The sequence below is a fragment of the Pseudochaenichthys georgianus genome, chromosome 16 (genome assembly GCF_902827115.2).
Source record: "Pseudochaenichthys georgianus chromosome 16, fPseGeo1.2, whole genome shotgun sequence".
In the NCBI taxonomy this organism is placed as follows: Eukaryota; Metazoa; Chordata; class Actinopteri; order Perciformes; family Channichthyidae; genus Pseudochaenichthys; species Pseudochaenichthys georgianus.
The window spans coordinates 39,264,200-39,385,715 of NC_047518.2; the positions used below are offsets into that span (position 1 = coordinate 39,264,200).

Genomic DNA, 121,516 nt, shown 5'->3' on the forward strand with positions numbered 1-121,516 from the left:
AAAGTTTGAGAAACACTGCGCTAGTGGATTGTCAAAGGGGGAGCCTCGTTGCGGGTAAATTATACAGATGGCTAGTCTGCCCCTGAAAAATGTCTATGCACACGTTATTATTAATAGAAATAATTACAAAAAAGGTGGGGTAGGTAAGTTTGAGAAACCGGCTCGAGATCGCCAGAATTTGAAAATACACAACCGGAGAAAATCTGCCACTTCCTTATAGAGAGCCCCTCCTCCAACACGAACGCGCACATGACCAATGAGGGCACGAGATAAGTTTGTGCCCCGATGGGAGGCTGACAGGCAGGTAGGCCTTCCATCGGTTGTACTTTTTACAGCGCCACGGCTTCTACAGATGACATTTTTTTATGGATTTTTTGTCAAAGCACTTCAGATATTCATTGCTATTGGGATGTTAAGAGCATTCCATGGAATATAACAAAAAGTGTATCTCGAAACTTACCTACCCCACCTTTAAAAAAATTAATACTTTTTTTTTATTTTAAATTTTTATTTTGTAATTATCTCACGACCCCCACTTTGGGAACCCCTGTACTAGAGGACAGTGAAAACAAAAAAAAGTTTAAAAGGGGAGTGATTAGTAAAATATGCATAAATAAAAAGAAAGAATGCTAACTAGGTAACATAAAATAAGAATAAACAAGTTGAAATGTTTGTTATTGGTTGTGATCATATTCTAAAGATGTTTGGATTATTGAAAAGTATACAGCTCCCTTTCATCTGACTGTTGAGAGCTGTATCCATAAATTCATTTTGTGCTCAAAGTGCACCAGATTGATGCATTTAACTTCAACATTTAAAACAAATCTTCCCCCTAGAGCAGGGGTCGGCAACAGGCGGACCGCGGTCCGGATCCGGACCCAGACGCCGACCTATACGGACCCGGAGCTATAATCAATACATTAATAGGGACGCTGATTTGGGTGACTTGTGTAATTCGTGGAGAACCGAAGAGTTTTCGTTTTGGGGGTGGGGGGGAGGGAGTCAGTCCGACAGACGGAAAACTTCTCACTTCAAAAAAGAAGAAGAAATCTAGACCGCAAAAATAATTAAACAAGCTAGTACCTGTTTTTCCTGGCCAAGGACAGGTTCATGAACACAACACGAGCGTAACGTGTCTTCACGTGGTATATGTCTCGTCTGAAAGGAGTGCTGAGCACCGGAACGCCGCTCCAGCCCTTAAAATATTGCAGTACCCATAAGGAGCCGTACACATGCCGCAGTGTTTGCGTGGCTGTGTCTTTAGTTGTAAGCACAGTGGCGATCTGTTGTTATTAGCATCTGGTTAGCTAGCTATGCTAACGAATTTAAAGAGCTTTTCTACAACCAGGTGGAAGAGAGCTATCTCCTGAGAGGCTCAAATAACCTCAGCTCAGTGAGGTTAAGGCACACCTTGATATGATCATTATAGTTATTAATGAGACTAAATGAAAAACAGGTATAAAATACTATATGACAGCAACAAAAAAGTTGTTAAAAATAACAAGGATAGAGTTTAAAAGGGGAGTGATTTGTAAAATATCCAAAAAGGAAAATATGCTACAGTTCTGTTTCATGTGGGTGTTGAGAGATGTATCCATAGATCTCTTAATGTTGCTCTCAAAGTGCACCACATTGATGCATTCAACTTCAATATTTAAACATTACACATATCCACAGTATTTAAGTAATGTTAATTGACAATAAATATTGTTGTTTTTGAATTGTACTTTCTTTATTTGATTGGCAGTCAGTTGTTGATTACATGCAGACGTTGATAAAGCTACAGGTCACTTCAATATATATCACACTAATTCATGAAGCAACTTAGACATTTTGATGTTCCGGACCATTGCATGGGGAGATTTTCTCTAACTGGACCTCGTTGAATTTTAGTTGAAGACCCCTGCCCTAGAGGATGTGAGGTCCACCCCCAAATAAAGCAGGTTAAAATAATTTAATTGCATACAATTTATTTGAGTAAACACTGAAAACGGGTCCCACAGACCCAAACAGCACACAAAGGTTAAAGGTAAGCATATAATAATGTGTAATGAAACAAATACCAATACATATATTTCATTGTTTTCTTATGCGACATACTGTCTTTGTCTTTTTCGTCCTGCATTTATTGTGCCCCCCTCAGAAAATAACTGGCCCCCCCAGTCAAATTGGTCTAGAACCGCCACTGCTCCTAAGGGTTGTCATGTCACTTGTTAGACGCTTTTATCCAAAGCGACTTACATATTCAATACTGTGGACAATCCCCACAGGAGCAATTTTGGGGTGAAGTGTCTTGCTCAGGGACACAACAACATGCTGACTGCAGTGGGTTTGAACCTGTGTGTAGTGTCCCGTCAATTATGTTAAGTTTTGTCATGTTTGTGTTCGTCATGTTCATGTTAGTTTAGTTTATGTTCCACTTCCTGTTTTATTTTGTACTCACCTTGTCTCATTCCAGGTCCCTTTACTTCCTGCTCTGGTTCCTTTTCCCGCCATCGTCAGTGCCTGCTCCGCCCCTGATTGTTTCCACCTGTGCCCACTTACCTCATGTATATATTGTCCTGTCTCCCCTTGTTAGTTGTCGGTTTGTCTTGTTCATTGTCCCAAGAAGCCAGATCCAAGCCATCGCTTAAAGAGATTCAGTGTTTTGCCTTTTTTCCTACTTTAGTCAGTTTGTTTTTTCCTCTAAAAGAGTGATTTTGTTTTTGCAAGTAAAGATTATTTTTCTTTATTATTTGTCTCCGGGTTGTGCATTTGAGTCCTCCAAGCTGTTGAGTCAATGTTCCTAACACTCTGACCCCCTGATCCCAACACCAAGGCTCTATCCACTGCGCCACACACCTCCTATTTAAGAGACGGCTCACGTTTTGTTCAATCGGATAATCTTCACATGTCTTCACTACTTTTATATATCATTTTCAAATCATAAATCTAATCGATAGATTTATGATCGATAGATTTATGATCAATAGATTTATGATTTCGAGCTATTTTCCAAAATCCTATGGAGAAATTGCAATGCTTTTTTGTTGAAGGAACCCATGCGCAGCTTACTTCCGGGTTTTAGGACGCGTTACTGTGGCACTCTATTTTGTCCTTCGACTGATTACACACAAACTTAACAAAACCTTTAACAATGGGGTTGAATAAACTAATGTTAGACACTTTAGTGGCCTAAAATTGGATTGCTATGCTATATCAATACCTTTAAAAAGAAAGCACACAACTGACAATAAGCTGTACAAATGTCATTTACAGGACAAGCGCTAGATTTTTGAGAATGTTTAAGAGATGGTCATGTATGCCCTGATAAAAAGATATAGATAGATATAGTTTGAAGCTACTCAGCACCACCAAGTGGCTGAAAGACAACAAGTATCAAATGCTCAGACAAAATGTATGTTTATATTCCTTCCTCCTTCTATTCTTCTTTTTGCACAGAGATTCCAGATGGAGTCGTCCGGATTCAACATGCTTGACGGCATGGACGAGTTGTATGAAAATGACAATTCCTCTGATGAGGATTGTTGTAATGGTGATGTGTGTGACCTGACTGAGGGCATGCACTTTGAGTCGGTGTTCATACCAGTTCTGTACTCTGTGGCCTTCGCTGTGGGAGTCCTGGGGAACGGGGTGCTGCTGGGGGTTCTGGCTCGGAGCAGGAGGAGGTGGAGTGTGATGGACACCTTCATCCTCCACCTGGGGGTGGCCGACATCCTGCTGCTGCTAACGCTGCCGCTGTGGGCCGCACAGTCCGCTCAGGAGGAAGGGTGGACGTTTGGAACTCCGCTCTGCAAGATCACTGGAGCTGTTTTTACGGTAAGACTGCATTAAAGGTCACCTATTATGCAAAATCCACTTTTTCATGTCTCTTCTACATCAACATGTGTCCCCTCTTCTTCATGTCTCCTCTCCATCAACATGTGTCCCCTCTTCTTCATGTCTCTTCTACATCAACATGTGTCCCCTCTTCTTCATGTCTCTTCTACATCAACATGTGTCCCCTCTGTGTAAAGAGATTCTGAAAGTTTCAGGAAAAAAGATTCTCTCTCTTTTTGTCCTGATCCATTTTTATAAAAACCTGTCTGAAAATGAGCTGATCAGATTTTGGCCACTTTATGTCATAACGATTTTTTGGCTTGTGTAACCATTAGCCAATCAGCAACCAAGGCCCCCCCCCCCCCCCCCCCCTTATCACCTGAATCTCCTCCTTGAGCACCATTGTGTTTTTTTTTAACCAAATCTCTCAGAGGGGCGTGAGGAGGGGCTCCTTATTTTCATCTACAGTAACAGACACTTTTGAAACAGGGCTGAAACAGAGGGGATTATGGGTAATGCTGCAATGATCTGTTTGGTATTTCAGCCAATCAGAGACATGTTGTATATCTAAGACCTGTAATAAAGTAATGAAAAACAGTATAATAGGGGACCTTTAAAGGTGCTTATATGAAGGTTTCTGTGCATGTAAATCAGGGGTGTCAAACTCAAGGCCCGTGGATCAAATCCGGCCCGCAAGAGCTTGCAAAGAATAACATACATTTATTATACGGTTACATGCCGCTTTACAAATGCACATTGCCCATAAACATGTCCCACAATGCATTTCCTTTTGTGACATGTGCAATGAAGAGACTTACAATTATTTGCCCTAGACTTCTGCTTTCAGACGAAGTTATTACCCTACCTCAGCGTTTCTCAAAGTGTGGGGCGCGCCCCACTGGTGGGGCGCAGAGATGTGATAGGTGGGTCGCGGAAAAAAAAAAATTATTTATTTATTTATTATTAATTTTTTTTTTACATTTTTTTATTATTTATACACTGGTGGAATATCAAAACAACGGCCCGCCCGGGGTGCAAAACGTATCAATGAAAAGCGACCCTCTACCACACAAAACAACACCTGTAGATAACCCAATTTGTGTTCTTTGAAATTGAAAAGGATATTGCATTGTGTTTGTTACTTTCGTTGCAGTTGTATGTCTTAAGTGTAATTTGGCATGCTTTTATTTTGAAGGCAAGTTTACGCTGTTGACAGTTGTTGTTGCTATGGAAACAAGAAACGTTTCACAGCGGGCGGAACTTGTCATAAAGTCCGCGATAATAAAACCCACCCATTTAGAGGGAAGATATGATTGGTCAATTGTACTGTCATTTGACATTACTCTCATTCAGTTACTATAGCTGGCCCTCTGTGAATTCATAGCTGGACGTCCAATCAGCTCCTAGGCTTGTTTGAGACACATTGCGGCTCGCCTCGAAAGTAGACGAGAGTAGCCGATCGCAGCCGGGGGAGGTGTCAAAAAGCTCGTCTTAAGTCGGACAGCTCGGACTCGGAGTCGGCTTGACTGGCTGGGTTTGCAATGGCGGAAATTGCGTTGGCGTTTTTCGTTGCAGATGAAGTGGATGCAATAGAAATCCCACATGTATTGTATGGAGAATGACATGACTTTATTGTTATTGCACATATTACAGGTACTGAGACAACGAAATACAGTTTAGCTTCTAACCAGGTGCAACAAGCAGTGAAGTGGAAAGTAATGTACACCATCTACAGAATAACATATAGAATGAATTGAATGATGAATAAACAGTGGGGTATGAATACACTAGATATCAGCCTGTGAGCAGTATGAACAGTGTGTATGAATATGCTAAGATATATAAAGTATGAAAACGGTAAGCAGTATAGTATACAATATATAGATATTAATTTCATGATGATAAACATTGTGGAACAATGATGAAAAATGGGAATGGATGTGGCGACGTAAAACTGACACAAAACAACAACAAACTTTTGCCAGCCAATTGGAGAGTTTCATCAGCAGCACGTGGTAAAAACCACCAATGAGCGCTCAGCTCGAGATACCAGCGAGCCGTTTCCCATCAAGCATTTCGCTTCCGCAGCTCGTGGAGAGCAACTGCGCCAACTCGCCTCGCCTCGCTCTCAAGGCTGCGGGCGTCTTTGTCCCGCGAGATTTCAAAGTCTCATGTGGGCGAGCCTCCAGAGCAAGTCGGACAAAATGACTAACCATCATGCAACGCACTAGCAAGACGTTAATCGCAACTGCGCAGGTCTGAGCAGGTCTTGCTTGTCTCAAACAAGCCTCCTGTCTTCACAGACTCGCAGAGAGGAGCTTCTTTCATTTAACCCTTCACATTCAAACAGAAACTGAATAGGCAGATTCAAAGGATTTATTTCTTTGGAAATGTTATTTTAAATACAATTTAATCAAGTTATTTTTGGTAAAACTATTGACAAATATTACTAAAAACATATTTAAAAAAATATATAAAGAAAAATATAATTTGTTTTAATGTTTTTAAATATTATTTTGTAGAATATCTTAGGCCCTCAGAGACAGGCTCGCCACTGGTAAAAATCTCTCATACACACGTGTGAAACGCTCTCACAGACACACACAACAGCGTTGCAGTCGGGAAGAAAAGCAATGTGGAGCGAGAGAGCGAGAGAGCAAGAGAGAGAGCACACCTTTATCTATTTAATAAAGTTGTACAAAATAAAGTAAGAAATCATTCCAATGTGTACTATAGGACAGTAACAAGTTTAAAAGGGGAGTGATTAGTCAAATATGCATAAATAAAAAGAAAGAATGCTAACTAGGTAACATAAGATAAGAATAAACAAGTTTAAATGATTTGTTGTGATCATATTCTAAAGATGTTTGGATTATTGAAAAGTATACAGCTCCCTTTCATCTGAGTGTTGAGAGCTGTATCCATAAATTCATGTTGGGCTCAAAGTAGGGCTGCTCGATTATGGCAAAAATCATAATCTCGATTATTTGGGTCAATAATTGATATCACGATTATTAAAAACGATTAACCATTTACTTTGAAAAACATCAATTTATTGAAGAAAATAATTTGAAAAGTATGTTTTTAACAGTTGATTACCCTGAACTTTAAGTATAATTCAACTGAAAAACCTATTTAAAAAATAAATAAAATCGTTTTATTTCGATTATGTTGTTTTCATAATCGTTGCAAGCCAAAATCGTAATTGCGATTAAAATACGATTTAATTGAGCAGCCCTAGCTCAAAGTGCACCAGATTGATGCATTCAACTTCAACATTTAAAAAAAATCTTCCTGGGGGTGCATGCCCCCGGACCCTCGAGGATGTGACGTCCACCACCAAATAAAGCAGGTTAAAATAATTAAATTGCATACATTTTATTTTAGTAAACACTGAAAACGGGTCCCACAGACCCAAACAGCACTCAAAGGTTAAAGGTAGCATATAATAATGTTCAAATGTGCTAAATATATACACTGCAAAAAAACAAAAAGAGGAGTAAAAGTAGCTCACGACTTGTTTTATTTTTTAAAGTAACCCTCATCCTAAAAAAAGTTGGAGACCCCTGTTATAGAACGATACATTTGACAATTTTAAGCTTGGCCTACCATTTTATTGGAGCGGCGAGGAACAGGTGGGGCTTGAAAAGGCCCACCTGTTCAAAGTGGGGAATGACAGAAAAAGTTTGAGAACCACTGCCCTACCTGATAATAATCCAATGCAGAGGCAACAATGTAATATAATACATTATTTTATATATACATTTATATGTGTATATTTATATAGTCTTAAAGCTACAACTGACCCTTTGAGTGCAACTATAATGCTAATGTGGCCTGCGATGAAATTGAGTTTGACACCCCTGAATGGTCCGCAAAGGCACAAATCCAAAAGAGTTTCTCTCCAACACTCCCCCCCCCCCCCCCTGCCTGAAACACTTCCATTGGACTCCTTTGTTTACTTCTGTGACATTAATGACATCACTATGTAACACTCGCATTTCTATTGGCCAGCGCTCCAACACATTGTACCTGATAGGCTAAGGGGCGGGACATCTCTAGGGGTTGACCAATCACAACAGAGCCGGCCGTGCTTTCAGACAGAGTTTGAAAAGCGGTGCTGCAGCACAGGCAGTATGAGAAAGATAAAGAGCTTTTTGAACATTAAAACATGGAGACATGTCGCAGATGAAGCACAAAATACAAATATGAGCTTGAAAATTAGCATCTTTACTCTTCAAAGGAATAGCTGATATATCAATTAGTCAACCCCGTGTTGCCTTGAATTCTTGAAGAGCACTTTTTTTCACATGCCTCCATGAGGGAGCTACATTTAAGAACAGCAAAACAATACCAACATCTGTTTAAAAACATGCACAACTCCTGCAGTAAAGTACAGGACTTCTGCCTTATCAGACTCAAGGTTGTGCAGGCGTGATGCATTTAAATGTGTTAGGGAAGTAGTGAGCATACAACTATTCTAATGAGACTTGGATTACACTGTACGAGTAGTTTGAGAGTTTCTAAACAGAATAGTTCTGCTAAGCAGCCCCTGTTTACAATTATTTTCTCAGTTTATGGATTCTTAAACGAGTGGTGAGAAATTGATACACAAATGGTCATAGTGTGCGTGGAGTACTCCTTTGAAGTTCATGATAGTAATTACATTAATGCACACAATGTACAACCATATCTGTTTTCCTTTCTTTTTTATTACTGCCGATTTTTATTCCATATTTTATTCCTTTTTAATCCATTCCATTTCTATGTAAATACTGTTATACTTTACTATATATATTTTTTAATATTTCTCTATCTGTGTTTTTAAACGTTTGTTTTACTTTTATGTATGCACCACGACCAGTGGTGTAGTGGGGATTTTTTTACTGGGGGGACGCTATTTTAATGAGGTCATCCCAAACAATGCCACAAAAGTGCGCACGCGCGCAGTGCACTCACAAAACGGGCAGACAGGTCCACAGAAACTACCGGTATGCTTACGGCCCGTCTACACGACAGGCATCGAAAAATGCTTTCAACGCTTCGCCCATTCACTTGAATGGGGTGACGTAGAAGATTTTGAATCTTCGCCGAACTACATTGTGGGGAGCGGAGCATGACTTTGCAAGCATCGTGAGCATCAAAAGTTGAGCAATGTTCAACTTTTGATGCTCTCGATGCTTTCGAAGCTGGCATCAGCCAATCAAATCCCGTTTATGCAAATCCCGCCAGTACAAGCGCTAGCCAATCAAACCGCGTGCAAGCTGGGAGAGCCAGACCGCAGTTCATTTCCTCATATTCCAAACGAGAAATTACGGTAGCAAATCACCCGGTTCTTTACGACCAGAACTATTAACGGGATACAAACCGGAGGAACCAGGCATGGAGGGAGGTGGCAGAGACAGGGTGAAACTGGTAGCCTAGGTTTTCGCCTGTTTGGGGAGTTTATATCCAGTTTACTTCGTTTTAACATTGCTATTGCTTTGTATGTCGTTGGTCGCGTTGCTCGCAAAAAATCGCCAAGCTTCAGACACGCCCAGCTTCAAGATTTTTTGATGCCTGTAGTGTAGACGGGCCGTAAGTCCTACTTTAGTTTTACTGTACTACAAAAAGAAGACGGCGCTGCGTTCAACACACAGACTCAAAACCATGGACACACTGGCACATAAGTTACTTAAACAATTCATAGGCCTAAATGGCATAATCTACAGTATTGCAACTAAGCAGACAGCGCTGCTTCTCTCTATCTCCACTATCAAAATCTATTTAAAACTCATAACAAACAAACAAAATTCCCAAAGTTGTCCTGAAATTAACTTATTAAATAAACGAAACGAAAAATATAGCCTAATTATGCAAACAACATTGAATCTGGACTTGAAATTATTCTGATTAGGCCTAGCCTACATTGCAAATAAGCAGACAGCGCTGCCGCGCTGCCACATACACACACACACACACACTGTGTTTTGAAGACTGATAAATCCGAAATGGATGAACAAACTTTACAGCCCAGTTTCCCAGCTTTGCAGTATCCACGGGTATGCCTCTTGTTTCCTCCGCCACATCTCCTCCGTCCATACCTCTGGGAAAGGTGACCTCGAGCTAGCCAGGGGAACGTTGCTAGCGCATCTAACGTTAACGTCCACACAGCGGCGTGCGTTGACGCTTGGCGGTGGGCGTGTCTGAAGCTTGGGGATTTTTTTGCGACCAATCACATGAATCTCCCGCCCCCGGCATACAAACCAATAGCAATGTTAAAACGAAGTAAACTGGATATAAAATCCCCAAACAGGCGAAAACCTACCAGTTTCATCCACTGTCTCTGCCACCTCCCTCCATGCCTGGCTCCTCCGGTTTGAATCCCGGTAGAGGAACAGAGACTGATCATACAGCACCGGGTTATTCACTACCGCTATAATGAATTTTCCCTCCATTTTTTTGAATATGAGGAAATGACCTGCGTAGTCTCTCCCAGCATACACGCGGTTTGATTGGCTAGCGCTTGTACTGGCAGATTTGCATAAATGGGATTTCATTGGCTGACGCCTCCGTCGAGGCGTCAAAAGTTGAACATTGCTCAACTTGTGAAGCCCGCAACACCAGCAACGCTCCACGTCGCTTCCCAAAATGCAGTTCGGCTAAAAGTGACGTCACCCCATTCAAAGTGAATGGGCAGAAGCGTTGGAAGCTTCAACGCACGCCGCTGTGTGGACGGGCCGTAAGTGCTATCGTTATCCACGTCTTTAGGCGGCTCTTCTGATGATGAAATACTAGTAGCAGCTTCACTTGTAGCTTCGGTGCTGCTAGCCTCTTTCTTCTTGTGAATTATATTCTTTTTAGAAAAGAAGTCAAGCAAAAAATGTTTGCCTGCCATTATAGAGCTTTTTCGTTAGCGTTCTTGAAGGAAAGAGCTGCCGCAAAATCGGCGGGCGGCGGGCGGGCGGGCGGCGAGCTGGCCGTGGGTGTGTCACTGACACACCCCCACTCGCTACGGGGTCACGAGCATGATGACGAATCATACTTTTTTAAGAAAATCGTTTTTATTTTTTATTATAATTAGGCCTACTGTGAAATGTATTATGTTGTTGTCATTATTGCCGAAGACCGACAAAGGCATTGGAGTCCTGCGGGAGTCACGAGGGTGGCAAAGAGGAGGCAAATCCTACTCTAATTTGAGCTAAGTATCACTGGTGTCTTATTCTTATTTTTATTTTATTTCGTTTTCTAGCCCCTCATGCTATAATCATGTGTATTTTCTCCATTCCTGTTCATGTGTCTTCTCGCAATTATCACTGGCCCCGTGTATCTCCTAATCGATATAACCGGCCCGCTCTCGTCTATCCCACGTGCTCCTCTGAGATCCAGCACCTAGTTTCAGGCGGCCTGTGGAACTGCCAGTCAGCTGTTCCTAAGGCTGACTTCATCTCTGGCTACGCCTCCCTGCAGTCTCTGGATTTCCTTGCTCTCACTGAGACCTGGATTACTCCATCCAACACATCCACCCCAGCAGCTCTCTCCACAGCATATTCCTTCTCCCATACACCCAGATCCACTGGTAGAGGAGGTGGCACTGGTCTCCTGCTCTCTCCCAAATGGAGCTTTTCCCTCTTCAAGCTACCTAACTTCACTCCTTCCACCTTTGAATTCCATGCCGTCACAGTGACCCATCCTATACAACTGACCATTGTTGTTCTCTACCGTCCACCAGGAGCCTTGGGGGACTTCTTGGATGAATTAGATCATCTCCTCTCACACATCCCTGAAACTGGCCCTCCCGCTGTACTTCTCGGAGACTTCAACCTCCAGATGGGGAAGATAGATGAACTAACATCTCTGTTAACCGCCTTTGCTTTCTCACTATCTCCGTCTCCACCGACTCATAAAGCTGGCAATGTCCTTGATCTCATATTCTCAAGGAACTGCTCTACTTCTAACCTCTCTGTAAACCCGCTCCACACCTCCGATCACTTCTTCATTTCATTCTCTCTACCCCTTTCCAAACATAACAAACTAATCTCTTCGCATCCTGCACTTGTCCGCCGTAACCTCCGTTCCCTCTCCCCCTCTACCTTTGCCTCCTCGGTGCTCTCAGCCCTCCCTTCCTCTGACTCGTTCCAACTCCTGCCTCCAACTCTGCTGCAGAAACTCTCCTCTCTACTCTCTCATCCTCTCTGGACTCTCTCTGTCCTCTCACATCTCGGCAGGCTCGTCAGTCCCCTCCTGCTCCCTGGCTAAATGACGCACTGCGTGCTAATAGAACCGTCCTTAGGGCAGCAGAGCGGAAATGGTGGAAATCCAAACACCGTGACGACCTCCTAACCTATCAGGCTCTCCTCTCCTCTTTCTCTGCTTCGATCTCTCAGGCAAAAAGCACTTTCTTTCAAGATAAGATCCAATCTTCCTATTCCAATCCTAAAAACTATTTTCCATCTTCTCCACCCTCTTGGACCCTCCCAAAGCCCCTTCCCCCTCCTCCCTTCTGTCAAGCGACTTTGTTAACCACTTTGAAAAAAGGTTTACGACATTCGCTCTTCTTTTTCTGACTCACCCCTACTCACCGCCGGATCACCTGAGCCACCTTCAACCGGCACACTAACCTCCTTTTCCCCTCTCTCTCCAAGTGAGGATCTTACCCTCATTACCTCTACCCGCCCTACCACCTGTCCTCTGGACCCTATCCCTTCAAACCTCCTTCAGACTATCGCTCCTGATATTCTACCGTTTCTCACCCATTTCATCAACACTTCTCTAACTTCTGGTCACTTTCCAAACAGTCTCAAGGAGGCAAGAGTAAACCCTCTCCTAAAGAAACCCACTCTCGACCCGTCTGATGTTATAAACTACAGGCCTGTCTCTCTCCTCCCGTTCCTGTCTAAAACACTTGAACGCGCTGTCTTTAAACAACTCTCCTGTTATCTCCATTAGAACAACCTTCTGGATCCGCACCAGTCTGGTTTCAAGGCAGGTCACTCCACCGAAACTGCTCTCATTGCTGTCACTGAGGAACTGCACACTGCTAAAGCAGCCTCCCTCTCCTCTGTCCTCATCCTGTTGGACCTGTCTGCTGCATTCGACACGGTGAACCATCAGATCCTCCTTCGCACTCTCCAAGAACTTGGAGTTTCAGGCTCTGCACTTTCCCTCCTCACCTCATACCTCAAAGACCGCACCTACAGGGTTACTTGGAGAGGGTCGGAGTCCGACCCTTGTCAATTAACTACAGGGGTCCCTCAGGGCTCTGTTCTTGGTCCTCTCCTCTTCTCCCTGTACACAAACTCCGTCGGATCTGTCATTAGCCCGCATGGTTTTTCATACCACTGCTACGCTGACGACACCCAATTAATTCTGTCCTTTCCCCGCTCAGAGACCCAGGTCGTCGCACGCATCTCTGCTTGTTTAGCTGACATCTCTCAGTGGATGTCTGCTCATCATCTCAAGCTCAACCTTGACAAAACTGAAGTGCTTTTCCTTCCGGGAAAAGATTGTCCCTCTCTTGACCTAACTATCAACATCGGCCCCTCTGTTGTTTCCCCGACTCAGACTGCAAGGAATCTGGGTGTTATCCTAGATAACAACCTGTCGTTTACTGCAAACATCGCTGCTACAACCCGCTGCTGCAGATACACGCTTTTCAACATCAGGAAGATACGCCCACAGCTAACCCAGAAATCGACGCAGGTTCTGGTCCAGGCTCTCGTCACCTCACGCCTAGACTACTGCAACTCCCTCCTGGCTGGTCTACCTGCATGTGCCATCCGACCTCTGCAGCTCATCCAGAATGCAGCGGCTCGTCTGGTCTTCAACCTTTTCAAAATTTTCCCACGCCGCTCCTCCGCTCCCTCCACTGGCTTCCGGTAACTGCGAGAATCCACTTCAAGACACTGGTACTTGCGTACCATGCTGCGAATGGATCTGGCCCTTCCTACATCCAGGACATGGTTAAACTGTACACCCCAGCACGTGCTCTACGCTCTGCATCAGCCAAACGGCTCGCTGCACCCTCGCTGCGAGGGGGACCCAAGTTCCCATCAGCAAAAACACGTGGGTTTGCTATCCTGGCTCCAAGATGGTGGAATGAGCTCCCCATTGGCATCAGGACGGCAGAAAGCTTACACACCTTCCGGCGCAGACTGAAAACTCATCTCTTTCGACTCCACTTCGAGCGATAGAATGACTAACAAAGAACTGCTAACAGAGCACTTATATACTAATAAAGGACTGGCTTATCTAAAGCCAGTTGAGTAGCACTTGAAACGATTGGCTCTTTGAAACCTGATGTTCTTATATGATTCTGTTTTCTTCAAGGTTGTGTCTTCCTGGTCGAATGTACTTATTGTAAGTCGCTTTGGATAAAAGCGTCAGCTAAATGCAATGTAATGTAATGTAATGTAATTATTACAACAAATACACACTTGCAACTGATAAGACTGGCAATGATTTTATATTTATTAGACTATTGAAAAAAAGATCATGCTCCAAATAAGTGGGGGTACGGCGTACCCCCGCGTCCAACGCCCACTACACCACTGACCACGACATCAAGTCAAATTCCTCGTACGTGTCAACCAACCTGTTAATAAACCTGTTTCTGATTCTGCTAAAGTGGCTGCAAAAAGGTTTCTTACTCGTCTGTGATTTATTTTTACCCCCAGATCAACTTCTACTGTGGGATCTTCCTGCTGGCGTGCATCAGTCTGGACCGCTACCTGTTCATCGTCCACGCGACCCAGATGTACTCCCGCAGGAACCCCCGGGTGGTTCACATCAGCTGCCTGGCGGTGTGGATCTTCTCGCTGCTGCTCTCCCTCCCTGACTGGGTCTTTTACCATGCTGTTAAGGATGTCAGGAGAGGCAACAGAACAGAGTGTGTTCCAGAGTACTTCCGGTTCGACCCCGATGGAGTCTTTAATTGGGAACTGGCCTTCCGCGTGCTGTCCCACACGGCGGGCTTCCTGTTGCCCTCCGTCGTCCTCATCTTCTGTTATTCCTGCATCCTGCACCGGCTGCGCTGCGGCTCCCAGGGCCTTCAGAAGCAGAAAGCTTTCAGGATCATCGTGGCCGTGGTGGTGGTATTCTTCATCTGCTGGACGCCGTACCACATCACTCTCATGGTGGACACACTTCATTCGGACAACAGCTGTGGAGTCAGAGGATTTCTGCAAAAAGCCATGGTGATCACCTCCTCCCTGGGCTACCTCCACTGCAGCCTCAATCCCATCCTGTACGCCTTCGTGGGAGTGAAGTTCAGGCGTCAGCTCGTGGACATCCTGAGGTATATGGGCTGCCAGCTGAAGATGAGCGCCATACTGCAGTCTGTTACCAGCAGGAGAAGCTCTGTGTGGTCGGAGTCTGCAGACACCTCCAACTCCATCGCTGTCTGAGAGGGATCCACACGCATTTGAACATTTCAACAGGTTATGTCCAGGCCACCGTATAGCTAACTGGCGGCCTTTGCTGCAGAGGAGAGGGGTTTAAATCTGACCCAAGGAACATTAACATCTCATAAATGTTTTGTTTTGTTTTGTTTTAGTTGATAGTTTCAGAGAGCTGTTAATTCAACTTTATCTTTAATTATTGAGTTTGCAGTTACTGCTGTTTTGTTGTTCTGGGAAACTAGAATAAATGCACAGCTGCTGCACTGCCAAAGCATTATCCAAACCACCCATCTATGTTTGAATTCATTTTTGTCATTTCAATCAGATTAGACACAAGTGATCCCCTCTTTCTCCCCCTTCAGTTAAGGCACTGGTGGCCCAAAGAATTACCGTAAAACAAAAAAACGAAACGTATAAACCTGATTAAGCTTATTAAAACTGACACAAAGACAGAGATCTGAGCAGCTGAGTGAACATGTGTTTCTGTAAATGTCCTGTGTTTGAAACCTTTCTCTCATGTTCCTGACGTTCTCAGCGCATTAATAGCTCAACATAACACTGGGACAAAAATATGTTTGTCTGAGCTGAACCTGAGGTCATACAGCTGTACTGTGAGCAGCAGATTTATTTTAGTTGTAATGGAAAGATAGCATTTCCCTTTTCTGACAGCAAGGAGTATCGTAGTGCAGCTTTTCTACTGTTTTACACAGAAACCTTTAAATTACATATTGTTTAGACTTTTTTACTGCATGTGTCATTATGTAAATACATTGTTCAAATAAAGATTAAAATATTTTGAATCTTACAAGTGTTTTCAATTTACAGGTATTTGTTACAGACAGAAGTCTTATTTTTTTTTTTTACTTTTTTCTCCTTTTTTTATAAACAACCAAACAGACACAAGTAGGATGACAACAGTGCGATTTGAATAAAACAAAACAAAAAAGGACTGAGACAGGACAAATAAAACAACAACGAAATCAAAAACTAAAGTGTCTGAGTCTAAGTCCATTATTAATAACGTAATGAAAAAGTAGAAATCAAACAATGTGTATAAATGGAACAAAAAGACCAAAATTGTGATTTGGGTATTTGGTAATTAACAATGGCGCCCTATACAGAGACTTATAGGCAGAGGTTATAAAATTAGTCAATCATGTACTGTATAAATCCCAATTAACTCAAACGGGAGATAAGGAAGAGGTATTGTTGCATCATGAAACGGGGGGTTACGTATTGTAGTGTGTTCTACTGGGGTCCCTGAACTGCGGGGGGCCTGAGGAAGAGCCAGCGGTAGCATACGGCTAAACTGGACTCTCTCTTCCTAGTCTAGACGGCTGAAGCACTGGGTGACCGAAGATATCGACCCAAAGAGCCCCTCCGTGGAAACGGGGGCTCCAAGGAGATCCTCCCGGTCCTTCTTGGATAGGGCAGTGAGTCCTAGCCAGACGTGACGAGACGCCACTGTGGCCAAGGACATCACCCGCCCTGCTGCGGTGGCCACTCCATGGATCAGATTATTCATCTGACCAATGCAGCGGTCTGGATAATTGCTCCCGCCCTGCTGCGGGAGGGCGGGGGCATCTGCTTTAGGGGTAATCAGGGAGACGCCCAACACGCCGAGGTTATTTGCCGAGCCTGAATATTTTGTCCAGATATTCCAAGGTGTCTCGGTCCCGGGGCAGCGGGGGCAGAGGTCTCTTACACTCCGCCCAACCAGCTGCCCGCGGAAGCAGATGGGCTGCCAGGCTCTCGTCTAGGGGAGGCACACCAGGACACGCCGTGTCCGAGTGGCCCTGCACCCTGATGATGCCCGCCATGGCGGCTACTGGGGCCTTCGTTTTTAATGGCTGCTGCCATGTCGCCTCCACACACTGCCAGATGTCTGACAACGGGGGCGAGACGAAGGCCGGCTGCGCCGGATGCACCGGGCCGTAAAACCCCTGTCCCAGGCAGTAGCATGGCATGGGAAAAAAATTAGGGGAAGCCAATAATACGTCCTTTCTTTTGGGTCGGGGGTGTGGTGGTCACCCGGTATCATTTTACACACATTTACTCAACAGTAAGAAGACTGAGCTCATGGTTGTGGCCCCCAAAGCACTGCTCCGGAAGGTTGGGGATCTCCTCCTCCACATTGACGGCTGTTCCATCTCCCCGTCTCCCGAAGTCCGTAACCTGGGTGTCATCCTTGACTCCACTCTCTCATTTCAGTCACACATCAAATCCGTCACTAAGTCTGCCTTCTATCACCTCAGGAACATCTCCCGTCTACGACCATCACTCTCTGATTCCGTGGCCGAAACCCTCATTCATGCATTCGTCTCCTCCCGGTTGGATTACTGCAACGGAGTCCTGTTCGGGGTTCCCAGTAAAGCCCTGGACAGGCTCCAGTATGTGCAGAACTCGGCTGCCAGGGTGCTCACTCACACCAAGCCCTGGCAGCACATTACCCCCACCCTGATCCACCTCCACTGGCTCCCAGTCAAGCACCGTATCACCTATAAACTCCTTCTTCTGACTTACAAATCCCTCCATGCCCTCGCCCCCCAATACCTGTCTGACCTTCTCCGCTACCACACTCCATCCCGGAAGCTAAGATCATCTGGACAGGATCTCCTCTCCACCCCCCGCACCAGGTTGCGGACTTTTGGTGACAGAGCCTTCAGTGTGGCATCCCCCACCCTCTGGAACTCTCTCCCCCCGAAATCCGCAGCGCCCCAACCATGGACATTTTCAAAAAAGCCCTCAAAACGCACCTTTTTACTAAGGCTTTCCCCACTAGTTAGTTTAATAGGTTTATTTTTCCACTACTTCCCCCCCCCTACCCGACTTGTAAAGCGACCTTGGGTTTCCTGAAAGGCGCTATAAAAATATTATATATTATTATTTATTATTATTATTATTATTATTATTATTATTATTATTATTTGTATCATACAGATGCAGGACTTACACACGCCTGTCATCTAACCGACGGGTCCGCACGCACTCTCCAGCCGAAACTCTAATAAGTATTCATTCACAAACTAAATCAGGAGACCTTTAACGTTTTTTACGTTCCGAGGGAAGCCAGTTTCGGCCGTCCTCCTCTCGCAACAGAGAGTGCAATCTACTGTTCCACCATAACATGTAGAGGGGCGCTGTTTAACTCTTTGTAAAATACTCAATGAGAATGGGGGAGAGACGGGCCGGCAGCAACATACAGTACAGAACAATTACCGAAACTAAACGAAGTGTTTTTATTTATTTATTAAAATTATAACTACAATCCAAAAAAAACAGGGGAAGCCTGGCTTCCCTTGGCCTCCAGGAGAAACCGCCACTGGTCCCAGGCGGCTTACAGGCCTCGGTGACAGCAGTGCGGGGAGCGGTAGGCCTACGCGCTCTTCTGCCAGGGTCATCACCGCTGGAAAGTCCAGCCGCGCAGACCTGAGAGTCGGACCAACGGACAATGAGGCGTCCTCGTCGTCCTCCGGGACCGGGGCCATCTGGCCCTACGGAAGGGTGAACTGGAATGGCACTTCCCCGTCTCCCGGCTCGCCCATCTCATCCACCTCGAGGTCCTGATCCTCCGGCTCCTCCTGTGGGCCGCGCTTCGCCTGGAAATCCCTGCGATGTTGGCGGGTTTGCCGAGGGATCATCTGGCACGCATTGCAGGCCGGTGATGGGTCCAGGCCGCTCGCGGCGTGGTCCGGCCCCATACACAGGAAGCAAAGGGGGTGCGGATCAGCTCCCGCGATCAGGTTCGGGCACTTCGGGCAGGTTCTATGGTCGAGGAGTGGCTCCATGACTTCTCTTTTTACTTTCTCGTTCGTCTTTACGTCTCAGTGGATTTCACTTCTGCCGCTGAAGAGAAAGGGATGCCGGTCAGGAGGCGAGGCCTCCTTTTATACGGTGAGATGTGCGCGCATTCAGGTAGGCCCGCCCCAAGGCCGGCTACGTCTATAGAAATCTCAGTATACCCAGGGGGCAAAACCCAATTTTTTAGGAAATCAGACATGGAATGTTGTAAAAGGTTGTCCACCAGAAATGATATCTAGGACCTTCAAGGATCACAACCTGGGTGGACAACCCGGTCAACTAGCTACTGGAAAGCTACAGTGAGGGTCCAAACAATCCAACCCCTATATGAAAAAAAGTCACAAATTCTGTCTGGATCAGATGCCATAATTCTCTTTCTGATTGCATATCTCTGTGACAGGTCATAGTAAAGACAAACTGAGCCAACCTATTGAAAGAGCAGAAAATAAGCTTTCAGGTGATGCCTTGGTTAAGCCTGTTCTCAATAAGGTCACTAGATGGCGCTGTGCCTTTTTGGTCTCTCCAAAGCAAAATCCATTTCAAGCAATGCACTTGTGGTCCTCTGGATTGTTTGCTGTGTTCAAAATGGGTAAATATACTTAAAAGATTATTTCTATATAAAATATCGAAGGGTTTACATTAATATACACAAGGTTTGCTGCCGATGCTAAGTTGAATTGATTCAATGTTTACAGATTTTTCAGTTTACAGTCTGGAAAGCTAAAGGCAGCGCAATTCAAAATGGCCACCACTTTCTTTGCAAAACCCAAGTTCAACTTAATGTCAAATCAATACCCTTTTATTATTTGTGCAAATCAATGTCTTTGTTTTTGTGAACAATATCCTATTATTGATCATGAAATAAACAAAATTCCTGGTGGCAAAACATTTATTTCACATACTCTCTTCTTAGTTATTAACTAAAAATCAACAGATATGATCAGAAGTTGAACACAAAACAATCATTCACATGGCCCAGAACTAGAAAAATGTGAATTTTTTAAGAAGAAAATGGAGAAAAGTAACCTACACTGAATATACAGTACAAATGTTTTCAATGTACACATTTGCTTTCTATTCATTTTCTGAGTCACAGCTGCTGTCACTGCTCTCAAGTGTGGCAGTGTGTATCCTTCTGCATTTTGTTGCCTGTCCTTGGCAACGGCACCCTATGTACAGTATTTTATATATATATATATATATTAGGGCTGTCAGTCGATTAAAATAGTTCATCGCGATTAATCGCACATTTTTGATCTGTTCTAAATGTACCTTAGAGGAATATTTTTCAATTGATGTTTATTATCATTTGAACAATGACAAATATTCTCATGAATATTAAACACAACAACCTCTGAACATTACAAATATTCGCCTCAATTCAACCTGGAACCTCTCTCATTCAATAATACAATACAAATGGTGTGTGTGTGTGTGTGTGTGTGTGTGTGTGTGTGTGTGTGTGTGTGTGTGTGTGTGTGTGTGTGTGTGTGTGTGTGTGCGTGTGGTGTGTGTGTGTGTGTGTGTGTGTGTGTGTGTGTGTGTGTGTGTGTGTGTGTGTGTGTGTGTGTGTGTGTGTGTGTGTGTGTGTGTGTGTGTGTGTGTGTGTTTTCTTGACAGCCCTAATATATATATATTATTCTGAAAGCCACATGAGATTGTCTTGTTCATCGACACAGGCCAAGCTGGCTTTGTAGATGGTACCGGAAGTATCCATTGTCCAGAGACCATCCAAATTCTGTGCATGGGGGGATTTATGGCTTGGCGATGTGTGCGTTCTTTTCAGGTGCAGCAAAAATGCATTCTCTGTTAGGGGTCGTAGCTTTAGGTGCGTCAATTTGTTGTTCAGGAACTTGTATGCTCTCAGTTTGCCCAGATGAGAACCCTCAAAGTGATCAGCTTTGGATGTATATACAGTTATGGTGAGGTCTCGTGCCTGATTGAGGAGGTCATCTGTTATGGCATCGGCGGGGTTCTCACCAAACTCTTCAAGTGCAGGTATGTCCAGACTCATGCTGCTCTTGAACCATTCCCTCTTGCCAGTGAAATATGGATAACTAGGTATCTCTACCACTCAGACTGTGGATGAAGGGCTTGGCACAACACTGTGAAGGTCCCAGTGCCACAACCATGTCATGTATAGGCAGGTTGGTATATGATGTCTGTGTCATTGGCATACGACAACTCTGTCAACTCCCTCATTCTGGACACTGTAGAGAGTGTGGAGGAAGATCCTAGTGTCAGCCTCCTGCTGTGTTGATTCAAGAGCAGGAACATCCATAACAGACCATGCTGTGAGCACCACAGTCTCTTCTTTGAATCCACCACCCAGGTAGAGATGAGTTGGGCCAAGACCAGGTTCCAGTTGTTCATCCGCACACCACTTCTCACAAAGGAAGCTCAGCAGGTTTGCTTTGTTAGCAGACACTGCAAAAAACTCCTTTGGATCCAGAGCTGTGTACTGCTCACTGACTTCATACACTTTCGCTGGTTTGGATCTGGCATATCTCTGTTCCTGCTCAGCTGGCTTAAGGCTGGTTGTACTGTATCTGTCACAACAGAAGTGTATGATGTCAGTGCCAGGAGGCACATCAATCAGCAGCAGGTGCCTGTATCGCTCAGCGATCACTCCAAATCCTTCACCTGTGTGGAAAGACCAGTGTTGTATGGCGGACATGGCATCTACGACTACTGCTGTCTAGAGGCAGTCTTTGGACAGATCAGGGATGCTGCTTACTTTGGTTTCTTCTTTCAAGATCTTCAGAAGGCTCGCCTTGGTCCCTGTACTCATTCTGCCATCTTCCTGGAAGAGGGATGGGGGAAGGTCACTGCACTCGTGGTTGCCTACACAGTACATTTCTCTGAGTAAAATTGACTCAAATTGAAGAAAATGTTACTCTAAAAATATTACATTTGGTCCCAACCTATATAGAGTAAAATGTACTCTTTGTTCAGAGTTGTATTTTTAGAGTACATTTTACTCTATTATGTGCTTAGATTTGACTCTGCTTAATGGTTATTTACTCTATGTAGTGTATATTAAAAACAACTCTACTGCCATTTTACTCCCAATCGAACGTCATTTCACTCCAACTAGAAGGTAATTTTACTCCAATAGAAGGTAATTTTACTCCAATAGAAGGTAATTTTACTCCCAATCGAACGTCATTTCACTCCAACTAGAAGGTAATTTTACTCCAATAGAAGGTAATTTTACTCCAATAGAAGGTAATTTTACTCAGAATAGAATAAATGAACCATAATGATCTTTATAATAAAAAAGGTCAATAAACCAAAGTGCTTAAGTAACACGAGTGGCAGTGTGTGAAGCTGACCATTGAGCGGCCCGACCAAGCAAGGAGGCAGAGAGTTAAAATACAACCCGGTGTGGGCATTTATTCATCGCTGTGGTTCATGATACACAGCCTCAATATTACTGTCTCACATGAACACAGTCACCAGCAACAAGGACCTCACACACACTAACAGGAAAACAGAACCTAAATACACACAGGACTAATCAAACCAACAGGACACAGGTGAGGAGGGAGGAGAAACACAGGGCACCAGGTGAACACAATCACCAGCAACAGACAAGACGGGAGGGGGAACACTTTTCAAACTAAAACAGGAAACAGAGACAGACAAACTAAAACATAGACAGATCGTGACAAATAGATGCATAAATGACATATATTCACATGCTTCCTGTGCAATGTTTTAGCGTGGAACAAAGTAATATACTTCGCCAATAATGAAGCTATATAATATAAGAGACCGAGATCTACGGCCCCAGAGATCACCTCTGTTACAGCGTGGTCATGGTTTGACTCCAATAGAATTGACTCTGCATTTTTGATCGCACTCTAGAAGCTATGAGTAATAAATACAGTCCACAATGATTAAATATCACTATTTCAGAGCAAAATAGTAATTACTCTGGAAAAAATACTCACCAATATTTCCTGTGTATGAAGTCAACAATGTTGAGTTCTCCACCACTGGCAATGATCTGGGTCATGCGCAGAAGGGCAGTGACTTCATTGTTCTTGCAAGGTGAAGAGGTTTTCCCAGACTTCTTTGGTTTCATCCTGTTTTGTGTGTGGAAGGTGTTTAGCTTTACAACACTTGTCTTCTTCTGGTCACTGGACAGTGACTCTGACAATGCCTTCAAACCATCTGCTTTCACACTCAGGTTGTCCTTGACTGTGGGATCTGCACACTCACCAGTAGATATATTGATCAGGGATGGTGTGGCTGTCGTGAATGGGTTGGTCTCTACTGCTGCCATGACCTTGACTACCATCTCTGCATCCCTGTTGACACGACTCCAACCAGATTCATGGTGGGGGCTGGAGGAATGGAGGTGCAGCATGGACTTGAGCTCTGCAGAGATAGCTGCATTGAGTGGTTTTGTGTAGACCCACTTCATCCTGGCAGCACGATTGAGTGTAATGCCATCCAGACCACTTGCCTCCTTGGCATCTGCATTATATGTCTGCTCCAGAAGCATGTCAGGAGAGACACCATTGTGGTTGCCATCTGCTCTCCTTCCAACAATGCACCTGCCATCAGTGCTTCATGTGCCTCAGGGGCTGTCTCTGGCAGTTTCTTCATCTCAGACAAATACAGACGCAAAGACTGCTGCCCATATTTGTAGTGTCCTGCTGCAGTGAGGTAAGGTAGCATCCGTGCTGATTCACAGAGATCTCCTGCCCAGTAACCTTCCCGCTGGTAGTAGATGAACCTGTGGAGAATGTCTGACATCTCCAGAAAGATTGACCAGAAAACTGCAGAGATTCCTGGAAAAGTAACATCTGTTCTTGTAGGATTGATATATGTGGACGTGACATCTGGATGATCACCAACTTCTCAGTAGCAGTGGTGTCTTTCTCAAACAACATCTTCACAACATGTTCTACTTGTGACTGCCAGTGTTGTGTTTCTCTGTCTGCTGCACATGCCTCAAATGCTTGCCAGTACAAGCGCCACATGGCCTCACTGAGGATCCTGAGAGCATGCATGGTTTGGTAGTAGTCAGCCTTCTCACCAAACATCTTCTTGGCAGTCCCTTCCTGAAACAGACCAGCTGCAACAAGAATATCCTCTGCACCTGCATCCCTGATGATTTTGCAAACAGCCTTCATGTGTTAGGGAATAATTCTCCTGGACTCCTAGATATCTATCCTTTTTGCCCTTTGACGTTTATGACCAACCCTGACGTCTGTTATCTCCCTTAAGGAAAGGGGCTGCTTCAGCCATATGTTGTTGTTCCCATTTTATGACCGGGCAACTCTCGGTCACAAATGGTTTATTGTTGTGAGAACACTGGAACACTTCCTTCTCTGTGTTTGTGGACTCCAAGGTGTGTAATCTTCGAGGCCATAAGTGTCAGACGCAAGTAATTCAGTGTTCCCAGCTGTTTAGGCTATCTCCTCAAATATGTTGATAAGGTTAAAAGGTCTAACAAGAGAGAGGCGCTTCAGAATTGACGTGGCAACTCTCCCGTGAAGTCAGAACCTCTGGCTCGTGACTTGTGATGGGAATTCTCCGGCCGAAGATCCTAATAAACCATCAGTGTTTGACATCAAAGCTCCTGCTCTCCCTGTGTCTCCTTCATGAGTCGGTGACTCCCACTGCATTGCTACACAGAAGTTTCCCCACATCATGTAGTTATGAGCTTGGTGAAATCCCCCCAGCAGCAGGACTACATTGCAGAACTCATCTCTGTGCTTGTCTCTGATGGCAACTGCGAGTTCATATGTAGCCTGATCTCCAATGATAATGGTATACTTGTCTCCCAGTGCATGCGATGTCTTGACCAGCCGTTTCATTTCTTCTTTCAGGACAGCAGGATCAGTTAGAGATGCTGGGATGAGAGGAAGATAGCCAATGATACTGGCCGGTCTGTGTTGGTGGAGGTCTGCACAGAAGGCAGAAAAGCCAGGCAGTCCTGCTTCTGCATCTGGAGGAGCATCCAGCAATTCTGAAGTTGTAACCATTCTTGCAAGATGCCACATAAGTAACAGGTCTTCAGCTGTGCCATCTGAGGAAGTATCCAGACTCTCTAGCTTCTCAATATGCTCAAGTGACCTGGACCTCTGCCTGTCTTTAGCTGAGACGTGTCACATGGGAGCAGGTAGGTCAGTAACATCTGAGAGAGTCTTCTTTCTGTCCGAGGTAGAAGTGGGGAGTCTGGCACCCTCCTGGACCCGCACAATCTTTTGGTTTTCAATTATGATTGCAGTGGTGGCATTCAAACTCCCACCCTCCAGTGTCTTCTTCTTCCAGTCCAGATTGTCCATAACAAACACATGGGGGATCTCGCTGTTTTTCATCATGGTCTCTGGGATGTAAACACCATCCGTTTCAACCTGCTGCATGACCTTCTAACGTTGTGCTGTTAGCTATTTTGTGTTCAACTTCTGATCATATCTGTTTATTTGTAGTTAATAACTAAGAAGAGAGTATGTGAAATAAATGTTTTGCCACCAGGAATTTTGTTTATTTCATGATCAAAATAGGATATTTTTCACAAAAACAAAGACATTGATTTGCACAAATAAAAGGACCGTGTCCTGTCAACTTGTCAACTTCCAGATAAATTTAACTCAGTTTGCCTTGTCCTATAACATAGAAAACCTTCAATTAAAGGGTTTTGCAAAGAAAGTGGCGGCCATTTTGAATTACGCTGCCTTTAGCTTTCCAGACTGTAAACTGAAAAATCTGTAAACATTGAATCAATTCAACTTAGCATCGGCAGCAAACCTTGTGTATATTAATGTAAACCCTTCGATATGTTATATAGAAATAATCTTTTAAGTATATTTACCCATTTTGAACACAGCAAACAATCCAGAGGACCACAAGTGCATTGCTTGAAATGGATTTTGCTTTGGAGAGACCAAAAAGGCACAGCGCCATCTAGTGACCTTATTGAGAACAGGCTTAACCAAGGCATTACCTGAAAGCTTATTTTCTGCTCTTTCAATAGGTTGGCTCAGTTTGTCTTTACCATGATCTGTCACAGAGATATTCAATCAGAAAGAGAATGATGGCATCTGATCCAGACAGAATTTGTGACTTTTTTTCATAAAGGGGTTGCATTGTTTGGACCCTCACTGTAGCTTTCCAGTAGCTAGTTGACCGGGTTGTCCACCCAGGTTGTGATCCTTGAAGGTCCTAGATATCATTTCTGGTGGACAACCTTTTACAACATTCCATGTCTGTAAAATGACTTTGCCCCCTGGGTAGTAGGAGAATGTTCGCAGGATAAGGCCCTTAGAGTCCAGTAGAGGGCGGAGCCTGTGATAGATATAACTTGTATAGTCATGGGGTGCACATCGCTTTATTGCCCTGGTTCTCAAAGGAGAAATAAACCGTACCTTTTGAGGGGTTCTTGACTTTATGAACGAGGGGGGGGGGGTGCGCTAGTGAGCATGCTCATGAACTGTTCGCCGGATCGCAGCGGGGTTACTGTGCACATAAAGCAGACCCTTCACGCGATAGCGAGGGGTAGAGCGAGGGGTAGCAGATACAACGGATACAAAAAATTAAACCTAAATGGCTCGTGAATTATACTTTTATACTAAATCTATGTGTGGGAAACCCTGCCATCTTACCAGTTGTGTCTGTGTCTCTCTCTCTCTCTCTCTCTCTCTCTCTCTCTCTCTCTCTCTCTCTCTCTCTCTCTCTCTCTCTCTCTCTCTCTCTCTCTCTCTCTCTCTCTCTCTCTCTCTCTCTCTCTGCGCAAATGCGCTTTTTTTCAAATGATCTGGTGCTCTTTTATTGGCGGGGGGTGCGCATGCGCACCGGCGCACCAGTTATGTGCAGCCCTGTGTATAGTGTATTAAACCCTGATACATTTAATGTGTTCACCTTTCTGACATGCTCTCAAAGCTTATTATACATGTAGGATCAGGGGATTACATCTGATACACAGAAGAACAGCAACAAAAAAAACGTGCAGTGGTTTCAGTGGAAATAATTTTCAGGAAACTTGAAACAAATTCGAGAAAAGAAGCCGCACATCCTTCAACATGTGGCTTCAGCAGAAACGAGAAGAGATAAGCACAAAGAAGATAAATTAAGCGAGTGTCTGACTTCTCCATATCAACTAATGCTGTGTGTGTGTGTGTGTGTGTGTGTGTGTGTGTGTGTGTGTGTGTGTGTGTGTGTGTGTGTGTGTGTGTGTGTGTGTGTGTGTGTGTGTGTGTGTGTGTGTGCGTGTGTGCGTGTGTGTCTGTGTGTGTGCGTGTGTGTGTGTGTGTGCAGAGAGTGTGCAGTGGTACCGCCAAACCCCCGACCCGTCTTGTAACACGGAGCCCGTTTCCTACACCATCAGGGCCGGTTCTAACCAATTTGCTGCCCATGGCGAGATTTTAGCCCCCTCCTGCCAGAAAATCGCTCAGTAGAAAAGATAAAAGTATCCAAGGAATACACAATAGAATATATAAAAAATAAATGAAAAATCTCTACAAAAGACTAATACACCACAAAAACAGAAACGTATTGACATTGACACAGAAATGTTTGAAAATGTAAAGTAAAATGCTTCAATCTGGTGCACTTTATGCACACATTACTAGAGACTATAGATCTAGGGCAGGGGTCGGCAACAGGCGGACCGCGGTCCGGATCCGGACCCAGATGCCGACCTATACGGACCCGGAGCTATAATCAATAAATTCCCGCTTTTTTAACGCTGATTTGGGTGACTTGTGTAATTCGTGGAGAACTGAAGAGTTTTTGTTTTGGGGGAGGGGAGTCCGTCCGTCAGTCCGACTGACGGACAACTTCTCACTTCAAAAAAGAAGAAGAAATCTAGACTGCAAAAATAATTAAACAAGCGAATACCTGTTTGTCCTGGCGAAAGACAGGTTCCTTGAACACAACACGAGCGTAACATGTCTTCACGTGGTATATGTCTCGTCTGAAAGGAGTGCTGACAGAGAGCACCGGAACGCCGCTCCAGCCCTTCAAATATTGCAGTACCCATAAGGAGCCGTACACATGCCGCAGTGTTTGCGTGGCTGTGTCTTTAGTTGTAAGCACAGTGGCGATCTGTTGTTATTAGCATCTGGTTAGCTAGCTATGCTAACGAATTTAAAGAGCTTTTCTACAACCAGGTGGAAGAGAGCTCTCTCCTGAGAGGCTCAAATAACCTCAGCTCAGTGAGGTTAAGGCACACCTTGATATGATCATTAGTTATTAATGAGACTAAATGAAAAACAGGTATAAAATACTTCAATCGGGAGAGACGTGATGTATGTAATACATGTTTATTATCCGTCACATTATATAAATGAAACATAATGATAGTTTATAACAAAAGAACGAAATGGCGTTTGGCGATTAGGCCCAGGTTTTGTAGGATATCATTCGGGAAGGGAAAGAACCGTTTCCGATGAACCCCCCCGGGTCTAGACACTGGTGATGGTGATAAGTGGTTAGGTCCGGTTGGAAGGGAGAAGGTTAAGCTTGGTCCTGAGTTCAATCAATCAATGTTTAGTCATATAGCCCAATATCACGAATGTTACATTTGTCTCAGTGGTCTTCACAGTGTGTACAGAATATCAGTATGACAATACGACACCCTCTGTCCTTAGACCCTCACATCGTACAAGGAAACACTTCCAAAGAAAACCCAGTTTAAAGGGAAAAATGGGAGAAACCTCAGGGAGAGCAACAGAGGAGGGATCCCTCTCCCAGGACGGACAGACGTGCAATAGATGCCGTGTGTAAATTGAAAAGATAATACATTTGCAACATAGGTAGTCCAAATGTTTGGAAATGCATGTGTGTGCATGCATGGAGTTGAAAGCAGGAGGCGAAGGGGTGGAGGAGGGTTGCGCGTTGACACCTGGAAGACAGCTGATAGGAAAGGGGAGAGCAAATATAGAGGGATTAACAGGTGCGATAATTAGGCTTGTGAATGGAGGGAAGTGATAGGTTGGCTAAGGAGTGGCGCTCTCTCTCATCTAGTGAAAGGAGCGAGTATTGCCATGACGTGCAATACGGAGTGATGGGTCTTCCTGTCTGAACTTGCGCTGAGCTTCATTTCAATCAGGAGAGACGTGATGTATGTAATACATGTTTATTATCCGTCACATTATATAAATGAAACATAATGATAGTTTATAACAAAAGAACGAAATGGCGTTTGGCGATTAGGCCCAGGTTTTGTAGGATATCATTCGGGAAGGGAAAGAACCGTTTCCGATGAACCCCCAAAAGAAGTGAAGTATGAAGTACTGAACGTGAAGAATTCTTACTTGTGGGATGCGGTGGAAATCTATGGATGAAATGAGGTTAATACGTGTGGGGATTTAGACGTACTGATGCCTCGGGCATCCTTCCTGGACGTACAGGGCTTCCTGGACGTACGGGGCATCCCGGACATACGGGGTTTCCCGTTGTGCAGGAATATCATTCAGGAAGGGAGAACCGATCCGATGAATCCCCAAAATAATGAAATATATATAATTGAGATGTACTGGGTTACTTACCTTATGAGGTAGCTGCGGTGGTTTATGGATATAATTAGAGAATTATACGAATTTGCTATCGGGATGTTATCGGGAATTTTTTTTTTTTTTATACTTATTTGACAGGGACAGTGCACATTAATTGACATTTCTGTAAATGCGCCAGAGTTAGCCAACAGGCTATTTTTCATCTGTAGTCCCTGGACAGATGTTAAAAGTCATCCTAAAACAAAAATTCACTTCAAATAACAGGTAAATACAATCAGTAAAACAACATTCAACAGAGATACTTATATTATGATAAAAGCATATATAAAAACATAAAAACTAAACTAAAATACAAATTCAACAAAGCAGACAGATACAGGTCAAGGCATATAAACAGAGCGTTGTCATGTACAGAGCCTGGGACCCTTCCGGTCAAACATGAAAAGTAAAAGCCCTTCCGGCCAAACGTGAAATAAAAATGCGTGGATGTCACGTCCTGGCTCACAAGCCTGAGACCCTTCCGGTCAAACATGAAAAGTAAAAGCCCTTCCGGCCAAACGTGAAATAAAAATGCGTGGATGTCACATCCTGGCTCACAAGCCTGAGACCCTTCCGGTCAAACATGAAAATAAAAATGCGTGGATGTCACGTCCTGGCTCACTCGAGCCGGAGACCCTTCGGTCAGAACACGTGGAACATGACTTGAATAACCATGTAACACGACAGGACCTGTAGTGTAAATGTGCCTGTGATCTTAGATTGATGATGCGATAGAATCCAGATATAAAACATGACAATGATATGTGAGCTGATATGCTAATGACACCACCACCAGTTATATGCGTGATTACCAACGTTTTTATTTAATTTTAATTTTTTATATAGGCATTTTGTATCTATTTATTTATTAATAAAAATAAAAAATAAAATAAGAATGAGTTTGAGCCCTAAGGGAAGATAGTTCTAAGAGCACGGGATCTGGGTGAGTAGATGAGACGCTGCTAAGCGAGTGATATTAAGGGAGTGGAGGGGTGAATGATCAGAAGAATCTCCCGCCATGTGGTTTCTGAAGCAGGGCGGGGATCTTAGGCCGGCTGCGCCTGGGACATACGGACCTCGGATGAGCATCGTTGCAGGCGTGGAAAGGGTGACTGGGAGGGCGGAAGCCAGGGAATGAGGGGAGGCTACACTGTGAGGGAATGTAGGGGCTTGGACTGGCATTAACCCCGGCGGCGCCATGGCCGGAAGCGCAGCCCTGTGAGTTGATGAAGTGGAGGCTCTGGCTGCTGCCCTTTCCATAGACTGAAGGCGAGCGTCGATTTGTTGCATGGATTTGGCCAGGGATTGCAGGGTGTTGGCCAAGCTGGTATCTATGAGCCCAGGCTGGTTTAAGGTGCTTCCGGGCTGGTCAGCGATGGTGCGAGCCTGGGAGGAAGTTGACTTTTTGGACGGATGAGCTACTGGGGGGGGCGACTTCCTTGTCCTCTTACGGCCCCACACACGGCGGCGTGCGTTGCCGCTTCAACGCTTCTACCCATTCACTTTGAATGGGGTGACGTCACGATTCGCCGAACTGCATTGTGGGAGCAAAGCGTAGCTTCTCTCGAGGTGCTCGCTGCAAAAGTAGAGCAATGTTCTACTTTTGCCGCCTCGACGGAGGCGTCAGCCAATCAAATCCCTCGTATGTAAATCTGACAGTGCAAGAGCTAGCCAATCAAACCGCTTGTTGGGAGTCAGACCGCAGTAATTTCCCATGTCCAAAAATGGAAGACAAAATTATCGTGGCGGTAGGGAATCACCCGGTACTCTATGACCAGTCCCTCTTTACCTACAGGGATACAAACCGGAGGAGCCAGGCATGGAGGGAGGTGGCAGAGACAGTGGGGGAAACTGGTAGGTTTTCGCCTGTTTGGGGAGTTTATATCCAGTGTACTTCGTTTGAATGGACAGCTAGCAAGCATAGACAGTATATTTAGCCAGCATGGATGTAGCATGAATGTTGCATAAAATAGCACCATAGACATTAATGTCTACATGTTCATAATATAAAGTGTGACATGTAAAACCTTTTATGCAATTAACAGTGATAAAGGGATTTGGTTTTCATTAATGGAGGAACAATTTAGTAAATTCTTCAAGTAATTAACATTATTATTTCATTTCATTAGAGGAAGTATGCAGGACAAAATGGAAGTCACTGAGGGACAGATTCAGGAAGGAGAAAGCCAAGGAGAAAGAGGCAAAGAGAAGCGGTGCAGGGTCGTCCGGGGGATATAAGCCCTGGCGTTTCACGGCAGTGATGGGGTTTTTAACCCCATTTATCATTGACCGTGAGACGTCCAGCAATGTCCCCCGGCAAACCCTGCCTCCATCCAACCTGGTGCCAGAGGCAGAAAGCCAGCCAGAAAGCCTGCCAAGTGTCAGCCAGCCGGCCGACAGTCAACAAGCCGAGGCAAGGGAGACAGGACAGGAAGAGGTGATTGTTGAGGACCGGGACCGGGGAAAGAGGAGAAGGGGAAGGGAGATGTCTTCCTTCGAGAAAGGCTTGATGTCAGCCATCAGTCCTCTGTTTGTGCCACCACCTCAACCTCATCCTCCACCACCCCCACCAGTAGTGGTGGAGGATGAGGATGAGTTATTTTTCAGGAGCCTCTTACCTGCCATGCGAAGGCTGTCTATTGCAAAGAGGACAAGAGTCCGATTTCAAATATACACGTACATTTTTGAGGCAGAGCAGGAGATGGAAAATAACTGATTTTTGCAATTCACACACATACTACACCACACTTTTTTACACTTATCCAATCATCACACACTTACACAAATAAAAGTTATTTAAAAAGTATGTTATGACTGTACTGTGTCTTCACTTGTTCATGTGGTTTGTCAGTTGCAACATACCAGAAGCTTCATGTATGTCGATATATAACGACCAAGGGTCCCTTGAAAAGCGCTATATAAATATCATTTATTATTATTATTATTATAATGTGCTGTCTTCTGTACAATTGTCCATTTGAAAACCTATTGAAATCACGAGTGGTTTATCAGTAAAAAACAGGGCTGAAGGAAAAAGGTTGTTAGCAATATCATAATATCAATTCAAGAAACATGTTTATAAGGAATGTTTTATTTTGAAATGGCTCATTTGGAATATTTGCTTTTTAAAGAAAATATGGGTAGCTCTTAAAAGAGCTTTTGGTTTGGAGGCTCTTAAAAGAGCCGTGGTGAGTGGTGACCCTACACCACATTATGCTGCCATGGCACTGCACCCTCCTCATTGAAATAGGAGCAGAAGTTCTCCCGCAGTTGGAGCGATCTGCGTGTGGCGTTGTTGGAGCCCATCCTCGGTGCATCACACAGGGTTGGAGTATCTGGAGCTTCATCCATGGACTCCTCGACAGGTGTGCGTGATTTCCTTCCTATCGTCTTCCTGCGGAGGAAGTTGTGCAGCACACAGGTGGCCTTCACACACAACTCTGTTACCTCTGGGCTGGTGGTGATGACACGCCGGAACATTCTCCACCGAGATGAGAGGATGCCAAACGCACATTCAACCACCAACCTGGCCCGGCTGAGGCGGTAATTGTACATCCTCCTCTCGCGTGTGATCTGGCGTCCAGGGAACGGACGCAGCAGGTTGTCCAGCAGCGGAAAAGCCTCATCTCCAACGAAGACATGGGGGAGAAGGCCGAGCCGCTCTGCTCCTGGGATGACGGTGTCAGGTGGTAGCTGCAGACTGCCATCTCTGAGGCTCTCTCCAAAAGCGGAATTCCTCAGGCTCCCACTGTCGCTGCTCCTTCCAAATCCTCCGACATCCACTATCCTGAAGAGGTACTGGGCATCCACGACAGCCAGCAGTACCAAGGAGTGGCTGGACTTATAGTTGAAGTAGAGGGACCCAGAATTTGCCGGAGCCTGGATCACCACGTGCTTCCCATCAATGGCACCAACGCAATTTGGAAAGTTCCAGCGCTCCTGAAACTCAGCAGCGATGGCTCTCCAGTCCTCCGCCTGTGGTACCGGCATGGTCTCCTCAACCAGCGCGGTCCAGATGGCACCCGCAACCTCCCTGACGATGACAGCCACTGTTATATGACCAACCCTATAGCTGAATGCTATTGTCCTGTATGAGTCACCGGTTGCCAGGTACCTGAGAAAAAAGTAATATACATGATTTAAAAAATAAAACAATTTCAGACCCCACACACACACACCACAAACACGCACACAGACCACACACAGATCACACACAGACCCCACACAGATCACACACACCCCTAAAACACGCACCCACAAACAGACCCCACACACACACACACACACACACACACCCACCCCTAAAACACGCACCCACACAGACCCCACACACGCACACAGACCCCACAAACACACCCACACAGATCACACACAGACCCCACACACACACACCCCTAAAACACGCACCCACACAGATCACACACAGATCACACACACCCCTAAAACACGCACCCACACAGATCACACACACACACACACACCCACACCCACCCCTAAAACACACCCACACAGACCCCACACACGCACACAGTCCCCACAAACACACCCACACAGATCCCACACACACACACCCCTAAAACACGCACCCACAAACACACCCACACAGACCCCACACACACACCTAAAACACGCACACACACAGACCCCACACACACCCACACACACACACACACACACACACACACACACACACACACACACACACACACACACACACACACACACACACACACACACACACACACACACACACACACACACACACACACACACACACACACACACACACACACACACACACACACACACACAGGGGAGCAATACTGTGTTAACCTAGCTATCTTAATTAATGTTATCCATCTGAAATAAATCACATACTTCATTCGTCAATGGCATGCACTCTCTCTCTCTTTCTATACAGAGTCAGATTAAAGAAGTAGAAATACACTAAACATACCGTAGGCAGATGGCGAGTCGCTCGGCGGGTCCGATTGACAAACGCATGTTGGTGTCTGTCTTTGTTATCAGGGGACCCACTTTGCCGAACAACTCGTCGAAATGGCCTTTGCTCATCCTGAAGTACTGGTAAAACAGTTCGTCATCCAGACGGAGCTCTTGGACCAGAACGTGGTATTCTCCCCGTTGCAGATGTTTTCGGAGTATCGGATGTACCCAACAGCGACGCACACGTCGCCTCCCGAGATACAATGCATATACCAATGCTACCCTTGCTACCAAACCGGCATCCATTTTGGCTAGAGTGGATAGAAGAACCGGGCTTTTTTGCTTTGTATATCCGGGGCGGGACATTCATGTGATTGGTTGTTGGTCGCGTTGTTCGTAAAAAATCCCCAAGCTGCAGACACGCCCACCGCCAAGCGGTAACGCACGCCGCCGCCGTTACCCCCGCGGCCTCGGCCGCGCCGCGATCTGTCGGAGGGGCCGGCTGGAGCTGCTGGCGTGAGCTGGGGGACGGCGCCTGCTACTTGGTCTGAGAGCTCGCGAAGCTGGGAGAGAGTACCTGGGGCTGGGGAAATGCCCTTCTGCTGCAGTTGAAGAGTGAGGAGATCTGCCTCTGCTGAATGAGAGCTGCTGCGGGAACCCGCTCGGGCGCCGGTAGTTTGAGGAGGGGGAAGTTGCCTCGAGCGGAGCGTCAGGGCTGGGATTGAGATCCTCCTGGAAGAGTTCGTCCTCGGAATCGTCCGAATTGGACATCTTTGAGGTTAGTTTTGTCGTACGTGGAGGTTTGTTTGCACTACAGTTGCGCGTTGACACCTGAAAGACAGCTGGTAGAAAAGGGGAGAGCATATATAGAGGGATTAACAGGTGCGATAATTAGGCTTGTGAATGGAGGGAAGTGATAGGTTGGCTAAGGAGTGGCGCTCTCTCTCATCTAGTGAAAGGAGCAAGTATTGCCATGACGTGCAATATGGAGTGATGGGTCTTCCTGTCTGAACTTGCGCTGAGCTTCATTATATGACAGTAACAAAAAAGTTGTTAAAAATAAAGAATATAGTTTAAAAGGGGAGTGCTTTGTAAAATATCCAAAAACAAAAATATGCTTACAGTTCTGTTTCATATGGGTGTTGAGAGATGTATCCATAGATCTCTTCATTTTGCTCTCAAAGTGCACCAGATTGATGCTTTTAACTTCAATATTTAAAAAAAAAAAATCTTCCCGGGAAGCATGCCCCTGGACCCCCCTAGAGGAGGTTAGGTCCCCCCCACTTAAATCATGTTCACATGGATAGGATACTAAACACATTTGCACTCATCTTGTGTCCATATATTTCTGTTTTGGTGGTCACGCCACACCGTGCACATGCATGCATACGTGAGTCATGGTGAGATATCTGGATTAAGAGGTTGCTTTTTCTTTGCACAGCATGAAAGAAAGGCCAAATGAATGGGCTGTGATTTTAGTTTTTTTAAGCAGAGGTTGAGTTCAATAATTTGTACGACCCTAGGAGGATGTTGTAAAAATTGAAAGGAAAAAGGTTCCCCACCCCTAAAATAATCTAAGATTAAGCACTTTTAAGATGCACATATTTTCAAAAGCTATTTTATTTATTTTCTCTATTTTATTTGTAAATGCAGCCCGAGAGGAACATTACACATATCCACAGTATTTACTGTAGCCTATAGTTCAATGTTAATTGACAATACATATTGTTGTTTTTGAATTGTACTTTCTTTATTTGATTGGCAGTCAGTTGTTGATTACATGCAGACGTTGATAAAGCTACAGCTACTTCAATATCACACTAATTCATAAAGCAAGTTAGACATTTTGATGTTCCGGACCTTTGCATGGGGAGATTTTCTCTAACTGGACCTTGTTGAATTTTAGTTGAAGACCCCTGATCTAGAACTCTAAACACCCATATGAAAAAGATCGGTTTACATTTGAATAACCAAATATGTGAACATAACCAATAACATACCACAGCCAAAAACAAATAAATGTAACTTATTTTATTTGTGTTGTTCATGTATATCTTATTTTACCTAGTTAACATTTATTTATGCATATTTTTTTAACTCTCAAGTTTTAAACGATATTTTTGGTTTACTGTCCTATATTATACATTGAAATGATTTCAAACCTTGGAAATATTTGTTTACATAAATTGCATTTATCTCTCTTGCTCGCTCCCACGCCCACTTTAGCTGTGAGCTGCGGACGCCTGATAAGCCAACACTCCCCACTTTCATCACTTACAGCGCCCATCGTACAGGGCAAATGAAAAGTGTAACCGGGGTGAAAAGGGTGTTACCTTGACTTAATTATGAATGTTTTTACATCAAGGCCGAAAATTAGGATGAGCGCAAACAGTCAAAAATGTTTTTGTTCCCCTCCCAGAGCTGCCAGCGCAGCGCCCCCCCCCCCCAGATCTGGCGCCCTAGGCGACCGCCTATGTCGCCTATGCCAAAAACCGGCCCTGACACCGCTAAATGTATGTCTGCATAAAGCTGAGTTATGATCGGTCATAATAACACAGAATTTGGTGATGATTAAATAGTTACCGTGAGATTTACTCTCATACTTTTGGCATACTCACGCAGCCCTACAACTGAATTGAGATTTCCACACAAATGTTCTTTAGCAAGTGTGCAGAGCAGTGTTGATTTAAAAAAGCAATTTGAAGGTTGGATATTTGTAAACCTTGTTTTGTGTATCTATTAATAATTTAAGATGTAAATGAATTCCAGTTTATTTGTAGTACTTTCTATTTTTATTGTGACATTTGGTGGCATCAATGTGTGCATTTGATACAGATAATGGAGCAGTTGCTTTAGGGCCACAGTGTAGGCCTATATCCCTTAAGGTCAAATAATGAGATCCTCGACCTACGCCCCCCTCTCGCACAGAGCCCCCCCCCACATATCAAATCCCAATTTAACCCCTGGTTACATGTAGGAAAAATTAGATCTATATTTTGTCCTTCGACTGATTACACACAAACCCTTAACAATGGGGTTAAATAAACTAATGTTAGACACTTTAGTGGCCTAAAATTGGATTTCTATGCTATATCAATACCTTTAAAAAGAAATTCCTTTGTCTTCCAAGCACACAACTGACAATAAGCTGTAAACACTTCATTTACAGGACAAGAGCCAGATTTTTGAGAATGTTTAAGAGATGGTCATGTATGCCCTGATAAAAAGATATAGATAGATATAGTTTGAAGCTACTCAGCACCACCAAGTGGCTGAAAGACAACAAGTATCAAATGCTCAGACAAAATGTATGTTTATATTCCTTCCTCCTTCTATTCTTCTTTTTGCACAGAGATTCCAGATGGAGTCGTCCGGATTCAGCATGCTTGACGGCATGGACGAGTTGTATGAAAATGACAATTCCTCTGATGAGGATTGTTGTAATGGTGATGTGTGTGACCTGACTGAGGGCATGCACTTTGAGTCGGTGTTCATACCAGTTCTGTACTCCGTGGCCTTCGCTGTGGGAGTCCTGGGGAACGGGGTGCTGCTGGGGGTTCTGGCTCGGAGCAGGGGGAGGTGGAGTGTGACGGACACCTTCATCCGTGGCCGACATCCTGCTGCTGCTGCCGCTGCCGCTGTGGGCCGCACAGTCCGCTCAGGAGGAAGGGTGGACGTTTGGAACTCCGCTCTGCAAGATCACTGGAGCTGTTTTTACGGTAAGACTGCATTAAAGGTCACCTATTATGCAAATATCATTATCACCTGAATCTCCTCCTAGAGCACTATTGTGTTCTTTGTAACCAAATCTCTCTCAGAGGGGCGTGGGGAGGGGCTCCTTATTTTCATCTGAAGTAACAGACAGAGAATCAGCACTTTTGAAACAGGGATGAAACAGAGGGGATTATGGGTAATGCTGCAATGATCTGTTTGGTGTTTGGAGCCATACACTTCAGAGACATGTTCTGGATATATCTGAGAGCTGTAATAAAGTAATGAAAAACAGTAAAATAGGGGACCTTTAAAGAGGCCCTATGCTGCTTCTATGAAGGTTTCTGTGCATGTAAATCAGGGGTGTCAAACTCAAGGCCCGTGGGTCAAATCCGGCCCGCAAGAGCTTGCAAAGAATAACATACGTTTATTATACGGTTACATGCCCCTTTACAAATGCACGTTGCCCATAAATATATGCTCACGGCTGCATTTCCCCCTTTAGATACGATTTCAGGATCGGGGGCTAATCGCCAAAAGCGTAACATTTATCATATGACATATGTCAATAAATGTTCTTTAAACAAAAGCAAGTCTCTCCTGAATGAACTGATATAACAGCATTGCAACATTCATTTCCCCCCCGCCACTTTACAGAGTCATTCCCCTCATCACAGACGGCTGTATGTTTCATTCATCACTCAACGATCACAGTGGATTTAAAAGTATAATCTACACAAAAAATGTAAGTGGTTTTCTTTTACGAGTATGTGTTTTTCAGCGTGTTTCAGGAAATTGAGTCTCAACGTGCTCCGTCTACATTAGGTAAACAAATGTTTTTAGTGAGAACATGCTAGATCAACACATATAGCCTATTGTTTTAAATACCTATACATTGTTATACAGTTTGGTTGGTGGATTAAAAGGGGTATATCACAGCAAGTGTTTTCCTGTTAAATCCTAATAAATGCTTTATTTAGACTTTATGAAGTCTTGTTGATGCCAACAATTTGTTTTTGATTTTTAAAATGTTTACTGTAGGTTTTCTAAATTGTGATGTTGTTATTTGGTACTTAACAATGACGCCCTGTACAGAGACGTAAGTATTGAGGTTATAAAATTAAAACTCAGTACTGTATAAATCCCATTGAACTCAAACGGGAGATAAGGAAGAGGTTGCAGCATGAAACTTGTATACTATTAAACCCTGATACATTTAATGTGTTCACCTTTCTGACATGCTCTCAAAGCTTATCATACATTTGGGATCAGGGGATTACATCTGATACACAGAAGAACAGCAAAAGAAACGTTCAACCCACATGCAGCGGTTTCTGTGGAAATTATTTTCAGGAAACTTGAAACAAATTCGGCACATGTGGCCTCAGCAGAAACGAGAAGAGGTAAGCACAAGGAAGAGAAATGGAGCGAGTGTGTCAGTCTTCTTCATATCAACTAATGTTCACAAGATTACTCAAAAAACCGCAACATGATACCACTTCTATCGCTCACTTCGTATTCATGAAGGCACACTGCAGCCTATTGGAGGTGTTAGTGTGAGAAGAGTTCATCCACAACCAGTTTGTATATCGTGTAAACACTCCAGAAGCAGCAGCTGGTTCAGTCACTGTTGCAGAAAACAAACTGAGAGACAGGTTTTTAAACTCTTCCTGTCAGAGCTTGGCTTCACACCCGTTCAGACACATTGTGTCGTCAACATGCATTAGACTTTAATCACCTAGTTACCTTTGTACTTTTAAGGATCAGTGCCTTATTTTTTGGATGGAAGTCAACTCTCTTTCTGCGGGACAGTTTAACAAAGTGTGTACTGAAAACCGGTTTGTTACTCTTTAAAGAAAAGGGCCTCTTGTCTCTTTATTGTTGTGCTGAGAAGCTCTCGCTGACACAGGAAGTAGCATTTCAAACCGATGCAATACTCAGGACTATAACTATAACAAGAAATGCTAAAATGGTATGTGTTGCTGCTGTCGCTGTCAACCAGTATTTCTCAGATTTGACCAAATTGTTTCCCACGAGCTCTTGATAAACCTTAACCCCGTAAACAGAAAAGGGAACTAAAGGAGGGCTGAGAGAAGGAAACCGTTTTTTTCTCCTGGGGTGAAATGATTGTACGAGGTTGTGAAAGTAATATACTTTATTTCAGGTCACATTTGACATTTCTTTCTTGCTTCAGGAATCAGGAGTGTCTGGCAGGCCTGCACAGCATGGAGGTGAAAGCACACGTTTAGCACAACATGCACTGTGAGATGTAATCTTCTTTCACCACTTATACTATTTTCTTTCCAGGCATGTGCCCTTTGACATAAAGCATTCCAATGTGCTCTGTCCACCAGACACACAGACATGTATTCAGATGAGAATAAACAGCGAGAGCTATGTGGAGGCGTCGCACCAACAGAGAGCTTTGTTTCCTCTCTGCCTCACTGTCACCTGACACATGACGTCACCACCTGTTTGTATCATTCAGAGTCCACACACCCATGTTGCAACAATGCAGACACAAAATAAATAAGGCTTTGGGGTTTTCCAAAGGGAAATTCCTTCACTTTGTGGTGTGGAAACATACACTGAGTCGTGGAATCCACAGTCTTATCTGCCAATATATAACAAGATAACATGAAAAGTGTTTGTGTTATCGAGCAATGAAGTTATAAACTCTGTCGCTTACAATAACACTGACAAGGATAATACTATATTGTTTTACGAGAGCTTAAACACCCAGCAATTAGTTTTATGATGATTGTGAAGAGCTGAAAAATATAAATGGACACTTTTTCTTACTAATATCTAAAACAATAAAAGCAGCTTGCTTTCAATGATTACAATAAAAACACTAATAATAATGCATAATGAAAACACAGATATTTACAGTTAAATTAAAAACTCATGATTCTGGGTGACAAGCTTAAATTGTGCAACAGTGATTACAAAATGTGACTCGGAAAACTTCCCATTAAAGTGCAATGTGAAAGAATCATATATCCGTCCTCCATCCCTTGAACCCATGACACTAAATCCCCCTCAGGGGTGGAGCGATATTCAAGTCACCTCTGAATCACAGGGGGCATTTTGTCCATCCTTCAGCAGTGAGTGGACTGCACCTGCTGATCTACAGTCATCCGTTTCAGTCATCTGTTTCAGCTCTTGCCCCTCGTGGTTCTGCTCAGGCGGAGGCGGGGCCTCCTCGCCCACACCCAGCTCCCAGAGCGAGCCCTTAGAGTTGACTGTAGCACACGTCAACATGGCCAGCGTCCGTTCCCTGAAGTTTCCACACAGGCAGAAGTAGAGCAGAGGTCTGAGGCAGGCGTGCAGGCAGCCCACAGCAGATGTGAACATCAGAGCTGTAATCTGGGAACCGCCATCACGTGCCTTAGAGCTTCTTCTGATTGTGTCTACTAAGAGTATGATGTGGTACGGCATCCAGCAGAGGAAGAAGACCACCACTAGGGGCAGGAGGAGTCTGCCGGCCCTCTTCTTTTGAGGACCCTCAGAGCCTCGTTCTAGCCGCAGCAGGATGAAGGAGCTGCAGATGGTCAGGGCGAGTGCAGGCAGCAGGAAGCCCAGCGTGAGGTGGAGAAGGCGGGACACCAGCTGTGAGGTAGATAGGGACTGAGAGTAGCTGTTACACAGACTTTTCCCCGTGTCATTATTCACAGACAGGAAGACACAGTCAGGGATGGAGAGGATCACGGAGAGGAGCCACACCGACAGGCAGCAGAAGTGAGCGAAACTGGGATTCTTCTGGGAGAACCTCTGGGTGCTGTGGACGATGGACAGGTAGCAATCCAGACTGATGCAGAGCAGCAGGAACATCCCACAGTAGAAGTTGATCTGCGGAAAAAACAAACCATGAGCGAAGATCTAGTGACGTTGGCACACCACAAAGCGCCTTGGACTATCCTTCGTGCCATCAGGCTCCACAATATATAAAGTACTTGTCATGTACCTACTCTGACTCACACTTCTAAATGTACATGTGTTCTGTTTTGTTTTTGTAACCAGGTTTTACTTATTTTAAACTCATCTTGTTCTGTTGAGCACTTTGGGCTGCATCCTTGCTACAAATAAAGTTATTCTTCTTCTTCTATATTTAACACATCCATATTAGTGGTGCACGATAATTATCGGCCCAATAATAGGAATTATGACGTCATCCCGATAAACCCGATAACAGTATTAATAGCCCCGATAATATACAATATATTTCTTGGGTAAAAAAAAAGAAAAAAGTACTGCGGTGTGGGTGGATTGGGATGAGGAGCGCTTGTTTTTCACTCGGCTCCTCCCGTTTTGCCAGTACTGTGGTGTTAGTGGTTTAGGAAGAGGGGAGTTCTTCACAAATCCAGCGCTCCCTAACTCATGCCTGGCTGTGACCTGAATGGTGTGCGGCCGTGAAGCCAGGACAGTAAACAAACATGTCGTCGGTAGTATGGGACTATTTCAAAGTTTCAGAGTTAGATAGTTCGCTTGCTATTTGTATTAACAAATGCAATGCAGAAGTTCCACGAGGAGGGAAGAAGGCAACGAGCGATAATACTTCCAACCTGATCAGTCGCCTGAAACATCGCCATCGCTACGATGGTGTGTTCAAAGCGTACGAAGACGCCTGCGCCGCTAAACTAGCGGCGAATCCAAAGCCAGCTGCAAAGGCACCGGGGCTTTTACCTATCGACGAGGCTTTTGAAAAAGGCAAGAACTTTATTTGGGAAAATAAATATGGTCACTTTGAAGAGTCAGAACTGTTCTTGGCTTTGTTTTGTTCATAGTGGTAATGCTCTTGTCATTTGGTCACTACTAGTCTTTTTTTTACCACCAGGTGTGCAAAAACTACAGGTCCATTTAATATATATATATATATATTATTATCGGTTATCGGTATCGGTCTTGAGAAGCAGGAAGTTATTGGTATCGGTTTCAAAAAACCAATATCGTGCATCCCTAATAATCATCCATATCTGTATATATGTTAAGACCTTTAATTGTAATTTTACAGTCACTTAGATTTATTTTAAGTTTCTTCTATGTATTTTTTTGTAATTATTATTTGATTATCTTTGTGTGAATACATATTTGTTGCCGTTGCTGCCAAGACATATCTAGGGATCAATAAAGTTTGATCTTATCTTCTTGAAACAACTCTAGCTGTCTCGATCACTCACTACTCCCTTCCTCTCGACTCTTCCCAGAAACCCTGAGCTTCCTGGCTGTCCGCAGGAAGTGAACCTCGCTCTATACAAGTCTCAAGTACAATAACCTCATTCTGCCAAGAATCCCTCACTGAGAATTAAATTAATGGCCTTCAGCCTAAACACCCCACTTTCTCACAGCTTCACTGAAAACATCCAGCTTTCACTTTCCAGTCTCTGTCTGTTCTTCTAGTACATACTGTTTATAATCCACATATGTGTTTGTATGTTATTAAGAACACAGGATGTCATTCAACTGTACAGTTTTTCATTTTAGATAGATTCATCTCATTCATTCTTACTTCTGAATTGTACTTGAACAACTTGCCATTTTAACGACTTTTTTTTACTTTATATAATACGTTGCATTGTTGAAGGAGCCTGCGACTAGCTGAAGCTGCTGTGCATAGATGACAATAAAGACTTTGAAACCTAAAACTTTACATTTCAACATAGTATTTGGTACTCACATTAAATACAGCTCCACTGATCTTGCAAAGAGAGCCCCCACAGCACCACCCAGACATCTGAGCAGCCTCTGCGGCCCAGAGGGGCAGCGAGACCAGCAGCAGGAGGTCGGACACACTCAGGTGGAGGATGAAGGTGTCTGAAATACTCCAGGATCGCCTCTTCTGAACCAGAACAGTCAGTAGGAGTGCATTCCCCAGCAGACCTACAACCAGCACCAGGGAGTAGATGATAGGGAGCAACACCGCTTTACTGACCCTCGCCTCAGTCTCCTCTTTGTACTCGTAGTCTTCATCGTAGTCATAGGTGCCGTTCTGGCCAAGGAATCCATCCACATCCACGTCCATGTTCATCTACTGTTGGATTGACCTACAGAGAGAGAAGTCCAAAATGCTCAAGTACTCCAGAGGATGGATGTCAGTGATACCAGCTTGTATACTCTTTCTGTTGCTTCTTTCCCTTTCTCTTCTCTCTGTGTTTTTGACAGTCGTGGCTGGGAAGTCCATCTGATGCTTTTTCAAATGTGCCCAAACTCACATGGTGTATGTCACCGGATGAGGCAATAGTGGAGTGTAGGAAAGCCCAGTTCCCCTTGGATGACCAAGGGGAACTGGGCTTTCCTACACTCCACTATACACTCCACTATTCTCCAGGTTGTTTCAGTATGAACTGAAACAACCTGGAGCTACTATGTACAGTGGCTGTGAGCTTAAGGCAAGTGTTGCTGTTTATTCAGGTATGCAAACATCGAAACCAGTAGTGAGTGACGGTTGTTTCTAAGATAAGGCACATCAAACCCACACAAAACATGAATAACTTACAGGCCCCGAAGCAAAGATACGTTTCGAAACTAAGACTAAAAGAGAAACAGACGTCAATATGAATTCTGCAATATTGGCTCAAGCTGAAATGCTGCAACTTCTTAAGTAATAAAGGCAATCCGGTTAAATAAGTCCCCATATATCATAAGGAAACGATTATTGAAGTTGTGGGTTTGCACATAAGTAATGTTACTTACCATAAAAGGCTTCAGCTGACTCTCTACTTGCACGTATCTCTTCGCACCGGGGTCAAAATGTGCAAACGCAGTCTCCGTTTTTGGAGGGAGGAAGACTGATCAGATCTTGCAGCTGTCGAGCGCCAGCCAAGTCCGGCAGAAAAACGCACGAAATCCTGTTTCGAGTAAAAGCGCAAACATGGAATAAACACTAACAATGAAAGAAAATCCGCGCGTTAAAATGGGCTGAGGGTGAATGCACGAAAACAACAGCACCGGGGAAGCAGGGGACAGTAAAAGGCAGACGGTGAGAAAATGTGCGCTTCACCAGCTCGAGGTTTTTACAACATTGACGCACTAAGAGGATACTCTGTGACCTTACAGCCATTAACATGGACACAATGCAGGCTACAGCTTACGTTCACGGTAATACATTCCCCAGATGATTGTTTTTTTTAATCAAATGTCACCTTTTCTTGCATGTTGCAAATTGCAACATCAGACAATCCGCCAACTCACACGAAACACCAAGACGCTCGATGTCTTTTTTCAAAATAAAATATTGCATTAAAATTCACGGTAACATTCACAATCCAAAACCAAGATAAAGAGTTGAGGGAATACACAAAGCACTTACTTTTATAGTTAGAAAAGCAGGTATTGATACACTTGGATTATTCCCCATGGTGTTTGTGCAATTGTGGCAACCCGAGCTTTATTATGAAGGGCAAATTACCAAGACTTCGCGTTTCCGCTTTCTGTGGCTGATTTGACGAAACGAAACCGCTGTTGAACACAACGCAGTCAAACAATGAGGCGCACAGACAGGCGCTTTCCACCAGGTAGAGCTGTTGAATTTGTGTTTCTATTAAGAACATTAGATACAACTTGAAGCATGTTTCAACCTGCCTGTTAACCCCTGATATCATGATAGTTATGTTGGAATACAATCTGCATATATATGGATTTTTAAATCAATATTTGAGGGTTTGGTCATAGTTTTTTAATCTATCATCGAGATAGCTGAACAAATATGAACTGGCCCAAGTTCAAAGAAAAATAAATCAGAAGAAAGGATACATATAAAACCGGGCAAAGTGTTCATAGTCACAGGAATCAAAACAAGGAATCATATTAATGCAAAGTATTGCTGTGGGATATATGCTTAAGTACAATTTAGAGCTGCATAAACTTCACCTTAGTATGTACATGTTAACCAGTGTATCTACATTATAATTCTGCTGCACTACATGTATGAAACAGCTGCATTTATAAGTTACTTTTGAGATTACGATTGTACATGCAAAGTATAAGTATTTATCTATGGCCAAGAAAATATACTTAAACAATTAGGAATAAAAGTACACATTGCACAAAAACCCCAGCACAATCTTCATACTTGGGAAGCTGGAACTCTACCATTTATTTTTAGAAAACAAAAATACTAAAATCATTAAAAAAATCGCTGCCATTTAATATTCTTGATAAGTTTGTGTTTACAAATCTGAATATCTAAATTAACTAGTAACAAAATCTGAAAGATAAATGTAGTATGTAAAACGTACACCTTTTCCCTAAGAAATGTTGTGAAGTAGAAGTATGAAGTGAAACAGAAAGAACATTGTCAAGTAAAGTAGAAGTACCTGAACGGCATAGTACAGTACTTAAGTCAATGTACTTTCCACCACTGCATACAATGCACTGATAAAGATAAAGTAATGTGCCTCTGTGATGTAGTGGAGAAGTGGCAAGTTGCATAAAATTAAGATACTTAAGTAAAGTACTAATACCTGTAGGATTTGAAATGAATGACAATACTTGAACCAAGTTATTCGACCACTAAGATGTTGATGGATATATGAACACGACACTTTATGGATACCCCAAAATATTTATTATAAAAAGCATCTGAATACATTTCCTGTGTTGCAAAGTTTTAAGGAACCTAGCTAAGAGAACAGCTGCACAAGGATCATGAACAAATAAAAAACGGGAAATGAGAACTAAACCATTACAACAATTTTCACAGTTTTATAAGCTGAAACTTAATTGAGTTTACAAACTACATGAGTGTGGAATCTGATACGAAGCATCTACTGGCTGTAAGGATGAGAAACAAATCAAAAGCTTCCTCTTTACTGCTGACAGCGCACTTTGAGAGTCGGGAAGGAATTCAGATGTTTCACAAGATTTGACTCATGGACATGAAAATCCACACGTTCTCACAAAAACACTTGAAAGCAACATCAGCACGTTCGGAGGTGGCGTTCTCTGTCAGTGTTTGCTCCACACTTACTTAATGATTTTACTTGTAGGTTGGAAGCTGCAACAAAACACACAAAAAACACATATCAAAGCACCTGAAATGTATCACTTTCCCTCTGAGAACACTTTTAAAGTCTTAAGTAAGCAATTTTCTTCTACACATGTTCCTGTTCCTCTAACCAATATCACACCATGACAGAGAAGGAGGTGTTTTCACTTTCTGCAGAGCTGAATGACACTGTGGTTCTCCTGAGCCTCCTCTCCCTCCACCCCTCCATCCCCAGGAAGCCTCTCTGTCCCAGCAGCCCCTTGCACATCCTGGCCAGCTCCCTCCTGAACTTCACCCCAACGAAGCCGTACAGCAGAGGGTTCAGGGCGCAGTGCGACAGCCCCACGCTCTCAGTGATCACGATCCCCATGTCCAGCACGTGGCCAAAATGGCATCCTCCAACCACCAAGCCCAGCCGGTGCAGACTTTCTGCCAGCTGGAAGCAGTTGTACGGCGCCCAGCAGACCACAAACACAGACACCAAGGACACGATGAGGCTGAGGGACTTGCGTTTTTGGCGGCGAGTGGCGTTGCAGAGAGACCTGAAGATACGGATGTAGCAGTAGAGCATGATCAACAGTGGGAGACCGAAACCCAGCACCAGGCTGACCAGCTGCAGCCCCACGTGCCACTGGTTGGAGTTCTCAGTGAACCACACCTGGCACATCATCTTCTCACTTCCCCTAGTTCCCATATCCACTACCTGTTTGAAGTAGATGTCTATTCCACTCAGGCCCAGACACACCACCCAGATGAGGGCACACACAATCTGGGCATGGCAAGTGCTGCGTTTCCAGCCGGAGCTGACAGCGTGGACGATGGCCAGGTACCGGTCGAAGCTGATGCAGGCCAGGAAGAGGATGCCACTGTAGCGGTTCAGGGAGAAGAGGGCGCCGGAGATCTTGCAAGCGACCAGGCCGAACACCCACTGGTGAGCCCACTGCACTGCGAACAGCGGCAGGGTGAAGGCCAGCAGCAGGTCGGAGATGGCCAGGTGGAGCAGGAAGGTGTCGGTTAGAGAGAAGGCGCAGGCTCCGCCGCTCTGAGAGTTTCGGTAGCGGCGGATCACACACAGAACCAGAACGTTCCCAACCAGAGCCATGAGGAACACCAGGATGTAGACCACTGGAGAGTATCTCTGTCCAAAACTGTAGATGTCCTCCTGATAGCACGGGGAATAACCGGGCCAGGTGGAGTTTTCATCTTCATCAGAATATTCCTGTCGACAAGAGAGAGGAAGAGCTTTGTCAAATCCTTGTAACAGATCAATTATTCAATACAAGTTCAAACTTATTATGCTGCCACCAGTTGCTGTATTATTTGTATTTAAGTAAGGGCAGTATTTACACAAAAAGTCACGAGGTTTTCAAAATGGCAAATAAAAACAATTGATGCAGTGTTCGTATATTATTTGTTATACATAACATTTATGTACACAGCCTTTTTAGTCATACCTTCCCATTTTACAGTATACATGTTTCCTTCATTTGTACAGTTTGGATTTTATTCTTACATTCTGTTGAATCCTTTTCTATTATGTTCTTTCAATGTTTTGTTCTTGCATTCTTTTATTTAGTCTGTATGTTGCATTGTTGGAAGAGCCTGGGATGCAGTATGTTGACCTCCATCTGTATCTTTACCTGTATCTGTTGTGCACACACGTATTCAATCTTTCAGATACTGTACAACATGTGAGTCTCAACTGGAAATATATGTTGGATCTGCGCTTTATGATAAGTTAAAGCGGCTTATGTTATAGGAAATAAAGTGCTAACAAAGGCACGTTGTGTCTCCTGATGAGAAAATGGTTTCCACTCACCCAGTAATCCTCTGTGGTCGCAGACACTTCTCCCATATTTGTAGAAATGAAGCCAGCAGCCTGAAACCCTCCAACAGAGACACTGATAAACACAATGAGATAAGGGACGGTCAGAAGGAAGAAGAGGAAGAAGTCATTTCAGGAACTGAATCTTGGAACATTTAGATGCTGCATCGTAGTGATAGATGAGTGTGTCAAGGAAATTGTGATACTTTCAAAATGTGTCTGCAGCCATATAACGCTCCATCAGCGAGACGCTCAGTCATGACTGGTGTCAGCAATATGGAAAAACACTCTATTTTCTATCTCATACTTCATCTTCTGCACCCCTCATGCGATGTGATCGTTTACACGTCTTGCATAACAAAAGCGAACTCACTTGATGTGAATTCGAGACTCAAGACGTTTTTCTCTCAAAACAATCGCACACAAATGGAGAAGTGAAAGTGTTTGGTTGGCAGAAAACTCACTCTACACTTTTCAGGTTCTTTATGTTCAGCTTGCTTTGAGAAATTAAACATTGCAATACAATATTAACATAACTGGGTAAATATAATCTAACAGGTATTCCTTGATTGTCATGAATTCTACAAATGTATACAAATAGAAAAAACTGCACTTTTGCAAAGCTTAATGCTATTTTTATATAAGAAGCTGAATGAAAGAAGATAGTTCTTACCTACTCAGACGTTCTTAAGCAAATGCTTTAAAAACAGGGCATCCTGGTTACTACCAGGGTGTCAAACTCAAATGTGGGCCGAAATTAAATCCACCACATCCTGATTTGGCCCCCGGGCCTTGAGTTTGACACATGGGCTATATACGATAAGAAACACTGAACTACAACCGGAGTAATCTGTTCATCTGCGCAGGTAAAAATAACACACTCTTCGGGGGAAACACGTTGATACGATTGACTGCGCTGTAAAATGTTTTTATCATGCAGTTTAAATAATCTTGTGATTTGGCCCCTTCCTACGGATTTCTGATCGTCAATATCATCGAGTTAAAAACATCTACTGCAACTCTCTCTGTTTAAAAGTGTTTCGGTGAAGTTTTTAAAGAAGTGAATACTGAACATCAGTTAATGAGAGTTTTAGAAACCATTTGTTTTTGGCCACAAACAAACAAACAAACAAACAAACAAACAAGCACACAGACTGAGCTCAGGAGCACTTTAAAGCTGGTTGAAGGTAAAGGGCAGCCATGAGTCAGAAGCCCCTTTAGTCTTACTTCCACAAACTGAACCAGAGACAGACAGAATGGACAAATGAACAAAGCCCCCCGTCAGTATAATTTGATGATATCTTTTCAATAACATGTAAAATGTGAGAGGAACCGAACACTCTCGCGGTTACATCTGTCTGTTGGTGTTTCGCAACCTGGCTGATGATTCTGCTTTCTTTTATCCACTTGCTTGTGTGATGAACAGTGCAGGGCACACAACAGGAGCATATAAGGTTAAATACTGAATCTGTATGTAATGTGATCCGTGTGCATAATAACACACCGAAATGCCTAACTGTTTAAATCTGGGACACTGAAGGCCTCTGGTTGTATAAGGTCATGATGTGGCTTGAGGCCTGCATTGAGTTCCACTTTTGAAGACAGTGTGTACACATTTTCAGAGGTTACACTTTTAGCCTGATATATTGAAGTTAATCAATGCAATGAACAACAATGTAGTCCTTTCTTCATCTGCACACATCTAGACTCTTCTCTTGGCAAAGGACTGTTTTTTGTACATGTTATGAAAAGCTCACGTTGTCAGTGCTTGTGCTCCTACAGTTCCTTTGTGTATTTTGAGTGCCTACCAATCCACAAACAAACAAAAAGACAATCCTGTCCGTTTTTTTGTGGGGTGCCTCAGTCGGAAAATAAAAGATGTAACATGCCAGTCGGATTTGGCTTCCCTTCCTGTGTCAGCCCAATGTCTTTTCTTTGGCTTTTTCTGCTGCTAAAAGTTTTTACTTACTTTTTACTTTTTGTTCTGAGCACAACGACAAATAAAGATCTTTATATAAACCTAGTACAAACCTCAAAAGTAACTTGTTCCCCTTCCACAGCTCAACCCATGCAAACTACTAATCTTATATTCTAGATACAGATCCCCCAGATTTACATGTGTTAATATAACTTAAACTAGTAATACAACAACTACAACATGTCCAAGATAAACATCAAGCAGAACCTATCATTGTGTAACTATCCCCCAGTTAGTGCTCTCTGGTGGACACCCTGTGCAATGACTGTTAGCCTAGTTTGGATTTCTGTGCTGCAAGTTCTCGTTTCTTTTTAGGCAATAAAGAGCGTGTAACTTAATCAGGACTTTCAGTTACGTTCGTGGGATATTTACTTTCTCATCAGATGCCATAGTGAGGGTAGGGTGTTGATCACATTCATGTGTATTCATCTGTTATGTCTTGCCCTGGCAGCTGCTTCTATAATCTGAGCATAGTTTACAATAGTTCATATGTCCTATAACAACTACAGTGTGACTTAAGGCCACACCTCCATAACCTACTTCATGTGGGAACTTGAGCTGTTCAGTAATTAAAGGGTTAAAAAGGAAAGAAATCTTACAGTTCCTTAAAAAGAAAACAACCTTTGAGTAATGACTGTCTGTAGTTGCTTTTTTTGACATAGCAGATATCATATTACAAAACCAAAGGGTTAAATGTAGCTTCTATGCTTAAACCTTGTGATTTGTGTGCGTTGGCTTTACTTCTTTATGGTTCGGAGTCTAAACAAACTATAAGGAAAGACCAAGCAAATACATGTTTCGTTATGTTGTTATGCATTCAAAATATATCCTCTTTGTTTGTAAAGGGTGGGGACCTTTTCTTTCTGACCACAGAGAGCTGCAGAGCTGCTGTTCCAGTCATTTACAGACAGATAAATGCACATTATCCTCACTTATTTGGGTGAGTTATACTCCAAATAAGTCTATACACCTACTGTAACTAAACTGTAAAACTCAATCAAACCCAGATGTATTTAGGAGGGAAGTACTATATATTATGTTGTCTCCCCACTAATGACTGATTTACAGTGAGGGTATTTGTGATTTTCTGATTTGTGAAGTCAATGCATTTGAGGGTTGTTGTTTTTGGCCTATTTTGCAGTGGAATGAGAATAAAACGGGAGCGTGAGAGTGAAAACACATTAGACCTCTCTCCGCGGCATATTTTGATATTGAGTGTGCAATGCCAGCTTTGACCACACACAACTCCCAAAGCGCTGTTTTGCTCATTTGATCAACGTAAATAGTAGTTGGTGAAATCCAGAGCTATTTAATATGGCGCTGGTGAAATCATATCAGAAAAGGGGGAATAAGTGTCTCGTAGTATGTTTTAAATGGCACTATGATTTATGTTGTAGAGGAGTGTTTGCTTGCCTTGGTTTATAAAAGGGAAAGTTACTTCATTTTAGGGAAACAGAGGTGAGGCTTGTGAAACTACCATTTCTCAAAAGCTCATGGTGGCAACAACTGGCAAGGAATAAAGATACTGCTGTTAGAGTAAGATATATAAGTAATATGAATAATAACTACTACAGATAGTTATGGAATCTGGCGCTAGCTGTTTAGATAAATTACGTGTCTGAATTATGTTTACATTCATCAAAAAGTAACTTAGTACGGTATAAGTTCACATCGCAGAAGCTGCCATCCTGTAATGAAGTTATACTCTACAATTTAAATCTTTCACAGGTAAGACTTTTTTATTATGCTGTAAATTGTATAAATTGACCACATTATTCATGTTAGATGGTACATTGTGGGTAAGGATGATGGATCAGGGTATGAATAGAAAATAGGATTGTTCTCTCGGGAGGATGAGAGGCTAACTGCTGCGATATCGTTTTTATGAGAAGGCAGAACACGCCATAGCAAAAAGATGTTGCCAAATGCGAGGCCAATATGGAAGAAAATTACTACATTCAACAGGTACATTTTTTTCTCACAAAGTATCAATTGATAAAACAATATAAAGAAGTGTTTTGTGCCGTTAAAGAGGACAGTGTGTTTTTAGCGGATATATTCATAAATGTTTAACGGACCAGGAAACTGAAAGGATGAACAGTGACCAGCACAGGTGTATTGTTTTTTCAATTTAAGTTATGTTTTATTATTCTTTATAAACACTTTTCTTCCATTTTGCTTTTGTCTTAGGAAGTTGTAACTCCATACAGACTGAATTATTATTCTGAAATGAATTTAAATTGGATACTTATACAAACAGTTAAAATAGGGGATGTATAACAGTGATAGCCTTTTGTGTAGCTCTATAGACCCACATGCAATACAAAGTTAGACATGTAGCAGAGCTAAAAGATGAATTGAAGCACAGGAGTACACACACTTCTTTTAAGGCCGGTGTTTGAGCTCGTTTTTATTATTTTCCCATCCACACTTCAGCCCACAGTGTGTACACACACCACACCTGCACTAAAAGGTACACATATGCTTGATATGCCTTCTTTGTTCTTCAATGACTGCACGCTGATAAAGACCACGTCATGGTCGTGGCTCCCTTTTGAAAGGTGAAACACCCCAATGTCAAACACTGTTGTGAAAACAAGGTGTGCAGCGGCCAAATGCTCATTGTTTGCCCTTTTATATCAGCACTGAAACTGGGCTCCGGTGCAAGCGTGATGTCACACTGGGTATAAGAGACGCAGGCAGGCGTCTGCCGTCCTGTTACTGGATGTATCCCGTGAGCCACTGTGAGACCACCTTTACAGGAGCAACCTACCAGGAGGTGAGCTGAGATCTGAAGCTGTGTTCCTCAAAACACAAGGGTTTCCATTCCTGCTACATGGAAGAGTCAGCAGGATTTGTATTCAAATGAATTTCAGTAACTTATTCTGCTGAGTAAATTCCTCCTTCTTTGGCAATGTTAGTGAGATGGGCTTCAATTGTCTCTGCTTGGAATGAAGACGCTTTGATGGCACAGGACTGGACATGGAGCAATATATTTGATATGGCTACAACATTTGTTTTGTTTTGTTATGATACTGTATTCTAGAACAATACAATCTGTTTTTACATCTAATAGTTCTCCACTTACAGCAATGGCGTTCCAGTCCAATGTGATCAGCTCGCAGCCTCAGGTCACCGTCACTCAGTACACGGTGACGTCCGGGTCCGTAGACTGGCGTTCAAACGTGTGCGACTGCGGTGAAGACTGTGGCATCTGTAAGTGTCTACCTGTGTGTGTGTAGAAGCAAGAAGAAATTACCAACACTATAACATAAATAGCAAATTGATGACACGTCTCTCACCTCCAGGTCTGTGTGCCACGTTCTTACCGTGTATCCTGGGCTGCCAGGTGGCTCAGGACCACGGGGAGAGCTGCTGCCTGCCCTTCCTCCCAGGGGCCATGATCGCTCTGAGGACCAGCATGCGAGACAAATACCATATCGAGGTAAGAGCGTTCAGTTTTGTCTGAGCACACATTAAAGGTCACCTATTATGCAAAATCCACTTTCATGTCTCTTCTACATCAACATGTGTCCCCTCTTCTTCATGTCTCTTCTACATCAACATGTGTCCCCTCTTCTTCATGTCTCTTCTTCATCAACATGTGTCCCCTTTTCTTCATGTCTCTTCTACATCAACATGTGTCCCCTCTTCTTCATGTCTCTTCTTCATCAACATGTGTCCCCTTTTCTTCATGTCTCTTCTACATCAACATGTGTCCCCTCTTCTTCATGTCTCTTCTACATCAACATGTGTCCCCTCTTCTTCATGTCTCTTCTACATCAACATGTGTCCCCTCTTCTTCATGTCTCTTCTACATCAACATGTGTCCCCTCTTCTTCATGTCTCTTCTACATCAACATGTGTCCCCTCTTCTTCATGTCTCTTCTACATCAACATGTGTCCCCTCTTCTTCATGTCTCTTCTACATCAACATGTGTCCCCTCTTCTTCATGTCTCTTCTTCATCAACATGTGTCCCCTTTTCTTCATGTCTCTTCTACATCAACATGTGTCCCCTCTTCTCCATGTCTCTTCTACATCAACATGTGTCCCCTCTTCTTCATGTCTCTTCTACATCAACATGTGTCCCCTCTTCTTCATGTCTCTTCTACATCAACATGTGTCCCCTCTTCTTCATGTCTCTTCTACATCAACATGTGTCTCCTTTTCTTCATGTCTCTTCTACATCAACATGTGTCCCCTCTTCTCCATGTCTCTTCTACATCAACATGTGTCCCCTCTTCTTTATGTCTCTTCTACATCAACATGTGTCCCCTCTTCTTCATGTCTCTTCTACATCAACATGTGTCCCCTCTTCTTCATGTCTCTTCTACATCAACATGTGTCCCCTCTTCTTCATGTCTCTTCTACATCAACATGTGTCCCCTCTTCTCCATGTCTCTTCTTCATCAACATGTGTCCCCTCTTCTCCATGTCTCTTCTTCATCAACATGTGTCCCCTCTTCTTCATGTCTCTTCTTCATCAACATGTGTCCCCTCTTCTCCATGTCTCTTCTACATCAACATGTGTCCCCTCTTCTTCATGTCTCTTCTTCATCAACATGTGTCCCCTCTTCTTCATGTCTCTTCTACATCAACATGTGTCCCCTCTTCTTCATGTCTCTTCTACATCAACATGTGTCCCCTCTTCTTCATGTCTCTTCTTCATCAACATGTGTCCCCTCTTCTTCATGTCTCTTCTACATCAACATGTGTCCCCTCTTCTTCATGTCTCTTCTACATCAACATGTGTCCCCTCTTCTTCATGTCTCTTCTACATCAACATGTGTCCCCTCTTCTTCATGTCTCTTCTACATCAACATGTGTCCCCTCTTCTTCATGTCTCTTCTACATCAACATGTGTCCCCTCTTCTTCATGTCTCTTCTACATCAACATGTGTCCCCTCTTCTCCATGTCTCTTCTACATCAACATGTGTCCCCTCTTCTTCATGTCTCTTCTACATCAACATGTGTCCCCTCTTCTTCATGTCTCTTCTACATCAACATGTGTCCCCTCTTCTTCATGTCTCTTCTACATCAACATGTGTCCCCTCTTCTTCATGTCTCTTCTACATCAACATGTGTCCCCTCTTCTTCATGTCTCTTCTACATCAACATGTGTCCCCTCTTCTTCATGTCTCTTCTACATCAACATGTGTCCCCTCTTCTTCATGTCTCTTCTACATCAACATGTGTCCCCTCTTCTTCATGTCTCTTCTACATCAACATGTGTCCCCTCTTCTTCATGTCTCTTCTACATCAACATGTGTCCCCTCTTCTTCATGTCTCTTCTACATCAACATGTGTCCCCTCTTCTTCATGTCTCTTCTACATCAACATGTGTCCCCTCTTCTTCATGTCTCTTCTACATCAACATGTGTCCCCTCTTCTTCATGTCTCTTCTACATCAACATGTGTCCCCTCTTCTTCATGTCTCTTCTACATCAACATGTGTCCCCTCTTCTTCATGTCTCTTCTACATCAACATGTGTCCCCTCTTCTTCATGTCTCTTCTACATCAACATGTGTCCCCTCTTCTTCATGTCTCTTCTACATCAACATGTGTCCCCTCTTCTTCATGTCTCTTCTACATCAACATGTGTCCCCTCTTCTTCATGTCTCTTCTACATCAACATGTGTCCCCTCTTCTTCATGTCTCTTCTACATCAACATGTGTCCCCTCTTCTTCATGTCTCTTCTACATCAACATGTGTCCCCTCTTCTTCATGTCTCTTCTACATCAACATGTGTCCCCTCTTCTTCATGTCTCTTCTACATCAACATGTGTCCCCTCTTCTTCATGTCTCTTCTACATCAACATGTGTCCCCTCTTCTTCATGTCTCTTCTACATCAACATGTGTCCCCTCTTCTTCATGTCTCTTCTACATCAACATGTGTCCCCTCTTCTTCATGTCTCTTCTACATCAACATGTGTCCCCTCTTCTTCATGTCTCTTCTACATCAACATGTGTCCCCTCTTCTTCATGTCTCTTCTACATCAACATGTGTCCCCTCTTCTTCATGTCTCTTCTACATCAACATGTGTCCCCTCTTCTTCATGTCTCTTCTACATCAACATGTGTCCCCTCTTCTTCATGTCTCTTCTACATCAACATGTGTCCCCTCTTCTTCATGTCTCTTCTACATCAACATGTGTCCCCTCTTCTTCATGTCTCTTCTACATCAACATGTGTCCCCTCTTCTTCATGTCTCTTCTACATCAACATGTGTCCCCTCTTCTTCATGTCTCTTCTACATCAACATGTGTCCCCTCTTCTTCATGTCTCTTCTACATCAACATGTGTCCCCTCTTCTTCATGTCTCTTCTACATCAACATGTGTCCCCTCTTCTTCATGTCTCTTCTACATCAACATGTGTCCCCTCTTCTTCATGTCTCTTCTACATCAACATGTGTCCCCTCTTCTTCATGTCTCTTCTACATCAACATGTGTCCCCTCTTCTTCATGTCTCTTCTACATCAACATGTGTCCCCTCTTCTTCATGTCTCTTCTACATCAACATGTGTCCCCTCTTCTTCATGTCTCTTCTACATCAACATGTGTCCCCTCTTCTTCATGTCTCTTCTACATCAACATGTGTCCCCTCTTCTTCATGTCTCTTCTACATCAACATGTGTCCCCTCTTCTTCATGTCTCTTCTACATCAACATGTGTCCCCTCTGTGGAAAGAGACTCTGAAAGTTTCAGGAACAAAGATTTTCTCTCTTTTTGATCCATTTCTATAAAAACCTGTCTGAAAATGAGCTGATCAGATTTTGGCCACTTTATGATGTCATAACGTTTTTTGTCTTGTGTAACCATTAGCCAATCAGCAACCAAGGTAACCCCCCCCCCCCCCTTATCACCTGAATCTCCTCTAGAGCACCATTGAGTTCTTTGTAACCAAATCTCTCTCAGAGGGGCGTGGGGAGGGGCTCCTTATTTTCATCTAAAGTAACAGACAGAGAATCAGCACTTTGGAAACAGGGCTGAAACAGAGGGGATTATGGGTAATGCTGCAAGGATCTGTTTGGTGTTTGGAGCCAAACACTTCAGAGACATGTTTTGTACATATCTGAGAGCTGTAATATATTGAGGAATAACAGTATGGTAGAGGACCTTTAAGCCTAAAAAACAACAGTACAGCTGATTTTGTACTGCAGAGATTATGCTGTAACTGTGAAATCTGGTCAGTTGAAAAGATATCGTTGACCTGAATCAATCTTTTGTTTTTTAATGAGAACATTTATGTTTGTCTGAAGTTTACTGTCCTTTTGTTTCTTCCCAGGGCTCAGTGTGTGACGACTGGTTAATCATGGGCTGCCTGCCGCTGTGTGGACTGTGTCAGATGGCTCGAGAGCAGAAGAGGAGAGGATAGATATATTTTTTACATTAAACCTTGTTTTTTTTATTGCAAAGAAGTGGAATATATGGAAAATGACATTGGTTTGGACAAAATGTCAAATAAATCAACTTTTAAACGTATTGACATGACCTTAAGAAAGTGCGACATTTCCTAAATACCTAGAAAAAGGTTTAAAAGTTCAGAATAATTGCCTAATAAGAGTGAATTGTTGTCTTGTTACTTCCTTATTCTTTAATATCAATTGAATATATATGAAAATCAGAAACATGGGCGCTGATTCAAAGACATGGACCAGGCTAAATAAATCACATGGATGAAAGAAATAAGAAAAGATAACTCATTAGTCATCAGGCCTCCCCAGGCCTTTTGCACTGAACACTGAAATATAATGACATACCATAGTGACTTTTCTTCATGCACTCACCAGGGAATACACTGCCAAGGAAATAAAGAACAATGACTTTTCCTTTACTGTAAATTAGCAAGTTTACATTTGTGAATTTACACACATTATTTATTTTGGAATTAAATGATACTTGAAATAATCTAAATACTGCTTTTCTTTCATACAATGTTCAATATTGTGTTATTCTAATATGATAAGTAGTTTTATATGCATGTGTACATTCATTCAAGCAACAGTATTTCAATAAAAACCTCCTAGGACTTTCATGTTGTGTCTGCATGTGGAGAGAAAAGAAAGGGTTGTTCCTCTTTCTGGTTCAGTGAGAGTTTAGGATATCTTCGACGCAAGAAGCTCTCTGAAGAGGACATCTAAACAGGTGAGGCTTTATGGTCAATCTATTGAAATACTTTTAATTATTGTTATAGCTATGATCTTTAGTAAAGTCATTTAAAACTCCTGGCAAGTGTCTTTCTGATCAGACAACGGTTGGGTAAATACTGGTGATAACAACAGACGTTACTCAAACAAGGATTGTCACTACTGTAAATGTCATTTTAATTGTATTTAGCACATGTATGTAGCAAAAAGACAAATGATTTGCTGTTTAGCCAACGTTTTGCACCATTTGATGGCACGATTGCCATCGTATATTAAGAGTGGAATGTAACAAAGACAAAATAAATGCCAGGAGAAAGAGAAGGAGGAACACACATAGCCTATTGAGCGAAAGGGGATATGAAAACATTAATAAAGAGGAACCAAGTTTTAGTTTTAAAAAGATGAAACACCCTGGAATATTATAAAACCTCCGATGGGAATTGTTGGAGGATGTGAGAAGATAATCTTATGGGAATCTGGTGGAACATACACACAAAATACTGTATTAAAATGCATTAATGTTATTCATCAACAACATAGACACTCATAATTCATACCAACAATACCAATACACTTACCAAAACAATTCATTCATCTAATCTTGTGCATTATATTCATATATCATTTGAATATAATTTCAGTCTATGAAATATATTTTGAATTGTTATTAAATGGTTGTAAAATGTAGCGGTTGTAAAACGGAACATTTCCTGGCAGTGGAACTAATAAAAGAACATCTAAACTTATCTTATCATTACATAACACAGGTTTAATTCCTTCTGTTTTTATTTGTATAAGGGCAGAGTTCAATTGCATCATTTCACTTGTTCCTGTGAGGCTCATTATGAGCAAATGTGTGATCAGAGCTTTCTTCAGTGTGAGCCTTGCGTGCTTCTCTTTTGTCAAGAAGGGGAAGTCAGTGCCCTTTAGCTGTGGGTATAGTGGTCTGTGAGCTATGGGCTGGCTGGGTGTTCTCGTTAGACCGGTTTTCTGACGCTGTTATTGGTTGTTTGTCTTGGCATTAGCAACTCTGACGCTCCCACTGTCGTATGGAGCTGCTGGGGGGTGCTGGGAGGGATCGAGTGTAAGCGATGGCTCTTAAGGCCCTGACACACCTACCCGATTTTGGGAGTCAGAGGCCGTCAGAGGCAGTCGGGCATTCGCGGCACCGTACTAAGTTTGGTGTGTCCTGCACCGTTGTTGCTTTACGGCACATTTTCACACCTCCCACGGCCGATTCAGTTGAATAGGCCAAAGAAAGTCGGATAAAGAAATCACTCTGATTGGCTGTTGCCTCTTTTGAATGACGAACACACTACCGCTGCCTGCTGGTAAGGACAGTTATTGCCACTCGTCGACTGAAGTCTTTGCGGTGTGTTAATAGGCGGGCGGCGTAGGCGGGCGGCGTAGCCGACGCAGGCGACGTAGCGGACGTAAAAGTCGGGACGCCTTCGGTACGCCTTCTTTGGTCTCAGGTTGGTGTGTAGTGGCCTTTAAGCATCAGGCCCGGTGATCTACTGTCAAATAGTGAAACAATACTTAAAAAACTCAAGATAGGGATCTCTCTTATCAACTTTCGCTTTTTACCGTAACCAATTTCACAATAACCACAGATTTCTCAGCAAGACCATTGCTTTGGGGAAAGTGCCGACTAGAGGTGATGTGGGTAAACTCCCATATTTCAAACCCTGTACGATTGATTATCAGATTCACAATAGCCTGTGGTATGTGATCTGGCAGAGGCTGCTTTCACAGGCACGTGCACATTTTGGCGCATTTCCACTACAGCGCGGAGCTCGCTTTAAGCATGCCGAGCCGTGCGGGCCCGTTTTTGGTTGTGTTTCCACTTAGCCTAGTACCGGCTAGCGGGTACTATTTCACAGTTTTCTGGCCCCATAAAATCGAGGTTCTTTCCGGGCCAACAACCAGGCTGAGTCGGGCTGAGTATGCTAAACTAGAGAGAGATGAACATATTTGACTGTGATTTAATTGTAATACACGTTTCAAAATGATGCCGAAGTAACAACATACTGATACCGGTTAGTAAAAACCATGAATTAATGCTTTGGCAAGTCTGCAGACAGACGGCAGGCGAAAAACCTTTTAAAAATGCGTGTTGTCTAAATGGAGATCGGCTAAACTAACGTTGTATATGTTCCGACCGTCCACACTCACAACAACGGCCTACAGACATAAATAAAGCAGCGACTGTATTCGCCATGACACAGACAGTCTGTGGTTTGAACTTGTTTAACTTTTGTCTAGTCTCTGAACAGATATGAGGAGCTGTGAGCTTGAGTGCTAACAGCTAACGGCTGTGTTGTTTTTCTGGGGTTCTCATTGAAGATGACGTCACAGCTCAGCCTACACTGCGTTACTGTATAGATACTACCCCAGTTCCTAAACTGTAATGGGAATGCGCCATAAAGTGAGCCAGTCCTAACGAGGCCTAGCCATACCGAGCGAGGCCGTGTAGTGGAAATGCGCCAATAGACATCAAAGTGGGCTTGAGCCCCTGCCCTTTTTCTTCCTCCAGAGAAAGTGCCCATTATTCCCCCTTTTTTATTTTTTATAAATGAATATCTACTGCTGTTTGCGCACAGTTTCCCTTTCCAACAATATATTGATTGAATTCAACATTTAAATATCAGGTCGGGAGATTAGACTGTGGAGTTCCGTAGCTCTCCCTCCCTCCACGGCTGCATCTCAGGTCGATTATTTTCATTTCCGCGCTCCTCGGTCCTCAGTATCACCGGAAGTTGATTTGTCTGCGCCATCTTGAGTACCGTCCCATGGCACTTATTTCTGCCCGAGGACCGAGGATCGAGGAGCGATAATGGAAGAGCGATAATCGAGGAACCACCAGACCATCCTCCGATGAAATCCTCAGATACTCGCTCCGCCCCCTTACTGTGTATCGCTCACTGATTGGACGATGCAGCGCATGCACTGATCTGAACACATGAACCTCACGGGAGTCACTCCTCAGTCTATACTGTGTTTTGTTTCAATTAATGTATCATTTAGTTACAAATATGTGATATATCTGAACAACAAAGTGGTCAAAAATCATTTTATTCATTTATTGGAAACATTTTCATGATCGCTTTTTTCGTTTTACATTTTAAGAATGGCGTTTATCTTTTTTGAGAACGAGTTCTTATATTATTTCATGTATTTGGGTCTACAACAGATGATACAAATGTTTGTGTCAGTAAATGTGCACTAACAGAGGCAGGGGGGGGGTGTGTGAAATTAAAGGACAGAGCTGGCTGCTGTCAGACGAACAGCTGTGCGGCGTCATCACAAACGGATGTCGCTTCACGTGACGCTCCGGAAGAAAGGACGTCCCATTGCTCTTAAAACTTTCCCTCATGGGTTCCTTGCATCTCTCCATGCTTCCCTGGTGGGAGGGACTAAACGCAGGGAAACGACGTAAGTGAGGGACGCAAGGATTCCATTTCATCGACCTGAGAAGGAGCCCACGTCTCCTGCACAGCGGTGCGGACATCGGCAGTCACTTCAGACAGACAGCAACACCTCCCACTTTACTGTCCCATGTCATGCCGGCTTTTCTTGGCTTATTTTGAAGGTGAGAGCATACTGTACGTGCCAACCTTTCCAAATCCATAAGAGGTAGGTTTGTGTGCGTAAATGTGCACGCCCAAATGAGGTAATCAGAAGAAATGGAACCCCAGTAATTAGATGTATAAACCATGTATTTAACATATATTGCATCATTTTATGCATTTTTCAGAAAAAGTGGTAGTTTGGTAAACAGTGACATCAACGACATGTTTGGTCTTTAAAATGCCGGAAAAGTTAAATAATGGGAGATAAATATCCCAAAGTCTCCACATTTTATTATATTTTGAATGTGTGTCTGGTCCTCTTTCAGTTGAGACAGATGAAGGATGTGTCAGGATGTAGAACTCCTGTGTGAACATTGGATAAAGCCAGGTTCATATTCTTGTTTCATGTTGATGACATATTAGAGTCAAAGGTTTGCACAGAGCGAAATATCTTTGTGCTGCGCCATAAATCAGAAAATACTGCATTAAAAGTCATTTCCTGCATTTTTCTACTGATAAAAATTGTGATATAAATAATGTACAGGCTTTCAGATTGCTGTAGTTCACTAAACAGAGACATTAACGACATGTTTGGTGTTGAAAATGTCAGAAAAAGTAAAAGAAAGGGAGATAAATATCCCCAAATCTCAAAATGGTATTATATTTTGTGTGTGGTCCTCTTTCAGTTGAGACACTGTAGGTGAAGGATGCTTCAGGAAAAGATCAAACACTGGACGTCTTTCAGTCGCCAACATGTGTTTTCGAGACACTGATATTAACGGGGAAACCCTGCAGGACTCAAATGCCTAGTCTCTGTTCCCTTAAACTCATTTGGGAGTGATTACCCATCAGCCCCGGGGGTGCAGAGGAAAGGCAGCGTTACCCCCGGTCTGCACGTTGTTTCTCTTTCAGAAACACAGAGGACTGTTTGTATGATGCGATCACAGACACGCTGCAAACGGTGTCCGCCTAAAGTCGAGTCCAGTGTCTATGGAGTGTCATTTTTATTTGTTATAGTTTGGGAAGATTTAAAATCGGTAGGGAAAGTCAGCTAAATCGGTAGGCGGTAGAAACATGTCAAAAGCGGTAGACTACCGCCCACATCGGTAGGGTTGGCAGGTATGGGTGAGTGGTGATGAACAAATTACTAAACTGCCAGTGCCTCGAGTTTACAGCTAATTAGCTAAAAGACAATAACAAATATAGTTAACTAAGGCTACTAGCTAATGGATAAGTTAGCTCAAGGTTTAGCTAAGGCAATGTATCATGGGCATACAGGCTAATGTACTGTACTTAAGGGGAGACACTACAGGTGAATACAGTAAAATGTGTATCTAATAACGTCATCACAATCGCCACATTGATATGCAAATTAGGCGTTAACTAGGCCTAATTAAGATGTGCTAATTTGCATGCAGTTACCAAGGCATTGCAGTTGGAAAGGATAAAACACATCACCTCACAACTTCCCCAGATAGTTACTTATGTCAAGTCAGTATTTCCCCCTGAAATGTTATGTTTAAATGCAGATTAGCTTTAAATCTATGGATCAATTCAGACATGGTAGTAAAACGAACACCATTTATGTGTTTCTTGGAAGTTGTATTTCCATTAGAGTGAAAGAAAACATGGAAGCAAAATAGACCAAAATAACAAGTACATGAAAAAACAATCTTTTTGCCTGTAATGTCCTTAATCAGGTAAACAGTAACTTCATCATTTTGATTGTTGGCTGCTCATTTAATAACTATTAATTGTACTAGTGTGTTGTCTGCTCTTGTGCGTAGTGAATACTAAAGAAGACCATTGTCTCTGTGTTAGCTGATTATTTTTGTAGAATTCTGTTGAGTATTAAACAATTGCGTGAGTGTGAGGGTATTAAAATAAATTGGTCAGTAAGTCAGAGATGTGCAACTATATTTAACTTTTTGTTTTACATTTTTCTTAAATAAATGATTATGGGAAGTGCCCTTTTTCTCACTTGAGCACCCGCCCCCAAAGTGTCTGTGCACGTCCCTGGCTTTCAGTGAGTGGGTGCAGAGGCGTGTGTATCTTGAAAAACCTGCTTCTAAAAATGTGTAATGTGACAAGACAGTTTCATTGCTACATCTGAACAGATCAGCGACGACTGTTTGCCGTTGCCTGTTTTCACCCTTGTGGCTTATTATGGGCTCTTTAGTGTTGGGAGGCCTGTGAACGAGAAAGGTGAGGTACTTTTAAAAAACATATACTCAATATGCGTGTTTATCCAAGGCATACATAGGATGCTACAGGCTCTCTGTTTGCACTTTTCGATGCTTTTGTTTTTGGTCTAAATCTCTGCAGGCTACGAGGTAGGAGTTATGATTATCTCACGCTTCAATATGGTGTCATATATTTCCAAAAGCTTATCTTGATGGTTTCAGTATTGCTGAATGTGTTGTCCGGCATCTTTGATTTTCTTCTCGGTTTACTGAACCTTTCACTCTTAGTTCAGAATTATTCTTTAGCTATAATTTGCCGACTGAACACCAATTATTCTTTAAAGCGATTTCACTGTCGTACAAAACATGTTGTTGTGGTGATGGTTGGGTTGAAGGTGACAGTAAGCTGCTACATACTGTATGGTAGCTGCGTTCCATGATGTCTCGTGATGCAACGCGATGTGGCTTGTCAGACAGTGACTTCCTGGAGGGGATCTCAGTGTTCCCCACAGGATGTTAACCATGACTTTGACCCTCTACTGTAGTCCGGAGGCCCCTAAAGGAAAATGTATACATTTTAAATTGCATGACTGTAGTGCACTTCGAGAGCAGAATTATAAGTATGAATAACTGTGTACTCTTTTAATCAATTTCTGGTTTGTAATTGTATCCGCTATAAAATATGGAATCATGCAGGTTGGTTGTATCGATGCACACATCTCACATACTCTCTTAACTCTGCATGTTCACAGGCATTTCCACACATATCTCTGTATTATCCTGTACGTTGTATATACAGGTATTTATTCTTTAGTATTCATTTCTTTATCATACCACCTTTTCTCATGTTTTCTTGTACAGTTGTTTTTTTTTAAATGTAGAGGAACTTGTCTTAACTATGAAAATAAACACTGAGGTTTAATACATGGTGATTACAATGACCCATTTCACTGAGTGTGTGCTCTTCATACCTTGACACACCTTCAGCGTTGTTGCATTTCCTTGCACTTATTTCCCTCCGCTCTGCAGCTGTCCTTTACTCCATGAGCCTTGCTTCAGCAGCAGTCACATACTGAACTTCAGGCCACTCTCCGTCTCCATTTGTCTTTTCTTCTTGGTGCATTTTTTATTATTTATCATTAACCGTCTGCTTATGCAGGGAAACTGTTGGCAGTGGCACCAGTTGTAGTTTTAAGCTTGTGAAATAAAATCCAATGCAATGCCTTGATCAGTAGTTTCTCTCTGATCTCTAGAAGAACGCTTTACAAAAACCTTAGCATTATTATATTCTTTCATAAGTCTCCTCAAAACTGTCACTAACGCAATGTTATTTTTCTAACATTTTACTCGCCATTTTTCAAAGCTTCTCTGTCAACACTGACATTTAAAGTCAGAGAAGTAAGGAGATTTAGTGAGCGTAAGGGGGTTACTGCTAGTGTCACTTTCTCCTGGTTTTAAAATATGGCCTATTTAAATCTAAGGTCTGCTTGGAAGCAAAACGCGTGATAAAAACATTGGCTGTAAAACATGACAAGTAATCTAAATCCATCTTTTCTTTCCTCAGATTCCTGTACCACCTTCAGTTGATGAACACGAGGCCCTCGACAGACATGTTCAACATATTATAGGTGCAAACCAAACCAACAAAGAGACTGCCCAAAGAATTTAAAGGACAACGTTTCTCTGGACTGGCAAAATGGCGAGTCTAATTGATTGGCTGTGTTCCGTTGCATTTGTTCTTGGTGCAGTTCAAATGGCCAGTGGTTACAGCTACAACAACTGCATTGAAGACGCCTACTGGAAAGGAAGCTTTAAATGTGTCAATCGGAAGGAGACGAAGATTACAAATATTACAAAAGACCTGCCGTCATCTACTATCAATCTCACCATCTCAATTAATCATCTGGGGGTCATTCCCGACAACAGCTTTGGTCATCTCCGAAAACTTGAGCAACTCCGACTAGATAATAATAACATAACGACCATCGGTCAATTTGCTTTCAAGAACCTGCTTCATCTCACGTCTCTGAACTTGTCCTTCAACCAAATATCAGAGCTCAACCCTGCTGTGTTTAAGGACCTGCACAACCTCACCTTTCTCTCGCTGACAAACAATACATTAAAGCGGCTCCCCGGAGGCATTTTCTCCACTCTTCTCAAACTGGAAACTTTAATCATGAGCCAAAACCATCTGAACAACTTTTCAGAGGTCGCTGAGTCTGTGTCACATTTAGTAAATCTGACAAAAATAGATATTTGCTTCAACAATTTGACCTCTCTCAGCCACTCAAATGTGTCACTGCCTAAATCCCTCACTACATTATATTTGTCTCGAAATAATCTGTCTACATTAGGATGTAATCAATCGTTTCTCGAGAACATCAAGGTGCTGGATTTGTCTTACAATCAGAGGCTGCCTACGATGGCTTTTGAAGGAGTGGATTTAAGGCGTGTAAGCTATCTGCGTTTGCGTTCAACAAGTGTCAAGGTCAAGGAGTTTTTAAACATCAGCAATATCAATGCAGGTCACGTTGATTTCTCTGACATGGGCCTTGAAAATGACACGGAGTTTTGCATATTGTTAAAGAAAAAAGTGAAATGGATAAAAAATTTAAGCCTGGGTAGTAACAAGATTGTGACTCTGCCAAAAAACTTTCTTAACCAATGTCCTATTGTCACACAGGCTTTGGATCTTTCCCACAATAACCTGAAAAGCATAAGTTGTCTTAACTTTCTCCATCGACAGACACGGTTAAAAAGTGTCAATTTAGAACACAACCATCTCAACTTCCTGAAATCTTGTAGAAAACAACACATGGGTAATTTAACCAATATAACAGATCTGAGCTATCGCTACAACCGCATCCAATCAGTCGGCTCTTATGCTTTCTCCCGAACACCAAATATCACGACACTACAGCTTAACATAAACACAATAGCTTATCTCCATCGTAAAGCTCTCATGGGGTTAAACAAGCTGGAGACACTCCGTCTGGATAATAACCTCTTAACTGATTTGTTCAAGGAGACCTTTGAAGATACTTTCAACCTGAAAATCCTCAACCTACGCAACAATCGTATCTCTGTCATTTTTAATAGGACCTTCCACAGTTTAAAGAATCTTAACACACTGGACCTAGGAGGAAATAAGATTAGTCATATCACGCCATCTGGCCTTGATGGACTACAAAGTCTGTCCAAATTCTACCTCGATGGAAACAACCTCCAAACGATTGACACTTCCCTCTATCGTGTATTTCAAGACACGCTAACTGTTCTGGATTTACAGAGTAATCAGTTTCACTTCCTCAAGGAAACGTACAGTTCACCATTTATGAACCTCAGCAAACTGAAGGATCTGAAACTGGACGGGCAGCGACCGCATGGCCTCATAGTTTTACCCAAACATTTTTTCCGTGGCCTCCACTCCCTGAAATCTCTGTATCTAACGAACAATAACATCATCAATCTTCCTCCCGATGCCTTTGATGATCTGACAGGCTTAAGTTTCCTCACGTTAGATAACTGCTGTGTTGGGGTGACACAACTACGGCCAGGAATCTTTAAAAATCTAAGAAATTTGACCCGATTGATTGTTGAAAATATGGGTATTCAGAACTTCACAAAAGAGGTTTTTGGGAATCTCACAAAGTTGCACACACTGCAGCTCAACCGCAATGTAATGCAGAGTATTCGTGTGGACGCACTCGAAAGTTTACCTAAACTTCACTACCTCGACATACGGAATATTCCTCTAAGCTGCACCTGTGAAAACAGCTTGCTGCAAAACTGGACAGTGCACAACCAAAATGCCCAGGTGGTCTATCTCTACAATCTTCTGTGCCCAAACCAAGCAAAAAGCAGATTCTACAACTTTGACACCAAAGTGTGTTACATAGATTTGGAAGAGTACTTCTTCTTTAGCACAGCAGTTGTGATCTTCCTGTTCACAGTAGCTCCTTTACTGTATGTCAAACTGTACTGGAAAATGAAGTATGGCTACTATGTGTTCATTTCTTGGTTTGGTGAGCAGTGGCGCAGACTCAGAGAGAAGGAGGAAAATTGCAAATATGACGCATTTATTTCCTATAACTCCTCTGATGAACAATGGGTCAAGGACCAGTTAATTCCGAACCTGGAGGGCAATGGATCGTCTTTTAAACTTTGTCTACATCACAGGGACTTTGAGCTTGGCCGCAATATTGTGGATAACATTGTCTCTGCTGTATATAGCAGCCGCAAAACTATCTGTGTGGTGAGCAGGAATTTCCTCAAGAGTGAGTGGTGTTCTCTGGAAATCCAACTGGCCAGCTACCGCCTCTTCGATGAGCACCGGGACGTCCTGCTGCTTGTGTTCCTGGAGCAAATCTCAGAGAGGCAGGTGTCGTGCTATCACCGCATGAGGAAAGTCATGTTGAAAAAGACTTATCTGCAGTGGCCTAGCTCAGACTGCACTGACCCGACGCAGGCCCAAGCTCTGTTTTGGAATCAGCTACGAAGGGCAATAAGATCCGGGAGCATACAAGAAGCAGAGGAAATTAACAATGAAGTGCATGAAGAAGAGGAACCTGGAAATGTTGACACTCACACATCAGAAAATATGACTTGCTTAGTTGAAAATGTTCATTTGTGACTGTTGAGACAAACCTTTCATTAAAGAGCCTGTGACAGCCTCCGAACAACTGTTGTGCAATGAAACATTGGGCTACTAGTCATCTCGAACCGTCAGCTTAAAAAAGAAGGTGCGATACCGTTCCGTTAAATATCAATAATTTCGAACATCGCGGGGAAATTCCTTCGACCCATTTTGAAGTTTTGGGGAATGCCGGAAGTGACGTCAATGCGGGAACGCTTCACTGTGTGGCGAGAGAGCCAAACACGGACAAAGTGTGTTGTCATGCGTAGAAATGGTGAATTACTGAGTTTAGGCACGTTAATAACGTTTTAATGAAGTTGACTACAGTATATTCATATGTGTCAGTGCTTTCATGTCAATTCGGCGACATAAACATAAATGATCGTGGTGAAGATGATGATTAAATTAGTATTACAAATCGGTCGTGAGAGCTACTGAATTTCCTCCCGTAGGATGTGATATAAAAACAAATCGATTATTTTTGTAGTTGTAAACTCAAGTGGATGAAACTACATTTATTAGTGCTTTCATGTCAATGCGGCGAACATATGATACATTAAATGATCGTGAGAATGATGATTACAAATCGTTTGTTTGACTTGGTCTGCATTTCCTGATGAGAAAACAAACAGATGCTTTTTGTAGTTGTAGTACACCAACATGGATTAAACGTGTGTTTTTTTTACCACAATGTTGGGAAATTAATGGATAAAATGCACGGATTATTATTATTATTATTCCCACTCTGATCGGGACACTAGGTCCACCGTTGCCCCGCAGCGAGGCTCCCCCCGTTGACAGTGTACGTGGGCTGGGTGCAGTGGCGGACTGGCCATCGGGACGAATCCCGATGGGCCGGTACCGAAGTGGGCCGGTCGGATAAGTCACTAGCACATCCCCCACTCCCCCCGTTGACAATTTACTAGCGGTACCGAAGTGGGCCGGTCGAGAGTCCCGGGCTGATTTTTAGTCCCAGTCCACCACTGGCTACATGACCGTATGATCGCCCATATTGACGCACCTCATTCCTAAACTTCTAACAGATACAACGTAAACCGATCCTTCAGCCTCATATGAGCTCTCAGACACGTTCAAAATGAAACTGTCATCGCTGTCTGCTGTGCGCGCCATCGTGCGTTTACATGCAGATGCTGGGATCCGGAATGGTGCAGCTGGAGCTCTTGGCCCGCAATTACATCACACATAATTTGGCGGGATTTGAAGAATCCAAAAGAAGATCCAGAATATGGTCAACATTGAAGGGCAGATTAATGGTTATCAAAGTACAAATATCCCAAATCAGTTCAGTAATGGTTTCAAGGGGACATTATTTACAAAAATGGATGGGTTTGGATGATGGGGGAAACCCGTGTCACAGGCTCTTTAAGTTCAATGCATAATAAAATGTTCTGCTGTTTGGAGAGGAACATGAAAATATGGTGGAAATGTGGAGAATGATCCATTGGACTGTGAACTTGTAATCCATACAAGCATTAATCAGAAGTGTCATTTAATTGATGTGCTCAATTCGTTGCATTACACAATTGTGATAATGTGTTTTATTGCATTTAAATGTAGCCCACACAAAATATATCAAAAATGCTTTCACAATAGCACATCTGGCAAAGCTTCCCGTTATAACACCAGTGTTACAGATGATATGTATACAGCTCTGCACATTAAAAAATGTTCCTAAAATGCAAACAATACATTATTGTGCGTTTGTTTATCTCCGCATAAATGGGTCAAAAGAATAGAAGAGATAACTCTTGTGATGTCAGCTACTGCCATTACATTTAATACCGTGTCTTTAATTAAAGATAATACGAGCACACGCAACATATTTTTCGTTCTCAACAAAAAATCTTGATGGTTTGAATTGAGAGCATTTTAAGTTTGCCAAAGAAATGTTCACAGGCTTGTCTTTATGCAGAGCTTCACTCTATATTAGTACAGTCTCATTGGAGGGAAGGTCCACTGCTCAGGGCTCGGGAAAGAAGAGAGGGGGGCTGCTGGGTCTTTGTCTATCATGTGAGATGGAGGGTAATGTTTCATGTCAGTGTGGTGGGACCTGAGGGGAGGGCCAGTAGAAGGATGACTGAATTGGCTGTAGGCATGGAAGCTCTCTTGAGGATGGTGAGTGTGGGCAGAGAAGGAGGGAGCAAATGGGTCTGGGAAATGCATTAGCTCAGCAGGACGTCGACCTCGCAGCTGAGTTTGATAAGGGAAGAACGGCTGGATGCTGCTGCTCCTCTCTGCTCTGGTGTTGTCTTTGAAGGTGTTTTCAAAGGAATAAAAAGTAAAATCTTTATTGCTGCCGTTTCTGTTGAAGCTGTCTTCCCACGGCTCAGACTGTGAGGCCTTTTGTCCCCAGCACGAGGGTGGAGAGAACAAATGACTGCTGGCTGTACCTCCAGAGGGCTCAAAGTCCATGCAGAACGGAGGAGCGCAAGAAGGTCTGGTGATGTCGTCAAAAATGCTGACAGAAGTCTCCACAGGGCTTGTCAACCAATCCACGGTCTTTACATACAAACCAGAAAGCATTTTATTCCAGAGTAATATAAATTAAAATGACAAAATAAGGGATAACAGTTGACCATATGTTAAATGAACTAAATTAAGGAAGTGAAGTTAAGGTCATACCTGTTCCATGTTTCGGTTTGGTTGTGGCCTGGACTTCCAGCTAAGATGTCTACTTCCAGTCGTTCTGAAAGGTGTGGTTTTCTGGGCGTCAAAACATGGCTGATTAGCAGTTTGGGCTTGAAACACATTTGAAAAGGAAGAGACAAAACTGAAAACCTGTCCACAAATTATAATGCGAACAGTGCTTACCACTGCTTTTATAATACAAGAAATCTGCTCATGTTTATTGTGAATACATTCAGTTCAAGAAGAATACCTTTTACATCTTATAATAATAAACCGTCATAAAAGCAATGTTAACATTCAACGATGTTTTCACTGCTGTATTCATACTGTGTTCAAACTGGCCATTAATAAATCCCACCAACCTAAATGTGCTTTTAATGTAATTAATGGGTGAAACATCCATAGTCTCATTCTGTGCATTAATGTTAGTTAATGTCAAGGTAATATAAAGCTTCTTCTATGCTTTGTACAAAATGCACTCTTTTTGTAACTCCTCTGAATCTGAGCAAGGAAACCCTAGTATCCATAAAGGGAAGACGGTAACGGTTAAAAGACGCAGAGCGTGCAGGACAACACAATCACATTCCTGTTCTGAATGATTAACAGTAGGCGGTGATAATATCTGTGGCCTGTGATGTTGCAACAAAGTAAATAAAAAAGAAGACTGAAAATAAGAAAATATACTGTAGATTTAAACAATTCATGTTTTTAGTTAGCTTTGCAACAGTTTCATAATGAAATCAATGTATTTAATGCATTTTGGAGGCATACAGAATGCAGTGTTATTTAAACTCATTTGGTAAAGTGAACATTTAATAAAAAACATAGATTTTTGTTTTAAAGATGGTTAATATTGAGAATACAGAAGTTATTGATACCTATACTAAAATAAGTCAAAATGCCTAAAATGTACTTGTTGCTCATTTTTGTGTGAACCACCATATCTGAATATAACAGTGGCGTAATGATACAGAAAGATGATGAGACATATAGTCAGAATGACGTATCACTTCAAATCAACCATAACGTTTAAAAAACCATCACATTTCATTTGGTCAGAAGCGTCTAGAATTTGAGAGCCTACCTGGAGGGAGAAGCTCTTCCATCATGGTCGACTCCTGAGGTTGGACTTTCTTTGAGGGATCAGCACCAAAGCTGAGGCACCGCTGCACCTCGTGGAGGTTTTCCTGAAGCTGCGATCCGTGGTTGTCCCGTAGAGCTCTCAGCAGGACCTCCCTGCTCTCTGCCACCAGGTTTCTCCTCCTCAGCAGTGGGAACCGCAGAGAGTCCGTCAAACGTGCTGCCACGGCACCGACAGACTGAGACACACAGCCAGGATCTGGTCTTCTGGGCTGCATGTCAGAGATGTCAGCAATGGGGGAGCTGGACAGCTGAAGGCGGCTCGGGCTGACACCATGAGCCTGTGTGTGATGGACAGGAGAGTCCTTGTTCATTGGGGTGTAGTCCAGAGCAGAAATCATGTGTCCTTTCACCTTCCTGTTGAATGTTTTCATAACAGTGAGAGTCGGCTGAGGCTCTTTGCCCTCACGAGACACCTCAGGGTTCATCTTATTGCTCTTGACTATCACAACATCGCTGGAGCTGTTTGTCGATGAGGTGCTTTTAACACTTTCCAAAGAAAGCTCAAGTTGTGGCTGCGCTCTCTGCCCGGCTGATATTTCTGATCCCTGACTGATTCGATTATCTTTCTTCTCGCAATCATCATGGCCTGTTTGTTTTTCCAATGGCAGACATTCATCACTATCAGCAACCAATAAATCATTAATGGAGGATGGAGAAGGGATTTGGGATGTTGAAAAGGTATGTGAAGTAGCATTTTTGTTTTCATGCTGTCCACTTTTCTTCAGTTTCCTCTGCTCACTTAACAAGCGTTCAATGTCGATAGACTTCACCTCATGGTTGAACAGGCCTTGGTGTCCTATCAGGCGGCTGTCCGTTATTATGCTGGGCTCCTGTGCAGCAGGAGTGGTGGTTGGAAAAGATGCCGCTCTCCTTGAAGGACAGTGACAGCTACTATGACAGCCGTTCTCGAAATGTGCCGCCATGTCGCTACTGATTTGGCGGCGGCATTGATGATGATGTGATTTGTACGCTAGGACTTCTTTCCGACCATCTCTCATCTGACTCCTGTCCTTGCGGCTCCTACGTCTTTTCATTTTGTTCTGCTCATCTGTTTTACTATGATTTGAAAAGTTGCAGTCTGCAGTGAATCTGTTCACTGAGCGAGGGTTTTTATCTGCTGATTTCAGTTGATTGTTGAAAACATTTAAAATCTTTTCTTTGTCCGATGAAGCCATGCCGCACAGGTGGCTCATGCTGCACCCGTTTCTGCAGAAAGATAAGCACAATGAGTCATTTGTAAGACTGTAAAAACCGAGATAAGAGAGCCAGGTCACCTCCGCAGGATGTTGTTGCACCTCAGTGATGCCAACTCTTAGAAAGCAAATTACTTGTATGTTTTAACAACAGTTGCTGGCTAAATCAAAATGTTGACCCTCTGGACTGTGGCCTGCACATTATCCATACTGAAAAAGCATACCAAATGTATTTTCTTAACACTTTACTGTATGACATGTCTGCAAGATATGAGTCTCCGCTGTGGATAGTTTAACAGAGACAGACACTAGTTTACATACAGTGAAACACTCTTTACATGATCATTATATCTAAATATTCACATAAAACCTTCGAATGAGGATCCTAATATTGAAGGCGGCCTTTTCCCCCCCTATTTGACTCGAAAACTGTACTATAAATGATGTAATTTTTAAGCCAATTACAAATAAAATATCACTACATTAAACAATATTGAGCCAAGGCCAAAGTATGGTATGCTAAAATGCTCCATTCACAGTATTTTCTTAGCAAAGAATTTCAATATGTCCCAAATTCACCTGCAACTAAAACAAAATTAGCCATTAAAAATTAGCAATGTAACAAAAGCACCATGGCAACAGCATAATGGCAAATGCTACACTTACAGGCAGTTTGTGCTCTCTGATAATATCCATATAGCAAAATAGAGTATTTGTAGTTCAAACCAAGTATGCCGTAGGCCTACTTTGTAAACGTTAACACATTATCATGTCGTAGTTTTCCAGTTGAAGAGTACAGGGGGTGGCAACAGTGCACATGTAGCGTTTAGCTGGTGATGGTATTTAGACCATTTTAGACTTTTAATTGATAATAACTGGGAAAGCTATCGGTTGACCAAAGTCACGGGGGATTGAGTATGACTGTAAATATATTTATATGAACAAGCCAATGCCATACTATACTCCTACATTTATGTTGCAAATAACCTCGAAGCAACTACTTCCAACTTCTTCGTGCGCACTTTTTTTTTTTGTCAAAAGGGTCTTAACGTTGAAGACGTTCCAAAAATAATCCAACATGATATGCATTTGCGCTATAACATTGCTTGCTAAATGAATAAACAGATGACATTAATTACACGTTTCAATATGCAACTGCGCCCCCTGGGGTTCCAAATCCCAAACACCTGTTATTTGGATTTAGCCTGATAGCTATGCTAGTAAGCTAGGTGATTAGCAAACAGGTGAGAGTAACATCAACCACCAGCTGCACTCTAACTATAGTCACATGTGTATGGATTTTAAGTATTTGGCTTTATCTGCTGAAAAACACAATAACTAACCTTAAGACTGAGCCCATTCCATCTTATACATACTAGAAATCCTCCTAGAAACATTTGTATACATATTTTAAATTGATAATGTAAAGCGCAACTTACTGTTAGTCTTTTTCTTCCTCTTGTACATTTGTCGTTGCTCAGCAACATGTCGTAGCTGTTTCTCTGCGCAGCAGCAACTCTCACGAGCACCATCGAGCAGGGTGAGTTCATTTTCCAAGACGAGGGGGTGAACCCGTATTATCTTTTATGTTCCTACTAACGTTTACTCTTTAGAATGTTCCATTTCTTCATAAAGTATGATCTTAAATTGGACTCAAAACATATAGTATTAAAAAGGTGTCAAACAATTATCAAAAAACATAAAAATACACATGTTGTTGCCCATGGACAACAATGGTACTGGCGACTATAGTGAACATTTACTTCCTGAATCTGAATTGGGAGATGACGGTTTTTTGATTTCATGGTAGCCTATGTTCAGTAATATCTTTAAATGTAGCATTAATATAAAGCTCTGCCTTTTCCCGTTCGCACCGTATAGGTTTGCATAAGGTTGACAACAATCTGTGTTGCTGTGACCAGTATCTCTCTGTTAAACCACTCTTTCAGCAAGTAGGCTAGCTACCTTTGCTAATTCTTCAAACCTCCTTAGATTTAGCAATTATAGCTGCAGACGATTGATTAATCGATTAGTTTTTTCGTACCAAAAACACTACGTGACTGCTAGCTAACACAGATAGAGTCATGAGTGCAGAAGACTCAAACCCAGCCGCCACACCCACTCTCCGTGAGGACATCGAGGGAGATGCACGATGGATGTCTTTGGTGTGTGAAATTATGTGATTATTATCACTTTTTTGTTACTTATTCCATGTATTTAACATAGCTAAAGCATTAATACAACCATGAACTGCCTGGTTTCCCCAGTCTTGTATTGTTGCTAATGTTTACTCTTTGGAAATTACTGTAAGTACTTATAGTCATTGTTGTGTAGGTAATTTAACACAAGAACAACAATGCTGATATATGCTTCTGTAATTAAGCAGTTTTCCCCTTAGATTGTCATAGAAATGTGCACTAGTATTATTCTGTTTGTATTATATATCACGATTGAGCAAGGACCATCTCTAAAAGAGAAGAGATGCTATGTATGAGATTATAGGCAAAAGCCAGTTTCCATCTGCAGTCCATGCTAATTCAAGCTAATGTCTTGCAATTTATAAATAACAAAATATATTTAAATATGTTTTAACCATTTGTGTGCATTTACTATACATCAAAACACAAATAATAACTTCATAGTTTTTATATATGTTTACTTTCTCTTTTTCTCTTTGTAGCACAACCGCTTTGTTTCTGACAGCAAAGACAAAGAGCCTGATGTCCTGTTTGTTGGAGACTCTCTAATTCAGCACCTGCACCAGTTTGGGGTAAGTCACACCCTTTCCTGTGTCTGGTCCTGTCAACATAGTTTGATAGTTTGTCTTGTTCTATACTTTATATACTCTATAACAGTCAAAGTTGAAGCTTTCTTGTTGTGCTTTGTCTGTAGATATGGAGGCAGCTGTTCTCTCCTCTCCATGCCCTCAATTTTGGTGTGGGTGGTGATGCAACACAACATGTGCTGTGGAGACTGAGCAACGGCGAGCTGGATAACATCAGCCCAAAGGTCTATATCCCTGCCAAAAATAGAGAACACGATTGTACTTGTTTATTCACACAGTAGACCCATTGTGCTTTATTTTTGTGTGTAAATCCTGTCTCCAGGTATATTGACCCTAAACTATTATGGAGGACATTTAAACATGTCTTTCTCTTCTGTTTTTGTAGGTTGTAGTGCTGTGGGTGGGCACTTTGAATTATGCCCATACTCCTGAACAGATCTGTGGAGGCATCATGGCTATTGTCCAAGTCATCAAGAACAAGCTCCCCAATTCCCGCACTGTAGTACTCGTAGGTTTTTTTTTAATGCATTCCTACAGTTGCATGTCCGTTAAAAATGGCAAATGAGGTTCATGCGACCATTAGACTGCATAGTTGGATTTAAACTTTGTGTAATTTAGAAACCAGACTAATCAACTTTTTGGGAACTGTTTGGATTACGCTACTTGTCACACTTTATTTTAAGGCTTTACTTGTTTGGGGGAAGGCTGAGATGCAACAACATGTGCTGTATGTTTAGTTGGGCTACAGAGTATTATAACATAACTTCTGACATGGGTGAGAAACTGTTGACTGATCAAGCCTAATTTTAATTTTGGGAAACATCCCATAGATGTGAAATGTTTTTTTACATTGATCCATGTATTTCTAGGAATGTTACTAGAATCAGAATCAGAATACCTTTATTAGTCCCACAGAGGGCATTTCAAATGGTTACAGCAGAAAAGAGTTAAAGACAGCTTAATGTTACCTAAAGCATGCATACAAAAGTATTAAAGATACAAATAATTATAATAAAAAGAGTTACACATCTTACAAAATACACATCCTGTAACAGTTCTGAGGATTTAGCAGCCAAGTATATATTGCACAGTTTTTAACGGCATATATATATATATATTGCACATAGTATTTAACAACAAGAGGTGTTATAGTCCGTGTTGTTAAAATAGAAGTGTCCAACATTTAAAGCAACATACATTTGTTTTCCAGGGTTTACTGCCTCGAGGTAAATCGCCAAACCTTTGCCGGGAGCGAAACGCCGCTGTGAACCAGCTGGTGCAAGAGGCCGTGACCTCCCTCCCCCACGCCTCTTTCCTCAACGTGGACCCAGGCTTCGTCCACTCCAACGGCAGCATCTCCCATCAGGACATGTACGATTACCTTCACCTGACCCCCCAGGGCTTCCAGGCTGTGTGCGACCCCCTGCATGCCCATCTCAAGACCATGCTAGAGAAGCCTGCTGAGAACTGAGCAGGGCACAAAGTCACAGAAGGTGGTCCTCATCCCTGTTTCCAGAGAACAGCACTCCGCTTATTAACACCATCAATGATCAATATAATTAATGATTTGAGCCTAAGAGCTGTACACATTATTAACACATTAAGTCCTCTCCATGGTGGTTGGTGACCACTGTTACAGATTATGGGACCATAGAGTTTTTGTTGTGGTAATGATACAGTTAGAAATGTAACATGCTGTGCTGTAAAGAAACAAAGTCTTGCCTTTACTCCCGTTAAACATCTGATCCACTAGCTTTTGATTGTCAACGTGTTTTCTCATAGTAGAATATTCACATTCCTCTGACACATGGTAAATATGAGTGAACGCGATCAGAGCCAGACAGTGAAAGGAAATCTGAATGCTGGAAGACACCATTGGTTGAAATGAAACTTTTAAAAAGACGCAGCAACTTTTTACTCCAATGAAGATATGCTATAGGTCAAAACATGAGTTGCTGCTCCTTATTTAAAGCTTTACAACTGGGTTCTCCAGTTTTCCCTTAAAACTCTCTAGAGACGTGCAAGGCCTAATTTACGGAAAAAATAAACAATGATCAAATGCATTGCCCATCTGAGGCTACTGGAACAGGAACTGATTGAAACGGGTTGCCAGGATATGTCTGGTAAAAAAAAAATGAAATACAATACTGCCCTTACCAGAAAACTGCTGTAATTTGCCATTTTGGTTCCATGAGTTACATTCATTTGCCAATAGCTTTATTTACTCCACGGTGATGTCTGGTGTCTTTTGTATGTTAATTTGAATGACCAAATGTTTTTTCATTGACTATAACTGTGTTTACTTGCCTTTTACCACGTGATTTCTTGTCTCATTATTGTCTTTGCACCTTTTTTGCTTCACCTATTGTAACATTAACATATTTTGCGATGAGAGGCTGTGTCTTGTTTCGAACATAAATGTATTTAAGTAGGTTGTGAAGTTGTATACATATATCTAAAAATTGCTTGTGCTTCAAGTGTAACCTCAACTGCGACATTATGATCAATCAGATCATTTAAAAAGGCTTTACACTAAAACGCTTCTGAGCCTCTCACATGAGGGTTGTGCTACAGACCTTGAATTATGCTTCGGGATGTCTGACTGTAAGTGATGAAAGAATGCATTAAATATGAAAACATTTTCAGTGTCCTTTGACTCATTAATTGAACCTAAATTCATGTATTGAAACTAATGTAGTGCAGAGGCCCTATTATCCTTCACTTTAGCTTGTTATAGGTTTGTGTGCATGTAAATGGTCTGCAAAGTCTACATTCCCAAAGATCCCTCCTGAGAGAGTTTCTCCCCCACACACTCCTCCTACCGGCCTGAAACACCGCCATTTGACTCCTTTGTTTAATTATGTAACATAATGACATCAATATGTAACACGCGTGCGTCCATTGGCTAGCACTCCAACACATTGTACATGATGGGTTAAGGCGCGAGACATCTCTCAGCTAACCAATCGGAGCAGACTGGGCTCTGGTTTCAGACAGAGGGTGAAAAGAGGTGCTGCAGCACAGGCAGTATGAGAAAAGCATGGAGACATGTCCCAGTAGAGACACTACATACAAATATGAACCTGAAGAAGAGTAATATATCCTCTTTTCTAACTCACTAACTAGCAGGGTCATTGTCTTAAACATTGTTATGAGCAGAGAGCGACACTTCAGTAATTTAAGACTGGTGAACAAGTCTCGTTTTGCCCAACAGTTTCATCCAACATGAATCACACAATACCAGACCACATACCTTGCCTGGATTATGGCACGCATGATCTACCATGTGACAGTTAGTGGTGCACCCATTGCAGTTTTGTCGACAAGGCTGATAACATCACCCATCATTTTTGATTGATGATTACAAAAGTTTGTACAGCATGACAAGCCTTATCCAGGAATTAAAAAATGACAATATGTCCCTGCAGCACAAACCACCAACCAAGTAGGAAGAACATCCTTTTTGAGATTTTTGTTTTGCACATGCTACTAATTCACAGTAAGAGTTTCAAAAATGTCTATTATGTTCCCCCATCAAGGCTTTTCCAGGGATACAAAAAAAGGGTTGCCTCTTGGCTATTCTTTGGTAAGATCATGTAATAAGAAGACCCAGTAAGTTTTCTTTCAGTGGATATCAGTATCATCAGGTCTTTCACTTTCTCACGACAATGAGCCATGACTCAAAACCACAAACAGTTTTTTGGGCAAAGGTGCATGTTTGGTTTTTGGAGCCAAGGCAGAACGTATAAAAGTTAGCGCTGAGCTTCAGCCTGCAATGTTCAAAACAACAGATAAAGCCAGAAATCTAGGTGTAGTCATGAACTCTGACCTGAGTTTCAACAGTCACATTAAAACAGTTACTAAATCAGCCTACTATCACCTAAAGAACATATCTAGGATTAAAAGACTAATGTCACAGCAGGATTTGGAAAAACTTGTCCATGCCTTTATCTTCAGTAGACTCGACTACTGCGATGGTGTCTTCACAGGTCTCACTAAAAAATCTATTAGGAAGCTGCAGCTGATTCAGAACGCCGCTGCTCGAGTCCTCACTGACACTAAGAAAGTGGATCACATCACTCCAGTTCTGAAGTCTTTACACTGGCTTCCTGTGTGTCAAAGAATAGATTTCAAAATGCTGCTGCTGGTTTATAAAGCTTTGAATGGTTTAGGCCCAAAATACATTTCTGACCTCCTGCTAAATGATGAACCATCCAGATCTCTCAGGTCTTCAGGGACTGGTCAGCTTTCTGTCCCCAGAGTCAGAACTAAACATGGAGAAGCAGCGTTCAGTTATTATGCTCCAAACATCTGGAACAAACTCCCAGAAACCTGAAGGTCCGCTGCAACTCTGACTACTTTTAAATCCAGCCTGAAGACTTTTCTTTTTGCCGCTGCTTTTAATTGAACTATTCACATCTTAAACTTCACTGTAACTTTTATCCATGTATTTTTTCTTTTAATGTTTATTTTATTATCTTTTCTTTTTAATGACTGATTTTAAATGCCATTTTCTTAATGTCTTTCGTTTTTTGTAAAGCACTTTGAATTGCCTGAAAGGTGTTGTTGAAAAGGTGTTGTTGAAAGGTGCTATATAAATAAACTTGCCTTGCCTTGCCTTTCCTGTCATTCACAGTCACCCACTGTGAAAGGTGCTGGTAGGGCAAGTTTCAAGCTTCAAATACCTGGCAGGCGATGAATGTGCCACGGCTATCGTTTCAGAAATGAACACCAGCCTTTATAAAGACAAGAGACAAACAACATCCCTTGTATTCCCTCACTGGGACTGAAGTCAGTGGACTCATTGTATTGGACTTGCTAAACTATGGGACCAAGACTGTTCTTGTTGTTGGCTCTCACCCTGCTCCTATTTACTGATCACAGCCAAGGTATTGTATACTTTTTTTCAGTATTATACTATTAAATTCATTTTAAAGTATGTTTATATCTTCTGCATTTTATTCTGTGATTTGCAAAGGTATTCCTGAGACACATGAGAAATCCTTGGATGTCAGCAAATTCTCAGATGGTATGTGATTTTGATGTTTAAAACACATTTTCCACAAGTTGTCCATTTATATGTATTGAATTGTTCTAACTACATTACTTTATTTCATTCATGTTCATTAATTATCTGTATTTCTTTATCAATTGTATCGTAGCCTCTATTTTTGGAGAACTACTGACTACTTCAAATCCAATCGACATCCCAAGACAGCGCAACAGAGCTTGTTACTGTGAAGGTAAAAGCAATGTTTGGTGATACAATTTAGCGGTTTAAATGTAAACACAGCCTTAATGGAGTGCATTTCATCCTAACCCATTGTTCTCTTTGTGTATTTGGGGCGCCCAGGAAAAGGAACAGAGATGAAATCCCGCTGCCTTTGTCAGCAGTCTGGCAGACGCAACGGCAGGAATGGAAAATGTGAGTTATAGTTTTAGAGATGTATTAAAAAACAAGAAATGATATCAGTCTTGTATTCAGTATATTCCACTGGCTCGTATGGAGAAGTGATTAGGGACTCTTCAAAAGGGTTGATTAGAGATTTATAGTGACATTGTCTGTTTTTTTTTTAATGATCCGTCTGGATTCTTTCAAACCAAAAGGGAAAACATTTTGCCAGAAGAAAAAAAACAAGAATCTGAGGACGTGCAGACGGTTTTCCAAACTGAAGAAGGGCGGGAACACGAGGAACTTGGGTCCCAGTGTCCCAATATGAACAACAACAAAGAAATACTATAAATACCTTATACTGAATTAAAATGTATACATTTATCGCTAACATGCATATTTCTCTCTATTGTATTTGATTAAAAAAACAATTGTAGCTTTTTGACAATGTTTGCATGACTATAACTTTCTGAATAAGCACAGAGACAATGTATCCTCCTCAATAAAGTCCCAACTAAATTGATTTTGATTGTGTTGATTATTTATTCATTCGGAAAAACATTCTATGAATTAAAGCATGATTCGATTTATATTTACCTTTACCTACTAACAATAATAATAATAACAATACATTACATTTATAAAGCGCTTTTCCTGGTGCTCAAAGTGCTTACAAGCAAGTAAAACAAGATAACAACACAAGTAGAAAGTGCTAAGCTAGGAGGAATAAGGGCAAGGGGTTAGTTGATTAGGAGTTGAATTTGACATAAAACCTTACACAGTATTAAAATGATTTCCACTTTCAATGTCGGTGTTAATATATTGCACGTTAACAAATCTAATAAAAAGAAATATCCAACAACAAAATGTAACTTAATTTAAAGTCAGTCACGCTTTCTAAGTCATCGTTGCCTTTCAAAACAACAAGAAACACAAGAACTGATCACATTAAAATCATATAATTGACTACGTAGGACCTTTCCATACATTTTATAATATGACTGTTAGTGTTAAGACTGTAGAGGGAGCAATTGGACAACATGTGAAGGACTCAGTTGAACAGCACAGGGAAAGATAAAGCAAACACACCCATCAACATCAGAACGCCTCGGGAATGGAAGTGGAGGGCGGAGGCGTGACCTTCGAGGGAGAAAGGGACGGAAACAACAACAAATAAATCACATGTTGCATTTAGTAAAACGGGAGGTATCTGTAATTGTAAAGCACATATTCTGAAGTAATTAAAGGTAGGGTAGGTAAGAATGGAGAAACCAGCTCGAGTGCGCTAGAATTTGAAAGTACACAACCGAAAAAAATCTGCCCTTTCCTTCAGACTTCCTCACAGAGCCCCTCCTCCAACACACACGAACGCGCACATGACCAATGAGGGCACGAGATAAATGTATGCCCAGATGGAAGGCTGACAGGCAGGTAGGCCATCCAGTTACTTTAGCCGGGCCGAGGCAGATAACTGGACTTGCTTTGTACAGCGCCACGGCTTCCACAGATGAAATATTTGTATATATTTATTGTTAAAGCATTTAATTTATTCATCGCTATCAGGATGTTAAGAGCATTCCATGGAATATAACAAAAAGTGTTCCTGAAGTGAATTACCTACCCTACCTTTAATAGAAAAATGATGGATGTCATACCATACAATAAAGTCAACAAGTGCTCATATGCTCATCATATCACTCACCAATGACCATGAAGGTTTTGTACTGGAACGCTTCGATATTGGTCACAGGATTCCTCGCCCTGCATACGTAGATTCCCTCATTCTGCTTAGTCACAGAGAAAGTGATAACAGGACCGGCCTCTACATTCGGTGATAGCAGATTGTTAAAGAACCAGTGGAAGTCACAATCCGGCTGAGTTTCAGCGGAGCATGTCAACGACACAGAGCTGCCAATGTTTGCTTTATCTGGACCAGAGATCATCACATTCAGAGGGCCGTCTGCAAACACAGAGACAGAGACTTGGTCAGAGTAAGGTACACTGAAAAGTAGAAAATGTGTTGCCTTGGCACAATACTTTTTAAAGGTCTGGTAAAACTGAAAACCAATGTGTACAAATTACTGTTATAGTAAATAACTATTACCATATTACAATATATTCACTTTTGCAAATAGTTAAATATCCAATCACCAGCTCAATACATTTGCCTAACTTATATAAAGTTCACCCAAACTAGATCACCTGATCATTAAAGATAGCAGCACTCTTTGAAGATGTGATTTGTGGCGTTGTTTTAATTATACTATTGTCAAGGATGCAACAATACATTGTCATGCAGCATTTAAAAATACGGATTTACTCACAGTTCACCAGGAGCATATATGTGGGGCTTTTGTGTTGACCAGCCTGATTGGTAGCGACACACTCATATGTCCCGTCATCAACCCGACTCACCGGAGTGAAGTACAGTATGTTGTTCTTAATGCGGTAGGACATGAGAGGGTTTGCTGTGGAGTTTGTCATGTTGAGGTGCATGTTGTCCTTCATCCAGTAGATCATGTCATAAGGCCCAGAAACGTCACAGGTGAGAGTGAAGTCATCAGAGTTTATTGGAACTGTGGTGCTTCTGATCATCACTGAGGATATTGCCTCTGTGGGAAGAGAACAAAGCAGGAATCAATCAGTGTTTCATCAGTTGTACAGTCACATGACATGCATCGAAGAAGTCAAACCCAATAGATAAGATTACATTCTACTTTTAAATGTAGTTTAGCATTCAAACAGAACAAAAGCAGTTAAGTATATTTAAATATGTTGTGCTTTTTGGGTTTGTCCCTTTCCTGTAGTGTGTAATATAGGTTAATGGTCTCCCTTGGACTCTTTTGTTTACTTCCATAACATAGTGACATCACTATTTAACAATTGCGCTTCTATTGGCTAGCGCTTCAACACATCGTACGTGATAGGTTAAGGGGCGGGACATCTCTAAGCGGTTGACCAATCACAATAAAGCTGGCCAGTTAACCAATCAGAGCAGACTGGCTCTGGTTTCAGACAGAGGGTGAAAAGAGCTTTACAGCTGTCTTTACAGATCTTTTTGAACATTAAAGCATATAAACATGTCACAGTAGAAACACAAAATACAAATAACCTGGAAATGAGCATTATAGTGTACATATTAATAGTATATGCAAAAATATATAGATTACAGTATGAAGTTAGGCTTGTAATACAATATGAGATGCTGAGTTTTTCTTACCAATGACTGTGAGCATCTTGGAGGTAGTGCTGTTGTTTTCCGTCACATTATTGTAGGCCAAGCAGGTGTATTCTCCACTCATATTGAAAGACAAAGGGTCAGTTGTGAACACAGAAGAATTGGCCACGCTGGAGCCATTGAACCACCAGCTGTAGTGACTCGGAGGCACTGATTTGGCAGAACAGGTAAAGACAGCCGAGTGCCCTTCCTCCGCAAAAGCTGGACCATCAATCATGGGTGTTTCTGGTCCATCTGCAACAGGAAGAAAGAAAGTAGGCTCTCGTGGTACCAACATATAGAAACTACAAATACTATGAATTAAGATTAAAAAAATGGTCAGTTAATAATTGTCACTTCAGTGGTACTCACAGTTCATAAGAAGCATGTAAGAAGGGCTGGTCTTGTTCCAAAAAGGATTCAGAGCCATACACTCATACAGTCCAGTATCATTGAGTTCAAGCGGGTTGAAAGTGACTATCTTGTTATCCATGTAGAAAACAGTTCTGTTGTCTTCATGCAGAAGCTCACCGTTTTTCATCCAGTAAAAATGCTCAGCAGTTCCAGTCACATTGCAAGTTAGGTCATAAAAATGACCTACTATGGCAGGATACATTGGTGTTTCTATTTGTACATCTTCTATTGGATCTGGTAAGAAAAAGAGCAACAGTTATTTAGGTCTATCCAGAGCCACATTTCCTGTTTTTGGACAACATATAACAGAACTGTAAAATAGCAGTCCAAGTCTCACCGAAAACAGTGAGCATCTTGTATGCAGTGCTGTTTTTGCCGGTGATGTTGTTGTAGGCCATGCAGGTGTACATCACACTCGATTCGTCAGTGAGAAGAGATGCAACATACTCAGACGCATTGGACACTACAGAACCATTGAAGAACCATTCATAGGAGCAGGGAGGGTTTGATGAGGCGTAGCAGCTGAAGGTGGCGTTGTCTCCTCTCTTAGCAGCATTGGGACCCATAATAGCTGGCATTTCTGGTCCATCTAAACACACAGATATAACCTTAAAATTACCTTTACTGAAAAGAAAACTCACATGACTGTCAATACCCTATATGCAAAGAACTGTGTATGAATGCCGAAGTCCACATTTGGATAATCTGACACCAACAATTGGATGTTTAATTATTTGGTTACATTTTCCAGATTAAAAAATATATATAATCAAAATGTTTGGTTGAATCTCTCTCTTTTTGATTGATTGAAAAAGCCCAAACATGTCAAAGGGGGATTGGGATAAAATGCAGGATGAATACTCACAAAAAACATCCAGCGAGAAGATATGACTGTAGTTCCTACTGAATTGGTTGGATGCTTCGCACTGATAGCTCCCATCGTCAGATGTCATGACAGGATCAAAGGTGAGGGTGGTGTTGTCCATTGACAAGTTTCTTCTGTTGTCAACATACAGTGGGAACCAATTATACATCCAGATAACTGACTCCACACTTCCTGCTGTCTCACAGGTCAGAGTGAAAGTGTGGTTCTCGATTGGCTGAGCTCCGACAATCTTTATTGACGCCATAGTCACTGGAGCTATCGAGGGAGAGAAAATAAAAAGATGACGGCACTCGAAGAAATGTGTGAAACATTTAGTGATTTTCATTTGTGCAGTAAATAAACATTGGTTTGAGATTTTGGGAAACATTTGCTTTCTTCCATGAAAACATACCATTCCCCAATATGTTTAGCTTAGCTTAGCATAAAGATAAGAAACAGGCAGAAACAGCGAGCCTGGATCCATCCAAATGAAAGAATGTGCCTAGTAGCACATCTAAGGCTCTCTGACTACTCATTTGTTTAATTTGTATAAAATGAATATCTTTATTGCTGGTAGTCAAATGGCGTTACCTTTGGATGGAGATCGGCTAGCTGTTTAGAACTGTTTAGAGTCTAAACTGAGCTAAGTGTCTGCCGGCTGTAGCTTCATGTTGAACAGACAGAGTGTCAACAATCATGCAAAACAAATTAGCATTTCTACAAAAGTGTACTGTTTTTTTTGTACAGTTACTTGCCCAAAACAGTGAGCATCTTGTATGCAGTGCTGTTTTTGCCGGTGATGTTGTTGTAGGCCATGCAGGTGTAAGTCCCACTCATGTATTTGGTAAGAGGAGGGGAGACATACTCAGATGTATTGGAAACTAGAGAACCATTGAAAAACCATGTGTAGGAGCTGGGAGGGTTTGATGATGCGTAGCAGCTGAAAGGGGCGTTGTCTCCAGCTCCTAAGAAACTTGGTCCCATGATAGTTGGTTTGTGCGGGCCATCTAAACACAGAGATATTACCTTAACATCACCTTCATAAAGACATTCTTACAACGCAGAACTGTTCATGATCAGAGAGGTCCACTTTCGGTTACCCTGACACCAACAATCTGATGTTGAGGTTATTTCAGTCAGAATGTTATGATAGATCTACTCTGTTATGTCTCACATAATTCACAAGTTAATTATTTCTTACATTCATTTCTATTTTAAACGGCAGTATTAGGGGAGAAGGGGGTAAGTTGAGCCAGTGGGTAAGTTGAACCACCCCCTGTAACCAGGCAACGCCTTATAGTTGTAATCAAGTGACCAGAAATGATGCAAGCTCCACCCATTTCTCATTGCCTGTGAAAGAGAGATACTCATTGTGGTCTGGTAAGTAAACATTTTTACAAAAAAACGTTTTTTGCTTGTCAAAGTAAATGTTCTAGATGTCAGCTATATCGGCTGTCATGTCAAAAAAAAAGTATCCAGGTATATATATTGTATATGTTGGCAGCGTATTAAACCATGTGAATCATTAAGCTACAGATGACTCTGAGTTTTAATGCTAGGCTATTTTTTCTAAAATGGTGGCTATGGGGTGAAGTGAACCACGGGCCTTGGGGTAAGTTGAGCCAGTTTTTCAATGGAGAAATGAATGAAAGTAGGCCCAGTTGATAATAAGAGCTCATTGTAGGCTACATTTAAAGTTGAATTTACCCTGTCTTTGATTGGTAAGATGTATGAAATTGTATCACCATTTGTATGATTACTTTTCCTTTTAACATGTTAAAATTCAATCGAAATTTATATTTAAAATATTTGAAAAACTAAGCTTGTATTTGGTTTGTTATTTATTGTTTATAGTTACCTTTAAGATTTGGTGTAGGTATGCCCAGGTTTGAACAGTTGTTCAACTTACCCCCTGACCTGGATCAACTTGGGGCAAATTGAGCCACAACCTTTTTTTTTTAAAGAAGTAATATTTTCACTGCCCTTGATCACATATTAATTATTATCATTGCCATTGATAGGAGACATCCTGAATTATAGGTGTGTGTTTTCATTTTTACTATGTGTCATTTCTCCTTGCTTAGAGGACAGCATAACTAAACAATGGCTCAACTTACCCCACTCTCCCCTACAGAGTTGTGGATGGGTTACTTCTTTGGTTCTGGTTGAATCACATTTTCACTATGTTTGTGACAGGTCGAAAAAGTCCTCCCCCGTCAAAAGGGGTGAACATGTTGCTAAACTGCAAAGTGAGTACTCACAGAAAACCTCCAGCGAGAAGATGGGGCCGACAAAGTGGCTGAATGCGTTGTTTGCCTCACATCTATAGTCCCCATTGTCAGCGTTTGTGACAGGATTAAAGGTGAGGGTTGTGTTGTCCATTGAGATGTTTTTTGTGTTATCAGCATGCAGTTGGGACATATTATACATCCAGCCAATATAATGCACACTTCCAGCTGTCTCACAGGTCAGAGTGAAAGTGTGGTTCATGATTGGCTGAGCTCCAACAATCTTTATTGATGCCATAGTCACTGGAGCTGTGGTAAGACAGAAAACAAAAGGATGCTGGCTAAACTTGAAAATATGTACAATACATTGGTAACCTGGTTTAGACATATTGTAAATGGGGTCATTGGCAGACCTCTCATATTTTTGAGTATGAAACTTCAGCCACACGTTGTTTAGCTTAGCTTGGCATAGCCTGTTGGGATCATGCAAAACCATCTAGCCTGGCTAAATCCAAAATATATGAAAAGTACTTCTTAGACTTACTGGCAAAAGCAAATGTTAAAATAAAGTTGAAGTTTTGGAAGTGCAGGTAGCTAGTTGTTGCTACGTTTGGATAGAGCCAGGCTAGAAGGGCCTCCCTTCACAAATCTTCAACATATTATTGTATACTTAGTTACCCAAAATTGTGAGCATTGTGTCAGCCGAGCTGTTTTTGCCAGTGATGTTGTTGTGGGCCATGCATGTGTACTGCCCGCTCATATTGAAGGTCAGAGGTCCAATCACTAGTTCTGAGGTGGTAGCCTGCAGGGATCCGTTGAAGTACCAGCTTATGTGACTGGGTGGATGAGAGTCACTTGAGCAGTTGAGGGTTACCATTTGTCCTGTTAGAGCCATGGAAGGTGCTGCAATCACTGGTGTCATTGGGCCATCTTTTTAAGTAAGAAAATAATTGAAAAGGTTCAAAATACTTATATAATACATTAATATGCCCTTTGTGCATCTACAGGAGATAATATTGAAGGTCCCCTATTATACTGTTTTTCATCAACATATTACAGGTCTCAGATATATACAAAACATGTCTCTGAAGTGTTTGGCTCCAAACACCAAACAGGTCATTGCAGCATTACCCATAATCCCCTCTGTTTCAGCCCTGTTTCAAAAGTGCTGATTCTCTGTCTGTTACTTTAGATTAAAATAAGGAGCCCCTCCCCACGCCCCTCTGAGAGAGATTTGGTTAGAAAGAACACAATGGTGCTCTAGTGCCCCTTTCACACCAGCGCCTTTTCAGCTCCGGCTCGGAGCTAGAGCCTGAAAAGCGCCGGGTTTTCCAGTTCACACCGGAGCTGCGCCGGCTCTTAGCTCCGGAATCCGTCTTCATTTCCAGCTCCAAAAAATTGTCGGGCCAGAGGCAAGAGCTTTGGAGCTAAGAGGCGACGTCGCTTACGTCTCTCTTACGTCGAGGCGTGCAGGAAACTAAACCCACCTCCCCTGAACATGGGTCGACTGTTATGCCTGCCTACAAGCAGTAGTGCCTATAAACACACTTTATAAAGTCAGGCAGCACTAACCAGGCTTCGTGTGATTCTGTTTATTTGTGCCTTACTTTGACCATCCGTTCACTGTTATCGATCATTGTGGAGAGAGGCAGACGTGTTGTTTTGTATTATTGCAGCTATCGGATGCAAGTAGTCAGTTTAGCTTCGGTTGCTATGCTAACATCACCCGTTTTATACCAGAGAAACTTTCATAACAGCGTTGTGATACCAAACAGTGTCAATTCAGACTGACACACATTCACTCACGGCCCGTCTACACTACAGCGTCGAAAGCTCCAATCTGCCCATTCACTTTCGATGGGGTGACGTCACGTAGCCGCGCTTTTTCGCCGAACTGAATTGTGGGTAGCAGAGCGGTCCGTCTCAGGCGTCTCCGGCGACAGAAGTTGAACAATGTTCAACTTCTGACGCCGGAGACGCCGGAGTAGCCAGCGCCAGCCAATCAAATCCCGTTTCCCAAAATCTGACAGCTGAAGCCGTAGCCAATCAAACCGCGTCTAAGCTGGGAGAGATATCCCGCCGTTCATTTCTATATTTCAAAAAAAGTCGGAGGAGAAACTAACTATCGCCGTAGTAATCACCCGGTTTTGTATGACCAGACCCTCTTCACCTACTGGGATACAAACCGGAGGAACCAGGCATGGAGGGAGGTGGCAGAGACAGTGGGGGAAACTGGTAGGTTTTCGCCTGTTTGGGGAGTTTATATATATATTGCTCGCATAAAATCCCCGGGGTTTTTTGCTTTGTATGTCGGGGGCGGGAGATTCATGTGACAGGTTGTTGGCCGTGTTGCTTGAATAAAATCCCCAAGCTCCAGACACGCCCAGCTCCAAGCTATTCTTGAAGCTGTAGTGTGGACGCTCCGTCAGGAGGGGAACTGGGGATATGCATCAGCTGCTTGTGTGAGTCGGACAGTGATACTTTAGAGCGGCCGCTGCAGTGTGAGCTAACCGGGAGCTAACGGGAGAATAAACTCCCGTGGAAGAGCAGCTCTGCAGCGGTCGGTAAATGCTGCAGAAACACATTAATAAACAATGAACCACGGCACTCTGGAGCAAAGTATAAGGTTGGAGAAGTCGTTATTCAATTTATTCTGGCTTCGTGTGATTAAAAGCAACACGATCATCGACCCGACGCAGTTGTTATTGTTGTTGTTGTGAGCGCCGTAATGGCTGCCGTTGGAGCGATGTAAACGGTGACGTCATGACGCAGCAGGGGCAGCTCTGGGGCGCCAGTGGGCGGTGTGAACAGAGCGGGAGCTGAAAAGGGAAACCGGAGCTGAACCAGAAAAGCTCCCGCTCGGAGCTAGAAACTGAAAAGCGCTGGTGTGAAAGCCGCATGAGAGAGATTCAGGTGATAAGAGGGGGGGGGGGGTTACCTTGGTTGCTGATTGGCTAATGGTTACACAAGACAAACAAATCGTTATGACATCATAAAGTGGCCAAAATCTGATCGGCTCATTTTCAGACAGGTTTTTATAGAAATGGATCAGGACAAAAAGTGAGCAAAGCTTTTTTCCTGAAACTTTCAGAATCTCTTTCCACAGAGGGGACACATGTTGATGTAGAAGAGACATGAAGAAGAGGGGACACATGTTGATGTAGAAGAGACATGAAGAAGAGGGGACACATGTTGATGTAGAAGAGACATGAAGAAGAGAGGACACATGTTGATGTAGAAGAGACATGAAGAAGAGGGGACACATGTTGATGTAGAAGAGACGTGAAAAAGTTAATTTTGCACAATAGGTGACCTTTAAAATACTTACAGTTGACTTCGACTGTGTAAGGGTGGCTGGTCATGTTGCTCACAGGACTAGAAGCCTCACACCGATAATTTCCATTATCTGAAAGTTGGACTGGCTTGAGAAGGAGTGTCCTGTTGGTCATATCAATGACTGTTGTATTGTCAGCAGTGATTGGTTGACCATTCCTCGACCACTGAATGTGTCCAACATATCCAGTCACTTCACAATGCAGCATGTACTGCTCATGAAGTATTGGTGGTCCACCTGTTGGATTCACCACAACAGCCACTATCGGTGCTATAGAAAGAGAAGGAACATTAGTAATACAAATTAACATTGATCTAATGAATTTGGCATATATTACTAGAATATTTAAAATAATAGCCTGACATAGTTTTGTATACCTACTGTATTTTTTTTTTTTACTGAAAATTAAAAAGATTGACACCACTATCATATCTGTCTAACAGTAGTTTATCTTAGCTTAGCATAAATACTGTAAACGGGGAAGAAAGCTATGGCTCGTTAATAACATCTGCCACTAGTATCTCTAAAAGTCCCTAATTACCATTGTGTATCTCATTGCTTATTACATACAATGACTTAAGTGTAAATATAAGTCTCAGCTGGCTTTGTGACAACATCACGGAGACAGCAGAATTCAAAGAAGTCACATTCAAGTCTTGCCTGTATGTATAACCCTGTATGACTTCCATTGTTTGTTTTTACATTTGTATTTATGCGAGGCAAATAGACTTTTAATTATTGAGCGTTGGAGGTACAGTTGGGTGGAGTTATCTTTGAACACAGCTAGGCTAGCTATGTCTACCCTTTGGTAAACTAACAATCCTTTAATCTGGCTCAAATACTTGAAAAACAAAACCTACTCAAAATCCTGATCATTCCACTTTCGCTCGTGAACCTGGACGTGAATGTGTTGTGAAGTATGCATTTGTAATTTCCCGACTTGTTTTCTGCAACCATCTCCAGTTGAAGCTCTGGGCCAAAGTGATTTAGGTGCACCCCATTAAACATCCACTGGACGCCCGCTGGAGGGTTAGACTCCGCGGAGCAAGACAGCGTGATGTTAGATCCCGTTATGTAGGCGGACCTCATGGGCGTGATCGTCATTGTTGTGTTACTGGGACCATCTGATGAAGCGAGAAAAGGGAAATTGTTTAACCGGTTGACGTTGAGTGATTGACGTTTCTTTTACATAACCTAGGGCCTAGGCTATTATTACATATAATAATAATAAAGCTTTATTTATATAGCACTTTTCATACAACACATACAGCTCAAAGGATGTAAAATGTATGATAATAAAAATAATGTAAAATAAAATAAATAATGGTTTCTCTCAGACAGATAAGTCACAAGACACCTGAGTCGATGCAACAATATAAAACCCCATGAAACAAAGTGAATATATAGGTACAACAGAAAGACCTATACAATAAATAAAATAATATAAAGGTAGGTAAATAACAAAGATTAAAATAACATTTCAATTGGGGGGTTGCTAATAAAAAGCTAATCTAAAAAAAATTGTCGTTTAAAAATGTCCACTGAGATATAAACTCACAGTATATGTTGAGGTGAACAGGGGGGCTGATAGCATTGTTCAAACCATTGGACACATTGCACCTGTACGACCCCTCATCATATCGTGTCACCCCGACCATGGTGAGAGTGGCGCCTCCATCGCTGAGCTGTACTCCCGCTCCCACTGCCACCTCTGAGCTGCCCTTCATCCAAACGTAAGACAGGGACGTGCCATTGAGCACAGAGCATCTGAGCACTGCTGTGTCGTTGAACTCCACCAGGTTCGTGGCGCTTGCTGCCAGAGACACATTGGAAATAGGCACTGTGGAAACAAAGAAATAAACAAGCTATTTGTTTGTGGGGAAATGTGGGGTTGTAGTAAACAAGAGAGTCTCACCTCAATGAAGTACATTAAGATGTACAATATCTGTTTTCTTTTTTTTATTACTGCCAAATGTTATTCCATATTTTATTCCATTCTATTCGTAAATACTGCTATATTTCTCTTTTTTTTCATTATTTCTAATCATTTTTCATGTTATAATATAGTTATGTATGCACCAAGTCAAATTCCTCGTAAGTGTAAAACCTACCTGGTAATAAACCTGTTTCTGATTCTGATTCTAAAAAGCATAGATTGAAACATGACTCATGATATGAACTAAAGTCTGATTCATGCCAAAGCCAAAACATGTTTTCTGCAATAACCCAATGGACAAATCCAATTGGCTCCTTGTTGAGGACAATAGTGCAAGGCTTACTTCTGACGGCCTACAAAAAACGTCATCCCTGCACCATATATTGGCCTGAACGCCCACCACTTTGGGTCAAACTAAAACATCTCATCATGGTGGACAGATTGCCAATACCTTCGGCTCATAAAGTACATTAATACAAACCTGAAGATAGTGTAATCACTTTTTGTCCCGAAACATTTCTATCTATTTCCATCATCAGGTCAAAGTTAGATTTGTCCAATAATTTGATTTATTCCTGAATATCTTTAAATCAGCTTCATGTGTAGGCTACATTGCTTTAAGTGTAAAATATAATAACAATATAGGGACACTGGTATTAGTTTGAGTAAAGCCTCGGATAGCTGAACACTTGTATACTGATATTCTGAACAATCTGTGCTGTTGTATTTGCTGTAAAGTGTCTCTAGGCTATTTTTATTATATGTACAGCACTTTGGTTCGACCAAAAATCGTTTATAAATGTGCTATATAAATAAAACTTGATTTGATTTGATTTGAAGTCTTGTTTCAGACAATGTAAATCAAAATGTCCTTATTTAATTTGAAGATCTAAACCCTAGGATACGAGCAAAGCTGACTCATTCTGCTCGCTGTAGTCAAATGCAAGGTGACCGTAATGGCTACAGATCACGCACTGCACTTGTATTTGCAATTAAAACTTGGCAAACATTGAAGTAGACATTGAAATATACAAATACTCCATGCTGATTGCTGTTTAAAAACGATGTTATCAGGTCTTTCAATACAATACATGGAAGGTTGATTATACATGTTTTTTAAGATTAAGCTTTATTTAGAGTGTGAGAAAGTATATTAAGAAAGGAGTAAACACAAAAACGGTGTCCTTACCTTGGACTGACAGTGTTAACTGATGAATAAAGTTATTAGGGCTAAATGCCTGTAATGTGTACTCTCCGGAGTCTTCTAGCTTCACTGATGTTATAGTCAATGATGAAGTGGTTGAATTGAATGCAACCCTGTCATTCCAAGAGACGGCGATGTTTACATTTCCCGGAGCTATGAAGACAATCAAAGTATTGTCAGAAATCCACGTTCCTGTTGTGACAATGTCCTGGCTGAAAAGTGTGACGCTGCTGCCCACTGCTAACGGGTTCCTTGAGGCATATATCATCTGGCTCCCCGTAGCTAGAAACAGAAAACATTTAGTTACATTAAATGTAATTATTATCCATGCACCAATATTTCAAGTATAAGATTCAAAGTTAACACAAAGCAGCATGTTTAAAACTTGTATCTCATTAGGATCTGGAGACTCGCTACCAATGGGTTAATAGAATAAAACATATACATTGAAATCAAATAAATAATCAGCCTTACCTGTTATCGTCGTGGCCAAGATCAGCAACACCACCCGAACATCCATGTTAATCTCCAGTTTCTTTTTTGTTAGATCCTTCCTTGCCAACTGAATGGACTTGACTCTGGCTGTTATAATTCTAATCGGGTGATCACTGTCACCTTTTATCAGCAAATATTTGCTCAACTTTGCTCAAGCTTTCAATTCACATAAATGCTCACCCCTACCATCACTGAGCCACCACCCAGTCATGGCCACAACTTGTTTTGCCCTGGTCCCAGCACCAACCCTAACAAGGTGTGGCAATTTACTGTAAACCTCACTTGTTCTGCAACTTTAAACAAACCAGATAAGAACAAGAGCAAGGACCTGCTCAGTGGAGTTGTGGTTCTCTGATACAAAGTAGACTGTGGGCCAACACATCAAACGCTTCCTCAGTACAGGTGGAACAAACTGGATAACCAAGGGCAAGAACTGAAACTTATTTTATTCCAACTGCTGTGACAGACCATGGACAATCACAAACAGTTTAAAACGCTAGCCGAGCACCAGAGGGAAATATGTTCATGCTGACTTAGGCAATTAGTTTAAGAAGGTGGCGATATGTTATTTGTGATTGTACACCTACTGTATTTAAGCATCTATTGGAAATCCTTTTGAATATATATCATTGGTAACTCTCCATCATGACAAATTGGCAATGAGTTTTTGGATAACCAGCTGCATCATGTATAACAATATTGACAGGATTCAATGGAGGGCAAATGGTTAATGTACCTGCCATGAGGAATATTAGGAATACTGTTTCTTCTCAGAGGAAATACACTTTTATTTAACATGAAACTGGAATCAAAGCTTCTGAATATGCCAAGTACCACTAAGGAATAAAACCAATGTGACTTCTCAATAGTCTTTTGGTTTTCTCCAATGACTGTCAGTGATTGTGATGTTTCTTTTTAGTTTCCTCATTTTTTAAAGTGGACACAATATGCTGATATTAAGGTTTCATACTTGTGTGTACCTGAAAATAAGCGTATTTTTCTACTAAAATACCTTTATGTTTCTCTGACTGTCTGTTTGAGTGTACCTGTATTTACCCTCTGTCTGAATCTCTTTGTTTTAACGCCTGTCACTTTATGTCTGGCTGAAAAAAAGCCCAGTCTGCTCTGATGGGCTTTCAAAGAAATTGCGGAGATACTCAGATGGGATGGTTTATATTAATAAACCTCAAGGGGAGCTTAGTCTTAATGGCTTGTTGAATCCTGACAAGAAACTGACTGGATTATCTTATTTCACAGTTTGAAGTTTGGTACTTCAGAATGTAGAAGTGAGTTGTTCATAATATGTCCCCTTTAAACCTGTATACAAATCAGCCAATGCAACGTGAAGGTCTTTTCTCTCGGTTTGATTATTAAATACTCAATCTTTCTTTAATAGTTCAGCAATTCAAGTGGAAATCATGAGCGCTACACAGTACGACAAACAAAGTCTTAATAAAACAACAGTTAAAGCGTCCGTGCAGTGACATTTTTTTATTATGGGTACAATGGAATATTTATTTTGGCTGTACAGTTACTCAACTCGTGTGTCATTGTTTATTTGATGTATGAGGTTGTGCAAAGTGTTTTCTGTACACCTTATAAGCCAGATTTCCTTGTTTGATTAGTACACATGGCACACGGTCAAAGATACAATACGTTGATCTAACTAACTTGATCAAATTTGATTATAACAATAATATTGTATTTATAATTTCTTTGGTGAATACAAAAAAGAATTAAAGACACATATTATTAGTTTGAAATGATGTACGGTTCACTGGATCTGATTTATCTCACTGCATCGAGTCATTCATCGACTGAAGGAGCCACCGACATCTGTAAAAGAGAGATAAGATAAGATAAGATAAGATAGAACTTTATTGATCCCAATTTGGGAAATGTTTGTGTTGCAGCAGCATAAAAAGACATGGCATTGTACAATACAAATGAACAAATATACATGTTGAATTTACAAAAGAACAATAACAAGATATAAAGAAAGGTATTATTTACGTATGTGACGGATGGAATATTAAATTGTAGACTGAAGATAGTTATTCAAACTATTAGTCAGGTCAGATTAAATCAGTGTGTGCAGTTTAGTTTCATATAAGCATGGCTGATTGTCAGAGTTATTCTTCACACAGTTTTTCCCTCACAAAAGGTTTGGCAAATTATTTATAAGCTGACTAGAATAGCAAGGCCTGTTTTGAAATGTAGTTGAAATGATTTAATATTACAACTTGAACGTTTTGTTGGATTAAGATGGGATGTTATGTTTTTGAGCTGTTTCATTGACCTACATTTAAGTGATTACATATAATAATATCATAATGATTACTAATTAATACTATAAAGAATCCCAAATTGAGATGTTATCACTGACTTCACAAAAGGAAGCAGTTTGACCTTTAATCTGTTTCTTAAAATCATTGTATCATGTAGAGTTGACTTGATATGAACTAATGTAGACATTTCCCCATTTTCAAGGAATAATAAACCTTTTTTGTGTTTTCTGAGAGAAAACATGTATGGAAGCCATGCAGAATTGAGTGGACATCTATATATTGGAATATTTCGAAGACTATGAATGGAAAAAGAGTGATTTATTAACACAACTTTAATCTACAACTTGCCTGGCAATGAGGACAGGACCCCGACCAACAGCAGCAGTGACAGCAGACCCACATGGACTCGTCGTTGTTCAGATCCTGACAAAGGAGACTCTGTGGAGAGAAAAGTAAGTCAGGGACGGCTAGAGAAATATGGACAGAGGTGGTAAGCAGTGGAGTACAAATGCCTCGTTACTGTACTCAAGTACATTTTTCTGGTATCAGTACTTTACTTCACTACTTATTTTTGTGACAACTTTTTACTTTTACTTCTTACATTTTGAATACAAATACCTGTACTTTCTACTTCTTACATGTTGAACTCAAATACCTGTACTTTCTACTTCTTACATGTTGAACTCAAATACCTGAACTTTCTACTTCTTACATGTTGAACTCAAATACCTGTACTTTCTACTTCTCACATGTTGAACTCAAATACCTGAACTTTCTACTTCTTACATGTTGAACCCAAATACCTGAACTTTCTACTTCTTACATGTTGAACACAAACACCTGAACTTTCTACTTCTCACATTTCCCAAACAGCTGGTTCCTTTAGTCTGAATGTGTGTTTGGTGGCGTGATCATTATTCTTTAGAGCAGGGGTGGCCAACCCGCGGCTCTCGAGCCGCATGCGGCTCTTTGCCTAGTTTCATGCGGCTCTTCAGTTCATATCGAATTTTATATGTGTGAGTTTGGGGGAGAGACACTGACTCCTGGCTAGTGTTGCACGGTGTACCGATACTTGAAAGGTATACCGCGATACTCTGCCGTTAAAAACGTTACGATTCCTCCGTTTCATTAGTATCGGTACTTTAAGAATGACGGGGAAAGTACTCCTGTGAGAAAGCGCCGTTTTAATAAGAGCCGTGTTCAGCGCTCTGCTTCCACTCCCTGCACTGCAGCCCTACCTGCAGTCCCGCCCCTCTCAAGCACGATCGAAGTGCCTCCCCTCTCTCGTGCACGCGCTAGCTGCCAGAGCATGTGAGAAAACGAGAAGCATGGCTGCAAGTGGGAGTGCAACTGCCGCTGCGCCTCCGCTTGTTGACAAAAAAGACGCCAGAAGCTAAATTTGGAAGTATTTTAGCTATATCTCTGACAGTGAGGGCAAGCCTACGGACACCACGAGGCCTGTCTGTAAGAAATGTATTAATTTTATTTAATACGAATTCTTGTCATTTATTTTATTTATTGTTATCATTGTTTAAAAGTTGGTGTTATGGTTATGGTTATGGTGTGAAATAAAGCACAATAATTACATTTAAGACTGTTTCCCTCTTTTTAAGAAAAGTAGCGATGCAGTGAACCAATCACCTTTGAGAGGGGGGGAACCTATCGTTGATTAAACACTATCCAGTGTTTCCCCTACCATTGTCTTGGAGGGGCGCTGCGCCCCGCCAACGGAGACCCGCGCCACCCCTGAAATTCAAGGTGTTTAAAAAAAAATATATATATATATTTTTTAAATATATATGTAGCACTAAATTGCAAATAATCTATGACTACTGTCACTTTTCACATTGAACATGTGCTTTTTTATTAAATAAACTAAACGCTTTCATTTTAAGTTGTGAGTTTAGTGTTTTTGACCCTAAGAAACACTGATGCATTAATCAATAATCCACAGCTCCTCTCTCTGCTCCAGAGGATTTAAAAAATATATCCCAATGCCACAAAAATGCATCAGTGACGTGGTTGAAATCTTGTCTCCAGAAAACAAAAAACTGAAACAAGCGGTATGTGTGTTTGATGTGGCTCTTTGCAGTAACAGAGAAAAAATGTGGCTCTTAACCTCTGACTGGTTGGCCACCCCTGCTTTAGAGTCATTGCGTGCCTATTGATTTGAACACGATCCGTGTATCCATCACTTCCTGGTCTTCTCTAAAGAAGAGGGACCAATGGAAACGTTGTCATGTTGCCGTTGTTCAGCATGGAAACATTCATTAGCTAACAATGACATTATTGTTCTGTTAATATAAAGGGAGGTCAGGTACTCTTTAAAACAGCTGCTAGTTATGGGTACTTTTTACTGAAGTACATTTTGAAGCCCAATTCACACAATACCTTAAGCAAATGTTTGTGTGTGTTCTCCGTGTGTGTGTGTGTGTGTGTGTGTGTGTGTGTGTGTGTGTGTGTGTGTGTGTGTGTGTGTGTGTGTGTGTGTGTGTGTGTGTGTGTGTGTGTGTGTTCTCCGTGTGTGGTCAACAACAGTTTGGCCTTCCAGCGAGGCTGTAAACACAAACAAAGGTTCCTACCTTTATACACACAGTGTTAATTGGCTCCTACACTTCTTTACTTTTACTTGAGTATAGAAGTTTAGTCAGTACTTCTACTTTGACCAACGTATTTTTAAACACGGGTATCTGTACTTCTACTTGAGTAAAGGATGTGTGGATTTTTGCCATCTCTGAATATGGAGGTTGACGGCTCTCGACTAAGAGACTCACTTGCTACCATGATGTTTGTGGTGATATTTCTGTTCACGTTGGTGCGATGGTTCGAGGCCAGACAGGAGTACGACCCGCTTTGCTTCTCGCTGACACTGAGCAGCTCCAACAGAGGACCTGTGGTGTTCAGAGTCTCTCCTCTGAACGCCCACTGCAGCCGGGCCTCAGGGCCGGACTGGGCTGAACAGAGCAGGGTCAGATTGGATCCCACGAAAAAGGAAGTCGTGTTCTGTCCATTGACTGTCAGCGCCATGTTATCCGGACCATCTGAGAAAGAGACAGAAGGAAAAAACACAGTCAATAATCAGAATCAAGTTGTTTGTCAAGTAGGTTTATATATATAAGGGATCTGATTTGGTATTTAATGGTGCATACAGTACAATAACAGGGATTGTACTAGTAAGCTAAGAAGCATATATAGGATCTTTCTTTTTTAAAACTATAAATAAATTCATAAAGGTGATACATACTTGAAATATAAATATACTAAGGCAAGGCAAGTTTATTTATATAGCACTTTTCAACACAAGGCAATTCAAAGTGCTTTACAAAAAATGAAAGACATTAAGAAAATGGCATTTAAAATCAGTCATTAAAAAGAAAAGCTAATAAAATAAACATTAAAAAAAAAAATACATGGATAAAAGTTACAGTGCAGTTTCAAATATGAATAGTTCAATTAAAAGCAGCGGCAAAAAGAAAAGTCTTCAGCCTGGATTTAAAAGTAGTAAGAGTTGCAGAACAATAAGAATATGACAAATATGACAAATCACTATTTGTATAATAATAATAATAATAGTATTAAGTGCTGTTTTTGGAGAGGTAGCATTGAACAGAAATGTGCAAAATTAAACAGAGGAATGTGCGAGGGAAACAGCATTTCATTTACTCAATATAACAAAATAACAGCTATTTTAAAGGATAATGATTTGGCATCTCAAACAAAATGTAAGTAATTTTATTTCATTTTTTATTTTAAATTGTTCTGTATTAGATACGGTTAAAATGAAATGCTTAAAGTAATATGTCCAAACAAAATGCATTTATTTTGTCTCAAGCAACATTTTCAATGCAGGACTTTTACTTGTATTAGAGTATTTTAATATAGTAAGTACTTTTACTTGATTTGAAGGATCTGTATACTTCCCTAACCACTGAATGTACGAGCTATAGTGCCGATGGCTGAAATATCACTGTCTTACTCACAGTTGATGGTGAAGTTTACTGGAGCACTGGTGCTATTACTGAGAGGATTGATCACAAGACACCTGAAGGGTCCCTGGTCGTAGCGCGTCACATTAACTATAGTTAAAGTGGAGTTTCCATCAGTGATCTGAACTCTGTCACTTCCTGTAACCTCAGAGCTGCTGTTCAGCCAGAGGAAAGAGAGAGAGGATCCAGAGGAGACGGAGCAGGTAACGACGGCCGAACTGTTGAACTCCATCAGGTCGGTCGGATTGGCTTTCAGCGTCACATTGGAGATGAGCACTGTGTAAGACAGGTGGAGGAGACAAGGGGCAAGATGTGAACACACTTCACACTAAGAGGCTTTATAGTCAGAAGCAATTGAAGAATAGCATCCACAAAATAAATGGAGGGTCAGACCAGGCGATAAGGGGGAAGCAGAAACAGGCTCAACATATTTATTGGCAATGGCAATAAATGTGAATATATGTCTTTAACTATGTTGTTTTCAGATTAGTCAAATTCAAGACGCACAGATGTTACGTAAAGAGGGGATATGCTTTTAATTACTCACCAAGATCAATAAACTGATGTGTCATTGCCACCTATTATTTCTACCTTGGGTCCGCCCTCCCAAGTCAAAGGCTAACCCAGGGATTATGTCTCCCGTCTGGTCTGTGGATGTTAATGTTTAATGAGAGGGAAAAGGCAACAGTTAGACGGTCAACAGCTTGATCCCCAGTCAACAAGTGTCGAAGTGTCCTTGGGCGAGATACTTAACGTCTTGGACATGTCTAAAGGATTAAGTATATGTAGGTTCAAGGTTCTTTATTGTCAAACTAACATAGCTACAGAGTAATTATGTCGTTGAAAATCTTAGGTCACACACTTCTCCAACACTGCAGCACAATAATACAGATAAGCAGACAATATTAAAAACAATATTAAAGTATATTATATCTTTATATATAAGTTAGGTTGCTTGGGATAAAAGCTTCGTGACTTATTGTAGAAGTTGTGAGAAAAACGTGACGAACAACTTCAATCTTTGACTACACAAGGTGTGTGTCGTTAATGTATATGATAATCATTTATTGTCAGATCAAGTCTGAAAGGTTACTTGCATCACAGCAGCTCCATTTCTAACATCAAACAAGGACAAATATTAAGACACGATATAAGAAAACCCAACATTTAACATCACGTTGCAATCACTGAAGAGAAACATGCTCAAAGACCCTTTGGCGTACATTTGACCTGGGATTCAGCTCTAATTCCGTCTCTTCACCATCTGAATGCATCCGTCCGATTGAACAGCTGGACCACATATACATATGTTTTGAAGCCTTAGAGATTGTTAAAGGTGACTATGTCTGAACTAAACTATACAGTATATAGAGATGTGTTAATTCTTTTTTGTCTTAAATTAGATGAACAGAATATTATTTGTGTCTGCCGTCCACTTATACATTGCCAAATGTTTTATCACAGTTTGGCAAATTCAATTATAGTCTTTTATGGTTATTACTGATCTATAAAATAAGAAAATACATTCAAGATTAATGAAGATATTTTGTACAGAAAGTGGTTTGAAGACTTTTCACAACATTTACTGTAATATTGTCTGGAATCCATATTTAAGTGGCGAGTTCAATGTTCCTATATATACAAAAAACCATAGTGATACAGATTGTTATAGATTAGGTTTAGCATGGGGATGCAGAGATATTTACCCAGCAGGAATAAAAGGAACTGAAGGAACAAGTACACAGAAGGTAAAGGTGTGTGTTGACGGAAACAGAAAGAAACTGTCCAGAGGACGATGTGGTGGGTCAGCAAAACCAAAACATGTTACTCCTACAGCGAGTAGCGAGCAGTTTGCTTGTTGTCAGTCCAAATATTACGACATTGAAACGTGAATTCTTAAGGATTTTCAGAATATTGAAGAGGTTCTCACTTCTCATTGGAACCTGTTCTTGTAGTGTAAACAATTCATCAGCACTTTTTCCTCTTCCCCCGATGTGTCTGGTTGAACTGCCAAGAGTTTAATGACATGTGGGCAGTTTCCTATGGGCTGGTTTCTGATGCGATTCCTAGAAGAGGCTAGTGGAAGAGTTTCTAACGGATGAACTATTGAGCCAGTCACTGCGTATCCACTGCAGTGGTGAACCGTCAGGGCCTTCAAGGTATTCAGAGAATACCCTGGAACACTCAGATTAAACAAACAAAAAATGGATTTAATTATATAAATAAAATGTATAGAAAATGAATAAATGAGAATGGTATCTGTGTTGTTGATCTGTAATATTACAGTGTTACGTTGATTTGTTTCTCCTTCTCGGTCCTTGCACTACGCATTTCAGTGGTTTTGTGTTAGAAAAGAAAGCAACCAATCAGATCTTGTTCTGGGTCTCTGAGTAGAATATCCTTCAACCAAGGTATTCCACATCCTTGATCGAATGCCCTGGCCGTTGCTCTGAATGAGAGCGTACGTTCGGACTGACAGTTTGATCAACCAATCATATATTGATCTGTAGCCAATGGGCGTATTCTTTCAGTTTCCCTCGGTTCCAGGGTACTCTAGAAGGCCCGGTAGTTCACTGGCTCGAGACCAAACCAATTCTGAAGACCTCTACCCAAGACCCATGTATTTAGCTGGTTCTGAGAGAAGAATCAACATTGTGCATAACAAGATAAATATTGTTTATAAGATAGACTCTTATCTTATATACTTTTATATACTTTTATGGCACTACTTCTATTCTATTTTATTGTATTACCTGCACTATTTTATCTGTTTTATTGTGTTTATTGTGTTGGAGGAGCCTGGGACCTAAGATTTTCATCGACATGATAACTACACTGTAGTTATGTACGAATGACCATAAAAGCCTTGAAGCTTGAATCACTATACCACCTCTATCAGCTGACGCTAACAGGCAGGAGTAGGAAGACTAAACACTGGGAGCACAGCAGCTCAAGGTTACAGGTGCCTGAGCTCAGTGAGGGCAGTACAAACTGATGAACTGGGTCAAAGTGATGGGCCTAGAACAAATATTTCCCCAACATCCACCATGTGTTTGTCCTCACCATAAACAGAGAGGGAAGCGCCGGCCTGCAGCTGGGGGTTCACGCTCTGCACAACGTAGAGTCCCGAGTCGGCCACGGTGACGGAGGTCAGGGTGAGCGCTCCGGTCTGGACGTCCACCGTGGCCCGGCCCGTGTGGCTGGGGAAGACGGCCTGCTGGGCCCCGGTCCAGGTGAGAATGAGGGACCCCCCCACGGTCCAGCTGCCACTGTTCAGAGCCGTGGACGGAGACAGAGACAGCGTCACGGAGGCCCCGACCACTGCAGGGTTCATGGAGGGCCGCACCTCCACAGCCCCAGTGGACAGAAAACCTGGAGAAGAGAAGTGAACTGTAGCTCATTGATATGGCAAGCCGTTTGAGTATTTATTCCATATCCTTGATGTCAGACGGCAGTTGCCTACACCTGTTGACTCTTTGATTGCACTTGTTAGATATATGGTCACACTATGGCAGTCTGCTTTACTAGTTGAATAAAAGATTATACTCGTCACTCTTTTTCAGCAACAAGCAGCACTTTTGTCCGACTAGTTACTACATAAGCCTTACTAGTGACGCCAGGAGCAGCACTAGTAGCAAAGTCCCAACTTTTAAGCATTTAGTTTATTTCTATTTCTCTAGGTTTGGATAGCAAACCTAGAGAAGAGAAGTGAACAGTAAAAATGCTTTTTAAGAATGGCTTTTTACTAGATCTTTAAAACCCCCACTTGTTGCCATGCCGGCCTAACCGTCACCGTTTTTATTTGTTGTTTACTTTATTATATATATTTTTTTTGTATCGACCATTTTACTCTGTAGCAGTTTTGTTTACTCAAATGAAAAGTGCGCTTATAAATAAAATGTATTATTATTATTATTCAAATTAGCTCATTGAAGACTTCCTTTAGTTTGTGTTTATGTGGCACCAGAGCCTTCCGTTGGAAAGCAAACTGCAGGCCATGCCTCAACAGGACAAAGACAGTGGAAATTAAAGCATAGAAAATAAATGATGGTACCAGATGTTAGATGCTTTGTTCTTCACGTAAACAATTATCTCCAACCCCGACACCAAAGACAACAGATGGTTTAGAGAATAACTTCAATATAAATGACACACACTTACATTTCTGATTATTTAGTGTCGTCAAGGGACTCTTAAAGATTGCCAGCCCTTTAAGACACACATACGAGGTACTTGTGGAAGACACCATAGAAACTAATATAATATAAAATAATATTATATAGAGAGAGACACTCTAAGTTAATCCTTTTTATTTGAGTTTTTCCTCTTTTGTTTTGATTCATTTGACTGAATCAATCAATAGACTGCATGGCCTATTTTCTTTGCTAAATGTGTGGAAATAATTGTATTTTATTCACCGCAAGTCACACAACCGTAACTACACATCTAAAGTCATCACAACTGTCAGTAAAACTAATAAATGAAATGATAACACATTAGAAATGTCTGTAAAAGAAGGTGACCCTAAGACCCTACCTTGTATTAAAGCCAGCATTATCATCGCCAGGGTTCCTTCACCTCTCTTCTCCATTTTCTGTTGATGTTCTGAGGACATCCTCATTATTCCTCCTCTATTATACTAAGAGAACAAGCGTCAAGCCCCCTACTCATAAATACCTGCAGAAGTAACCCCTCTTCTTATCTGCAGGTGTTTCTTGTTATTTGGCATTCACTCTTGTCAAACAAACAAAAGGTGCATGCCATTTTTTGTTTACATCTTGGGTGAAGTTCTGTAAATGGCCAACGAGCAATATGACAAATTGTGACACAGGGTATGTGAGCGAGGATTTTGGGGTGGGGGTTGTAGGATGATGTGGAAAACATGAGGTCAGTTTCCACTTTGAGAAGAATAACTAGATGAGCCGAACATAAGTTTATAACAACACAAATCCAATATCAGAGACGATCCTGTTACACCTTGCAAGCATGGACACGGCCATACAAAAGTAACATGGAATTCAATCTGTTTTTTGCAGTACATCTCATGTCATACGGACAGTAGAACCACGCCACCTTAGAAGAAGAAAACAGTTTATTCACTATGCGATTTGAGAACTTTTACAAGGTCGTTATATTATGTTACCCTCCAGACACCAGAGCAAATCCCCCAATGTGAAGGTTAAACCACTTCAAGCCTCAAAGTGTTTTCATCCTAAACTTATATTCTACAGATTCAGCCAGGACTTTGGCTGCATGGTCAATATTGTTATTTAATAAACCACTTATATTACTGTATTTAAGTTACAAAGTTGTATTTCATATTTGTATAATCTATTATTTTTTAGTTTGAAGTCATTTGAATTATTTGTATGGTTGTCATGAAAGCTTTTTTCATGGCTCAGTCGAATACTCCTTCTGATGCAGTTTGGACATTTTAGAGGTAGTTCATACTCGATAACACACCGCTGCTGAGAATAACATGACCGTTGATATTTTCGGCTCAAAAGATATTTGGGAAGCAGTATAATAAGTGTTATACAAAATAATGTGTTTGAATGATTGATTATTTATCATAGGGCATTCTTTTTATACAATATGGTTGGTGTTATCCAGGGCGTTCTGCTCTGTATAGATTCAACCTCTACTCAGGAAAGGTACACTAACAATTCAAACACCTGCAGCAGATCTGTGCAGTACATGTTTGCGGTGAATGAGAATCAGTTCAGTGTACTCAGTGTACTCAGTGTACTCAGTGTACTCAGTGTACTGCATCGAGCAATTAGTGACACAACAACCATTGACAGACGTCGACATGTAGTCTTAACTCCTGATACAAACAGAATAGAATACTGAATGCTGTGTGACATGACCAGCATATTAAATATTTACAATGCAATCAGCGTTCAATTTTCTTTAGAAGCAGGCTCTTCTAGAAATGGACGTTGAGTGGGCAAACCATTTTACCTTTCGCAATAGCACTCAGTAAACACCTGTGGCTTTATTTGTGCTGCGGTCGTGCAAAGGTCAGTATCTGAGTATCTAAGCACGCCTGTGTTATACCTGACACACACACACACACACACACACACACACACACACACACACACACACACACACACACACACACACACACACACACACATACACACACACACACACACACACACACACACACAGACAGATGAGATTGATGACTGGGCTGCAGTATTTGAACAGCATGAATGTGAGTAGGGGCAGCAGCAAGAGTCGAATGGTTTGTCATCAGGCTCATTATACTTTTTTTGTGTTACTTTTTATTTGTATTTCTTAAAGAGAAATAGACTGTTTCATTTGCAATACCTGGTTTTGTTTGCTTGGAAGTTTTATTAGCAGTTGTGTAATAAGTATTATTACAGTATATGTTAGTTAAAGGAGCTCAGTTTGTCTACTGTCTTGTTAACAAACAAAAATGATATGCATATTCAGTGTTTCTCACCGAAAAGCATGATGTGTAACTCTGAGATGTAAAATGTGTGTTGAGTGCATTTCATTTTAAAACAATAGATATCCAGTCTTTTTTGTATCCTTGTCTACTGATTTCAGTCTCTACAGCCATTGACATGTTACGTAAATAAAATGACATACAGTAAGTATAATCATCAAACTATACTCAAAGTACTAGAATTAAAAAGTAATTATGCAGAATGGTCTATTTCAGATCATATATCAATTATATAGTTACACTTGATGCATCTATACGTATTACTTTAATGTTGACAGTTACATTACATTACATTACATTTAGCTGACGCTTTTATCCAAAGCGACTTACAATAAGTACATTCGACCAGGAAGACACAACCTTGAAGAAAACAGAATCATATAAGTACAGGTTTCATAGAGCCAAACATTTCAAGTGCTACTCAGCTGGCTTTAGATAAGCCAGTCCTTTGTTAGTATATAAGTGCTCTGTTAGCAGTTCTTTGTTAGTAATTCTATCGCTCGAGGTGGAGTCGAAAGAGATGAGTTTTCAGTCTCCCCCGGAAGGTGTGTAAGCTTTCTGCCGTCCTGATGTCAATGGGGAGCTCATTCCACCATTTAGGAGCCAGGATAGCAAACCCACGTGTTTTTGCTGATGGGAACTTGGGTCCCCCTCGCAGCGAGGGTGCAGCGAGTCGTTTGGTTGATGCAGAGCATAGAGCACGTGCTGGGGTGTACAGTTTAACCATGTCCTGGATGTAGGAAGGGCCAGATCCATTTGCAGCATGGTACGCAAGTACCAGTGTCTTGAAGTGAATTCTAGCAGTTACCGGAAGCCAGTGGAGGCACATGCAGGTAGACCAGCCAGGAGGGAGTTGCAGTAGTCTAGGCGTGAGATGACGAGAGTCTGGACCAGAACCTGCGTCGCTTTCTGTGTCAAATATATTTAAAATAATGTCTACTTTAACGGAAGATGCATATCTTCCGTTAAAGTATAGACATTATTTTAAATATGTTTTCGTAGGTATCTCATTTGTTTGTTGATAAGATGTTAAGTACAAAATGATTGCATGAAATACGATTTTGAAAGTAACTATAGCTGTCAAATAAATGAAGTGGAGTAAAAAGTATAATATGTAGAGTAGCACAAAGTGACAGAGTATCTCGAAGTAGAGCTTCTGTGTTTTCCTCCATGTGATGAAGGTTTCAGGAACAGGAAAATAAACATATAATAAAACTTCCAGGAATAAAAAAAAATGACTGTGAGAGGAGTTTCTTGAAGGCAAGAGTCTGTACAGAAAAACTGTGGCAAGGCAAGTTTATTTATATAGCACCTTGCAACACGGGGCAATTCAAAGTGCTTTACAAAAATAAAAGACATTAAGAAAATGGCATTTAAAAAAGCAAAGATAATAAAATAAACATTAAAAGAAAAAATAGTTTACAGTGCAGTTTAAAATAGGAATATCTCAATTAAAAGCAGTACCAAAGTAGCACAAGTCGAGTATGGGCTAATGTGCAGTGAGGCGGTCATTATGGGGAAAGAACACCCGACATGCTGATCAGCTTTCCGGCCAAACTGTATACAGTTCAATCGACCGGACTTCTTTGTGCAGATTTGAGCGTCCTTAACAACGGTCAATAAGTGCTTGACAGCGGTCTTCACTGCTAGATTGACAAAGTGTCACGTGTTCTGAATTGACCAATCAGAATCGAGTATTGAACTAAGCCAGTAATAAGGATAATTGAATACTGACGGGTGTTAACCTCATAATATGATTATTTTGAATTCAGGCAAGGTACCATGAAACTGCCTTGAATTGAACCAATTTTAAATGTATGTAAGATGTGTCTTTGTAATTTGACCTTGAGAAGTGCACTTCTGTATGTTTGTATACATGTGTTTTTTTGTACTGCATCTGGTTTATAAAGCATTGAATGGTTTAGGCCCAAAATACATTTCTGACCTCCTGCTAAATGATGGACCATCCAGATCTCTCAGGTCTTCAGGACTGGTCTGCTTTCTGTCCCCAGAGTCAGAACTAAACATGGAGAAGCAGCGTTCAGTTATTATGCTCCAAATATCTGGAACAAACTCCCAGAAACCTGCAGGTCGGCTGCAACTCTGACTACTTTCAAATCCAGGCTGAAGACTTTCTTTTTGACGCTGCTTTTAATTGAACTATTCACATCTTAAACTTTCTTTTAATGTTTATTTCATTATCTTTGCTTTTTAATGACTGTTTTTAAATGCCATTTTCTTAATGTCTTTCATGTTTGTAAAGCACTTTGAATTGCCTTTTGTTGAAAGGTGCTATATAAATAAACTTGCCTTGCCTTTGTATAAAATGTTAATTAAAACATTGTCCACGAAAAGAAAAGAAAAAGGTAGCGCAAGTCACAGGCAGCTGGTCAAAGACAATAACCAGCATTCCAGGCATAAAACCTGATACAAGTCTCTCTGTCTGTCTGTGAGTTTATCTGTCATAACTCATGATAGAGTGGTATGCAAAATAATGTTGCAAATGTGAATGCAAATGGTTAATCATTTCTGCCATGGACTTTGCCAGGTGACTGCTTGATGCCCTCATGTCCTGGTCGTGTAATCCAACACCCCGACCAGAAGAACCACATTTCCCTAAAAGAAAGGAGGATCGTGCTGCCGTGCTTTGTGGTGACCGTGATCAGGATGACGTGCACCTGTTTTATAGGGGTCTGAGTTTTTCTTTCTCACAACGCCTTGCTTTTATTCAAGTGTAAATGTGCGTGTGGGTTTATTGAAGTTTCGGTGGAATGACTCATCACAATCCAAATGTGTGATTAATGCTTTCAGGTCAGATAATGGATTATGGGAGACTTGGAAGTGCAAGCTTAGCCCCCTAGTTAGCATGTGTATGTATTTCATTGCCCTGAAGTGATTTTAGGAGTAATGATAGAGTATTTTTATTGTGTTGGCTTGTTCACGACAAAAACTTGAAATCTTGCCAAGTATATTTGTCTAACATCTAGTCAGAATATGTCTTGACACTTGCTATAACACATCATAACTTCAGAAGTAACAATGCAGTGAGATATTGAGGTCTTGTTCTTAGACAATGCATCATCTTGTTAAGTCAAAACATCTTATTTTGAGTTGTATCTCAGATTAAATTAATTAATCTTCACATATTCATTGGAAAATCACCAACGAGCATCAGAAAACAGAACACTTTTGAGCATATGTGGCTTATATTGAAACACGGCATTTCCTGATTCTGGTCAAATATAGTTCAAAATAAGTTTCCCCAGCTGATTACAAGATCTGATTTATCTAAATACCCCTCCTTATTTCTAGCAATCTCACCAAGCTGATTTTCACTTGTTCTATTGGCAGATTTTTGCACTTATTTCAAGTGAAAACTTGTTTTCACAATTTGTTCAACTCGTTTTTGGAGCAGCATTTCTTCCAGTGTTGGATTGATATTGTCTAATCGCCTTTTGCTATTTACATTAAGGAACACCGTGAAGTAGGACTTAATCTTCATTATACTGTTGTATTGTATTGTGTTAACCAAACCAAACTGAACTTATCTAAACTATAGTCAACATTCTTCAGAGGTATAAACAATAAAACAAATACCGCGCAGTTATACAAATAGCTCAATATCAAGCTCATTTCTTTTGTAACTGATAGCCGCTTTATCTTCCTTTGGAAAGTGTAAGGTTTCAGCGTTAGAGTCTGTGAGCTTATTGTTTTGTGTTTATTCTGGTGGCCTTGCAGTTTTATTTTGATGTTGACTCTGTCCTCTCGTTTCAGGTGTCATCACTTCCTGTGGTGGTGTGTCACTTGTCAGCTTGATAGTGATCTCCTGTTCTGGATTGTTTGCACCTGTGCCTCATTAACTGTTGTGTATATGTAGCCCTGTTTTTCTGTTGTCTTTTGTCGGTTCGTCTTGTCTCAACACTAAGTCCATGTCTGTATTTCCTCGTGTAACTTTGAGCAACCTAGTAGAGCCTAGTGAACTTTTGAGTGTCCTAGTAGATCCTAGATACCTTTGTACTTTGAGAAGTCTTTTTTATATTAAAAGATAGTTCTGAAGTCAAGAAGGAATCGTGCGTCTGAGTTCTTGTGAGTCCACCGTGTCAGAACGAACCGACCAAACAAGATGGACTCAGCCGATTCCACCGTGTTAAAGACGGCTTTGCAGGCGCAAGGAACACGCCTGCATCACCATGAGGAACAGCTGACAACAATGAACCAGGGGGTTCAGGACTTAAATGCCCGTCAGCAACACTTCCAGTCAACAGTGACAACGGAAATAAATCACCTGGCGGAAAAGATGCGTGACATACTTACGCACCTCGAGGCACGTCCTGCTGTTCCTGCGGCAGAGTTTTCCGGTCCAGCGGAGGTCGGGTTTGCTGTTCAAATACCCATGCCATCGTCTTCACTCTGCCTCGCTTCACCGGAGAAGTTCTCCGGGGATTCTGTAAACTGTCGTCCATTCCTGATACAGTGCGATCTCCATTTCAAACATCAGCCCGCAGCATTTCCCACAGATCAAGCTAAGGTAGCTTTCATAGTATCTCACTTGACGGGAAGAGCAGGAGCCTGGGCAACAGCTGAATGGGCCCGAGACTCGCCTGTTTGCCAGTCGTTAAGGGTATTCATGGATTCTATGAAAGACATTTTTGACCAGACAGCACCCGGGAGAGAGTCAGCGAGAGCCCTGGTGAACATCAAACAACGGCAGAGGAGAGTGGCGGATTACGCGATTGAATTCCGGACCCTGGCAGCGGAGAGTGGATGGAACTCAGCGGCTCTTTTTGATGCGTTTCTGCATGGATTAGCGGATCCCATAAAGGATCAGTTAGCTCCATTAGAGTTGCCTGTAGAATTGGACTCGCTCATCGCCATGGCTATCCGGGTGGACCAACGTCTAGCAGAGAGACGTCGGGAGAAAACAGCTTTCATTCCACTGTCCGGACGGGAGTTACAGAGGGAACACTACGGTTGGCGGAGTAATACCCGGACTTCGTCTCCAGAGCGACCAGCGCCCCCTAGCGCCGCGGAGGAACAGATGCAGCTCGGAAGAGCCAAACTCACTCCGGAGGAACGTCAGCGCCGCCTACGGGAGCGGCTGTGTTTCTACTGCGGCCAGCAGGGTCATGTTCTGGCAGCCTGTCGGGCAAAAGATCAGGCTCATCAGCGGGAAGAGGGACGCTGGTGAGCCGAGTGACTTCTTTCAACCCTTCCTCGAGAAGACTGACTCAGGTACAAATGAAACTGAATGATAAAACTGTGACTCAGGATGCATTAATTGATTCTGGGGCTGATGAGAGCTTGTTAGACTGGGAGCTGGCTAAAGAGTTGAACTTAAACATTGTCCTTTTAGATCAGCCATTAGAGGCTAGCGCGTTGGATGGCCGCCTGTTATGTACAGTTACTCATCGCACGGAACCCATAGAAATTGTCATAGATCAGGAGCACCGTGAGCGTATTAGCTTTCATTTATTTAACTCAGCTCAACAGCCTCTCATTTTGGGTTACCCGTGGCTTGTTAAACATAACCCTCACATGGACTGGCTTACAGGAAAGGTTAAGGGGTGGGGGAGTGAGTGCTCTCGTTCATGTTTAGCCTCTCATACAGTTTTGAGTGGACCGCCCAGATCTGGGAACTTTAAACAGGCGTCAGATAGGGACATTGTCACTTCTTCTAAACATTCTGACTTTCCTGACTTATCCAAAGTGCCAGAGTGTTACCTTGACATTAAGGAGGTGTTTAACAAGACACGAGCTACTTCCTTGCCTCCCCATAGACCGTATGATTGCCCCATAGACCTTCTCTCGGGCTCTACTATCCCCAAAGGACGGTTGTATTCTCTCTCTGGTCCTGAAAGGGAGGCCATGGAAGAGTATATCGGATCATCACTCAAAGCTGGCTTGATTCGGCCATCATCATCCCCAGCAGCAGCAGGTTTCTTTTTTGTAGGGAAAAAGGACGGTTCATTAAGGCCCTGTATTGATTACAGTCCACTTAATCAGATCACAGTTAAGAACAGATATCCCCTTCCACTCATCTCTACGGCATTCGATCTGTTACAGGGAGCCAAGATATTCACCAAGCTTGACTTAAGGAATGCGTATCATCTTGTGCGCATCCGGGAGGGGGATGAGTGGAAAACGGGTTTCAATACACCTACGGGACATTATGAATATTTGGTAATGCCTTTTGGACTTTGCAATGCACCTGCTGTTTTCCAAGCCCTCATTAATGATGTGTTACGAGATTTCCTGAATGTTTTCTGTTTTGTGTATCTCGATGATATTCTCATCTTTTCCCCAGATAAGAAAACTCATGTTAACCATGTTCACCTTGTTCTTCAGAGACTCCTGGCTAACCATTTGTTTGTAAAGGCCGAAAAATGCAAGTTTCATGTGAACTCTGTGGTATTTTTGGGCTTTGTGATTTCCCCTAACAAGGTGGAAATGGACCCAGCTAAGGTCAGTGACGTGGCTAATTGGCCCACGCCAGACTCTAGAAAGAAAGTTCAGCAATTCCTGGGGTTTGCTAACTTTTACAGACGGTTCATACGCAATTTCAGTGCTATTGCCTCTCCTCTCCATGCCCTTACCTCTCCCCATGTTCAGTTTGTGTGGAATCCACAGGCAGAGAAATCTTTCCTGGAACTGAAGAGGAGGTTCACCACAGCTCCCATCCTGACGGTACCTGATCGCCACCGACAGTTTGTGGTGGAAGTGGACGCCTCCAACGACGGCGTTGGAGCTATACTGTCCCAGATATCAGCGGAGGACAACAAGCTTCATCCATGTGCATATCTCTCCCGTAAGCTATCTTCTGCTGAGAGGAATTACGACGTGGGAAATCGGGAACTGTTGGCGGTGAAGATTGCTTTGGAGGAGTGGCGGCACTGGTTGGAGGGAGCGGAGCAGGATTTCCTGGTCTGGACGGATCACAAAAACCTGCAATACATCAGGAAGGTCAAACGTCTGAACTCTAGGCAGGCCAGATGGGCTTTGTTCTTTAACAGATTTAGGTTCACTCTGTCATATCGACCTGGTTCGCAGAATGGAAAGCCTGATGCACTCTCCAGGATGTTTGATCCTGAGCCAGTCCCCAAGAGTCCAGATCCCATTCTACGGCCAGACCGAGTGATAGGGAGGGTGACCTGGCCCATTGAAGCCAAGGTCAAACAGGCAAACGTTGGAAATCCTGTCCCAAGAGGGTGTCCTCAGAATCGCTTGTTTGTGCCGGAGCAACTTCGATCTCAAGTTGTTCATTGGGCCCATACGTCTGTACTTACCTGTCATCCTGGAAACAAAAGGACCCTGTTCATGGTGAGACACAGATTCTGGTGGCCGGGGATGTGGAAGGATGTTGCAGAATATGTGGCGGCATGTCCTGTGTGCGCCAGGAACAAAACTTCTCGGCAAGCTGCGGCAGGTCTTCTCCAACCTCTGCCCATTCCCAACAGACCATGGTCTCACATTGCGTTGGATTTTGTGACGGGATTACCAACATCGGCAGGTAATACCACCATACTCACTGTGATTGATCGTTTTTCTAAAATGGCACACTTTGTCGCCATGCCCAAGTTACCTAATGCCAAAGAAACAGCAGAGGCCATGTTGTCCCATGTGTTCAGGATCCATGGTTTCCCCAGTGATGTCGTTTCAGACCGAGGCCCTCAGTTCGTGTCACGTTTTTGGAAGGAGTTTTGTCACCTAATCCAAGCCACTGTTAGTCTGACCTCCGGATACCACCCACAGTCGAATGGACAAGCGGAGAGGATGAATCAGGATTTGGAGACCTGTTTGAGATGTCTAGCGTCCGAGAAACCTACCACCTGGAGTAAGAATCTGATTTGGGTGGAGTATGCGCACAACACTTTACCCACATCAGCCACTGGTATCTCCCCGTTTCAATGTGTCCATGGATACCAACCTCCATTGTTTCCGGAGCTCGAGAAGGAGGTCACCGTACCATCAGCCCATGCTCTGGTTCGCCGCTGCCGTCGGGTCTGGGCGGGAGTTCGCCATATGTTGCAGAGGAGTGCCGTTCGCATGAAGGTATTGGCCGACCGGAAACGACGTCCAGCCCCCAAGTACCAGGCCGGACAACGAGTGTGGCTATCTACCAAGGATCTTCCTCTCCATGTCGCCTCCAGGAAGCTGGCTCCCCGGTTCGTTGGTCCTTTTCCCATAGCCAAAGTGATTAACCCTGTTGCTGTCCGTTTATGTCTTCCAAAGTCCATCAAGGTCCACCCCACGTTTCATGTCAGCAAGTTGAAACCAGTCAAAGAGAGCAGACTGGTCCCCGCCTCCACGCCCCCTCCACCTCCCCGGATTGTCGACGGGGGTCAAGTATACACTGTGGACAAAATACTGTCTGAAAGGAAGAGGGGCAGAGGTAGACAGTTCCTGGTCGACTGGGTAGGGTACGGATTAGAGGAGAGGTGCTGGATCCCAGGCAGCTTCATTGTGGACAAGACCCTTATATCTGACTTTGATAGAGAACAGTCTCAGGCTTCAGGGACGTCTGGAGCCGTCCGTAAGAGGGGGGGTACTGTAAGGTTTCAGCGTTAGAGTCTGTGAGCTTATTGTTTTGTGTTTATTCTGGTGGCCTTGCAGTTTTATTTTGATGTTGACTCTGTCCTCTCGTTTCAGGTGTCATCACTTCCTGTGGTGGTGTGTCACTTGTCAGCTTGATAGTGATCTCCTGTTCTGGATTGTTTGCACCTGTGCCTCATTAACTGTTGTGTATATGTAGCCCTGTTTTTCTGTTGTCTTTTGTCGGTTCGTCTTGTCTCAACACTAAGTCCATGTCTGTATTTCCTCGTGTAACTTTGAGCAACCTAGTAGAGCCTAGTGAACTTTTGAGTGTCCTAGTAGATCCTAGATACCTTTGTACTTTGAGAAGTCTTTTTTTATATTAAAAGATAGTTCTGAAGTCAAGAAGGAATCGTGCGTCTGAGTTCTTGTGAGTCCACCGTGTCAGAAAGCAAACAGCAGGCCAAGCCCAAAAGACAAGTATTGTTAATACAAGCAGGAAAATACCGGAGAAAGAAAAGCAAAGAAAGAACAAAAAAGGACAAGATGTTCAAGCACAATTGTTTGTTTTTTATTCCAATTATCTATCTACATAATTAGCCTTTACCAAAATGTATTAAGCCTTCTTCTATGTGTGTAGGGGCTCAAGATACACAGTTTCACGGATTATCAAGGGTGCTGATGGGCAAGTACACAGCACATGTATTAGTACATAAAGTAAACATAGCTGCCCAAAATGTTATAATATATATCATTTAATTTTGATATATATATTAATGTAAAGTATTTCATGGACAGAAAGTGACAAGCCTCTGCTTTCTGTCCATGAAATCTGCTCTGATGAGGAATGGCAAAGATTTGTTATAGTGTTTTTAAATAAACCTCATTGTTTTAAGTAGTTTTCCTTCCCTTTTTTACTCAAACTACATGGCAATGATATGAAACAGGTAATATAACATAAGGAAAAAGACACAGAAACAAAACCAGAAAGAGGATGAATGATATTGCTGCGTCACAGGAGTACTGTTCGAGTAAATCTCAGCGAGGCCTCTGTCTCCCTCATCTGTTCTCCTGCGTAATGTCTAATCCCATCTGTTTGTTCAGGTTCAGAGGAAAAGGAGGGACCTTGATGAGTCACTAACTAGTCATCAGTATAAATGAGTATGGTATTTTCCATATAGACGCTGACTGCACAGAAAACCTTTTCAGCCTGCGAGTTAATCAGTAACACCTCCAGATCAGAGGTTAACTAAAGAGGCGATGTCTCAAGATGCTAAAGGAAACACCAAGAGTCATGTCACCATCAGAGACGACGAAATAACTTCAACAGGATGTGACGACAGCTGATTGTGAAACACTGGACCGTCTCTCAGTAACAGGAAACATGACAACTGTAAAGCCGGTGTGTCCTTGGGCAAGACACTTCACCTGAACTTGCTCCTGTGGGTATTGTCCACAGTATCTGACCATTGCATGTATGATATATGTGTAATGTGTGTATATGTAAAAGCGCTTTGAGTCATTGAAAAAGCGCTATAATAAATGTAAGGAATTATTATTATTATTATTATTATTAACTGGAAGCAACTCTAACTATATATTCCCTAAAACCAGAACTTGAATGATTATTTGTTAGATTGTGGTAAGATTACTAAACCATTACTTTAAAATGAATTCAGATAAACTGAGAAAGCATGCACAGATACCCTTTATTGTCAAATGTAACCAGGTAAAAAATAAACAGGTAACAGGTACAATTATAAAATCACATTCTCTGTACATAAATTACACACTTTTGTAAAAGGGAATATATTGTCATGCATAAACTGTCAGGTCTGCAAAGTCTTTCTACTTTAAATTCACTTTTAGATTCACTCTTTTTTAGAATTTTTGTTTTAATATTATTCAATTATTTCTCGTTCATTTTTTCTTTGTGTAGTTTTAGATGTGTTCTGTTTTATATGAAAGCACTTTGTAACTCTGGTTTGAAAGATGCAATATAAATAAATTATATTATTATTGTATATGCATTTGTATTTTAATAGCCATCATGCAGTTTTAAGGTTTATATTGAATATATTTGAAACACATTCACTTCTCTTTTGTACACTTTGATTTCATTGTAATCATTTTCAAAGCATTTCATAATAATAATAATAATAATGCATTACATTTTTTATTAGAGCGCTTATACAGGTGCTCAAAGCACATTACAATTACACATTACACATGCATGTAAGTGTCATTACTGTGGACATATACCCACAGGAGAAAATATGATTGATGAATGAAATGTATTGGAATTGCTGAACCACTGTATTTATAAAAATAAATAAAGATAAAGGCAAAGAAGTGAATTGTGATAGGACAAATAGACTAATTTAAACTTTAAAGGTAATACAATTTAACAGCTTTATGAACCAGAAAGCAACAGCAGTCCCGAGCTCAGCATCAATGTGAAAGGTCCACTGAGCTGCACTGCCAGAGACAGGAACACCTGTGTTAGAGGAAAGAAGACAAATCAGTAATCATTTTGAAGTTAACAAGTGTTAGGAAAAATATCACTCGTCACCGGCTTGAGCTTCAATATCAGGATCCATGTATTTATTATCCTTGCAAGACTGGAAGTATAGTCATCACATGCAGAGCATTTGGTACAACTAGTTCCTGAACAGTGTCCTTCACAAGCTGATATACAAGAGAGGGAGTTACACAGTCACAAGATGGAGGAATACCGGTTCAAAGCAGTTTACGATGTTTAGTTCAGATTAGCTAAAACCCACGTAATCAATAAACATGACAGTCATGTCTATCTCCATAGAGGCTGAATCATCATGTTAATCGTTGTCACATAGCTATCATACCTAAAACAGTCCTGACGCTCACCGTGGTAAATTTGGTTTTATATTGGACGTTGGATATTCGACACATTCGAAAAATCTATTTAACACTGGCTTCGATGGGCGATTTTTTGTCAAACCAACTTCGATGTGTTAATACAAGGCCCGCCTATATATCACAAAGCTTTTTTTTTCAAAAAACCCACCTTTTGATTTTATACTATTTTTTTTTTGTTAAAAAATCCTATAAATCTATTATGCGGCTTGACCTTTTCACCTACACATGTCATAACACATCTGATGAACTCAGCTAACTGCCCTACACTTAACACAAAGCTTTTTTTTTCAAAAAACCCACCTTTTGATTTTATACTATTTTTTTAATGTTAAGAAATGCTATAAATCTATTATGCGGCTTGGCCTTTTCACCTACACATGTCATAACACATCCGATGAACAAAGAAAAGTACCCTCTGCATGAGAAAAAGCAAACACTCTGTTAAAATGTTCCTCATCATCAAAATTGATAACAGTTCTTTGTTTTTGTCTTTTTGACCATGTTGCAATATAGGACATATACAGTGTTTTCAACTGTCAGTTAAAAATATCCTCTTGCCTACTATTTCTGAAGTCCTTATATTATATGGAAGCGATTTAGTAATATCCGAATTATTGTCGTCCTGAGGTGCCTTTCTGTTGTCATATCCTTGAAAATGCTTAAATAATAATTAAAAAAAGTAACTTTCATTACTATTGCCTGTGTCAACCTTTGGTTGTTTTATGTGAAGATGTATATTTAGCTATTGTAAGTCATTTAAAGAATTCCATGTAGCCTAATCACCTTAAAAAATGTTAAGATGAAAAGGCCAAGCCGCATAATAGATTTATAGCATTTTTTAACATTAAAAAAATAGTATAAAATGAAAAGGTGGGTTTTTTGAAAAAAAGCTTTGTGTTAAGTGTAGGGCAGTTAGCTGAGTTCATCAGATGTGTTTTGACATGTGTAGGTGAAAAGGCCAAGCCGCATAATAGATTT

The 121,516-nt window shown here is 41.9% G+C and overlaps 10 protein-coding genes and 1 long non-coding RNA gene across 18 annotated transcripts in view; 5 read left to right on the plus strand and 6 right to left on the minus strand.

The window, feature by feature from the left end:
• cxcr3.1 (chemokine (C-X-C motif) receptor 3, tandem duplicate 1) overlaps nt 1-15,992 on the plus strand; it is an 18,316-nt gene extending 2,324 nt beyond the window's left edge. Inside the window, exons 2-4 of one of the 2 annotated variants that reach the window (XM_071205962.1) lie at nt 2,459-2,549; nt 3,442-3,819; nt 14,475-15,992. In XM_071205962.1, coding sequence (XP_071062063.1) covers nt 3,451-3,819; nt 14,475-15,203 — 1,098 coding nt within the window. In that variant the 5' untranslated portion in view covers nt 2,459-2,549; nt 3,442-3,450 and the 3' untranslated portion in view covers nt 15,204-15,992. The remainder of the gene's footprint in view (nt 1-2,458; nt 2,550-3,441; nt 3,820-14,474) is intronic. The other variant, XM_034103373.2, reaches the window with a different exon arrangement.
• A 16,721-nt stretch (nt 15,993-32,713) lies between these two features.
• Nucleotides 32,714-34,585, minus strand: LOC139435412 (uncharacterized). Its single transcript, XM_071206075.1, has 2 exons — nt 34,470-34,585; nt 32,714-33,626 (listed from the first exon to the last, which is right to left on the minus strand). The coding sequence occupies exons 1-2, from the start codon at nt 34,583-34,585 to the stop codon at nt 32,714-32,716; spliced, it is 1,029 nt and encodes a 342-aa protein (XP_071062176.1).
• Nucleotides 34,586-40,304: 5,719 nt separating this feature from the next.
• LOC117461226 (C-X-C chemokine receptor type 3-like) lies at nt 40,305-45,493 on the minus strand. Of its 3 annotated transcripts, none has more exons than XM_034103018.2 (4): nt 45,477-45,493; nt 44,861-45,015; nt 43,845-44,211; nt 40,305-42,019 (listed from the first exon to the last, which is right to left on the minus strand). In XM_034103018.2, the coding sequence occupies exons 3-4, from the start codon at nt 44,193-44,195 to the stop codon at nt 41,228-41,230; spliced, it is 1,143 nt and encodes a 380-aa protein (XP_033958909.1). In that variant the 5' UTR covers nt 44,196-44,211; nt 44,861-45,015; nt 45,477-45,493; the 3' UTR covers nt 40,305-41,227. The 3 variants fall into 3 exon arrangements, with proteins under 3 accessions (XP_033958909.1, XP_033958908.1, XP_033958907.1); XM_034103017.1 differs by lacking the exon at nt 45,477-45,493 and adding an exon at nt 45,310-45,365; XM_034103016.2 differs by lacking the exon at nt 45,477-45,493 and having other exon boundaries at nt 44,861-45,372.
• A 1,217-nt stretch (nt 45,494-46,710) lies between these two features.
• cxcr3.2 (chemokine (C-X-C motif) receptor 3, tandem duplicate 2) lies at nt 46,711-49,340 on the minus strand. Its single transcript, XM_034102403.2, has 2 exons — nt 48,973-49,340; nt 46,711-48,372 (listed from the first exon to the last, which is right to left on the minus strand). Exons 1-2 carry the CDS (start codon nt 49,006-49,008, stop codon nt 47,290-47,292), a joined length of 1,119 nt encoding a protein of 372 aa, XP_033958294.1. The 5' UTR covers nt 49,009-49,340; the 3' UTR covers nt 46,711-47,289.
• A 3,122-nt stretch (nt 49,341-52,462) lies between these two features.
• cnfn (cornifelin) lies at nt 52,463-58,856 on the plus strand. Of its 3 annotated transcripts, XM_034103328.1 has the most exons (5): nt 52,463-52,684; nt 53,600-53,735; nt 54,033-54,172; nt 54,265-54,401; nt 58,249-58,856. In XM_034103328.1, the coding sequence occupies exons 3-5, from the start codon at nt 54,049-54,051 to the stop codon at nt 58,336-58,338; spliced, it is 351 nt and encodes a 116-aa protein (XP_033959219.1). In that variant the 5' UTR covers nt 52,463-52,684; nt 53,600-53,735; nt 54,033-54,048; the 3' UTR covers nt 58,339-58,856. The 3 variants fall into 3 exon arrangements, with proteins under 3 accessions (XP_033959219.1, XP_071062272.1, XP_071062271.1); XM_071206171.1 differs by lacking the exon at nt 52,463-52,684 and having other exon boundaries at nt 53,507-53,735; nt 54,047-54,172; XM_071206170.1 differs by lacking the exons at nt 52,463-52,684; nt 53,600-53,735 and having other exon boundaries at nt 53,960-54,172.
• A 164-nt stretch (nt 58,857-59,020) lies between these two features.
• Nucleotides 59,021-69,514, plus strand: tlr21 (toll-like receptor 21). 2 transcript variants are annotated; one of them, XM_034103447.2, is made up of 2 exons: nt 59,021-59,108; nt 66,430-69,514. In XM_034103447.2, the coding sequence occupies exon 2, from the start codon at nt 66,562-66,564 to the stop codon at nt 69,496-69,498; it is 2,937 nt and encodes a 978-aa protein (XP_033959338.1). In that variant the 5' UTR covers nt 59,021-59,108; nt 66,430-66,561; the 3' UTR covers nt 69,499-69,514. The 2 variants fall into 2 exon arrangements, with proteins under 2 accessions (XP_033959338.1, XP_033959339.1); XM_034103448.2 differs by lacking the exon at nt 59,021-59,108 and adding an exon at nt 64,737-64,887.
• Nucleotides 69,515-71,448: 1,934 nt separating this feature from the next.
• On the minus strand, nt 71,449-76,015 carry prr19 (proline rich 19). Of its 2 annotated transcripts, none has more exons than XM_034102410.2 (4): nt 75,926-76,015; nt 73,235-74,499; nt 72,145-72,260; nt 71,449-72,021 (listed from the first exon to the last, which is right to left on the minus strand). In XM_034102410.2, exons 2-4 carry the CDS (start codon nt 74,484-74,486, stop codon nt 71,449-71,451), a joined length of 1,941 nt encoding a protein of 646 aa, XP_033958301.2. In that variant the 5' UTR covers nt 74,487-74,499; nt 75,926-76,015. The 2 variants fall into 2 exon arrangements, with proteins under 2 accessions (XP_033958301.2, XP_071062064.1); XM_071205963.1 differs by having other exon boundaries at nt 71,932-72,021; nt 72,145-72,208.
• LOC139435354 (uncharacterized) lies at nt 75,965-83,186 on the plus strand. The gene is made up of 6 exons (XR_011644635.1): nt 75,965-76,026; nt 81,908-82,160; nt 82,250-82,300; nt 82,434-82,514; nt 82,625-82,696; nt 82,879-83,186. It is a non-coding gene; the product is annotated as an uncharacterized lncRNA (long non-coding RNA).
• Nucleotides 76,234-79,912, plus strand: pafah1b3 (platelet-activating factor acetylhydrolase, isoform Ib, gamma subunit). The gene is made up of 5 exons (XM_034102411.2): nt 76,234-76,651; nt 77,167-77,256; nt 77,379-77,495; nt 77,657-77,779; nt 78,482-79,912. Exons 1-5 carry the CDS (start codon nt 76,571-76,573, stop codon nt 78,740-78,742), a joined length of 672 nt encoding a protein of 223 aa, XP_033958302.1. The 5' UTR covers nt 76,234-76,570; the 3' UTR covers nt 78,743-79,912.
• A 1,425-nt stretch (nt 83,187-84,611) lies between the features above and the next one.
• On the minus strand, nt 84,612-96,381 carry LOC117460696 (cell adhesion molecule CEACAM5-like). Its single transcript, XM_034102239.1, has 12 exons — nt 96,336-96,381; nt 94,280-94,534; nt 93,662-93,845; nt 90,066-90,223; nt 89,625-89,696; nt 87,915-88,166; nt 87,364-87,435; nt 86,632-86,883; nt 86,253-86,528; nt 85,884-86,135; nt 85,079-85,275; nt 84,612-84,623 (listed from the first exon to the last, which is right to left on the minus strand). Exons 1-12 carry the CDS (start codon nt 96,379-96,381, stop codon nt 84,612-84,614), a joined length of 2,028 nt encoding a protein of 675 aa, XP_033958130.1.
• Nucleotides 96,382-98,166: 1,785 nt separating this feature from the next.
• LOC117460697 (cell adhesion molecule CEACAM6-like) lies at nt 98,167-113,574 on the minus strand. The gene is made up of 6 exons (XM_071206076.1): nt 113,430-113,574; nt 105,694-106,002; nt 102,625-102,906; nt 101,419-101,685; nt 98,993-99,082; nt 98,167-98,192 (listed from the first exon to the last, which is right to left on the minus strand). Exons 1-6 carry the CDS (start codon nt 113,572-113,574, stop codon nt 98,167-98,169), a joined length of 1,119 nt encoding a protein of 372 aa, XP_071062177.1.
• Nucleotides 113,575-121,516: the final 7,942 nt, after the last annotated feature.

Bases quoted from the DNA above. Each gene is read 5' to 3' on its own strand.
- LOC117460696 (XM_034102239.1), bottom strand. From the start codon at position 96,381: ATGGATGTTCGGGTGGTGTTGCTGATCTTGGCCACGACGATAACAG. The intron at 89,697-90,065 runs GTAACTAAGTAT...GTCTTACCACAG, and splicing joins CACAATGCTCACAATTTTGG to CTCCAGTGACTATGGCATCA. The intron at 85,276-85,883 runs GTAAGAAAAACT...CTCTTCCCACAG, and splicing joins CAAGATGCTCACAGTCATTG to AGGCAATATCCTCAGTGATG.
- tlr21 (XM_034103447.2), top strand. From the start codon at position 66,562: ATGGCGAGTCTAATTGATTGGCTGTGTTCCGTTGCATTTGTTCTTGGT.
- cxcr3.2 (XM_034102403.2), bottom strand. From the start codon at position 49,008: ATGGGAGAAGTGTCTGCGACCACAGAGGATTACTGG. The intron at 48,373-48,972 runs GTGAGTGGAAAC...TCTTGTCGACAG, and splicing joins CGACCACAGAGGATTACTGG to GAATATTCTGATGAAGATGA.
- pafah1b3 (XM_034102411.2), top strand. From the start codon at position 76,571: ATGAGTGCAGAAGACTCAAACCCAGCCGCCACACCCACTCTCCGTGAG. The intron at 77,257-77,378 runs GTAAGTCACACC...CTTTGTCTGTAG, and splicing joins AGCACCTGCACCAGTTTGGG to ATATGGAGGCAGCTGTTCTC. The intron at 77,780-78,481 runs GTAGGTTTTTTT...TTTGTTTTCCAG, and splicing joins ATTCCCGCACTGTAGTACTC to GGTTTACTGCCTCGAGGTAA.
- LOC139435412 (XM_071206075.1), bottom strand. From the start codon at position 34,585: ATGAGCAAAGGCCATTTCGACGAGTTGTTCGGCAAAGTGGGTCCCCTG. The intron at 33,627-34,469 runs GTATGTTTAGTG...CTTTTTTCTCAG, and splicing joins CGACTCGCCATCTGCCTACG to GTACCTGGCAACCGGTGACT.
- prr19 (XM_034102410.2), bottom strand. From the start codon at position 74,486: ATGAGCCACCTGTGCGGCATGGCTTCATCGGACAAAGAAAAGATTTTA. The intron at 72,261-73,234 runs GTAGGCTCTCAA...ATGTGTTTCAAG, and splicing joins GGAAGAGCTTCTCCCTCCAG to CCCAAACTGCTAATCAGCCA. The intron at 72,022-72,144 runs GTATGACCTTAA...TTGTATGTAAAG, and splicing joins CAAACCGAAACATGGAACAG to ACCGTGGATTGGTTGACAAG.
- LOC117461226 (XM_034103018.2), bottom strand. From the start codon at position 44,195: ATGAACATGGACGTGGATGTGGATGGATTCCTTGGCCAGAACGGCACC. The intron at 42,020-43,844 runs GTGAGTACCAAA...TTTTTTCCGCAG, and splicing joins TCAGTGGAGCTGTATTTAAT to ATCAACTTCTACTGTGGGAT.
- cnfn (XM_071206170.1), top strand. From the start codon at position 53,986: ATGATACTGTATTCTAGAACAATACAATCTGTTTTTACATCTAATAGT. The intron at 54,173-54,264 runs GTAAGTGTCTAC...TCTCACCTCCAG, and splicing joins CGGTGAAGACTGTGGCATCT to GTCTGTGTGCCACGTTCTTA. The intron at 54,402-58,248 runs GTAAGAGCGTTC...GTTTCTTCCCAG, and splicing joins GAGACAAATACCATATCGAG to GGCTCAGTGTGTGACGACTG.
- LOC117460697 (XM_071206076.1), bottom strand. From the start codon at position 113,574: ATGGACGACAGTTTACAGAATCCCCGGAGAACTTCTCCGGTGAAGCGA. The intron at 106,003-113,429 runs GTGCGTAAGTAT...TCTCTTCTCCAG, and splicing joins ACAGCAGGACGTGCCTCGAG to GTTTTCTGTCCACTGGGGCT. The intron at 99,083-101,418 runs GTGAGTCTCTTA...TTCTCTCCACAG, and splicing joins CACAAACATCATGGTAGCAA to AGTCTCCTTTGTCAGGATCT.